The sequence below is a fragment of the Leptodactylus fuscus genome, chromosome 2, assembly GCF_031893055.1.
Source record: "Leptodactylus fuscus isolate aLepFus1 chromosome 2, aLepFus1.hap2, whole genome shotgun sequence".
Taxonomy (NCBI): Eukaryota; Metazoa; Chordata; class Amphibia; order Anura; family Leptodactylidae; genus Leptodactylus; species Leptodactylus fuscus.
The window spans coordinates 220834304-220978482 of record NC_134266.1 but is presented as its reverse complement, the minus strand read 5'-3'; the positions used below and the strand labels follow the sequence as shown (position 1 = coordinate 220978482).

General features: G+C 45.7%; 2 protein-coding genes and 2 non-coding genes across 5 annotated transcripts; all 4 read left to right on the top strand.

Annotated features, from left to right (window-relative positions):
* The first annotated feature begins 22934 nt into the window (after window positions 1-22934).
* On the top strand, window positions 22935-29826 carry ATP5F1B (ATP synthase F1 subunit beta). The gene is made up of 10 exons (XM_075265596.1): window positions 22935-23089; window positions 23919-24101; window positions 25166-25340; window positions 26512-26633; window positions 26955-27139; window positions 27741-27899; window positions 28003-28125; window positions 28446-28658; window positions 28758-28959; window positions 29596-29826. The coding sequence occupies exons 1-10, from the start codon at window positions 22972-22974 to the stop codon at window positions 29691-29693; spliced, it is 1578 nt and encodes a 525-aa protein (XP_075121697.1). The 5' UTR covers window positions 22935-22971; the 3' UTR covers window positions 29694-29826.
* On the top strand, window positions 24382-24454 carry LOC142196384 (small nucleolar RNA SNORD59). The gene has a single exon (XR_012715217.1). It is a non-coding gene; the product is annotated as a small nucleolar RNA SNORD59 (small nucleolar RNA).
* Window positions 28294-28366, top strand: LOC142196383 (small nucleolar RNA SNORD59). The gene has a single exon (XR_012715216.1). It is a non-coding gene; the product is annotated as a small nucleolar RNA SNORD59 (small nucleolar RNA).
* A 15466-nt stretch (window positions 29827-45292) lies between the features above and the next one.
* Window positions 45293-126882, top strand: BAZ2A (bromodomain adjacent to zinc finger domain 2A). 2 transcript variants are annotated; one of them, XM_075265593.1, is made up of 29 exons: window positions 45293-45446; window positions 94972-95109; window positions 96150-96680; window positions 97919-98110; window positions 100594-100800; window positions 102449-102616; window positions 104178-104238; window positions 104357-104465; window positions 104688-104789; window positions 105447-105654; window positions 106271-106332; window positions 107198-107242; window positions 107415-107666; window positions 107815-108069; window positions 108167-108381; window positions 109241-109315; window positions 109964-110120; window positions 111961-112020; window positions 112926-113070; window positions 114170-114663; window positions 115389-115587; window positions 116763-116918; window positions 117065-117225; window positions 117806-118083; window positions 118208-118340; window positions 118459-118605; window positions 119075-119280; window positions 120137-120280; window positions 122149-126882. In XM_075265593.1, exons 2-29 carry the CDS (start codon window positions 94974-94976, stop codon window positions 122315-122317), a joined length of 5067 nt encoding a protein of 1688 aa, XP_075121694.1. In that variant the 5' UTR covers window positions 45293-45446; window positions 94972-94973; the 3' UTR covers window positions 122318-126882. The 2 variants fall into 2 exon arrangements, with proteins under 2 accessions (XP_075121694.1, XP_075121693.1); XM_075265592.1 differs by lacking the exon at window positions 45293-45446 and adding an exon at window positions 89299-89436.
* Window positions 126883-144179: the final 17297 nt, after the last annotated feature.

Sequence of the window (144179 nt, the reverse complement as noted above, 5' to 3'; positions counted from 1 at the left end):
CCTGGTGTCCTCCGCCTGCCGGTCTCCTCGTCTGCAGCGCTGCCTCCTCTTCATAACGCTGCGACCGCCATCTTGGATTTGCGGCCTACCTCCCGGCTGGCTTCTCTGTCGGTGGTTGCCTCCTGTGGATCCTGCCTGCTGCTTCTCAGTGACTCCTGGCTCGGCGAGGTCCTCTGGTGTCCCTCCTCTGGTCTTCCTGATCCTCCTGCAACATCTGTGGAGACATACAGCCTGCTGCTTCTGGAAGGCTTCACTGTATTGGGCCCTTGATCTACCTGCTGCCTGGCATCCCTGCATTGCCTGAAGTGGAGACACCTCACCCCCCCCTGCTGTCTGGCTCCCATCCTGACATTTTCTGCTGGGACATTCTGCTACCTCTGTGAGTACTCCCTGCTGTTTTTTTTGGACTTTCTTATCCTCTTCAGAGACATTCTTAGCAGGGAATTTTTGTTATTGTGAGCTGCAGTGGTGTGAAGGGAGTGCTGAGCCCTACTCCACCATCAGGGGGGGCTCCTCACCTTCCTCCACTTGCTATGTGTTATATGCTCTGCAGTATATCCCCACGGAACTAGCACTTCTCCCACTGCTCTTTTGGCACCTCATGGGTACCGGGTTTGATTATGGAACTGTGTGACCACCTCATGTAAGGCCTGGTGATACTGTGAGTGTACCTTCATTACCTTCTATGGTCGCTTCTCATTGTGATATGTCCAGAAGACGCCCTAACACCTCTACTGCTTCTTCCCGCACCCCGGGCCGCTCTCTTACTCACTCACCATCAATTTCTACCTTCCTGTCCCGATCTGGAACCTCGGCTACAGGGTCTGGCACTGATGACATGGCTCCTCCATCTCCTCCGCTACGCCAATCGCAGCCACCTCCTTCACTGTCTGCCACCCTCCCTGGACATGACATGCAATCCTTGGATTCAACCTCCTTGCCCTGCTCGGCAGCCCATATTGCCTCTGCGGACTTTCAGCTACTTCGGGACCTTATCCAAGCTCTGCCCACTAAACAAGACTTGGATGCTGTAGTTTCCCGAATGGAACAATCCCAGGCACAGGCCCTCGGTGCGATCCAGTCTGATGTGTCTCAACTTACTACTAGGGCTGATGCTACTAATCAAACACTGTCCTCTCTGGAACAACGCCTGTCCGCAGTGGAGAGCAATCAAACCCACTCTGAGGCCCGCCTCCAGCATATTGCTTTGCTCCTGGATGACCAGGAGAACCGGGGTCGCAGAAATAATATTCGATTACGAGGAGTGCCAGAAAAAGGCCCTCAGGATGATCTGATCAGCCGTATTAATACCATTTTCAATATGGCGACTCAACGCCCGCTGGATGCTACCTTCATGATGGACCGTGTGCATAGAGTCCAACGATCTGGCCCGCTTGACCCTGCTAATCCTAGAGATGTTCTGTGTAGACTACATTACTTCACAGACAAGGAACATATCCTGAGGTGTGCCTGGGATATGGGATCGGTGCCTTTTGAGAATGCCTCTGTCAAGCTCTATCCTGACGTCTCATCCCGCACTTTGGCTATGCGCCGTGCCCTTCAGCCGGTGTTAACTCTGATTAAGGACTGTGGAGGTTCCTATAGGTGGGGTCATCCCTTCCATCTGATTGTTCATGCTGGCTCGTCCTCGATTGTTGTCCGTTCCCCAGCGGACTTGCCCGATTTGTTTGCCTCCCTGGATGTGCGCCCTGTCCCAGTCCCGAACTGGCTTGCTCTGGATTCCTCCCGCCCTGCTGTATCCAGGCGCGGCTGCGGTTCCAGGCATTCTTCTTCGGCTGCCTCTAGAGAGAGACCTCGGCGAAACTCATCTCCACGACGTCTTCCAATACCGGATCCGCCTGGGTCTCCGCTCCAACCAGATCTCTCAGCTCAGCTTCCCATTGAAGCATGATTCCTCATGCCGCCGGTTTTTGATCTGCTTACAGGACGGTGCTAATATCCTTTTATGCTGAGTGGTCTCGGACTTGTTTTGTGGTTTGTTGACATTTTCACTGTGTTTATTCGGTCCTGTGGCTACTCTGTTCCTCTTGATCCTGTTCCTGCTGGGCTTTATAGATGGCCCTTGTTGTTGATATTGCTGTTTTTTTTATACAATGTTGGACCTTAGAGTCACTTTGTAGCCCTGTGCTTCCTATCCCGTTACACTTTGTTGGGGATGGGGGCATGGGGTCTTCCTTACCAGGTACACTCGTGGTGCTTGCGGGCCCACTTCTCCCCCCATCTTTTCTTACTCCCTCACTCCTTCCTGTTTGTTGTTGTGCCCCTGGCTCATTTGTCTAGGAGTAGTTAGATTTGTTCTACTCTCGGTTCTTTTTCCCTTTCCTTTCTCCCCCCCATACCTTTACGGCTCTCCTTCCTCTACCTTCTTATTTTTCTCTCCCCCCCTTTTTTTTTCTTTTTCCCTCCCCTTTACCCTCCTCAATTCTCCGTCCTCTCCCCTTCCTTCCTCCCTCCCCCCCTCCTTTTTTTTTTTCTCTCCTAGGGTGTGAGCTGGGAAAGCCCGTCTCCCTCCATGCCTCCGCTTGACCGCCTTTCCTCCATCACCGTGGGTTCCCTCAATGTGAGAGGCCTTCATAGTCCAGAGAAGCGCTCCGTACTCTTCAATCTGCTCAAAGGTAAGCGCCTTCATGTTGTGTTTTTTGCAGCAAACTCACCATTGCTCTACCAAGCCATACAAGTTGACTAATGCTTGGTTTCCTCATGCATATCATAGCTCTTCTCCCGACCTGAAATCCAGAGGGACTAGTATCTTGATTTCTCTCTCCCTGCCTTGGGAACATTTGGAGACTCGCACTGATTCTGAGGGGAGACTTGTTATGGTCAAGGGTCGTATTTCCTCTCAGCTTTTTACTTTTGTTTCTTTGTATTTACCTAACTCGGGACAGGGTCGTGCTCTTAGTTCTTACTTGGGGCTGTTGGACGGCTTTGTGGAGGGCTTCCTGGTGGCGGGGGGTGACCTCAATCTGGTCCTAGACCCTTCATTGGACTCTTCTACTGGCGTCTCTTCTCACCCTTACTCGCTCATCAGGAGGGTTAAGAGGGATCTTCATTCCCACCAACTTATGGACTCCTGGAGGTTACTCCACCCATTAGATAGGGATTACTCCTATTATTCTCCAGTCCATCACCGATATTCTCGTATCAACTACCTCTTTATCTGTCACCAACATCTTCATTCTTTATTGGCTGCGGAAGTCGACAACATTACTTTCTCCGACCATGCTTTGGTTACTTTGTCTGTTTCCTTGTCCTCTCCTATTCCCTTCCAGCGTCAGTGGAAACTTAACGCATCACTTCTTGATGACGTAACCATCTTGGATGACATTAAGACCCGTTTGGGGGAATACTTTGAGAGGGAGGAACTGTCGGGGATTGCTCCTCCAATGGTGTGGGAGGCTCACAAATGTTTTATCCGGGGTATCCTGTTGCAACATGGTTCCCGCTTGAACAAGGAACGCCGGGCTTGCATTGAATCTCTGCTGCAGCGGATCCGCTCATTGGAACTTCTTCATAAACGCCAAATCACTCCTGATGTTTATTCTCAGCTTGCCAGCGCCCGAGAGGAATTGCGTACGCTCGTCACTGATAGGGTGAAGGGTACTCTAGCTAAATGTAGACGTCATTTTTACGAGTTCGGAAATAAGAGCGGGCGTTCCCTAGCTAGGGCCCTTCGGGTTCAGCAGTCCTCCACCTATGTTTCATGCATCGGTTCCGCCCAGGGTACTCGATTACACATGCCCCTCGATATTGCGGCTGCCTTTCGGGACTACTATGCCTCTCTGTATTCTGTAGACTCTGGCCCTTCTCCTCTCCCTGAAACGGAGTTCCGAGATCGCATTCGTTCTTATCTCTCCTCCTCTGGTCTCCCGTCGCTGTCCCTAGAAGACTTGACGGCCTTGGAATCTCCTATTGTTGAAGAGGAAATTTCTTTAGCTATCTCCAGTATGGCAACGGGTAAGGCCCCAGGCCCAGACGGCCTTACCTTGGTATACTATAAGAAACTTGGCCCTGAACTCCGCCCCAGACTGTTAAAAGTTTTCAATTCTCTCACTGATGGCTCGGCCCTTTGTCGTGACTCCCTGCGTGCTCACATAGCGGTTATCCCCAAACCCGGAAAAGACCCTCTTCTGTGCTCTAACTACCGCCCCATTTCGCTAATCAATGTTGACCTAAAAATTTTGGCCAAGATCCTTGCGACCCGTTTATCGCCCTTGTTAGGAGATATTGTTCACCCGGATCATCCTGGATTTTTACCCGGCCGTGAGGCTCGAGATAATACTACCAAAGCTATCAACCTCATGTATGGGGCTAAACAGTCGGGCTCTCCTCTCATGCTTCTTTCAACTGACGCTGAGAAAGCCTTCGACAGGGTCAACTGGAAGAGACCCTGTTACATATTGGTCTTGGACATCGCATGATGAGTTGGATCATGGCTCTATACTCTCTCCCTACAGCGATGGTCAGGGTGAACGGTTTATTGTCCCAGTCCTTCCTAATCCGAAATGGCACTAGGCAAGGATGCCCCCTCTCGCCTTTCATTTTCGTCCTGACTCTTGAACCCTTCCTCCGCCAAGTTCGAGCCGACCCGAACATCTCAGGCGCTGCTCATTATTCCCGTTTATATAAAGTGGCGGCGTATGCAGACGACTTGCTGTTTTTTCTCTCCTCCCCGCATGTCTCTCTTCCGGCTCTGATGCTCGCCTTTCAGGTTTACTTGACCCTTTCGAATTTTAAAATCAACTTTTCGAAGTCGGAAGCCCTTAATGTGACCCTTTCCTCCTTGGCAGCCTCCTCCTTGAGTCTTTCCCTTTTCATTGGGCCCCCACTTCTCTCAAATATTTGGGGGTTTATCTTACTCCGAACCCAAAAGATCTCTTTCGTTGCAACTTCCCCCCACTTCTGGCATCTATCAGGGCTGATTGTACTCGATGGTCCGCTGGAGCCTTTACTTGGTTCGGGAGATGCACGATTTTTAAAATGAACATTCTCCCTCGTCTTCTCTATTTGATGCAGGCGCTTCCCATTCACATCCCTCTGTCTTTTCTTAGATCCCTCACTTCCGTCCAACTGAAGTTCATCTGGTCGGGCAGACCCGCCCGAGTGAGCAAGGCTTTTCTCTTTCGTCCCAAGAGTTGCGGTGGTCTATCGCTTCCGGACCTGAAGTCCTATTACTTGGCTACCCACCTGACTCGTGTCGTGGACTGGTGTAGGCATGCTGTTTCTAAACCTTGGGTCTACATCGAACAAGCATTCTCTCCGATCCCTTTGCAGGTTGCCCCATGGTTGGACTCCTCCTCATTGTCGTCTCTCTTTTCTCACCCTACCCTTGGTCCCACGCTTCGGATTTGCTCCAGGGGCCTTGTTCGCTCCACTCTCCTCCCTAAGGATTCCGCTCTTTTTCCAGTGCTGGGCAATCCTGCCTTTCCACCTGGAATGTTTGACTGAGTTTTTCGTAATTGGCGCCGTCATGGAATTTTCCGTGTCTGTCACTTCCAGGACGCAGGGGGATGGACTACACTCCTGAACTCCCAGGCCCCTCCTGAGCTGCCCCCTTTGGATGCTTGGCGGGGGATGCAATTTCGTCACTTTTTACATTCTCTCCCTGCTCCTGCAGAGTTCCGCGTCGAACCTACCCCCTTGGAGAAGATTTGTGTTGGTGCTGGCCCCCTCCGCCACTCCCTCTCGCTTGCTTACCGGATCCTGGTTGAACCTCCGGAGGATTTTGTTCCGCCGTTCTTGCTGAAATGGGAATCTGATTTGTCCCTTTCCCTCTCTCAGGAGCAGCGTAAGCGCATTTTTCGCCTTTCTCATGCTGCTTCCATCAGCTCTCGCCACCAGGAGGCCAGCTACAAAATCTTGTCCCGATGGTATAGGGTTCCTACGAGACTCCATGCTATGTTTCCTCAGGTCTCCCCATTATGTTGGCGCTGTGGCGACGAGGAAGGCACGCTGCTACACATTTTTTGGTCCTGTCCTGCCCTTTCGTCCTTCTGGGAGGGGGTCAAACGGATAACCCTCCAGCTTACTGAAACTTCACACCATTTGGGCCCTGCCCTGTTCCTTCTTAATCATTGTGAGTCTTCTGTAAAGGTCTTTAAGCGTTCCCTACTTAGATTCCTGATCCTCGCTGCCCGGGCTTGTATCCCCCTTTTTTTGAAACGAGTGGATCCTCCTCCTCTCTCCCTCTGGATTTCGAAGGTCAACGAGATAATGCGCATGGAAAATCTCACGTCTTTCCTGCATGGCACGACTGAGGCGTACATCAAAACCTGGTTCTACTGGTTCAGGTTTCAACAGTCTGCAGAGTACCGGACGCTTCTGGGCTCTGACCCCTCCTCTGATTGATACTCTTGTTGTTCGTCTCAAGTATTTGACCAGTGGTTGCTCCCGAGCCCCTCCCAACTGGCTGTGGTATGGATGACCTGGCGAGCGCTCTCACTGGTTTCCTGACTGCTCACACTCACCCCTACCTACCCTTTCTCCCCCCACATTTAGTCCTCTCCCCCATCCATCTGTCCCACTAACCCCCTCCCTCCTCCTCCCCCCCCTTTTTCTTTTTTTCCCCTTTTTCTTTCTTCTATGTTGTTTTCTTTGTCTTTAATTTTTTTTTTTCTTTTTTTTTTTTATTCTTCTATGATTGTATTTTGTGTTGCACTGTGTGCTTTTTCTGTTCGCAGGGCGGGTGTTCGCCCTGTAACTTGTAATTGTTTTTTCTTTTCTTATTGTAAAAAATTTTCAACAAAAATTTGATGGTTCAGCGACGAAGACTACAAGAGGAGGTACATTCACAAACACATACTTTGTAATGTCTTGATGTTATAAGTATTGTTGCAAATAATTTTTTTTTACAATAGCAGCAGGACGAGGAGGAGGACCAACATGAGTCCCCGAGGCCAAAAAGAAGGCGCTATTGGGTACACCTCATAAACCTTTTACGGCCATCCCGGGGCTTTTTTGCACATCTCTACTATGAGTTGAGGCTGTAAGTTGCAATTTCTTTTTAGAACGTTCACAACTGATGCCCATGTCTGTAGTTTCCAAATTTATTTTAGTGTAAATTGTAAACTGTCACTTTTGTGGACACTCTGCTATTTTATATTGTCTAGAGCAGGGGTTCCCAGTACGTCGATCGCGATCTACCGGTCGATCGCAATGGACGTATGGATCGATCGCGGGATACAGCCAGACATCCCCACTGTCTGCTTCTTCACAGCGCAGGCTGAGAGTTATCTCTGGACACTGGCAGACTGGGGCTGCGGCAGTGAACTGAGATGACTCTCAGCCTGCGCTGTGAACAAGCACTTGAAGGCCGCTCTTAGGGATGGAGGGGGTCGGGGTGCTTCTTCTTCACAGCGCAGGCTGAGAGTCATCTACGGACACTGGCAGGTGGGGCTGCCCCAGCCTGCCAGTGTCCAGGGACAACTCTCAGCCTGCGCTGTGAAGAATCAGACAGCGGGGATGCCTGGACGGCCACCTCTCACTATCCGTCTGGCCACGCCTACATGCCCAGCCCCACCCACAGACACACCCCACTCCGCCTATAGGCCCGCCCCGGTCCTGCCCACAAAAAGTGGGTAGTCGATCTTAGGGCTTGGCCATTTAAAGAAGTAGCTCACATGCTGAGAAAGTGTGAGCACCCCTGGTCTAGAGGGTCCATTTGGGAGATTTCAGTGTGGAGAGGTGCAAGTGCTCAACATTACACTGTGTGCACTTTTTATTGTTTCAATTTGTTGTTTTTAAAAAGGGATCCTGCGAAATTTCAAACTTTTCTGCGGATACCTCCTGCAGCTTTTGATAAGCTACTAGACCTCCTGGCCATGCATCTTCAGCACCAAGACACCATCATGAGGAAGGCTCTCAGTCCCATGGAGAGGCTGGTCATCACGTTGCAGTATTTCTTCTATTTGAAACTTATACTAGTGTTTAAAGGGGCTCTATCACTGGGAAAGTCATTTTTATCTAAACACATGCTTGCATAGCCTTTAGAAATGCTACTTCACACTTACCTTTAGTATGTAGATTGCCTCAGTGGTTTCTGAATAAGTCCGTTTTTATTAATATGCTAATGAGCTCCCAGCCAGCTCAGGAAGTTCCCAGCAGCCTCCTCTCTCCTATTATCTCCTATGTGTGTGAGGCAAACAGGAAGCTGAATCGTCATCATCATCAGCAGTCTTCCATAGAAAACAACAGGGAGAGGTGTGCACGATCTATCGTGCACCAGTCTGATTAGCATATGAATAAAAACGGACTTATTCAGAAACCACTGACGCTAGGTTCACACCTGCGTTCAGCCTTCCATTCCGTGCTTTCCATCTTCTGCATGCCAGAAGACGCAAAGCACAGACCAGGTGCGGCAGTGAGCGTTTTATGCTCTCCGCCGCGAAACCGGATTTTGTAATCCGGACACAGAGTCCTGCATGTCCGACTCTGTGTCCGGATTAAAAAACCCAGTTTCGCGGCGGAGAGCATAAAACGCTCACCGCCGCTCACGGCTGGACAGCTTTCTCACCCATTCAAATGAATGGGTGAGAAAGACTCCTGCAGGTTTCCGTATCCTGCTCTGTTTTATGCAGGAAACGGAAACCTGCAGAACGGACCCCTTGAACGCAGATGTGAACGAGCCCTGAGGCAATTTACATACTAAAGGTAAGTGTGGAGTAGCATTTCTAAAGGCTATGCAAAGGTGCGATTAGTTAAAATGACTTTTCCTAGTGATAGAGCCCCTTTAAATTATAAAAATGCTATGGTCAAAAACAAAATGGAACAAATGGTCAAAGAGGAACACATAATATTTTAAAAAAAATCTGTCCGTGTGATTCCCATAGTGTGGCCAATGTGTCCCTAAAAAAATAGTTAACAATACTAGGTTTCCCATCTTCCATATGTAGTTTCCAATACTGCGCAAACCCTATATAGATAATAATAATACTGTGTCCGGGTACTTTGTATAGTGCGGCAAATGTGTCCCTATATAGCTAGCAATAGTTAGTCAAATGTGTACCTATACTTTACATACTGTTTTAAAAATGTTGTCACTGCAGCTGATATTGTGTCCTGATTTTTTTTTTTCTCTTTCCCTGCACCTCCAATTCCAGGTGGGCCAATCCACAATATCCGGAGTTGTGAGGAGCACATACCAGCTGATATGGCAGCACTTGCAACCCTTAGCGATGTCCAGTCCGACACATGAGATTTGGTTGCAGGCAGCTGCAGGCTTTCAGTCTGTGGCCAATTTCCCCAACTGCATAGGTGCCGTCGACGGTAAGCATGTACGTGTGCAGAAGCCACCGCACTCAGGATCACTGTACTTCAACTACAAGAAGTACTTTTCAGTGGTCCTGATGGTGGTCGCTGATGCCAGGTACCGTTTTCTTGCTATCGAAGTCGGTGCCTATGGTAGTACTGGGGACTCCCGTGCACTACTGTCATCGGTTTTGGGTCGCACAGTACTGCTAGATCAGGTGACTCTACCTCCACCAAGACCGCTTCCAGGTACTACTCATCCAGTCCCGTTCGTCATGAGGTATTTCCCCTCTTGGAAAACCTGCTGCGCCCATACCCATGGACGAGACTAGATGCCCTGAAGAGGGTCTTCAACATGAGGCAGAGCCGGGCACGACTCTTCATAGACTGCGCCTTCGGGCTCATGAGTAGTAAGTGGAAGGTCTTCACCTGTGGGCTGCAGTTGGCGCCCAATACTGTAGATCTGGTGATCAAAACTGCCTGTGTGCTTCACAACTTTGTATTGGACTATGCCAACCCCAACATTGTAGTGGAGTCACAGGCAGCTTTGGGTCACCCATTATTACCATCTAGGCGCTCAGGTCGGCCAGCCAACGCAGCTGTACAGGTGAGAAATGCCTTCACGGACTACTTCGTGAGTCCCGACGGTGCCGTGCCAAGGCAGTTTTCTTGACTCAGTGATGACCAGCCTGATGCATACTGAAGACCTTCCTCATCGTGTTTTTTTTTTCCTGATAAGTTTTTGGGCCAGATTGTGAGCCCCACAATGTACATTTTTCCCTATCAAATATGTCTTTAGAATATGGGATGGAAAGCCATGCAAACGCAGATATTCTTGCTGTTTTTTTGCCCACATATGATGCTGGGTCTACACCAGGGGTAGGGAACGTACGGCTCTCCAGCTGTTGCAAAACTACAACTCCCAGCATGCATACAGGCTCTGCTGTTCTGGGAACTCCCATGGAAGTGAATGGAGCATGCTGGAAGTTGTAGTTTCACAGCAGCTGGAGAGCCAAAGGTTCCCTACCCCTGGTCTACACACTATATATACACTGCAGTAGAGACCAAATGGCTATGGTGGATACCTAGCTCATGAGCAGCAAGCCTGTTATCAAACATACTAAAAGCACAGCTGGTTTGGCAAAATGATTTACAGATGTGGTTAAAGAATGAAACGTGAAAAGTTTCACATCTTCTTGTATCCGTGTGTTTTTATGTGCCAAACAAATTGTTTTTAGTTTTATTAAACTTGCTATATTTTAAGCATGTAGCACCTCCCAGCAAACATACCCTGTGTGTTCTCCCCTGGGGTTCCCATGCAAGCTACACTGTGGACTCGTTTGGATGTTTGTTCCTCAATCACGCAAAACCCGCTCGACCGATTTGGCTGAAAGTTTCCACAAACATAGTTAATACACCCGATTGCGCAATAGTCTACTTTTCGTCACAATAGCACACATACGTTTGTGCCAGGACCCCCACAAAACCCAAACTCACACCACCATCTCTGCAATCTCACACACTTTGGACCATAGCAAGCCACAAAATTCATATTGCCCTCTTCAGCCTAGCCCCTAACCCCACACAATCACATATACTTTACCCCTCACCTTAACGATACTCCAGGAGGCTCTCTTTAACGCTCCGGAGCAGCCATGTTTGCCGACCCCCACCGCTCTAACAATCCACGACCCCGCCCACCCATGTCACTACCCCTAGGAGGTCTAATAAATGCAAAAAAAAATAAAATATATATAAAAACAAAAAGGATTAAAAATTCAAATCACCCCCTAGAACACATAGTTAAAAAATGTGAAGCACATACATGTTAGGTATCCCTGCGTCCGAAATCGCCCGCTCTACAAAGCTATACAAATATTTTTCCTGTTCGGTAAACGTCGTAACGGGGAAAAATGGTCAAAAGTGCCAAACCGCCGTTTTTTTTTCACCGTTTTGATTGATAAAAATTTGAATAAAAAGTGATCAAAGCAATAACATTTCCCGAAAATGGTAGAACTACAAAGTACACCTGGTCCCACAAAAAAAACAAAACAAAAAAAAAAAAACACCCTATACATCCCCGTACAAAAAGTTACGGCTGTCGGAATATGGCGACTTTTCAAAAAAAAAAAAAAAAAAAAAAATTAACACAGTTTTGGATTTTTTTTTTAAGGGGTCAAAATGTAAATAAAACCATATAAATTTGGTATCCCCGGCATCGTAACGAAACACAGAATACAGGGGACATGTCATTTTGGTTGCACAGTGAACGCCGTAAAACCAAAGCCCGTAAGAAAGTCGCAGAAATGCATTTTTTCTTCAAATCCACCCCATTCTGAATTTTTTCCCCTGCTTCCCAGTACATTATATAGAATAAATAATGGTGGCATCATGAAGAAAAATTTGTCCCAGGAAAAATTAAGACCTCATATGACTCTGGGAGCGGAGAAATAAAAAAGTTATGGGGTTTAGAAGGAGGGGAGTCAAAAACGACAATCAAAAATGCCATCGGCGGGAAAGGGTTAACTTCAAATACTTCTGGCCCAAAGTCACTATGTAAAGTTTCTCACAACACTGTATAGCAGCTCAAATACAAATTAACTTCAACACAAAAGTCTCACGTATTCTCTGAATTACAGCAAAAACAAGATACAAAGTTACATGTCATAACCCATACCTTATACACAGTACGAAAACCTTACCCACTTTTACAATCACCGCAGACGAAGTCGCGGGTACCAGCTAGTGGTCTATAATAAGGTAACCTCACAGTTAACCCAGAAATGTTTGTGGGATTATATAAACTATCCATGTAGGTGTTTATAAAATTGTGTGTGGTCAAAACAAATTCCTTGAAGTCTAATTTAATAAATGTATACAGACTCTTCATTCTCTTGCAACACTTCACAAGATGTATCTAATTAATTGTCCCCAATAGCTGTTCACTAGAAGCACATCATGTGAAACACTGTGTAGAATTCAGCACACTGTTTTCCTTTCCCATTATGTGCCCCCAAACAAAAGCTATTGTTGGGGTTCATATAGCAGTTTCCAGAGTCATCAGAAGACTGTTCATTGACAGTGTGTGAGGGCAACCCCCTTTTCACAGTACATTGCAAAGAGAAGAAAAAAAAAAAAAAAAAAAAAAAAAGTCTCACTCACACTATCAAGAAACACCCTTTTTGCCTAATGAACACATATTGCAGGTACCAGGCACCGATACATCTTCAGTATAGGGCATGGATATGAATAAATTAAGTATTTAAAAAGGGTTTTATTAAAGAGGAGCTTTGATGGGTTTGACAACAGCCATTTCAATATAGTGCTGGAAAGGCCACACTGCGCAGAATTCAGTGCACTGTGGCCTTTCCTGCAGTATATAGAACTGGCTGTGGCCAGTCATGAAAGGTCCTCCTTAAAGTCAACTATCATTTTTGGGGAACAAAAACAAAGACACATTGTTAACAAAAATTATAATAAAACAAATGTTTTCCAAGAATAAAAAACAAATATCACTTAAAAAAACAAAAACCACAGATCCCATATATAGCAAACAATTGAAAAACAAGTATTTAAAAAAAAAAAAAAAAAAAAAAAAAAGAAAAGGGGGGGGAAACAGGAGGCTATAAATTTATAAGGGTTCATGAAGGGAGGGGAGGAATGGGCTGGAAACAGAAGGCAAATCAACATGGGGAGGAGATTCTACATGGGAAGCAGGACTTTGAATAGGTGGGGCATGTGCATCTTCCGTGCTTTGCCCTTAAGGAGAGGAGACATAGTCCTGAGCACGGGACAACCTCCCTGAAGATGCCGCAACACACAGCTGCCGGAACTGGCTTATCATGCAAGCCAGATCCGGCAGCTCAGGAGCAAACAAGAAGTCTACCGCCACAGCCTGGATATAGGCTTTAAACAGTTGTTGCCTGTGATGTGGCAGCTGGCGGCAGATAGCTGCCACATCATTTCCAAAAAAGTGAAATTGGTCCTGGCTGTTCACCCTCTGGATAAAGGACAGGACCTGACTTTCCAAGTCCAGCTGCCTGTCCATTACCCAGAGGGTACTCCCTGTCTGCTCCTGGGTGGAAGGTGTGGGTTGACGAGAGGCCCGATGTCGCCTCCAACTCCGGGTGACTTCCACCGGCTCCGATGCTTCCTGGCTAGATGTTGCATGCCAGGAAGCGCCCCGTGAGGATGCCAGGGAAGCCACGCTGGAGGAGAAAGGGACAGGGGAATGAGTTAGGCCCCTCTCCGGTTCCTGAGAGGTGCCAGCAGGTGGACTTGGTGAGACGCTCTCCCTCTGCTGCAGCCCCTCTTGTGATGCTTCTGCAGGCTCCTGGGAAGCACTGGCATTGCTGGAAGGTCTGTGAATATAAAAAAAAAAAAAAATTTTTTTTATAAATATACATTTAACAAAAAAAAAAAAACAAAAAAAAAAAAAAGTCACAAAACTTACTCCCGAGAGACACTGCCCATCAAGAGGAACTGCAGCTCCTTTTCAAAAGCGATTTTTGGCCTCTTAGAGGGAGAGGCCCCACTGCGTTCCACCTGCCTCATATCTCTCATGAACCGGTCCCGCACACTCTTCCACCGTGTGCGCACATCATGTTCTGTAAATAGCAAAAAAAAAAAAAAAAAAAAAAAAAAAAAAAACCCAGGACAGAGCAAAAAGGTTAAGGGAAAAATTCAATACAACCAAGAAGAAAATAAAAATTATATATTTACATATATACCACACACACTCACCAATCTCACTTTTTTTTCTCCCACTGAAGCTGGCCCATTCCTCTTCAAATAGCTGCGAACATAAGTTCAGCCACCCCGCATCATGGGCATGGCGATCAGCATAGAGAGGATGCGTCTTCTCCCAAAGGTTGGGCTTCGTTTGAATCTGCATGGTTTGGAGATTATAAAAAAAAAAAAAAAAAAAAAAAAAAAAATTTAGAATCAATGATTTGAAATAAAACAAAAACAAATACTGTCTGGAGGGGTGGGGGTGGGGGGTTGTTAAGAAAAGAGCCTTGAATGTATTAAAACATGTAGCAATGCTTTCCAATAAAAAGGTAAAAAACCATGCACTACCATACAAAAAAAAAAAACAAACAAAAAGTATTGGCGCAGAAAACATGCAGACTTTGGGCGCGCACAATCTGGCACGTATACACGTGTAAGAGTTTGCGCACTCCAAACAGATCCCATCCATTCGAATGTGGGGTTACGGGCGTATCACACGTGTAATGTTGCGCAAGCAACGTTACGTGCGTGATACGCCCGTAACCCCACATTCAAATTAATGGGATCTGTTTCGAGCACGCAAACTCACACGTGCCAGATTATGCGCCCCTAAAATTCGTGTGTACGACCCCTTTGAAAAGAACAGAATAATAAAAATGTAAGTTTGTCACATGCATGGCTAGCATCCACTTACTAGTTCTAGTAGACGTCTCACATTTATGTCCATCCTATGATATTGGACTGTTTTCTTGCCCCGGCTAGACAAGTTGTTGCAAAAAAAAAAAAAAAAGTTTAAACACCAAACATTTTGTATAGCAAACATGCAAGGCAATATAAAAAATTTAAATGCTATTACATGTTGCTACGAAATGCTATGCTGGCTATAATGAAAGCCTATGAAAAATTCTGAACCCACACCACATGTCTGTGCAGATAAAACACATCCCTTATGAATCCCTATCCAGCCTGCTGATTTTTGCATTAAAACAAAAAAAAAAAAAAAGTTCAAATTGCACTTGAAGCAAAAAAAAACAAAAACCAATAGATAAATGTGGCCACTACTTACATTCAAGATGTCAGGCTGCTGGCCTTTGCAAAAGAGATGGGGCGTTCTTTAAGTTGGTTTTGAAAGCCAATTGAGGATCTGTTTCGCAAACAAAAATACAAAATAAATATAAGTAGAGGTTCTAACATGCAAAACTATGGTGTATCATGCATTTCTTGAAGATTTTTATCAGGATTTAAGGAAATACTTACATGAGGAGACACTCCTGGCTGATTACAGCATACAGTGTATAATGGAGTTTGGATGCTGAAGATGCTGTGTGTCCTGAAATGGCTGCTATGTTTGGTTGACATCCCCAGGCCGGCCCTTTTGGGCTGTGGCCATGAATATGGGTTGGCATACAGCTCGCATATTTTTTGCAAAATACACCGCGCGTAAAAGTACGCACACCATTGCAATACATTGAATTTTACAGGCGTCATTTAACAGCAGTAAAAATACAAACGTAAAACGAAACAAAAAAAACCCCCATTGAACTCAATGGACACTGTATGTTACACGTGTATTTTTACTAGCGTATTTAGAACAAATTGAGTGAGCGTTCACACTCCGTGTGAAGGTTCCCTCACATGTCAGACACCAAAACTAAGTGCATTGATTATGCAAGGGTGGGGCTAAATAAAAATTCCAACTGCGCCAGAATCGGTGCCTATTATCAGATGCTAAGAACTGGAGTTAGTGGAGATGGTGAGGGTACCATGGATCAAATCTCATTTAGAGGACAATAAAACTTTCACACTCCTTATTCCAGGAACTGCTGCTAGATTTACTGCTTCAGGCTGAAGCCCCACATTGCAGAAACGCAGCTTTTTTGTTTGGCTCAAAAAAAAAACCTAAGCCAAGAATGGCTACAAGAGGAATGGAAAATATATATATAGGGAGCTTCTTATATTTTTACTTCTGCTCAATCCACTCCTGACTTTGGCTCAAAAAACTGCAGCAAAATCTGCAACACAAAAAAATGCTGCGTTTCCGCAACGTGGGGTCTCAACCTTAGGGGTTTACATTGATAGTTATGTTTTACATCACTCGTCTCATTTATCATCAATTATGTGACTTTTCAGGTATTGTGTACTATGCTTGATGAAGAGACATAAGTAGTCTTGAAAATTTGGCATTTGTAATCACTTTTGCAATTAGTCATTAAAAGGTATCAACTACTGAAGACGTTCCAAAGCAAACATCAGGGCAGGCAGCAAACAATCATGTACAAGAAACATCCAATTTCAGGTAACAGTTAAACAGTCAGAATATAGACAGACACCTTTGTAAAACATTGGCAAACTAGGAGAATTTTGCTCATGCAGATTGCCATGGGACAATCTGCCTTAAATATCCCACAGGTGCCGGATATTTGCTGGAAGCAGAAAGCAGTTTTTAGTCTTTTAAAGGGCCAGCCCACAAGAACTGCAATAAAGCACTGACTAGATATGGGCAAACTGATTCATCACAATCCAGGCTCAGAAAAATGCTGTTCTCCCATATTAAAAAAAAACAAAAAAAAAACCCTACTTGAGGGGCACATACAAACTTGCACTATTTCCACCCGCCGTGATTCCACTAAAATTGCAGGAAAAACAGCTTGCCCAATCATTTCAAATGGGTTTTTAAAGCAAATCACCAGTTTCCGTATGCAGTCTCTCCACCATGAAACTGCTATTTTTGAACAGACACAGAGATATGCAGAACTTTGTGTCTGTACAAAAAAACTGTTTCACAGAAGAGGGGCTGCATAAGGACACCAATGGTTTACTTTAAAAACCCATTGAAATGAATGGGCAAAACAGATTTCCTGCAATTTCAGCAAAATCACAGCAGGCAGACCAGTGGCACAAGAGTGAAACCCCCCCTAATTAAAGAAATCCCTAACTGTATGTATGGCATGCTTCACCTAGGGCTAAAACAAAGGCAACAGTTCACACTAGTCTCTCACCAGTTTTCAGTGTTCGGACAGAACCCAGCTTCTTCTCTTTCCCCAGGAACTGCCCAGCCCTGAGATCTTGACAAGCTTTTATAGGCCTTTTAATAAGGCCCAACTCCCACCTGCACTTAACGGCTCCTTCCTGTTGTAGGACATGAAATGGTTAACAGAAAGGCCTTCTCACAGCTGAGATTTGTTACAGATCTGTGTTGTCACCTCACTTACCATAAGTGAGGAATCTGGGGGAGATATAGCGTCCTTCTAGAACTTTACCTGTCACTTTCTCACAATAGGTAGAAAGGCATTGCTCAACCAGGGTGTGATTAGAGGAGCATATTGTCATACATATAGAATTTGTATTAATAAGAAACCAAAATTCTCTGGGTGACAGCACCTATCACACGATGCATGTCATTGAGCTTTTCAAACCTGGTGAAAGGTCCTCTTTAACAGGTGAGCCCCAATATTTCTGTCCATATAAAGCATGTCTTCCAATATATAGATGCTCAGAATTGTGCACAATAGTACATTGCATCCGGACTAGTGATTTGCATGCACATGCACAGATGCATCCAGACAATTACTCTACCCCTGGGAAGTGAATCTACACAGGAAGCTAGGAGATTGCAAAAACACTCTTGGAAGGGCAGAAGCTGCAGGTAGGACATTTATGATAACGTTATGTATCTTGGAACCACTATATAAATGTATACTAAGTGGTGAAGAGGAAGATATAGCACAAGAGAGGGTATGTACATGCGACCACCCCGGGAGAACCGTGCAGGAGGCTGGACTGTCACGGTGACCTTATAGGCACCAGAACTCCCAGGAGAGGTGCACAGGGTAATAGGCAGAGTTAGATGTGACGCCAGTTGGAGTATTGAGACACCCGCTGGTCCCTGGGCTGAGATGGTGATGTGGGTGCCAGCGCTCTACTCCAACAAAGAGCATTTGCCCAGGGCTTAGCTGCAAGGAAGGCAATGTCCAGGTCAGGATCAGTAGAAGTGCTCACTGCTTTATTGTAACAGGCATCTGCTGGTCACTTGTCCTGTAGCAGTGAGCTGTGGCACAGTGGCTTGTAGCTGGATGACACCTTCCCATGTGTTAGCAGAGAGTCTAAGATGTCTACAGGTCCAGCTTCTGGTCTACTGCAGGGGCTCAGTTACCTAGTAGAGGTAGGTGCAGGCTGCCAGGGTTATAGCTCTGCTCAGCCTGATGTAATCCTGTCCTCTTACTGATAGTGATGGGGGCGCTGTCACACAGCTTGTCTGTCCTGCTACTGCTGTGACAATCCTCACAGCACAGTGTCTGAAACACAAGATGGCCACTGCCACACTTCTCCTTGCTTCTTCTTCCCTGGCTCTTACAGAATACTACTTCCTGTCCCTGCTATGACTATTTCCTGTTCCAGCTACAGATCCACTCACTATAGTGTGTGTTGCTATGGAGACCACAGCTCACTAGGACAAGTGATACCAGAGAACAACAGCTTAACAACATTACACAAATGAATACAGAATAAACATGGCAACATATACAAACTATCATAACATGTAAGGCACTTCTATGGCCAAATAACCATTAGTAACTCCTGTGAGGGGGTTACATCCCTCCCTTCTTGAATGTAGCACGTCCTCGGGCTACCAATAACACAGAAAACAGTCAATGGCTTAAATATCCCATAGTCCAAAGTAAATGGAATAAACGCTAAATGGGTTAGGAACAAATAATAAACATAGAGGTAGAACTTTGGGCAGTCCAAGCATGGTGTCGCCACTATGGTACCAGGTATATGGCTTATTTGTTGAAGTGAAGATAAACAACAGTCTCCAAGGCAGATGATCAGCTGAAATGCACAGTCTACTATGGCTGATCTGGGCATGTTCCTTTAAGGGCTGTAGCGAACTGAGGGTTTACCCTTGTTTACCCTTTGGGATCTCCTTTGAGAAATTGTTTCAGACTCTGAGGCCTCCTCTCTCTCAACAGGGAGTACCTGAGTATCCGGAGTCTCTGATACAAAGTCCTCTGAGGAAATGGAGTCACTTGTTTCCCTTGACACAGAAGGAGTCTCTCTTTGCAACGGTGTAACCGTAGGTTTCACAAAGAAGTATAAGTTAGGGGAAGCCAGAGCAAGTCCTAATTCTGTACCATGCTTGGACTGCCCAAAGTTCTACCTCTATGTTTATTATTTGTTCCTAACCCATTTAGCGTTTATTCCATTTACTTTGGACTATGGGATATTTAAGCCATTGACTGTTTTCTGTGTTATTGGTAGCCCGAGGACGTGCTACATTCAAGAAGGGAGGGATGTAACCCCCTCACAGGAGTTACTAATGGTTATTTGGCCATAGAAGTGCCTTACATGTTATGATGGATTGTATATGTTGCCATGTTTATTCTGTATTCATTTGTGTAATGTTGTTAAGCTATTGTTCTCTGCTTTCACTTGTCCTAGTGAGCTGTGGTCTCCATAGCAACACACACTATAGTGAGTGGATCTGTAGCTGGAACAGGAAATAGTCATAGCAGGGAGAGGAAGTAGTATTGTGTAAGAGCCAGGGAAGGAAGGAGAAGTGTGGCAGTGGCCATCTTGTGTGTCAGACACTGTGCTGTGAGGATTGCCACAGCAGTAGCAGGACAGACAAGCTGTGTGACAGCGCCCCCATCACTATCAGTAAGAGGACAGGATTATATCAGGCTAAGCAGAGCTATAACCCTGGCAGCCTGCACCGACCTCTACAAGGTAACTGAGCCCCTGCAGTATACCAGAAGCTGGATCTGCAGACATCTTAGACTCTCTGCTAACACATGGGAAGGTGTCATCCAGCTACAAGCCAATGTGCCATAGCTTACTGCTACAGGACAAGTGACCAGCAGATGCCTGTTACAATAAAGCAGTGAGCACTTCTACTGATCCTGGCCTGGACATTGCCTTCCTTACAGCTAAGCCCTGGGCTAAAGCTCTTTGTTGGAGTAGAGCACTGGCACCCAAATCACCATCTCCAGCCCAGGGACCAGCGGGTGTCTCAATACTCCAACTGGCGTCACGACTAACTGACTCTGCCTATTTCCCTGTGCACCTCTCCTGGGAGTTCTGGTGCCAATAAGGTCACCGTGACAGTCCAGCCTCCTGCACGGTTCTCCCGGGGTGGTCGCATACATATGTAGAAATTTGCTGCAGATTCCGCCCTGAATCTGAAAACAACGAGAGGAAGAGATCACAGCAGTATGCTGAAAAAATAAGTGTCCTGCTCAATCTTGCCACAGATTCTGCAGCTGGCGCTCCCTGCTGGGCCTAATCAGCAGCGGAAAGTTGCAACGAAATGCTGATACCCTGCTGTGTGAACGTACCCTTACAACTACAAGTCCCATTATAATAACTTTTATGTAGGGGTTGACGTCATTAAAGGGATCCTATCATTCAATCACAATTTATTCTCATTCACACGCCAGAATAGCCTTAAAGGGGTATTCCCATCTACATAATTATTTTTTAATTTGTAGATAATTAAAAGTTAAACACTTTTGCAAATGTAAGTAATTAAAAATTCTGCAAAGTTTTAAAGATTTTCTCTAACTTTCTTAGTGGTGACAGTCTGTTGTCTTGATTGGTTGCCATGGATACGACCAACAATGCAGAAACTTTCTAAGGTCAGAAAATCTGCCATGATTTCCTTATTGTGGCCGGGATATCTTCTCATACCTGTAGAGTCCCTGCCTGATGACCCAGCTACAATAAGAAAATCATAGCTGGGTTCCTGACAAGTCCCAGACCATAGAAAGTTTCTGCATTAGTGCTAACTTACCCGTCTTCGTTCCTCTAAAATCTTCTGTCTTCCGGCTTTGTTTCGTCATTGGTGGGCGGGGTCACATATGCAAAGCCAAGCGGCGAGATGCCACCGGCCCTGCGTGCGCGCTCATACACCAGTCTACCCTTCATAATGCGAATACAGACCCGACACCCTGCGGCATCTCGCCGCTTGGCTTTGCATATGTGACCCCGGAGCGGAACAGCATCGCTTCTGCCGCTGCTTTCTTCATGCAGGGCAGAAGCATAGCGATGTGCCTGTGCCGGCGTCTAACAGTCCCCAGTATCCGCCTATTACAGCGGATGCTGGGGAGTTAGATGCCGGCACAGGTGAAGCTAGCAACATCGCTATGCATCTGCCCTGCATGAAGCCAGCAGCGGCAGAAGCGATGCTGTTATTCCGCCTCCGTGGAAGCATAGCGATGTTCCTGGCTTCACCTGTGCCGGCGTCTAACCCTGTATTGGCGGCCCCTTCCCCCAAAGGGTAAACTACCCCCCCCCCCCCCCCCCCCGGCTCGCTCCCGTGCACTTAGCCCCTCCTCCCTCCCCCCTGAGAGCAGGCTGATACATCACTTGACTCAGGAGCAGCTAGGTCAGGGCTGTGGCCACAAAAAAATGAATAAAGTAAGATAGTGGCCAAACAAAGCAGTTTTGCTGAAGCAATGTATTTAGGAAAAGTCTTACATTCGCATTTACAAGCATTATAGATAGGATCCTTGTGATGGGACAACCCCTTTAATGAGAAAAAATTGTGTTTGAATGATAGGATCCCTTTAATTATTGCTCGGCACACTGACTACCTCGTCCTGGTCTTGTATTGATTCCACAGGTTGTACAAAAAAAGGTTGCCTACCCCTGCAGTATATGTTAACAGTCCTGAAAACCTGTTTTTTTTTTACTCTCTATGCATATATGCTGTCTGCTATGATTTTAGTCTGTATTCACATTCTGTGTTTGCCTAATTCTTTGTCCCCATAGACCCTGACCTGCCTTTTCCACAACCCACTACCATTATAATTTTCTTAGGCTGTGACAAACCAAAACCTGCTCTGTAAACTCTGGGTTATGTAATAGCCTGGATTATAAGTCTGAACCTTATGTCTGCCCTGTCTGTGTGAAAGTTTTTGGTGTTTCTTCCTTCTTGAAAATATCGCCCAGGCCTTTTTACTTCTATAACTCAGGTGCACTACTGTCCCCAGCAGACCTAGCCGCCTGGTTACCTCTACACAACCGCACACCAGCAATGTGGTGTATCTGCAGCATTTATACCTGCAGCATGCCCATTATAACTTCTGGTTCTGGCATGGAGGATGAAAGCTTAACAAGCTGCGGGAATCTTGGTGAAAATGATCTGAATTCAGCGGTTTCTTGCCATGGCGGGTCTGTTGCAGGATGATCTATATGGAAATATCAGAGCACTAATGTCTTCAGTCCTTAGCCTAAAAGTACAAATCTTAAGAATATCTGTCACATAGCTGTGACCTTGGAAGTGAATATGTCACTGTCATTATACTGACATTGTGTCAGCTCCTGGGACTCCACTATGCAGCACTATGTGGCCTTTGTAACTACAGATAAGGCTTTCTGAGGCCTTCAGTTCAGTCATTCACCACTGGACACATTAGTTATTACAGCACAGACTATAAGTAATGTCTGATATCACATATCCTTTATTATTGTAAGGCCTACATTAGGCTTCAGTGCACACCTGTACGGTTTGTACAGCCGGTTTTTAGCCGTTATTGCACAGCGTGTTTCTAGTGGAAACATTACAACACAGTCAGATGGGCAGTGATAAGGGTGCAGCGGGAAACACAATGACGGCTCCCACAGCACAGGGCCGCTCGCCCCTCACATACACAACTGCCAGCACTTCCTTCCACCATGTCTGAAAGACAGTGAAGGACATGACCGCACAGGTCACGCTGCCGCACAAGCCCCGCCCTCCCGCCTGACTGACGTGCCTCCGGCCCCACATCCCACCTCAATGACTTTGACGTCTGAGCGCTCCTCCAGCTAGCCAATAGCATTACAGGAAACGGAAAAGTGACAGCTGCTCGGTCCAATAACAATCCGAGCCCTCCCCGTGACGTGGAGACTTTGCCCTTCTTGTACCCGCCCCCAGCGGTAGGCTTGCTGAGTGCTCCTTCTGCTCTGCTGCTCTCTCCTTCTACCGCCGCCATGTTAGGAGCTGTCGGACGCTGCTCCGCTGGGGCTCTTAAGGCCTTCAAGCCGGCCGCCAGCTCCCTCCAGCTTGGACAGACCCTGCTGAGGAGCTCTCCTGCAGCGCTGCACTCCCGTAAGTAGCCGGCTTCGTCCTGTCTGCCAGTGACCTAGGGGTGTCATTGAATTGAGGATAGGCCTGTGGTGTGCGGCTAAGGCCTGCAGCACGCCGGGCCGCGATCATAAAGGGGACGGGGGGAGTTATGGTGTCAGCAGTGGGTCGGGTAGCAGCACATCTCCCGGCCGAGGCCTGTGAGCTCTGCCCGCCCTGGCTGTGCTCTGGTCATTCCTATAGGAGACGTCTGACCTTGTGCTCGGCCTCAGCCGCATTGGCGTGTCATCCGTGTGCAGGGGGCTGTAGAGGAATAAGCTGATTACCAGTCACATCCCCAGTTTATAGGTGACCTTCTAGTATACACGGCCTGGATGGAGCAGGTGACCCCCTGCCCTTGTGCACCCCATCACCTAGCAGGGCACAGGGGTGACATCTATGCCAGTGTCTGTATTGTAAGACACTATTATGCTCTTATAATGCACTTACTGTAAATCTTAGATTCTCACTTCCACTGAGGCAGTACTTCCCTTTGTTTCCAAGGACTATCAGTCTAGTGCTGGAGGATCCCACATGGAGGAATGCAAGGTCGCTGTGACAGGGAGCAGCAGCAGCAGCAATGTGCCACATACATAAGAAGGCTTCTTGGCCTCTGTTCACACCTGCTACTATTTCTATTTTGCTGCTTGATATAAAATGTATAACCGTGCCAGATCTGTCACCTGTGACTATAGTGGGCTCTGTCAGGTCCTGTCATGGGGTCTTGACAGTTTTGGTGTTTGTGACAGATGTGAACACAAACTTACAGCTATTTTATGCACAATTTTTAATTATTTATTTTTTTTGTTCCCAGAGAGAGACTATGCCGCTCAGGCGTCTGCAGCTGCCAAGCCCGGCACAGCCACCGGCCGTATTGTCGCAGTCATCGGTGCTGTGGTCGATGTCCAGTTTGATGAAGGCCTGCCACCAATTCTGAATGCCCTGGAGGTCCAGGGCAGGGACACCAGGCTGGTTCTGGAAGTTGCTCAGCACTTGGGTAAAGTGTCTATAACTTCTCCACTCTTTGCTTTGAATCTAATACTGGTGATGAGCTCTTAAAGTAACATATAATATACTAAACTTCATGGCCAGAAGGTTTTCATAATGACCTTGCAGATAAATCTCCATGTCTTGGATGACACTATGATCAGTCACATTAGACAGCTTATACATATAACTGGTATTAGTAGTCTTCTGTTTATAAACGTGACTTCCTTCTGGGTATGAGCTCTTTAGACTTTCTGCAATGAAAGTTCTTAGTTATAACCAGAAAAACTCCTTCCTTGATGATCCTTAATCATGACTTTCGTTCTTCTGAGTCTCCTGAAGCAACTTGGTGATCTGAGAAGGATGTGAACAGTAGCTTAAATAATAAAAAATGACTACTCTCCTTTTGATCAGGGTTTCAGCGGACAGTCTCTCCTCTGGTGCTTGGTGTCCCTGACCTTCAGCCTGCACTTGAGCAATGTAGCCAAACAGTGGTGGATCAGATATGCTCCATTCAGACAAGTATCACTGACTGGCTGTCATGCTCACATGGGGGCAGGTGATCAGCAAAGACGGGGGGACCAAACTGAGACTGCTGGATCCCTGACTAAACAGAAGGGTAGCATCTTAATCTGCTTTTGGGGGGGGGGGGGGGGGTTTGATTAAAAGAAAGGAACGTATTAAACTGGCAAATGCCCTGTCTCTTTTGGTTCCACACTGGCTGTGGCCTACACTCAGGACTTGCTTATACAGGCCACTGCATCCATCCACTGGCCTCTGCAATGGTCCTTGCATGTATAGCCCTAGACCACTGAGGTTGATTGGTTGTCGCAGTGATGGTTATCACTGTAGAACTAGTAATTAAAGACCCGGCTTTAACTTTTTTTTTTTTTTTTTTTAATTACCTTTTCTGAATTTATGCTAAAATTTGATGCCAATGCCTTTAATACATTTCCTAGTGACTTCATGGTTTATGCAGAGCAGTAATAAGAACTTAAGAACTTTAGACAGTATTACAGCATTTTATATCCCTGTTTCTTGAAGACTTTACATGGACTTTTCCTCTTGGAATAGGTGAGAACACTGTCCGTACTATTGCTATGGATGGTACTGAAGGTTTGGTTAGAGGGCAAAAGGTTCTTGATGCTGGCACACCAATCAGAATTCCTGTTGGTCCCGAGACCCTTGGAAGAATCATGAATGTCATCGGTGAACCCATTGATGAGAGAGGCCCTATTACAACCAAACAGTAAGTAGTCTTTTGTGTTGAATGGCTCTTTAAGCAAACTGCTGGCACTTGTAGTACTTGTGCCAATTAGTATGTTGGACCTTCTATCTTGCAGTTATGTCTTCCTCTTAGAAACTGTTAACTTTTTCTATAACCATCATATCCTTAAAGAGGACCTTTCATCAGATCGGGCACAGGCAGTTCTATACACTGCTGGAAAGCTAACAGTGCGCTGAACGCCCCCTCCCGCTCCTGATAATACTTGTCTATGGATGAGCTGTGTGAGCAGAGGGAGGGGGCGTTCCTCCCCGCTTCACAGTACAGCACGATAGGCGCTGCTAGGCAGAAGGGCGTCCCTGGCTAACTGTCAGAAGCGCCCTTCTGACTGTAAAGCGAGCGCTACGGTCCCGGGACTGATAGCGCTTTACACCGGGCACAGATCGGGAAAGCCGATAGTGTGCTGAATTCAGCGCACTGTCAGTTTTTCAGCAGTATATAGAACTGCCTGTGCCCAATCTGATGAAAGGTCCTCTTTAAGTTAATAGGTTCTCTCGTTTAAGTAGCAGGACGCTGTTACTCTTGTGTTATGGATGGTGTGCAATATATCAGCAGCTGTCCTTGATCACAAGTGAAGAGATTGGGATGGATTTTGGTGGCATTGGCTAGATCTGAATGCATAACACATTCCATTCTGCAAGAGTGAAATGGCTGGGTTATGGCATTCATGTTAAACTCCATGTAGCATACGTTTTGATAACCTGGCCAAAGTTCACAGATGTCTTAGGCTTTCTTCATGGACCAGCTCTCTCAAAATTCATTGACCCAGCACCCCTGAAAGGCTGCTAATTCTGGTATTGCATGACAAATTCAGATGAATGGCTGTCCATGGAATAAAGGGATGGTTCAGTTCTGCCAGAATGTGGGCCACTTATCAAGGGTACATGACTGTGGACCCACCTATTTGTACTGCCAGAGCAGTAATTGGGAAGGGGCAGGGGGTTACCACATGGACACAGACTAACAGAGCATTTCTATAAGATTATAAAGTATCTTTTGTTAAGAATATTGATAACTATTTATAGGAAGGCATTCACATGACTACTGCACTCTGCTTGACATTGCCTTTCCAAGTGTACATGAATTGGTTATTCCCTTGCGCAGTCTGATGCATTATGTCCTGATGTATACACAGGTTTGCTGCCATCCATGCTGAAGCACCAGAGTTCGTTGAAATGAGTGTTGAACAGGAAATCCTGGTTACTGGAATCAAGGTGGTAGATCTTCTTGCTCCCTATGCTAAAGGAGGGAAAATCGGTATGTTGACTAAGGTTCATAAATCCTAGATGTAGAATACCTTATACAAAGTCTAGTCACTTGCACTGAAGTGTCTGAATGCAGATGGATTCCAGTAAAAAAACCCAAAACCTTATTTTTGCAGTTGCTATATTTTTAGAACTTTTACGTAGATTTGCCTTTTGACACTGAACATGTCAAATCGACAATATGTATTCATAGTGGAGCTGTTTAGTTTGGTAACTCATTCCTCTGAGTTTCCTTAAGACATAATTGGTCAGAATAATCTCTTAAGAAGTAATTATGACTTCTATTGACTAAAAAAATTATTTTCCTCTGCAGGTTTGTTTGGTGGTGCTGGTGTGGGTAAAACTGTACTCATTATGGAACTGATCAACAATGTGGCCAAAGCCCATGGTGGTTACTCGGTGTTTGCTGGAGTAGGAGAACGTACCCGTGAAGGAAATGACTTGTACCATGAAATGATTGAGTCCGGTGTCATTAACTTGAAGGACACAACATCTAAGGTTTGTGTCTTGAGCTGCATGTTCTCTCTACCTGGTGGTATCTGTTCCTTTCCCCTGCCCCAGTTGTGACATAGAAAATCAAGTACTTAAAGGATTCTGCCATTAAACTACTTTATTTATTTATTTTTTTCTCTTCTAATTACCACGTCGGAATAGCCTTAAGAAAGGCTATTTGTCTCCTACCTTTAGCCATGGTCTCCGCCGCACCGTTCCGTAGAAATACCGGTTTTAACCGGTATGCAAATGAGCTCTCCGCAGCAATGAGGGTGGACCCCAGCGCTGAAAGGCTGATGAGCGCATCCCCATTGCTGCCAGAGAGCTCTTTCCTGTGCCGCCTCCTTGTTCTGCAGCAACTCTGCCTCTTCTGGCTTCTCTTGCTCTTGTAGTTCTATACAGGAGCATAGAGAGGCCACCCCAAAATGGCCGCCGGCCTGCTCCTGTATTGAACTGCAAGAGCTCTGTCACAGAAATGGCTTTTTTTTTGGGTGCAGTAACACATGCTGGCTTTTTACTAGGATAGCTATCTGATATTCCTTAAGAGCATTGCGTAGTACTAAAGAATAACTTCTTGACTAGCTGATGACTGTAATTCTCCTTATAGGTAGCCCTGGTATATGGACAGATGAATGAACCACCAGGTGCCAGAGCTCGTGTTGCTCTGACTGGCTTGACTGTTGCTGAATACTTCAGAGATCAAGAGGGACAAGATGTGCTGCTTTTCATTGACAACATCTTCAGGTTTACTCAGGCTGGTTCAGAGGTAATCGCACAGACTGTACTCTGTTCACATGTTTGTTTGGGTTTTTTTTTTTTTTTTACCCTCCAGGATCTTAAACTCTACACTCCCTCTACTTTTTCTATAGGTGTCTGCCTTGCTGGGTCGTATTCCCTCTGCTGTCGGTTACCAACCAACTCTGGCCACTGACATGGGTACCATGCAGGAAAGAATTACAACCACAAAGAAGGGATCTATTACCTCTGTGCAGGTTTGTATCAGTTATGTCATCTCTAAAGAAACACCTATATATATGGCCAGAAATTCTTAATGGGCTTTGCTATAGCTATGTATATTGTATCTTATGAGTAAAGGTTAGTTATGTTTGAAGCTAGCCGTAAGTTTTACCAATACAAACCTCAGTCAATCCTACATGGTGCCTATAATGATGAGTAACTTTAGACTTTCGTTCTTCTGAGCTTGCTGAAGCAACTTCTGTATATCTGAAAAGGCATGAATCTAGATTTCGTCTGTTTTTTGTTCTGTCTGTATGTAGACTGACTTTTAAGGTTTTCTCCTGCTGTGTTTTAGGCTATCTATGTGCCTGCTGATGACTTGACAGATCCTGCCCCTGCTACCACATTCGCTCACTTGGACGCGACAACTGTGTTGTCTCGTGCTATTGCTGAGCTTGGAATCTATCCAGCTGTGGATCCCTTGGATTCAACATCCCGTATCATGGACCCCAACATCGTGGGTCAGGAGCACTATGATGTAGCTCGTGGTGTGCAGAAGATCTTGCAGGTTTGTTTTCTGTAAATTAGAATGCCCTGTTGTGACTTTTATGATACCTCTCAGGCTGTAAGAAGTCTCAAACTCGTCTTCTCCCCCTTTTATATATAGGACTACAAATCACTGCAAGATATCATTGCCATCTTGGGTATGGATGAATTGTCAGAAGAAGACAAACTTACAGTAGCCAGAGCCCGCAAGATCCAACGTTTTCTGTCTCAGCCATTCCAGGTTGCTGAAGTCTTCACTGGACATCTGGGCAAACTGGTTCCTCTTAAAGAGACCATCAAGGGATTCAAACAGATTCTTCAAGGTAATTCTATCTGGCTCCAGCATTCAGCTGACTCTAACAGCAAGGTTGGGTTTACATGTTGTAGATGCACTAGGGGAAAATTTATTAAGACTAGTGTATTGTACGCTAGTCTTAATGTATGGCCTAACTTAAACAGTGAAGGGAAATTTATGAAGAGGTTACAAACTGGAGTAGATTTCTATTGTAACTCAAGTCAGTAAACTGGTGTTATTATAAATATCTTGTGCCAAGGTGTGGATACCTTGGTCCCCACTGCCTACATTTGCACAATGTGGCAGGCAAGATGCGGATCTGTGCTTGAGGCACAAGAAAGGGCCTTGTGCCAAACGTTGCACCTCATATCATCCCACGACTCCAAAAGACTGGTGTAGAGGGAATGATGTATTTGAGACTCTACCATCAGCAAGGTCTTTGATAGACTGAAGTTGGTTTTATTAAAGAAAATGTGTGCCTTTCTAACTACATTTGCAAAAAAACCTCATTGTTTATAGCAAAAAAATATAAAGTTGCTTTAGTCACTGTTATAGTTGGTGGTCTCCTAGTCATGTAAGAATTTGGTTGAAAAACATAAACTAGAAAAGGTCTTGTTATGAAGTCGCCTTAAACTTTATTTTTTTTCCCCCCTTATAATTACAGGAGAATACGATCACTTGCCAGAACAGTCTTTCTACATGGTAGGACCTATTGAAGAAGCCGTAGCAAAGGCTGAGAAACTTGCAGAAGAGCACTCTTAAAGACTTGATAAAATGTTTCCTTGAAAGCACTCATCCTCAACACCTCCATCCTCAATGCTTTTTTGCCATGTCTGTAATGGATAATGTTGGCAAAGTGTATTTAAAATTTCCAATAAAACATCTGTGTAAAGACCACATGTGTTATGTGAAACATTGGATGTATCAAACTGACAAACTTCAGGTGTATGTTGCAGGTAGCTGGATTGAATTCAATTACCCATCCTATGTTGCTCTTCTGTACGCTTGTTGGTGTACCTTAAAGTTTTTTGATAATAAAAGGCTTTACTACTCCTGAGGACCAATATATATATTCTCCAAATCCGTTCATATTGATCTGCAGATGATGGGTTTCATAACTGTTAGAGTTTAATTCAGAAGTTATTTTTTATTTTCTGGTAGTGCGTTAAAAGCCACTTAACTAGCTGTCCCATGGAGGTATTGCAATTCGAGGACAATTTCCCCCCCCCAACCCCCTCAGGACCTTCCAAGATACACCAGAAAAATAGAGACCTTTGATTAAGGTCTCTTAACACTGCAGTCAATTATAACTAATGCAATAATGACTAATGCAAAGGGAAAGTATGGGTGGGGGAGCCAAGGATTCATTTATAGATACTATCTGTAAACTAAGCATCACATGCATTTTTAATAAAAATCTCACAGAACTGGATTACCATCTGGTGGATGCTGAAATACACACTGTTTACAAAAACAAAATCCTGTATCATTCCATCATGTCGGATCTATATTTCTAGTATGTAATTAGAATATATATTTATAACATATATGTACTAAACTGGGCCTTCTACTAGATAGATACTAACAAATACATTTAAAGGAGTATTGCCATGTTAGACATTTCTGGGATATCCACAGGGTATGTTATAGTCTGGTAGGAGTTAGTTTTCACCTTTGTATTTATCTGAAGAAATGTTGGGCTGACATGAATGCAGACATGACCATGATTATGGAAACTCAGTCTAAGATAGGAATACCATTTTAAGACTGAATATCAAACACTGGTACATTTCCAAATACAGAGATGCAGCTGTTTATCAACTACATTTCCATTTTGCAGGAGTTGCACCCCCACCAATCAGCTGTTTGACATTACTCACTACTTACCAAGCACAGCGTTGTACACTTGCATTACTGTGGGTATCCCAGTGATTGCAACTGGGCCCATAATCTAGTGGCCCACAGGTTGCCCCCAGCACACAGGCGGATTAAAGGAATTCTATAATTAAAATAAGTATTTTAAACTAATAGCATGTAGGAATAGCCTTTATAAAGGCTATTCATCTATGACCTTTATCTTGAAGGTCTGTGCCGACGTATTTGAATTTTTCTTCTTTATGCTAATTGCGCTCAGATCACACAGGAGCATTCTCTCTGTACTATGAGCGCAGCATTCCAGCGCCACCTTTCTTCTTATCCATCCGGCATTCTCCTCTTCTTACACGAGACTACCACAAACTGGCCGATGGACATTCGCAGTCTGCTGTTTCAGTGGCCATTTTGCGGTAGTCTGTAAGAAGAGGAGGAGAATGCTGGATGGAGCAGAAGAAAGGTGGTGCTGGAATGCTGCGCTCATAGTAGAAACTGAAAGGGAATGACCCCCCCCCCCCCCTAATTTTACCGCAAAAAACTTAGAAAACTTATTGACTCAAGTATAAGCCTAGGGGGGGAAATGCAGCTGCTACTGGAAAATTTCAAAAATTAAAATGGCCGGAGTTTTTGGGTGCAGTAGACGCTGACAAAGGGGAGGGGGTGTTTTGGTTGTCTGTCTGCTCCTTCCCTGAGCTTGAGGACTTTTTTTTTTTTTTTTTTTTTTCCTCCCCACTTGGAATTCAGCCTGGCTGAATATAGCGTATCTGCAGTGCTCCTCTTAACCCGTTCCTGACGGAATATGAGCAGTGCAGATACCCTATACTTAGCCTGGATGTAGTCAGGCTAAATTCTAAATTCCAAGTGGGGTGGGGGGGGACTCGGGGAAGGGGCAGTTTGACAACTTTTTTTTCCCCGCTACGGTATTTACCGTACAGGAAAAATATAATTATAGATTTGTAGAGCGAGCGGTTTTGGACACCGGGATAACTAATGTGTATGTGTTTCACAGTATTAACAGTATTAGTTTTATATGTGTTCTAGGGAAAGGGGGAGGATTTGAATTTTTAATACTTATTTCCCCCTACGCCCAACAGCAGCACAACTGGGGTATTCCTGCCCCTATGAGCTGTTAGGACAGGTGGAATTTTTAATTACCTAACAGCTTTGACCCCTATAAGAGGCCGGAAGACCTGCTCCTCCCTGTGTTTTTTTCTGTCCTGTGGGACAGGACAGGTGGACAAGGGGGGGAGCAGGGGTTCTGACCTCCTATAGGGGTCTGCTCCTCTCCCCCCTTTCAGTAGGAAGATGTTTTCTTTCTCTTCCTTCCCTTTCCAGGGTGAAGCCCTTTGTGCCACACTTGCGCTCCACTCCCGACTGCCTCCTCCGGAGTCCAGAGGCTTCCCTGTGAGGGGGAAACGTTTGGGCCTAGGAACCTTTCTGTTGGTTCCTGGGTCCGGCCGCGTGTGGTATCCGCCTCGCGGCGGCGGCGCCTTAGTCCTTTCTGGGCCATTTTTTCTTGCTCCCGCGTTTGAGGAGGTCTCCCTCCCCCTCCAGAAGACTTGGGGTCCTGGAAGTTGGGGGGGGCCCCATGACTTTGGCATTAGGGTCTGATATTGGAGGTGGGCGTTCCCTCCAAAAACTCCTCCCCCCTGGCCTATATATTTCCCCTCCACCCACCATACATTGCTTGTCGCTCCGGTTACAAGCAGCACGGAGTGTGCGTTCAACACCATTCAGCCAGAGCTACTGAGGGAAAAGCTGAACCTTGATGGTGTGGACCATCACCTGTCCAACTGGATCCTAGACTATCTGACAAACCGCCCTCAGTATGTGAGAGCCCAGGACTGTGTGTCTGACACTGATCTGTAGTACGGGGGCACCACAAGGTACAGTTCTTGCTCCATTTCTCTTCACACTGTACACCGCTGACTTTAGGCACAACTCATCCAGCTGTTACCTACAGAAGTACTCCGATGACTCTGCTATAGTAGGCCTTGTCACTGATGGCGACGATAGGGAATACAGAGACTTAAACCGGGATTTTGTTGAATGGTGCCAGCGGAACCAGCTAAGGATTAATGATGGGAAGACCAAGGAGATGGTGGTGGACTTTAGTAAACAGAGAGGTGCTCCAACCCCGGTGGAGATCCAAGGAACATGTATTGAGATAGTCAGGACCTATAAGTATCTGGGTGTGCTCCTCAATAATAAACTGGACTGGGCTGATCACCTGGAGGCGCTGCACAGAAAGGGCCACAGCAGACTCTACCTGCTCAGGAGGCTGAGGGCCTTCAGAGTCCAGGGGACACTTCTTAGGGCCTTCTTCAACTCTGTGGTTGCTTCAGCCATCTTTTTTGGTGTGGCCTGTTGGGGGAGCAGTATATCAACCAGGGACAGAAATAGACTTGACAGGCTGATCAGGAGGGCCAGCTCTGTCCTGGGGAGCCCCCTGGACCCAGTACAGGTGGTGGGTGACAGTAGGATACTGTCTGTGGTGACCTCCATGCGGGAGAACAAATCCCACCCTATGTATGGAACCTTGATGGGACTTGGCAGCACTGTAAGTGACCGTCTGCTTCACCCCAAATGTGAGAAGGAGCTATCACAAGTCCTTCCTTCCAACCGCGACCAGGCTGTATAATCTGCATCAGACCAAGCGAAGATCACTCCGCACAGAAAACTAATGATTATGATTATGAAGTCTTCCTTCTTTCTCTTCTGTTCCTTAGCTGCTATGGACTCCTAGTATATCTTCTCTTCTCAGCATATGTGTGTCTACGTCTGTAATATATTACTGTGTATTATCCTGTACCTGTATTACTATGCTGCTGTAACATGCTGAAATTTCCCTAAAGTGGGACTATTAAAAGGATTATCTTATCTTATCTTGAATACTGATTTTGCAGCAGCAGAAACACAACAACAAAAAATGCTTTCATTATACAATCCCTACAAAGTGGATGGGATTCTGGCTAATCCCATCCACACATTGCAGGAAATAATCTCCAGCGAAAATTATGCGATTTTGAAAAACGCTTGCATTTTTTGCAAATGCTGGCAGTTTACACATAGGTTCAGTGGAAGCAGAAAGTCCGCAGAGGTAAACTCTTTAGTCTTTCTGTGAAAAAACCCCCACAATGCATTTCCACCGCAGTTTTTCCTGCAGCACTTTTTGGCTGTGGCCTGCATTGTGGGGTCTTAGCTGTACTCTACTTACTTCCAGTGGGTAAAAATTTGTTCATGGTCATGTGATGAACACACAGGTGCACAGCTCGTTACAGTCAAAGCACAGTAATCAGACATCTGTCTGGTAACGAGCCGTGCACCTGTGTGCTCATCACATGACCATGGACTGTACCAGTGGCATAACTGCCGGGGTAGCAGTGGTAGTGGTTGCCACAGGGTCCAGGACGTTAAGGCGCCCGGCGACAGCCGCTACCGCTGCTTTTTTTTTTTTTTTTTTTAATAGGCCATTACCAGCTTGTGTAACTCCAGCCAGTAACAGGCCACATTTACTTACCTCTCCGGGGTCCAGGCACGCTTCGGGCCTACTAGTTTGATGTTCCTGACATCACATGACCGGGGCCTGCGTACATATACGTTGGGATGCAGGCACGGGTCATGTGACATACCGTATGTCATTGAAGATGGCCGACATCAGCTGGGAGTGCAGCAGAGCCGGGGATAGGTAAGTAACAGTGTTTTTTATGTTTGTATCCCCTCCCTTGGGTCTCTGATTATTATACTCTGGGGTCTGAAAAGATCCCAGAGTATAATACACTCAGTGGCCAAAAGTCACGGGAAGGCGTGTCCCAGTGCAGCTTGTATTGGATATGACGCTCAAACAGTGTGACGCGATGCGGCCTATGGTGCTAGTATCGCCAGGATAACTGAGCAGTCTGATGCAGACAGGTGTCGCGAGTTAAGTGACTTTGAACGCGGGATGATAATCAGTGCAAGACACATGGGGCATAGCATTTTGGAGATTACCCGGGAATTTCGGTTTCCAAGGTCAACAGTGTCTCGGGTGGACCTGCAATATCGCAGAGACAACGTTGGCAGCCTGTTATGACCCGGTCTCAGCAGTCTCGGCCTGTTCGGTTCAGGCGCAGAGTGTCCGGACGGCATTCAGCGCGTGAATCACCTGATGCACGGCAGGGGAATATTCACACCAGACATGCTGTTTCTGCTCTGGCACTCGGGCGTGGATCACGTGGTGAGTTGCCTGGTGGATCAGTGCCTGGTGTGTCTTGGCCTCTGAAGGGGTTAAGTTCTCTGCAGTGCTGAATACTTGACAGGCCATGGGCGAGGCCTTCTCTTACTATATAAGGCTGTTGCACTTGCTCTCTGATGCCGGTCTTAAACGTCTGTACCTGTGCTCTAGTATGGTCTGTGTCTGAAGCTGTTAACATCTGCATCCCGGCCCAACCAGTTTCTTGCTCCTGTTCACACACGACTGTTTAGCTAAGTATTGAGCTCCTATCCAGACATAGTGTTCCGGGCGCAGCGAGCCATAGGTATTTTTTCTGTTTGGAGGTTTGGAATTTTTTTGGTAGGGGTTTTTATAGTGTGTGATACTCAGTTCTGTTTTTTCCTATCCCTTGCTTAGTTCAGTTATTCTGTGTTTCACGTTTATTTTCTCCCTATGCTTTGTGTTACTCACGTTCACCGTTAGTCCGCGTCTGGACATCCGTGGGGGGCTTGTTCTGTATCTGCCTCTCCTTCGTAAACGTGAAGCTAGACAGGGGCTCTATTTCCCTTTGCAGGTTAGCTACTTCTCCGGCTGTGCTCGTGCTCCTTCAGGCAAGTTAGTCGGGCCTACGGCTACTTCTAGTTGTGCGAGGCAGGGTGTAGGAGTATCCACACTAGAAGTCCAAACTGCTCATACTTATTATTGTTTGTTTTTATATATGTTTTTCCTGTACCGTACTGAGAAGTTATCAGTCCGGGGCCAATCCGTGGTCAGGGATCCCCAGACCATAACACAGCCACGTAAACCGGCGCACCGGTCGACCACGAGTGTTCAATGAACGGACGTGATGTCACCTCCACAGAGTCGTACGGGGCTCTCAACGTTCTACTGTTTGTCAGATTGCTGCCAATTTGAATGTGGGGCGCCAGGACCCCATTTCCACCAGGACTGTACGCCAACAACTGCACCGATTCAACAGTTGCCGCCCGACCCGTGTCCCTTTGCTGACGCCACAACACAGAACTCGAAGACTGGCATGGGCCCGTGACCATCGTGGCATGGTCAGATGAATCACGGTTCCAGTTGTTACAGAGTCGATGGGCATCTGAGAGTGTGGCGTATGCCCCATGAAGCCATGGATCCTACATGCCAAGAGGGAAGTGTCCAGGCGGGAGGTGGCTCCGTCATGGTCTGAGCTGTGTTCACATGGTCGCAATTGGGCCCCATTTTCCGGGTGCAGGGATTAATGACCGGTGCTGGATACGTGCAACTTATGGCAGACCATCTGCACCCCTTTCTGGTATTGGAGTTTCCTGATGGGGATTCTGTGTACCAACAGGACAATGCAACATGTCATTGCTCGTTGGTGGCACAGAACTGGCTTAATGAACACACCAGTGACCTCACAACCCTCCATTGGTCTGCCCGCTCCCCTGACCTCAAACCCATAGAGCATTTATGGGATGCTGTGGATACCAGTGTCCGCTCCATGGACCCAGCGCCAACTACAGTACACAGGACCAATTGTGGGATGCAGTGCAGACTGCATGGATCAGTATCCCTCCAGAACTCTTCCAACACCTTGTGGAGTTCATGCCTCGTTGATTTGCTGCGGTCATCAGGGCTCGCGGAGGGGTGACCTGCTATTAAAGGCACATCCGGTACCTTCCCATGACTTTTGGCCGCTGAGTGTAATCCACAATGGGTCATAATACTGTGTGTGCAGGGGCCACTAAGCGTTGCACAATTCTGCTCCTACTAGGCTCAATCCAGACTGATTCCCCCAAACTCTGCTGGTTAGAGTCTCAATCCACCCTGATTCCCCAAACTCTGCTGGTTAGAGGCTCAACTCACTCTAAGGGCCAAAAACACTGCTGAAGCAAGGCTGAACTAAGTTAAAGGGCCTAAAACTCTGCTGGTAAGAGGCTGAAGTCACCTAAAGGGCCTCAGTCTCTGCTGGTAGCTCAGCTTATGGGCTTCTAACTTAATTTGGAAGGGCTCACGTTTAGGGCCAGAAAAGTGAATTTTGGAAGGTCTTATCACATCACAAACACACACACACATCCACAATGACAGACAAAGGAGAAAAATCACAGCCTGAGTAGATATATCTAGGTATAGTGTGAGTAAATTAGCACTAGTTTGGGTGCTCGAAGATCCATAAGCCTTCCGGTACTGGCAAGTAATTGTAAAGCATTGTAGTTGGAAAATCAGCACTCCATATAGTGTCCTTATTATAAAAGCATGTCTTTAATATGAAGCATTTAAAATATGAAAAAAAAAAAACAAAAAAACAAGAAACTAGTGAAAAAATCTTAAAGCACTTACAGCATGACGTGGTTACATATAGGACATAAGACACATGTAGGTAAACCTCCTACGCGTTTCAGGGCCTTGAAACGCGTAGGCGGTTTACCTACATGTGTCTTATGTCCTATATGTAACCATGTCATGCTGTAAGTGCTTTAAGATTTTTTCACTGGTTTCTTGTTTTTTTTTTTGTTTTTTTTTCATATTTTAAATGCTTCATATTAAAAACATGCTTTTATAATAAGGACACTATATGGAGTGCTGATTTTCCAACTACAATGATCCACAATGACAGTTCAGGGTGGGTACTGTTGGATTTTCCATTGCCTATTCCATGTGTGGTTGTCATGGGCAACATGATTTAAAGGGGTGTTTGGTAATGTTTCTTTAGCATCAAACTTGGGTTTCTGTCCATCCAATTGGGGAGGAAAGAAGGTTTCCAGGTATTTTCCCACTTTGATAGAGTTTTTTTGAGTGTGGAAAGTGTGTAGTTGATATGCTGTGATGTTAGGGTAAAACTGTGACTTGGGCTTGTTAGATGCCCCCAGGCATGCTTCCCCTGCTGTCCCAGTTGCATTGCAGACGTGTTGGCATCATTTGCTGAGGTGTCATAGTGGACTTGGTGACCCTCCTGAGTCGAAATGTGGGTTCCCCTGAAACGAAGAATTTTTCCCCATAGACTATAATGGGGTTCGATATTCGTTCGAATAGTCGAACATTGAGGGGCTATTCGAAACGAATAACGAATATTTTACTGTTCGCTCATCTCTATTAATAAAATTTGGCTGCTGTGGCCTTATCAACTCCATTGCAGTTGTCTTGAGTCTTTATTTAGGTGGAGCAGAGTGGCAAATAGGACTAGACGTTTCCTCGTCATGCTATTTTCTTGTATTGTCATTTTCTCATTAAGGGAAAGATATTGGGAACTTCCATCTCAGCAGGATTGTCTCTTCTAGCAAGCATTTCTTCATTCTCATATTAATAATCTTCATGTTACGATCCAGAATCTGAGCTGCTAAGTGTAACACAATCCAGTTTGTCTCAATACAGTAGGGTATGGAGGATATATTAGAAATTTTTCTCATCCATTTTTCAATTTTTTCAGAAGATTTCATTAAAATCAAATGCAAAAAAATACTTTTTTTATAACAATTTACACTCAGCTGGACTCTATATTCTATTTCAGTTTATTGTCAAGTAACCTTACATGCACTGAGGAGCGCTTTGCTACCTCCTATGTTGCCCCTGCTACCTCTTGTGTCACCCCTAATACCTTATAGATTGCAAGCTCTTGCGAGCAGGGCCTCAGTCCAAATGTGCGAATTTACTTATTACTCTGTAATGTCTCATTTTTTCTGTGCTTTAAGCCTAAAAATTGTGAAGTTTTGTGGAATATGTTGGCGCGATATAAATAAAATGTATTATTATTACTCCACTATCTTCAGGTCACTAAACTATTCAGATACTCAGTATCATCTTTGTACAGGTGTATGGTTTATGGAGTCCTAGATTCATCTCAGCTATACATCCATAGCTTGGGCAAATTTAATTTCTACTGAAAATAAGATAGATCTACCAATGATCTGCAGATAAACACCTCATCTCATGGTTACGCCAGCTTTAGACCATATTCACATGAATGATTCTTGTTCAAGAAACATGGTCCATTTATGGCTGTATTTCTGAACAGTGAGATCTCTAGATGCTTTATATTAGTTCAGTACTGTAGGGACACAGCTGCCACAGGGCCTGGGCCATTAGGGGGCCTGGTGACAGCCGCTACCGCTGCATTTTTTTTTTTTTTTTTAACAGGCCATTTAATAGGCCATTATGGGCCCTATTTACTTGCCGAGCCTGGCTGGGCCTGGATCGGTAAGTGACACCACGGGCCCCACAAATACTATCATTATACTCGGGGGTCTTTGCAGACCCCCGAGTATAATCATTGGCGGACCGGGAGAGGTAAGGGAACGTAACAAACACTGTTACTTACCTCTCCACGATCCTGCCAGGCCTCTTTCCTAGTTGTCTGACGTCTCTGACGTCACATGAACCCGGCCTGCTTCCTATATATAAGTGTAGAATCAATATATTTCTATGGGGCAGTATATTTCAGTGGGGCCAGCAGACTATATATAAGTGCAGATTGACTATATTTCTATGGGGGATCTATATATCTGCAAAGTTTAAACCTATCAGTATTATTACAGTAAACTAATAATTATTGATTAACAATAATTTTGTATTGAATCGAATATAAAAGCAACGCAGCTTGTCAACTTTAAGTTTTTTCTATGCGCGGCCATTTACCTGGTCGAGTTTCAGACCCCTATTCCATACAATGGTGTCCAGTATAAAAATGTATGTGTTGAAAGTATACATTTTTACATTTATTCTCACATATGAGTGATAGATGTTATATCTCTGGACCTATACAACTTCCATTCACCATATGCATCCTGACGTATACATTAACCTGAAGCAATAAACATGATATGAACAGAGCCTTAGGCCTGGTTCACATCTGCATTCGGTATTCTGTTCGGGACCCCCGGGCTTGAGGACCCCCAGAACAGAATAACGAACACATTAAAAAGCAGTGAGCAATGAGAGCACATGGACCCCATAGACTATAATGGGGTCCATGTGTTTTCCGTGCGGTGTTTGCACTAATCAGACGGAGGGTAAAGTAGTTCTTCAAGTATTTTTCTCTCCGCATGACTCGTGCAGATACCATGTGGAAAACACACGAACTCCATTATAGGGACTGAGTGCATTCATTGCTCACTGCTTTTTAATGCGTTCGGTATTCCGTTTGGGGGGGGTCCCCAAGCGGACTCCCCGAACTGAATACCGAACGCACATGTGAATCAGGCCTTAGCGTACAAAAGTGTAGCACTCTGTGCTTTCCTATATACTGGGGCATGGTAAACAAAGCCCAGTATCATACAGAAACTAAGAAAATCCTGCATATTTCGCTGTTTGGGAGTGCAAATATTCCCTAAAATTTTGAATATTAAGTTGGACAGGGACATACTGCAAATCTTTGACATATACCAGGATCTGAACAGAACCAGAAGACAAAAAAAATCCAAACAGCGCCTAACTATATACGGCATCTCTGATAGATTTTAGAGACGTCTATTTATAATAGCTTTATGACAGCCTCAGCTTTATCTGCTCTTTTAGTATAACGTAGAGTTAGGGCTGCTGCTCCCTCACAGAGTTAACACAAGGAGACGCTCACACCCTGCTCCACCACTGGGACCTGCAGTCAGACTTCCTTAACACACCACCTAACACTTCTAAAGACAATAGGACTGGGCACACGTGATATCTTTCCACCAATCTTAGGCACCGATTCATTTTTTTGTTAAATGACTGGGCCGTCTTAGCAATTAATGGAGACTGCCATTAACCCCTTATTGAACAAAACACTGTCTACAACAGAAATAAGAAGACGGTATAGCAGATGCTTATATAACGTACATAGAACATTATATAACTCTTATTACAGCTCTAATTGTTACAATCATGTTGAATGAGTCTTCGTATTATTATTATAATATCAGAAAGTGGGTCATGGGAGGTGCGTGATGTGAGTAATCCAGATGATTCCAAAGTATAAATCTATGTAATAAATGGGCTATGAGAACATTTCTATACTGTCTGCATTTCGATCTTTTCCATAATAATACATAGAAAACATATAATAGGTATCCATATAGTCCTAAATTTGGAAGACTAAAAGATACCAACAATAGCATATCATATCAGGAACTGACATTCTGCATTGTTTATGGTTATGGATTATAAAGAAGGTTTTGGGATTTTTTTTCTAACCAATCTTATATGGTACATCAATCCAAAACTTCTGTAGGTTTTCCCAAACATCTTTATTCGTTCATCTACAGTATCTGGAAACATTTTTCTATAGTTTCTTCAGACAATATATTCATTGATACCTGCCTGATCACACAGTCACACTTGTCTCGTGTCATAAATTATTGCATAGTGCTGATATATTTCTCTTTTATCACTGATCTGTACCATAGTCTATTGAATCACAGTAGCTGATGTTGCTAATAAAATACAGTAAAAATTATAATATATACCAACATGCCAAACTTCAACATCAACAGTTCTTCTCATGCGTAGCACAATACGTGCATAAAAGTCAACTCACCTTTCCATTTTCCTTAACCACAAATATGAACTGTTTGGCAAAAGGCAAAACGAAAGGGAAAAACTCAAATTAGAAAATTTGGTTTAATATACATGAATGTAAAATAATATATGCATACATATTATATACACACACTTACATATTTGTGAAATGTCGCCATAGTTTTATAGGGACCACAACAGATGGTTATGATGGGGTCTCAGTTTTGGACAATCTCTACTTGTTAGAAGGGTTCCTTGACAACAACTTGGTAGTCTGTGAGAAACCTGGCAGTAAATATTCAGTGTAGAGCCACCACAGGATAAATTGAGCATTGCACAATGCTCATTCTTTGAGTTGTCCTAGTAGTGCACCACAAGACAGGTCCAAGGGAACTTCTTTGTAACCTCTCTCCAATGATGCCAACCGTGACAATATTGGTCCCCTCTATTAAGTCAGGTTGAAATATTTCAACCTTTTGTCCTGCAGGGTTGATCTTAAGAAAGGCAAAAAAAATCCTTCCAAACTCCAAATCTTGCAAATAGAATAAACCTCTGGATCACTAACCCATCTCCATACATCTAGTCCCATAATTTGTAATACTATTCACCACGCTAACCTCCTCTGGCAGAATTCCATCATGTCACTGTTCTTACAATAAAGAACCATCGTCTGTCTTGTTGGTGTAGAAGCCTTTCTTGTAGGCCTGGGGTCGGCAACATACACCACTCCAGCTGTTGTGATACTACAACTCCCAGCATACATACTTGCTCTGCCGCTCTTGGAACTCCCATAGAAATGAACAGAGCAGGCTGGGAGTTGCAGTTTTACAGCAGATGGAGTGCTGAAGGTTGCTGACCTCTGCTTTAGACTTAATGGATGCTCTCTGGGTATAGTAAAAGTAATGGGTATAAGTAGACACCTTTGCCTTGATCTTTGTTATTTGCGTCATCTCCGAGTAACAAGAGTGCAAAATACTGTACTACACTGTATCGCTCATAGCTGATTATTTCTTTTAGCCAAATTATTAATTACCAACAAAGAAACGAAAAAACAAACTAATATAATTTTTCAAGACCAAAGAGATTGAATATATTTCTTAAGACCCTTTTACATAGGCAGATGATCAGTTGATCGTTCTTATGAAACCCGTTCCCTGTGAAATCATGGCAGCCCTCAGCTGATAAACAAGCCAATGCTTTCATTTATACAGACGTAACAATCATTGTTGTTGGCAGGACATGTCCATATGTGAAGACAGGATGTACTGCCAACAATATGTAAACTATATGGCGACCAAACAGTTGTATGAAAGATTGTTCATCGCTATACAGTTTGCATCAGGCAGAATAAAAAGCTTTTTCTTTTAATTCCAGGCAGCACTATAAGTGAGCTGCGATCGACTTGTTATATGGTCATTCAGCACTTCTTATGGCAAGGCATTGACCATGTAAAAGGACCCTTAGGGTCCATAATTCACCAGAGCTGGCAGGATATAGCACAGACTCTTAGTTTTAGTGTTATCATACAGTTGTTTTCCTATTTCAAGCAGGTAAATCATATAATCAAACAGGCAGTGATCTGAGAAGAATCAGGAATTACCTGAGAAGTAGTGGCCTGGCTTGGGATTGTTGGCCAACATCTGACAACTTCGAAAATTCAGATGTGGCTAGAAAGACAAGATGGGATGGTCTAAAAGTCATACTCATGGTAGTTCAACAAAGACTATGAAGTTAAAAAAATAATTTAGTGATTAGTATCTATCTATCTATCTATCTATCTATCTATCTATCTATCTATCTCCTATCTATCTATCTATCTATCTATCTATCTATCATCTATTTATCTATTATCTCCTACAGGGCCGCCATCAGGAATTTTGGGGCCCCATACAGCCCAAGTGTCTGCTCCCCCCCCCACCACCATTTTAAAACCACTTTATTTTGTGACATACCAATTATGCATTACCTCCCAACTTTTGAAGAGGAGAAAGAGGCAACAAAATTTAGCCCCGCCTACTTTTCTGTTGACTCTGCCCATTCTCATTCATTTTTCATGTGCTCCCACACAGTATAATCCTCCTACAGTCACCCGTAAATTATATGCCTCCCCTCCATCTCTACCCCAGTTTCATATACACCCTTCCTCTGCCCCCAGTTTCATGTCCCCCCCTCCATCTCTGTCCCCAGTTTCATGCTGTTCTCCCCCTTTCAACTGCACACAGTTTCATGTCCCCCCGTCTCTGCCCCATTGTCATGCCATTCCCCCCCTCATCTGCCCCAGTATCATGCCATTCTCCCCCCTTCATCTTCCTCAGTGTCATGCCATTCTGCCCCAGTGTCATGCCATTTCCCCCCCTTCATCTGCCCCAATGTCATGCCGTTCCCCCTTCATCTGCCCCAGTGTCGTGCCATTCCCCCCCTTCATCTGCCCCAGTGTCATGCCGTTCCCCCTCTTCATCTGCCCCAGTGTCATGCCGTTCTCTCCCCACCCCCTTCATCTGCCCCAGTGTCATGCCGTTCTCTCCCCACCCCCTTCATCTGCCCCAGTGTCATGCCGTTCTCTCCCCACCCCCTTCATCTGCCCCAGTGTCATGCCGTTCTCTCCCCACCCCCTTCATCTGCCCCAGTGTCATGCCGTTCTCTCCCCACCCCCTTCATCTTGCACAGTGTCATGCCGTTCCCCCCCTCCCCTTCATTTGCCCCCCAGTTTCATGGGCCCCTTCATTATGTTCCATCTTAATGTTAAACACAAAACAAACACACTTACCTCTTCCATCGCTCCCCCGACGCTCCTCTCTCTGCTCACTCCACTGACATAATTGTAGGCGCGATGTGATGACGTCATCGCGCCTACACACGCCGAAGCCGGGCAGCAGCGTTTAAAGCAGGAGCTGAGCTGTCACAGCTCCTGCTTTAATCGCGTACGTATTCAGCTCATCGGCGTCCGACGGATGCCGATGAGCTGAAATCGGGACCGGTAAGTGCTGGGGCGGGCAAGTGCCGGGGGGCCCCCAGAGGCTCTGTGGACCCCGGCACTTGCCCGACTATGCCCTGCGCTGACGCCGGCCCTGAATGACTGCTGCGGGCGCAAGGGGGCCAGCACACGGTGGCGGGCCAAAACCGGGCCCCCTCCATTTTTCAATTTTGCCGGGCCCCTGACGCCAGTACCAGTAGTACTGGCCTATCTCCTACCTGATCTCCTACCTATCTCCTATCTATCTATCTATCTATCTATCTATCTATCTATCTATCTATCATCTATCTATCTATCTACCTATCCATCTATCTATCTATCTAAAAGTTTTAAAAAGGTGAATAAACCTATAGTCTTCTGCATTTTTTTCTCTCTCTAAACATGAGTATTTCTTCTTTGAGGCTAGGTTGACTAAGTTCTCTGTGTTTCGGATCCACTGGTCCGTCGGGTCCATTGGATTTCCGCCAGTTTTATACTGAAACCGGTGGAGAGAAAAGTTTTCCGTGCAGGAGACTCCGACGCAGATGTGAACCTAACCTTAGATTTTAAAACATCAGAAAACAATTTAAAATGCTTTTGAAATTGTCAGGAAAAATTCTTGAAATTCAGCATTAAAAAAAAAATGTTGAAAAAGTAGTGTGTGTGTGATTGGGGGGCTTAATGCTTGAAGCTTTCTGCGTCAGGTTTAGCGCCCCTTCATGTAACCACATTTGCCATTTCGCCAGATCACAAGCCAGACTGTTATATATTATTTTTATACCGTTGCATCCTCCAGCTCCTCAATGATGAAAACGGATCCTGCTTCTTTAAATAATTCATGTTAATCTAGCTGCTGGATGGAAATGATGGGCAGTGAATACAGTGACATCAGCAGCAAAGCAATATCAGCCACCTGCTTCCAGCGAGAGAGACTCATACACAGAGAGGGTGGAGGGAGAGACCAAGCTACACCCCCTCTTTAACTCCTCATTACTCCTGAGCGCCAAAGCAGGACATCCAGGTGAGTGACCTGCCCCGCCGACACCTCTGTGATCGCCTCACTCATCGAGTCCATACTCCTCTCATACAAGACTTTGCTGTAAGCTCCTGCCTCATTTCCTGCAGCTGCCGAAGCAGCTGGTGACTGCTGGGTCTCAGAGGCCTCAGTTTACAGCCTAGAGCCATATCTTACATCTACCTATGTGATGCAGCAGTCTTCGCTGCTTATCCGACATAGAAGGATATCCTTGGATCAGTGCAGGTTTGGCAGTAAGGGTCAAGCACGCCAGAGTTACCTTTCAAGAAAACCACCTGGTCTCCTACATGGTAGAAGTTTGGTTATCGTTCGTACAACCTCATTGTCACTGTCCCCATACCCTACCACTTAACCTTTAAGATGCTGGCTACTAGTGAAGTAAACCACAGGCTGATGTGAATTAAAATAGGGTTATTGCTACATAGAAGAATTGACACACGTAACATACAATATCTCTATGTACTGCGCTATTTTTAGATCTGTCGTAATCATTTCATGGTTCACAACATACACCTTAGTTTGGTAGTTGGAGGAAAATGGCACACGGACCGGCAATGAGAGTACCAGTGATTGTAGCACGCCGAGTAGGGTATAAGTGGTGTCTGTGATTTATTATATGGTTGTGAATGTACCACACAACACTACAAGAAAGTGAACATCAGGTGCTTAAAAAAACCTAGAGACCCTAAGATAAGATAAGAAGATCATGACTACACGCTGGGTAAATCTAATGTGCTTCAAATGGTTTTACTCTCCAAGGGAGAAAGCCCTTTAAATGTTCTTATTTCTTTAAAGGGAGCCGCAGTGTAAGAATCTGTATCATTGTGCTGTGGAATAAAGATGTCAGATCTTCAGCTTCCTGCATGAATCAAGGATTGTAAAGGGTGCACGAGCCCCAGGGCTGTAGGATGGGCCAAGCCCACTATCCAGAGAGCTGTCTGTGTGGAGCTTATGATGTCGGGTTAAAAATAAAATAACAAAACACTGGCAGCTTGTGAATGAAAACAGGTTTAGCCAATTCTAGTTTTTGCCTGAGCTTGTGAGCTTGGCAAGGGGGGAGTGAGGGGACGGGGAGGAAGGAGCACAGACTGATTCGTGACCAAAGATAAGGGCTGGATGGGAGGGCTTTATCTAGGCGTATTAGTTGGATATGTGAGTATATATATATATATATCTATTTACATATACACACACATCTGTCTTTGTAAGCGACTATACTCCGCAGCCTTTTAGTGCATGGTATGAATGGATTATCCCTGGCAAAAGGTGTGCAGGATGAGCGTCATGTGGAGACAGGTCATAGACAGGGGCAGAGTTCATTTCAGTGATTCTCCAAGATTATTTCCAAAATGACACAGTTTGCTGCCGATCCCAGTTTGCTTCCATTACAATCCTAAAGTTAAATGAATAGAGGGCCATAGATGATTTCCACTCGAACTATTCTTAGGCATTTGTTGCAAAAACCCATAAAACTTTAGTTACCAGGTACATGTAGTAAAATTCAGTCAGACCATTGAACTGACAGGTTCTGATTTGCCAGACTAAGGCTAGGCTCACATCTGCTTTAGGGTTTCCGTTCAGGTGGTTAGCTTGGGGACCCCTCGCACAGAAACCTAATCTGCTTTTAAAAGCGGTTACCCTAGCAAACCCGCAGACACCATAGACTATAATTGGGTCCGTGTGGTTTCCGTGCATTTTTCATGTGGAGAGGGGAACGGAATTCCCGGACATAGTGCAAGTGTTGGTGCACCCAGCATATCATTGAACTGTATACAAAAAACTGGCTTGTTGTTATGAAAAATGGCCACTGTAAAATAAGCAATTGGATAATGAAATGCCAGAATAAAGAACTTAACTTTATCAGAAAAAATACACCTTTAGGCTAGGGCCCCACGTAGCGGACTGCAGAAAAAAAAGTGTGGCTGGAAAAACCACAGCGGCAACGCATTGCAGTATTTCCCGTTCTTTTCACAGAAAGTCCACAGATGAAACCATTCTGCTTTCATTATACCTATAGGGAAATTGCAAGCATTTCTGTAGGTATAATTGACACGCTGCGATTTCCAAAACCGTGACATGTCTGCTATGCATACTTTTTCGCAGTGAGCGGATGTGAGGTACTAGAATCCCATACACTTTGCAAGGACTGTAAATACCACGTGGGGCCCCAGCCTTCTGAGGCCCCATGTTCTGGTAATGCTGTTTTCTTTGCTGCAGATTTTGCTGCGTTTTTTGAGCCAAAGCCAAGAGTGACTGTAAAATGAATGGGGAATATATAGGAAGTTCTTATACTTCTACTTTCTGCTCAATCCAATCCTGGCTTTTGCTCAAATAACTGTAGCGAGATCTGCAACAAAAAACCTGTGTTTCTACAACGTAGGGCCTCAGCCTTAAAATTGTGCTATAGTTTTCAATGTGAACCTGCCATTGGAAATTAGCGGCTGCCAGACACCACTGAAAACAGCTTATACTCCTTGGGAACAAAGGATAGATCCTTCTTATATCTAACATCTGCCATAAGGAAGATCAGGGACGCCCTAGTACACATTAGATGGTCATCTGATCCCAATGATATCATCAGATTTGGAGGAAGATCATCAAATGTATATGTCCACCTATGGGGTCAATGCAGTTGGGTGGAGATGTCATCAGATGAGATAGTCATGTATGTGAAATAAATGGGATTTGTACCTCCAATAAGTAGGATCAGGGGATAATCATACACATTAGGGAGAGTGTGTGCCTACATAGGCGTACGGAGACTTACAAGTCATTCCTGCTCCGCTAGGGATTCTGGGTAAAAAAATAGCTGGGAATCTGTTCCTTTTGGAATAGAAATACTAATTTGGCAATTAAATCCGCATCATGTTAGTAGGCTTATTAACTGAGTCATGCATGGTGTTAAGGAGGCTGCCCTCTAGAGGGTGGCATACAGAGGCACTGTTCTCCTAATTACATCCTGGAGAATAGATCTCCAATAAGTAGTAATACACAGAATAATTTGGTACTATTAGATTGGTGGCGTGGGTACATCACAACCGTATAATTGATAGTTAATTAAACTTCACTTCATAGTAAAAAAAACCCTGAATCATCTCCGATAAATATCTTGTTGTCCAGATTTTCCCGTATTATGGACAACAAATATAATGTGCCCTATCAGCAGATATTAGTCTACCACTAAGAGATAGATCAATATGAATCTGAGAACCACAGCTAAATAAATAATAAACCGCAAGCTTGTAATAAAGCAAAATGAGTCAAAGATGAAGGGCGGCCTAGTGCAGTGCAGTCCACTTCCAGAAATCACAATGTAGAGGCAAGAAATTATAGTTTCTATGTGACCAAAATATGTTAATATTTCTCACATTAAAGAGACTCTAGCGGGTCCAAAATCTCCCCAATCCAATAATTGTGCCATGTATAGACCTTTAATAAGAGTGGAAACCACAAACCAATGCAATGCAGAGGTGATCATCATTTTATAGAATTCAGTCTGCAAATGCATTGGAGGTGAGCTCAATTTGGCAGATTTGCTTACAGACAATTGCAAATGCTCTGGCTCTTCTCTGAAATTGGTGCCCAGTGTTTCCCTGTTAACCATTAAGTACTATCATGGTGTCTATCATACACCACTACCATAGACATATCGTTATAATAGAAACTATGATAGTACTTAAGGGTTAACCATGTTTCAAGATGAACTGTTTATGCAGATGTACTGACCTCAGCTTCATCGCTGAAGCACCAAAGAGTGAGCTCATCCCTTTATGTACAGGGGCAGGGGCAGATAAACTTAGCACTGGTGGATTTTGGAATATAAACCGCTACTGCATAAGGACATTGTCACGGAGCAAAGGTATACGTCTTCCTCCGGATGGTCTTTTGAATCAACACGGACGCAAGAGGTCAGGAGACAACAGCAATTTATTGTAATCCACAAAGTTAGTAGCCGGTGGCGGTCACATCAACCGTAATAACAATAAGTCCACAGAAGTCACAATCCAATGATAGCTTTGGCTCCTTGGTCCTGTAACTAAGTCCTGGCTCTCTGCAGAGCTGTGCACAGGCCGGCTAACACATACTAACTGCTAGCTACATCTATATACTAAGACTGTTACTTCCTATACCTGGGGGTGGGAAGGGCTGAGTCACAGATCCTTCCCCCCTCACCTATACCAAGGAGAGCAGACTCCCTGTCTCTTTTGAACAATGCACAGTCCAACATCTTCTTGGAGACACTGATCAGATTATCTCCACCCATTGTCCTCACTGGTCCTCACTAGTTAGAGGTATTTGCATACAATGTGCTAACACACTAGACCCCAATCAGCCAACTACACATTGATGTTTACAACAGGTTAGAGAATACATTCCACATGAAATATATATTACACATTGCCTATAGTATAGACTCTAACCATCCCGTGACAACCCCTCCCCCTCTCAAAACATGTGCATGACACAATTGGCCTACACAGGTAAATTGGGGAATGCACATCAGTCTCTATAGCTCATATTTCCTCCTGCCGGGATAACCCATCTGTGTTCTGGTGTTGGTTCCCTCGGCGGTACTGAATGGTAAAGTTGTAGGGTTGAAGGGCTGGCATCTGTCAGAAAATCCGGTGGATCCATGTTGGCTTCTCCCTGAGCTTGGCTTCGGGTCACTGCTCCCACAAAGTGGCACTGTAGATTTCCAACATCGTTGCCTAACAGAACATCGGCCGGCAGCCCGCTCATCACACCAATTGTGCATCGTTTTGGTCCATAACCATAGTCGAGTTCCACGGTAGCTTTAGGAATACGTTTCCGAGTACCTCCTGCCAACTCGATAGAAAGGCCAGGGCCCTCCTCTAGGGCCTCGGGTCGCACAACTCGGGGGTCCGCTACCGTTAGGAAAGCTCCCGAGTCCCGGAATCCAACAACTGTTCGGCCATCCAGTAGGACCTCCTGCAAGTGCTTCCGCTGAAGGTTTGCGGGATGTGTGGCGGAAGGCTGAATCCCATAGACCCCTGGAGGTGGAACAGATGGGTCATTCATGGAGTCATCTGGAAATGGGGCCAAACTTTCTGTCCTAGGAGTGGTTCCAAGGTAGTGAATAGGCCGGGATGCCACGGTGGCCCGTGCCCCCATGTTAGCAGGGCAACTAGCTTGCAAATGTCCAGGCCGCCCGCACCCAAAACATCTGCGCTCTAGCATTCTTCCAGTGGGTCGTTGTCTAGGGACAGGGTTGTTCATAGCTGGAGGCCGATGGGCTGGGGCAGGGGTAGAGGGGGAATTGTAATCCTGAGGCCGGACACGAAAGGTGGGTGGCTGGATGAAGGGTGTCTGGCGGACTGTGGTAGTTTTCCGCTCCTCTGCAAACAACCTCTTCCACTGCGGCTTGATGGTCAGGCCCTCATCTGCAAGAGAAGCAGCTTGCTCAACTGTGGCTGGGTTCCGTTCCAGCACCCACTCACGGATCTCAGCGGGGCACTGGGAAAAGAACTGTTCCTTAAGTATGACTTGGAGGATCTTATCGACTGTGACAGCCTCCTCTCCTTCTAGCCAGCGCTTGCATGCTTGCTTCAACTTGTGGGCGAACATGTGGAAGGAGCTTCCCCCATTGTAAGACAAAGAGCGGAACTGAAGTCGGTAGGTCTCTGGAGTGACTGCATAATACTTCTGCACCGCTCTTTTAATGGCCTCATAGTCCCGCTGATCACTAGGGTCCATGGCTCTGAGAGCTTCCGCAGCCCCATCTCGTAGGTGCCCCACCAGATACCGGACCCAATCCTTCTCTGGGACTTCCATCAGGCGGCACTGGTGTTCGAAGTCCTGAAAATATCCATCAACATCCCCAGCCGCTTCATCAAAGGTCTTGAAGTGTTTATGGGAGACATATGGTGGTTCTCTCACTGTTGGGCTGGGGGTCGACGTTTGATTATAATTCCGCGTAGTTATCTCAGCCATTCGCATTTCATGCGCCATTCTTTCCTTTTCATGCGCCATTCTCTGTTCCTCCTTCTCCGTTTCCTGAGCCCTCTGTAATGCTCTACTCCTTTGCTCTGCAGTTGCTTCTAGCCCCAGCACTGCCAATTCCTCCTCATACAAAACAACCCATCTGCTCTTTTGGGTCTGTACCTGCCACTCCCGTATCTCTCCAGTCTCCTGGGGGCAGCCCTCCTCATGGTCGCTTTGCAGGGTCATCTCCTCCAGTGCCTCGATCAGTTGCTCTTTCGTTCTTCCCTGGTAACTCAGGTTTAGTTCCCGGGCCCTTACTTGTAGACTTGCCATAGTCCAGTTCCTGTATTCTGAGGTTGTGGCTCCATTAATCGCTGAGCTGCTGTAGTCCATCTCGCTGTCCGCTGTTGATCCCACCGCTGCCAACCAGTTGTCACGGAGCAAAGGTATACGTCTTCCTCCGGATGGTCTTTTGAATCAACACGGACGCAAGAGGTCAGGAGACAACAGCAATTTATTGTAATCCACAAAGTTAGTAGCCGGTGGCGGTCACATCAACCGTAATAACAATAAGTCCACAGAAGTCACAATCCAATGATAGCTTTGGCTCCTTGGTCCTGTAACTAAGTCCTGGCTCTCTGCAGAGCTGTGCACAGGCCGGCTAACACATACTAACTGCTAGCTACATCTATATACTAAGACTGTTACTTCCTATACCTGGGGGTGGGAAGGGCTGAGTCACAGATCCTTCCCCCCTCACCTATACCAAGGAGAGCAGACTCCCTGTCTCTTTTGAACAATGCACAGTCCAACATCTTCTTGGAGACACTGATCAGATTATCTCCACCCATTGTCCTCACTGGTCCTCACTAGTTAGAGGTATTTGCATACAATGTGCTAACACACTAGACCCCAATCAGCCAACTACACATTGATGTTTACAACAGGTTAGAGAATACATTCCACATGAAATATATATTACACATTGCCTATAGTATAGACTCTAACCATCCCGTGACAGACATATTGGTGGTTTCATGTTCCAAAACTTACTGACAGTTAGTCTAAACCTTTGAAAGGGTCGTCCAGTCCCAAATCGATTTTTACTGATGACCTATTCACATGGTAGGTCATTAGTACGTGATCTGAGGGGGGTCCAACATCTGAAACCCACACAGATCAGCTGTTCCAGTTGGGCACTGGAAGCTATAGCAAAGAACGGAGAGTTCATGCAAGCTCTCCTATTGAATAGGAGCAGCATTACACTTCCTGGCACTACTTTACAGTGGTTGGGGCCGTTACATCTCTACCATGACATAAATAGGAGCAGATTACACACGCTCCCTGTCCACTTCTGTAGCCTCTGGCTCCCATACAATGCTGAAAACAACTGATCTGTGTGGGTTTCATGTGTTGGACCCCACGGATCACATACTGATGACCTACCTTGTGGATTCGTCATCAATATAAAAAAATTGATTTGAGGCCAGACTTTATTTTTTGCACAGGTGTAATATAGTCTGTTTTATCTGTTATGGAGGATTTCATTACATGGGCCCCAGAATCATAAGAAAAGTTATTGAATTCATATACATGGCAGGTCAAAGAGAAAACCTGATCTCACAGCTGATATTGGAGGCCCCATTGCTCTCACTATTTATATGTGTTCAGTATACTGGTAGGCTCATTTTAGTATCTATATTGTTTTACTAGTTGATATGGTAAATCACAAGCCTACAAACCCAGGTAATATGTAGCATAAATCTGTTATGGAGACACAAATACTACTGCTTTCTACTTTGTGTATTCATGGGTAAATACAAATGTGAAGAGACATAGGTTGCATTCAGGACCAGTTTTTTGGGGGGTAGGGCGTTCGGATGCCTAATGGCCCCTACTCCCTGGGGGAGCCTTTTTGCCCCTGGCACAAACAAAAACATCAGTTTTTATAAAAGAGACATGGTAGATGTGGTCATGTTACAGATTTTTCATTGAGGCCTCGGACATGTGGTGTTGGTCACTAGAATATATTGTCTTGCTGATGGAACTTGTTTGATATAATGTGTCCTACATACTGTATGTGGCATGCTTTTACATAGATGTAACCATAAAAAGATGGACAGATTGGCTATAATGGCCAGCACGTGTTTGGTTAGGCTGAAAGATTTCCGTAATGATCCATTGGTATTAGAGGGGTTTTCAAGGGATTATTTTTGTACTTACTTCTCCTGGGGGTTTATAGATGATGTACCAAGGGGTTCCATTGTTTCCCCGCGGAGAGGCCACATAGGGACACCAGCGGTTTGCTTTTGAAACCCATTGCAATGAATGGCTTTTAAAACTGACCGCCGGGAAACTGTATTTAAAAAAATAAATAAATAAATAAAAAAATAAATATATATATATATATATATATATATATATATATATATATATATATATATCATACCAAACTATATTATATAAATTAACCCTGAGCTGTGCTTTATTTCTATCTTCTTTTTGTATATTACCTCTCTATATATGTACATGCATATTGTCATATTAGGATATTTAAAACATGTTTCAATGGGCTGTTTTTCTTTGAAAATGTCATAATCATAGAATTGTTGGCTTTATTCCCTTGGTGTAATTGTTGAAAAATAATTAGTGGTTGCTGATTAGGCTTAATGCGTTTGGCACATGAATGCATGATAAGAATGTCTTTGATGGAACAAGCAATAAGCACAAGTGAAAATATACCTAATGCATTACCACAAAGGCATTGGTAAATAGCCACTTGGCCAGTAAATAATACATGTGATGAACATGTTCAGATCAGTGATCAGTGTCAGGTGTTATCTTCCGATACGTTTTCTAGTTTGCCAAATCACATTCCTATTGACATCTGTCATACTTTGTCATAGGTTTTGCATGTGGATTTATTTGTTTAGTTAATGTTTATTGAGACGTAATGAATTGGATAAATTGGAGCAGATTTACTCAGACTGTCATTTCATACACCAGCGCAGGCTCTGGCCTCTTCATATACTGTATAAGGTGCACTCCCGTGCATCTTAATGGAGATCTACACCAGTTAGGAACTGGCATTGTTTTCCATTATAACTTGGTATGAGTTATAATGAAAATGGTAGGTCAAGGTCAGTGGCGTAACTAGGAATGGCAGGGCCCCGTGGCGAACTTTTGACACGGGGCCCCCCCCTCCCCAAACCGACGCCGAAGACCTCGACCGACCCCCTCCTCCGCACTCTATTATGTCCCTTAGTAAGCCCTGCACACAGTATTATGTCCATTAGTGGCCCCTGCACACAGTATTATCCCCAATAGTGGCCCCTGCACACAGTATTATCCCCAATAGAGTCCCCTGCACACACAGTATTAACCCCTATAGTGTCCAATGCACACACAGTATTAACCCCTATAGTCTCCAATGCACACACAGTATTAACCCCTATAGTGTCCAATGCACACACAGTATTAACCCCTATAGTGTCTAATGCACACAGTATTATCCCCCATACTGTCCCCATATGTCCCACTGTGGACACCTATAAACATTTATTGTACTCTGGGGTCTGAAAAGACCCCAGAGTATAATAATCGGAGACCCGGGGGATTAAAACCATTAAAAGAACAGAAACAGTTGCTTACCTGTTCCTGTCGGCCACAGCTCTTGTCCTGCTTTAATGACGTCGGACGTCACATGACCCGGGAAGCAGGCCTGGATCATGTGACGTCAGACACGAATGACGGAGGCCTGGCAGGATCGTGGAGAGGTAAGTAACAGTATTTTTTATGTTTCTTACCTCTCCCGAGCCTCCAATCATTATACTCGGGGGTCTGCAAAGACCCCTGAGTATAATGATAGTGTTTGTGGGGCCCGCGGTGTCACTTGCCGATCCCCGTCCAGCCAGGATCGACAAGTGAATAGGGCCCGTAACGGCCTATTGAAAGAAAAAAAAAAAACCGCAGCGGTAGCGGCTGTCACCGGGCCCCCTAATGGCCCGGGCTCTGTGGCAGCCGCCTCCGCTGCCTCTACGATAGTTACGCCATTGGTCAAGGTGTCTCTGCCCCTCCACGGTTAGTCCACATTCACTTAATAGGGCAAGTGAGGTGGAGTCTAAGATCGGTCCACAGCAGTTTCCATTGTGGTCCGATCTCAGATGTAGCAGTGCTGACACAGCTCTGCTACACAGAGAAGCAGCAGAACTCAGCACACACAGCGATGCATCAGAGCTGAGTGTGCAGCAGGGTTCAACGCACACTCAGCTCTGCTGCATCTGAGTATTCTCCCCATATTTTTGTGGGTTTCATCCCACACTCCAAAGACATACTGATAGGGAATTTAGATTGCGAGCCCTACATGGGACAGTATTGACAATATCTGTAAGGCGCTGTAGAATATGATGGCGCTATATAAGTAAGCAAAATAAATAATTAGTCACTGTGCAAAACAATATAATTACCCAACAGTCACCATGCTATACACCTTTAAAGGGGTGTGTGCAGCCTGAAAGCACAGAATCCAGATTGCAAGATTTGAATGTATAGCTATTGGGTTGTGCCATAATGGACACTTATCTGCAAGTTATCAGGTGGACTGGCGACTGAAAGCCAGGTGGATAGAGGATAAGTGTTCATAAGGACACAACCCCTTTAAATTTCCAATTTTAATTCTTATCACTGTGGTAAAAAATAGGTTTATGTGTAACTAGCACAGGAAAAAATTTGGTTCATACCAACCACAAATTGCTGTCTTTGGTACTGACCGAAAATTTATTATGAATGGAATTGGTGTGCTGTGTCATGTGGTGTCTAGTGCTATGCTACTACATTTCATTCCCATTTGTCTACATCCACCATAGTGGTTTATAATATTCATATAATATTGCCGTGGTCTGGGACTCCAGACAATCTTATATATTTGTTGTAAGACTCAGTAAATGTTAATTCACTATATATTAATATAATTTTATACCAGTTTATGTTTGCCGGCTGTAATTGGAGGCCTACCAGGAAGAGACAAGGATCTTTAGTATAATAAGGACAAATGGACAGTTTTGAGTCCAGAGTCAAATCTGTATTGGAGGTTTTAGAAAGCTAGACAAAATAAAGTGGCATGTTGTGCTATTGCGTTCAGTAAAGTGATGGACATCATGAGAAAAAGTAGACAGACCCAGTGGAGTAACTAGGAATGGCGGGGCCCCTTGGCGAACTTTTGACATTGCCCCCCCCCCGACCGACACCGAAGACCTCGACTGACCCCCTTCTACGCATTCCTGCGCGCTCTATTATGCCCCATAGTTGCCCCTTCACACAGTATTATCCCCCATAGTGGCCCCTGCACACAGTATTATGCCCCATAGTGGCCCCTGCACACAGTATTATGCCCCATAGTGGCCCCTGCACACAGTATTATGCCCCATAGTGGCCCCTACACACAGTATTATCCCCCATAGTGGCCCCTACACACAGTATTATGCCCCATAGTGGCCCCTGCACACAGTATTATGTCCCTTAGTGGCCCCTGCAAACAGTATTATCCCCTGCACACAGTATTATGTCCCTTAGTGGCCCCTGCACACAGTATTATCCCCCATAGTGGCCCCTGCACACAGTATTATGTCCCATAGTGGCCCCTGCACACAGTATTATCCCCCATAGTGGCCCCTACACACAGTATTATGTCCCATAGTGGCCCCTGCACACAGTATTATGTCCCATAGTGGCCCCTACACACAGTATTATGTCCCACTGTGGACACCCATAAACAATTAGTATACTCTGGGGGTCTTTTCAGACCCCAGAGTATAATAATCGGAGACCCAGGGGGAGAAAAACATTAAAAAAAACTCTATTACTTACCTACCTCCCGTCTCCTACGCTGTCGGACTCCGAATTAGTCGATCTTCAATGACGTCAGACGTCACATGACCCGGGACGCAGGCCGGGGTCATGAAACGTCAGACGACTAGGCCGAAGTCTGCACGGATGTGGAGAGGTAAGTAACAGTGTTTTTTATGTTTCTTACCTCTCCCGGTCCGCCAATCATTATACTCGGGGGGGTCCGAAAAGACCCCCGAGTATAATGATAACAGTGGTAGCGGCTGTCACCGGGCCCTGTGGCAGCTGCCTCTGCTGCTATGGCGGTAGTTATCTATAACGGAACAGATAAACAGTAATGCAAGTGCAAATGTGAACACAGTCCATGATGAAGGAGTAGGATGTACAGCTTGTGTGGATCCAAAACTCTATCCATGAGCAAATCCCAAGGAGCCATGTTGTCAGCAGAACCTTAAGCTTTTTGGGTTGTAATGTCAAGAAATCATATTTTAGCATAATCTATATTATACATTTCAATTTTATTTTAATATACAGAACAAAGGTCTCCAATTAATACGCTGTAATATTGTATGTAAGTCTCATATGGGTGCGAGTACAGTATATTAAAAGCTTCTTGAGTGGGTGAGAGATTTCCTTACTGGACAAATGCTTAATTTACACAAGGAGTTATATGCCTGTAAGAATGTCAGGTCAGCCATTTAAAGCTATATACACATTAAATATGAATGTCTGGATGCCTGATGCACACAGGCTTAGTAAGTTACAGTACACTATATGAATTTCATAGATGATTGTTTTATATTCTCATATTTTCCTATTATATGTTAGTATAGATATTCTAGAAATAAATGAGTTAGAAAATTGAGACCCATTGCTAGGAGAGGTTTCTTTACACAAGACTCTTACACCTTTGTCCCGGTGTAAGCCAAGCACAATGCCACAGCCATTGGGGGTTCACACCACAAGACATTCCCAAAGAACTATTCCTGTTGTGCCATCACGTGGCAAACTCCAAAAAAATTCGATTCCCCTCCCACCTTCCCTGGCGCTTTTTTTGCACCAATAACAGCGCAGGGGAGGTGGGACAGGAACTACGACACCGGAGGCATCGAAAAAAATCGGAAAAAGTCATTGGCTGCCGAAATCAGGTGACCTCCATTTTAGACGAATAGTGGATTTCAAATCCGGGTCATATGAGAATGTGAACTTTGTGACTAAGAGACAGGGATAGCTGTACAGGCAGGGATAGCTAGGGATAACCTTTATTTAGGTAGGAATGTTATTAAAAATAACTTTTTGGGGCTCTATCGAGTGTGTAATTGTGATTTTTGTGACATAAACTTTTTCCCATAGGAATGCATTGGACAGCGCTGATTGGCCGGAGTACAGAATTCGACCAATCAGCGCTGGCTCTGCTGGAGGAGGCGGAGTCTAAGATCGCTCCACACCAGTCTCCATTCAGGTCTGACCTTAGACTCCGCCTCCTCCGGCAGAGCCAGCGCTGATTGGCCGAAGGCTGGCCAATGCATTCCTATGGGTATGCACAGACTTAGCAATGCTGAGCCAGTTCTGCTCAACTACACCGTGTGCCGGTCAGCCCATCTGATGTAGCAGAGCCGAGTGTGCATAAGGGTTCTAGTGCACCCTCGGCTCTGCTACATCTGATGTAGTAGAGCCGAGTGTGCACACTCGGCTCTGCTATATCAGATGGGCTGACCGGCACACGGTGTAGTTGAGCAGAACTGGATCAGCACTGCTAAGTCTGTGCATACCCATAGGAATGCATTGGCCAGCCTTCGGCCAATCAGCGCTGGCTCTGCCGGAGGAGGCGGAGTCTAAGGTCGGACCTGAATGGAGACTGGTGTGGAGCGATCTTAGACTCCGCCTCCTCCAGCAGAGCCAGCGCTGATTGGTCGAATTCCGTACTCTGGCCAATCAGCACTGGCCAATGCATTCCTATGGGGAAAAGTTAGCTTGCGAAAATCGCAAGCTGACAGGGATTTCCATGAAATAAAGTGACTTTTATGCCCCCCAGACATGCTTCCCCTGCTGTCCCAGTGTCATTCCAGGGTGTTGGTATCATCTGGGGTGTCATAGTGGACTTGGTGACCCTCCAGACACGGACTTGGGTTTCCCCCTTAACGAGTATATGTTCCCCATAGACTATAATGGGGTTCGAAACCCGTTCGAACACTCGAACAGTGAGCGGCTGTTCGAATCGAATTTCGAACCTCGAACATTTTAGTGTTCGCTCATCTCTACCACCAATGTTTTTTTTTTTTTTCTTTAATGTAGATTGTGAGGCCCATATAGAGCTCACAATGTACATCTTTTCCTATCAGTATGTCTTTGTGGTATAGGAGGAAATCCATGCAAACACGCAGAGAACATACAAACTCCTTGCAGATGTTGTCCTTGGCAGGATTCGAACCCAGTACTGCAAGGCAGCAGCGCTAACCACCGAGCCACTGTGTGCCACCAATGTTACACCCTCATGATAGCAAAACATATACTAATCTGAACAGACTCCATTTCCAGAGAGATCACATCCAGGCTTGGATAGGGGCTCTATGTATGTTCCCACTAAGTACATATACCTAGGGCTGCTGCTTAAGGAGGTTACCCTTTCACCCGCTAATGGGGTCAGAGGATGATGTCAAGCAACTTGCAGCTTTGTTTGGACTGAAATTGCTATTATCATACTTTAGGGTCTCTTCAGACTGATGTGAACGATACAGTGCCAAACTGATGTACGTAGGGCCAGTAAAATTGATTCTGGGGTCCACTATAAAGTTTTGTACAGATATTACCTGACTCCCATTCACAATTTCTAAAATGTTGATGCACATTTTTTTTATTAAGTTACAGCTTGCTACATGGCCCTTGTCTTGAACTAGTAACCCTCTGAGTTGGGGATATGGGCCCTGAAAGCAACATTCAGAAGTCAGGGAATGGGAATAAGAAAATGCCATCTCAGTGATCCAATGCATCTACAGTAATAATAGAGCAGGTAGTTTGTTAAATCAGCTGCCCAGTTAGTTACAAGTACGCACAGGCTAGGTTGAGTTGCTATGCACTAAATATCTATATATAATACAGTAGGTGTACTGTGCCCTACACCATCCATGCAGGGACTGGGGGCTAGGAGCCCATCAAGGAATTCATCTGTTCCCCTGTGGGCCAGACTAAGCCTACATGTAAAGCTACACTTAAAGGTATTGTCCAAAATATATAGAACTAATGCAGGAGGCCGGGGACCGTGAACATTGAAAAAAGTTCAGGGCCCTTTCCTGTGACCGCATGGCGAGGACATCCAGTGGAACAAGCCCCAGGGTGGACACCTGAGCACCGGGACAGGAGAGTTTCTTTTTATGTTTTGCCTTCCCTGGCCTCCTGCCCCAGTTCTGTTTTTCCTGGACAATCCTTTTAAGCCGCTTTTCCATAGCATGCTACCAGTCAACTTCTCTTGGTTATGGCCACATGTAGATTGTTCTGCTGCAGAAAGGATCCTTTTCATGTATCTGGTTGTCATTTACAGTGACAACCAATCAGCTGAGCAGTATTTGGACACGTGACCTTCTAGTACCGCTTTGATTCTCTCAGTACCTAGATTAAAGAAGGTTATATAAAAAAAGTACTTGATAACAATGACTTATCACCGTGTAAAAATGAGAAAAGCTGGTGGAGGCGAGCTGAGGTAACAAAACCATAGCACATGACCTGACCTAGGGATCAATCCTTCACACAATACTGACTGATATTATTATATGTTACAATATATTATATACAGTCCTATGAAAAAGTTTGGGCACCCCTATTAATCTTAATCATTTTTAGTTCTAAATATTTTGGTGTTTGCAGCAGCCATTTCAGTTTGATATATCTAATAACTGATGGACACAGTAATATTTCAGGATTGAAATGAGGTTTATTGTACTAACAGAAAATGCGCAATATGCATTAAACCAAAATTTGACCGGTGCAAAAATATGGGCACCTCAACAGAAAAGTGACATTAATATTTAGTAGATCCTCCTTTTGCAAAGATAACAGCCTCTAGTCGCTTCCTGTAGCTTTTAATCAGTTCCTGGATCCTGGATAAAGGTATTTTGGACCATTTCTTTCTACAAAACAATTCAAGTTCAGTTAAGTTTGATGGTCGCCGAACATGGACAGCCCGCTCTCAAATGATCTGAAAACAAAGATTGTTCAACATAGTTGTTCAGGGGAAGGATACAAAACGTTGTCTCAGAGATTTAACCTGTCAGTTTCCACTGTGAGGAACATAGTAAGGAAATGGAAGACCACAGGGACAGTTCTTGTTAAGCCCAGAAGTGGCAGGCCAAGAAAAATATCAGAAAGGCAGAGAAGAAGAATGGTGAGAACAGTCAAGGACAATCCACAGACCACCTCCAAAGAGCTGCAGCATCATCTTGCTGCAGATGGTGTCACTGTGCATCAGTCAGCAATACAGCGCACTTTGCACAAGGAGAAGCTGTCAGGGAGAGTGATGAGAAAGAAGCCGTTTCTGCACGTACGCCACAAATAGAGTTGCCTGAGGTATGCAAAAGCACATTTGGAGAAGCCAACTTCATTTTGGAAACAAAGATTGAGTTGTTTGGTTATAAAAAAAGGCGTTATGCATGGCGTCCAAAAAGAAACAGCATTCCAAGAAAAACACTTGCTACCCACTGTAAAATTTGGTGGAGGTTCCATCATGCTTTGGGGCTGTGTAGCCAATGCCGGCACAGGGAATCTTGGTAAAGTTGAGGGTCGCATGGATTCCACTCAGTATCAGCGGATTCTTGAGAATAATGTTCAAGAATCAGTGACGAAGTTGAAGTTACGCCGGGGATGGATATTTCAGCAAGACAATGATCCAAAAAACTGCTCCAAATCCTCAGGCATTCATGCAGAGGAACAATTACAATGTTCTGGAATGGCCATCCCAGTCCCCAGACCTGAATATCATTGAACATCTGTGAGATGATTTGAAGCGGGCTGTCCATGCTCGGCGACCATCAAACTGAACTGAACGCGAATTGTTTGTCCAAAATACCTTTATCCAGGATCCAGGAACTGATTAAAAGCTACAGGAAGCGACTAGAGGCTGTTATCTTTGCAAAAGGAGGATCTACTAAATATTAATGTCACTTTTCTGTTGAGGTGCCCATACTTTTGCACCGGTCAAATTTTGGTTTAATGCATATTGCACATTTTCTGTTAGTACAATAAACCTCATTTCAATCCTGAAATATTACTGTGTCCATCAGTTATTAGATATATCAAACTGAAATGGCTGTAGCAAATACCAAAATATTTAGAACTAAAAATGATTAAGATTAATAGGGGTGCCCAAACTTTTTCATAGGACTGTATTTTCTTATTATTCCTGAGGAGAAGGCTGTTTGAAGGTTGTTGTACTATAATCACAATTGTGGTGACTTGTGCTATCCATAAAAAATATATGAGGCCATGTGCACATCCATGGTGCAGCTCCCACTCCAGACAGGTACCAGGGCAGCAATAACTGCCACTCTACATCTGCTCATCCATGGTGCAGCTCCCAATGCAGGCAGGTGCCAGGGCAGCAGTGACTGCCCCTCCACATCTGCTCATCCATGGTGCAGCTCCCACTCTAGGCAAGTGCAAGTGCAGCAGTAACTTCCACTCCAGATCTTCTGATCCATGGTGCAGTTCCCAATGCAGGCAGGTACCAGGGCAGCAGTGACTGCCACTCCATATCTGCTCATCCATGGTGGAGCTCCCATTGCAGGCAGGTGCCAGGGCAGCAGTAACTGCCACTCCACATCTGCTCATCCATGGTGGAGCTCACATTGCAGGCAGGTGCAAGGGCAGCAGTGACTGCCACTCCATATCTTCTTATCTATGGTGCACCTCGCACTCCATGCAGGTGCCAGGGCAGCAGTAACTTCCACTCCACATCTGCCCATCCATGGTGCAGCAGCCATTGCAGGCAGGTGCCAGGGCAGCAGTAACTGCCACTCCACAGCTGCTCATTTATGGTGCAGCTTCCACTCCATGCAGGTGCCAGGATAGCAGTGACTGCCACTCCACAGCTGCTCATCCATGGTCGAGCTCACATTGCAGGCAGGTGCCAGGACAGCAGTGACTGCCACTCCATATCTGCTTATCCATGGTGCCCCTCCCACTGCAGGCAGGTGCCAGGGCAGCAGTGACTGCCAATCCACATCTGCTCATCCATGGTGCAGCTCTCACTGCAGGCAGGTGCCAGGGCAGCAGTAATTGCCACTCCACATCTTCTCATCCATGGTGGTGCTCAGATTGTAGGCAGGTGCCAGGGCAGCACTGACAGCCACTCTACATCTGCTCATCCATGGTGGAGCTCACATTGCAGGCAGGTGCAAGGGCAGCAGTAACTGCCACTCCACAGCTGCTCATCCATGGTGCAGCTCCCACTCCATGCAGGTGCCAGGGTAGCAGTGACTGCCACTCCATATCTACTTATCCATGGTGCCCCTCCCACTGCAGGCAGGTGTCGGGGCAGCAGTGACTGCCACTCCACATCTGCTCATGCATGGTGCAGCTCCCACTGCAGGCAGGTGCCAGGGCAGCAGTAATTGCCACTCCACATCTTCTCATCCATAGTGGTGCTCAGATTGCAGGTAGGTGCCAGTGCAGCAGTAACTGCCACTCCAAAGCTGCTCATCCATGGTGCAGCTCCCACTCCATGCAGGTGCCAAGGTAGCTGTGACTGCCACTCCATATCTGCTCATCCATGGTGCAGCTCCCACTCCATGCAAGTGCCAGGGTAGCAGTAACTGGCATTTCACAGCTGCTCATCCATGGTGCAGCTCCCACTCCATGCAGGTGCCAGGGTAGCAGTAACTGCCACTCCACATCTGTTCATCCATGGTGGAGCTCACATTGCAGGCAGATGCCAGGGCTGCACTGACAGCCACCCTGCATTTGCTCATCCATGGTGCAGCTCCCATTGCAGGCAGGTGCCAGGGCAGCAGTGACTGCCACTCCACAGCTGCTCATCTTTGGTGCAGCGCCCATTGCAGGCAGGTGCCAGGGCAGCAGTAACTGCCACTCCACAGCTGCTCATTCATGGTGCAGATCCTACTCCATGCAGGTGCAAGGGCAGCAGTAATTGCCACTCCACATCCGCTCATCCATGGTGGAACTGACATTGCAGGCAGGTACCAGGGCAGCAGTAACTGCCACTCCACATCTGCTCATCCATGGTGGAGCTCCCATTGCAGGCAGGTGCCAGGGCAGCAGTAACTGCCACTCCACAGCTGCTCATACATGGTGCAGCTGCCACTCCATGCAGGTGCCAGGATAGCAGTGACTGCCACTCCATATCTGCTCATCTATGGTGCAGCTCCCACTGCAGGCAGGTGCCAGGATAGCAGTGACTGCCACTCCACAGCTGCTCATCCATGGTGCAGCTCCTACTCCAGGCAGGTGTAAAGGCAGCAGTAACTGCCACTCCACATCTGTTCATCCATGGTGGAGCTCACATTGTAGGCAGGTGCCAGGGCCGCACTGACAGCCACTCCACATCTGCTCATCCATGGTGCAGCTCCCACTCCATGCAGGTGCCAGGGTAGCAGTGACTGCCACTCCATATCTGCTCATCCATGGTGGTGCTCAGATTGTAGGCAGGTGCCAGGGCAGCACTGACAGCCACTCTACATCTGCTCATCCATGGTGGAGCTCACATTGCAGGCAGGTGCCAGGGCAGCAGTAACTGCCACTCCACAGCTGCTCATCCATGGTGCAGCTCCCACTCCATGCAGGTGCCAAGGTAGCTGTGACTGCCACTTCATATCTGCTCATCCATGGTGTAGCTCCTACTCCAGGCAGGTGCCAGGGTAGCAATAAATGCCACTCCACATCTGTTCATCCATGGTGCAGCTCCCACTCCATGCAGGTGCCAGGGTAGCAGTAACTGCCACTCCACATCTGTTCATCCATGGTGGAGCTCACATTGTAGGCAGGTGCCAGGGCAGCACTGACAGCCACCCTGCATTTGCTCATCCATGGTGCAGCTCCCATTGCAGGCAGGTGTCAGGGCAGCAGTAACTGCCACTCCACTGCTGCTCATCCATGGTGGAGCTCACATTGTAGGCAGGTGCCAGGGCAGCACTGACAGCCACTCTACATCTGCTCATCCATGGTGCAGCTCCCATTGCAGGCAAGTGCCAGGGCAGCAGTAACTGCCACTCCACAGCTGCTCATCCATGGTGCAGCTCCCACTCCATGCAGGTGCCAGGGTAGCAGTGACTGCCACTCCACAGCTGCTCATCCTTGGTACAACTCCCATTGCAGGGAGGTGCCAGGGCCGCAGTAACTGCCACTCCACAGCTGCTCATTCATGGTGCAGATCCTACTCCATGCAGGTGCAAGGGCAGCAGTAATTGCCACTCCACATCCGCTCATCCATGGTGGAACTCACATTGCAGGCAGGTGCCAGGGCAGCAGTAACTGCCACTCCACAGCTGCTCATACATGGTGCAGCTGCCACTCCATGCAGGTGCCAGGATAGAAGTGACTGCCACTCCATATCTGCTCATCTATGGTGCAGCTCCCACTGCAGGCAGGTGCCAGGATAGCAGTGACTGCCACTCCACAGCTGCTCACCCATGGTGCAGCTCCCACTGCAGGCAGGTGCTAGGATAGCAGTGACTGCCACTCCACAGCTGCTCATCCTTGGTGCAGCTCCTACTCCAGGCAGGTGTAAAGGCAGCAGTAACTGCCACTCCACTGCTGCTTATCTTTGGTGGAGCTCACATTGTAGGCAGGTGCCAGGGCAGCACTGACAGCCACTCCACATCTGCTCATCCATGGTGCAGCTCACACTCCATGCAGGTGCCAGGGTAGCAGTGACTGCCACTCCATATCTGCTCATCCATGGTGGAGCTAACATTGCAAGCAGGTGCCAGGGCAGCAGTGACTGCCACTCCACATCTGCTCATCCATGGTGCAGCTCCTACTCCAGGCAGGTGCCAGGGCAGCAGTAATTGCCACTACACATCTGCTAATCCATGGTGGAGCTCACATTGCAGGCAGATGCCAGGGCTGCAGTAACTTCCACTCCACATCTGCTTATCCATGGTGGAGCGCACATTGTAGGCAGGTGCCAGGGCAGCACTGACAGCCACTCTACATCTGCTCATCCATGGTGCAGCTCCCATTACAGGCAGGTGCCAGGGTAGCAATGACTGCCACTCCATATCTGCTTATCCATGGTGGAGCTCCCATTGCAGGCAGGTGCCAGGGTAGCAGTGACTGCCACTCCATATGCGCTCATCCATGGTGGAGCTCACATTGTAAGCAGGTGCCAGGGCAGAAACTGCCACTCCACATCTGCTCATCCATGGTGCAGCTCCTATTGCAGGTAGGTGCCAGGGGAGCAGTAACTGCCACTCCACAGCTTCTCATCCATGGTGGAGCTCACATTGTAGACAGGTGCCAGGGCAGCACTGACAGCCACTCTACATCTGTTCATCCATGGTGCAGCTCCTACTCCAGGCAGGTGCAGGGGAAGCAGTAACTGCCACTCCACATCTGCTCGTCCATGGTGCAGCTCCCACTCCAGGCAGATGCCAGGGTAGCAGTGACTGCCACTCCGCAGCTGCTCATCCATGGTGCAGCTCCCATTGCATGCAGGTGCCAGGGTAGTAGTAACTGCCACTCCACATCTGCTCATCCATGGTGGAGCTCCCACTCCATGTAGGTGCCAGGGTAGCAGTGACTGCCACTACACAGCTGCTCATCCATGGTGCAGCTCTTATTGCAGGCAGGTGCCAGGGCAGCAGTAACTGCCACTACAGATTTGCTCATCCATGGTGGAGCTTAGATTGTAGGCAAGTGCCAGGGCAACACTGATATCCACTCCACAGCTGCTCATCCATGGTGCAGCTCGCACTCCATGCAGGTGCCATGGTAGCAGTAACTGCCACTCTACTTCTGCTCATCCACGGTGCAGCTCCCATTGCAGGCAGGTGCCAGGGTAGCAGTAACTGCAACTCCACATCTTTTCATTCATCGTGCAGCCCCTACTCCAGGCAGGTGCAAGGGCAGCAGTAACTGCCACTCCACAGCTGCTCATCTATGGTGGAGCTCACATTGCAGGCAGGTGCCAGGGTAGCAGTAATTGCCATTACACATCTGCTCATCCATGGTGGAGTTCACATTGTAGGCAGGTGCAAGGGCAGCAGTAACCTCGACTCCTCAGCTGCTCATTCATTGTGCAGCTCCCACTCCATGCAGGTGCCAGGGTAGCAGTGACTTCCACTCCACATCTGCTCATCCATGGTGCAGCTCCTATTGCAGGCAGGTGCCAGGGCAGCAGTAACTGCCACTCCATATCTGCTCATCCATTGGTGGAGCTCACATTGCAGGCAGGTGCCAGGGCAGCAATAACTGCCACTCCACATCTACTCATCCATGGTGGAGCTCCCACTCCTTGCAGGTGCCAGGGTAGCAGTGACTGCCACTCCATATCCGCTTATCCATGGTGCCGCTCCCACTGCAGGCAGGTGCCAGGGCAGCAGTAACTTCCACTCCACAGCTGCTCATCCACGGTGCAGCTCCCACTCCAGGCATGTGCCAGGGTAGCAGTGACTGCCATTCCATATCCGCTTATCCATGGTGCAGCTCCTATTGCAGGCAGGTGCCAGGGCAGCAGTAACTGCCACTCCACATCTGCTCATCCACGGTGGAGCTAACATTGTAGGCAGGTGTCAAGGCAGCAGTGACTGCCACTCTACATCTGCTCATCCATGGTACAGCTCCAATTGCAGGCAGGTGCCAGCGCAGCAGTAACTTCCACTCCACATCTGGTCATCCATTGTGCAGCTCCCACTCCAGACAGGTGCCAGGGCAGCAGTAACTGCCACTGCACAGCTGCTCATCCATGGTGGAGCTCACATTACAGGCAGGTGCCAGGGCAGCACTGACAGCCACTCTACATCTACTCATCCATGGTGCAGCTGCCATTGCAGGCAGGTGCCAGGGCAGCAGTAACTACCACTCCACATCTGCTCATCCACGGTGGAGCTAACATTGCAGGCAGGTGCCAGGGTAGCAGTAACTGCCACTCCACAGCTGCTCATCCATGGTGCAGCTCCCTCTCCATGCAGGTGCCAGGGTAGCAGTGACTGACACTCCACATCTGCTCATCCATGGTGCAGCTGCCACTATAGGCAGATTCCAGGGCAGCACTGACAGCCACTCTACATCTGATTATCCGCGGTGCAGCTCCCATTGCAGGCAGGTGCCAGGGCAGCAGTAACTGCCACTCCACAGCTGCTCATTCATGGTGCAGATCCTACTCCATGCAGGTGCAAGGGCAGCAGTAATTGCCACTCCACATCCGCTCATCCATGGTGGAACTCACATTGCAGGCAGGTGCCAGGGCAGCAGTAACTGCCACTCCACAGCTGCTCATCCATGGTGCAGCTCCCACTCCATGCAGATGCCAAGATAGCAGTGACTGCCACTCCATATCTGCTCATCCATGGTGCAGCTCCCACTGCAGGCAGGTGCCAGGGTAGCAATGACTGCCACTCCATATCTGCTCATCCATGGTGCAGCTCCCACTCCTGGCAGGTGCCAGGGCAGCAGTCACTACCACTCCACATCTGCTTATCCATGGTGGAGCTCCCATTGCAGGCAGGTGCCAGGGTAGCAGTGACTGCCACTCCATATGCGCTCATCCATGGTGGAGCTCACATTGTAAGCAGGTGCCAGGGCAGAAACTGCCACTCCACATCTGCTCATCCATGGTGCAGCTCCTATTGCAGGTAGGTGCCAGGGGAGCAGTAACTGCCACTCCACAGCTTCTCATCCATGGTGGAGCTCACATTGTAGACAGGTGCCAGGGCAGCACTGACAGCCACTCTACATCTGTTCATCCATGGTGCAGCTCCTACTCCAGGCAGGTGCAGGGGAAGCAGTAACTGCCACTCCACATCTGCTCGTTCATGGTGCAGCTCCCACTCCAGGCAGATGCCAGGGTAGCAGTGACTGCCACTCCGCAGCTGCTCATCCATGGTGGAGCTCACATTGTAGGCAGGTGCCAGGGCAGCAGTAACCGCAACTCCACAGCTGCTCATCCATGGTGCAGCTCCTACTCCAGGCAGGTGCAAGGGAAGCAGTAACTGCCACTCCACATCTGCTCGTCCATGGTGCAGCTCCCACTCCAGGCAGATGCCAGGGTAGCAGTGACTGCCACTACACAGCTGCTCATCCATGGTGCAGCTCTTATTGCAGGCAGGTGCCAGGGCAGCAGTATCTGCCACTCCAGATCTGCTCATCCATGGTGGAGCTTAGATTGTAGGCAGGTGCCAGGGCAACACTGACAGCCACTCCACATCTGCTCATCCATGGTGCAGCTCCCATTGCAGGCAGGTGCAAGGGCAGCAGTAACTGCCACTCCACAGCTGCTCATCCATGGTGCAGCTCCCTCTCCATGCAGGTGCCAGGGTAGCAGTGACTGACACTCCATATCTGCTCATCCATGGTGCAGCTCCCATTGCAGACAGGTGCCAGGGTAGCAGTAACTGACACTCCACATCTGCTCATCCATGGTGCAGCTGCCACTATAGGCAGATTCCAGGGCAGCACTGACAGCCACTCTACATCTGATTATCCGCGGTGCAGCTCCCATTGCAGGCAGGTGCCAGGGCAGCAGTAACTGCCACTCCACAGCTGCTCATTCATGGTGCAGATCCTACTCCATGCAGGTGCAAGGGCAGCAGTAATTGCCACTCCACATCCGCTCATCCATGGTGGAACTCACATTGCAGGCAGGTGCCAGGGCAGCAGTAACTGCCACTCCACAGCTGCTCATACATGGTGCAGCTGCCACTCCATGCAGGTGCCAGGATAGCAGTGACTGCCACTCCATATCTGCTCATCTATGGTGCAGCTCCTACTCCAGGCAGGTGTAAAGGCAGCAGTAACTGCCACTCCACATCTGTTCATCCATGGTGGAGCTCACATTGTAGGCAGGTGCCAGGGCCGCACTGACAGCCACTCCACATCTGCTCATCCATGGTGCAGCTCCCACTCCATGCAGGTGCCAGGGTAGCAGTGACTGCCACTCCATATCTGCTCACCCATGGTGCAGCTCCCACTGCAGGCACGTGCCAGGGTAGCACTGACAGCCACTCTACATCTGCTCATCCATGGTGCAGCTCCCACTGCAGGCAGGTGCCAGGGCAGCAGTAATTGCCACTCCACATCTTCTCATCCATGGTGGTGCTCAGATTGTAGGCAGGTGCCAGGGCAGCACTGACAGCCACTCTACATCTGCTCATCCATGGTGGAGCTCACATTGCAGGCAGGTGCCAGGGCAGCAGTAACTGCCACTCCACAGCTGCTCATCCATGGTGCAGCTCCCACTCCATGCAGGTGCCAAGGTAGCTGTGACTGTCACTTCATAAATGCTCATCCATGGTGTAGCTCCTACTCCAGGCAGGTGCCAGGGTAGCAATAAATGCCACTCCACATCTGTTCATCCATGGTGCAGCTCCCACTCCATGCAGGTGCCAGGGTAGCAGTAACTGCCACTCCACATCTGTTCATCCATGGTGGAGCTCACATTGTAGGCACGTGCCAGGGCAGCACTGACAGCCACTCTACATCTGCTCATCCATGGTGCAGCTCCCATTGCAGGCAAGTGCCAGGGCAGCAGTAACTGCCACTCCACAGCTGCTCATCCATGGTGGAGCTCCCACTCCATGCAGGTGCCAGGGTAGCAGTGACTGCCACTCCACAGCTGCTCATCCTTGGTGCAACTCCCATTGCAGGCAGGTGCCAGGGCCGCAGTAACTGCCACTCCACAGCTGCTCATTCATGGTGCAGATCCTACTCCATGCAGGTGCAAGGGCAGCAGTAATTGCCACTCCACATCCGCTCATCCATGGTGGAACTCACATTGCAGGCAGGTGCCAGGGCAGCAGTAACTGCCACTCCACAGCTGCTCATACATGGTGCAGCTGCCACTCCATGCAGGTGCCAGGATAGCAGTGACTGCCACTCCATATCTGCTCATCTATGGTGCAGCTCCCACTGCAGGCAGGTGCCAGGATAGCAGTGACTGCCACTCCACAGCTGCTCACCCATGGTGCAGCTCCCACTGCAGGCAGGTGCCAGGATAGCAGTGACTGCCACTCCACAGCTGCTCATCCTTGGTGCAGCTCCTACTCCAGGCAGGTGTAAAGGCAGCAGTAACTGCCACTCCACTGCTGCTTATCTTTGGTGGAGCTCACATTGTAGGCAGGTGCCAGGGCAGCACTGACAGCCACTCTACATCTGCTCATCCATGGTGCAGCTCCCATTGCAGGCAGGTGCCAGGGCAGCAGTAACTGCCACTCCACATCTGCTCATCCATGGTGCAGCTCACACTCCATGCAGGTGCCAGGGTAGCAGTGACTGCCACTCCATATCTGCTCATCCATGGTGCAGCTCCCACTCCAGGCAGGTGCCAGGGCAGCAGTAACTGCCAATCCACATCTGCTCATCCATGGTGGAGCTAACATTGCAAGCAGGTTCCAGGGCAGCAGTAACTGCCACTCCACATCTGCTTATCCATGGTGCCCCTCCCACTGCAGGCAGGTGCCAGGGCAGCAGTGACTGCCACTCCACATCTGCTCATCCATGGTGCAGCTCCTACTCCAGGCAGGTGCCAGGGCAGCAGTAATTGCCACTACACATCTGCTAATCCATGGTGGAGCTCACATTGCAGGCAGGTGCCAGGGCTGCAGTAACTTCCACTCCACATCTGCTTATCCATGGTGGAGCGCACATTGTAGGCAGGTGCCAGGGCAGCACTGACAGCCACTCTACATCTGCTCATCCATGGTGCAGCTCCCATTACAGGCAGGTGCCAGGGCAGCAGTAACTGCCACTCCACAGCTGCTCATCCATGGTGCAGCTCCCACTCCATGCAGATGCCAAGATAGCAGTGACTGCCACTCCATATCTGCTCATCCATGGTGCAGCTCCCACTGCAGGCAGGTGCCAGGGTAGCAATGACTGCCACTCCATATCTGCTCATCCATGGTGCAGCTCCCACTCCTGGCAGGTGCCAGGGCAGCAGTCACTACCACTCCACATCTGCTTATCCATGGTGGAGCTCCCATTGCAGGCAGGTGCCAGGGTAGCAGTGACTGCCACTCCATATGCGCTCATCCATGGTGGAGCTCACATTGTAAGCAGGTGCCAGGGCAGAAACTGCCACTCCACATCTGCTCATCCATGGTGCAGCTCCTATTGCAGGTAGGTGCCAGGGGAGCAGTAACTGCCACTCCACAGCTTCTCATCCATGGTGGAGCTCACATTGTAGACAGGTGCCAGGGCAGCACTGACAGCCACTCTACATCTGTTCATCCATGGTGCAGCTCCTACTCCAGGCAGGTGCAGGGGAAGCAGTAACTGCCACTCCACATCTGCTCGTTCATGGTGCAGCTCCCACTCCAGGCAGATGCCAGGGTAGCAGTGACTGCCACTCCGCAGCTGCTCATCCATGGTGCAGCTCCCATTGCATGCAGGTGCCAGGGTAGTAGTAACTGCCACTCCACATCTGCTCATCCATGGTGGAGCTCCCACTCCATGTAGGTGCCAGGGTAGCAGTGACTGCCACTACACAGCTGCTCATCCATGGTGCAGCTCTTATTGCAGGCAGGTGCCAGGGTAGCAGTAACTGCAACTCCACATCTTTTCATTCATCGTGCAGCCCCTACTCCAGGCAGGTGCAAGGGCAGCAGTAACTGCCACTCCACAGCTGCTCATCTATGGTGGAGCTCACATTGCAGGCAGGTGCCAGGGTAGCAGTAATTGCCATTACACATCTGCTCATCCATGGTGGAGTTCACATTGTAGGCAGGTGCAAGGGCAGCAGTAACCTCGACTCCTCAGCTGCTCATCCATTGTGCAGCTTCCACTCCATGCAGGTGCCAGGGTAGCAGTGACTTCCACTCCATATCTGCTCATCCATGGTGCAGCTCCCACTCCAGACAGGAACCAGGGCAGCAATAACTGCCACTCCACATCTGCTCGTCCATGGTGCAGCTCCCATTGCAGGCAGGTGGCAAGGCAGCAGTAACTACCACTCCACATCTGCTCATCCACGGTGGAGCTAACATTGTAGGCAGGTGCCAGGGCAGCAGTGACTGCCACTCTACATCTGCTCGTCCATGGTGCAGCTCCCATTGCAGGCAGGTGCCAGGGCAGCAGTGAAAGCCACTCCACATCTGCTCGTCCATGGTGCAGCTCCCACTACAGGCAGGTACCAGGGCAGCAGAAACTGCCACTTCACATCTGCTCATCCATGGTGCAGCTCACATTGCAGGCAGGTGCCAGGGCAGCAGTGACTGCCACTCCACAGCTGCTCATCCATGGTGCAGCTCCCACTCCAGGCATATGCCAGGGCAGCACTGACAGCCACTCTACATCTGTTCATCCATGGTGCATCTCCCACTCCAGGCAGATGCCAGGGTAGCAGTGACTGCCACTCCACAGCTGCTCATCCATGGTGCAGCTCCCACTCCAGGCAGGTGCCAGGGCAGTAGTAACTGCCACTCCACATCTGCTCGTCCATGGTGCAGCTCCCACTCCATGCAGGTGCCAGGGTAGCAGTGACTGCCACTACACAGCTGCTCATCCATGGTGCAGCTCTTATTGCAGGCAAGTGCCAGGGCAGCAGTATCTGCCACTCCAGATCTGCTCATCCATGGTGGAGCTTAGATTGTAGGCAGGTGCCAGGGCAGCACTGACAGGCACTCTACATCTACTCATCCATTGTGCAGCTCCCATTGCAGGCAGGTGCCAGGACAGCAGTAACTGCCACTCCACATCTACTCATCCATGGTGGAGCTAACATTGCAGGCAGGTGCCAGGGCAGCACTGACAGCCACTCTACATCTACTCATCCATGGTGTAGCTCCCATTGCAGGCAGGTGCCAGGACAGCAGTAACTGCCACTCCACATCTGCTCATCCATGGTGCAGCTCACATTGCAGGCAGGTGCAAGGGCAGCAGTAACTGCCACTTCACATCTGCTCATCCATGGTGCAGCTCCCACTCCAGACAGGTACCAGGGCAGCAGTGACTGCCACTTCACATATGCTTATCCATGGTGCAGCTCCCATTGCAGGCAGGTGCCAGGGCAGCAGTAACTGCCACTCCACATCTGCTCATCCATGGTGGAGCTCACATTGTAGGCAGGTGCCAGGGCAGCAGTAACCGCAACTCCACAGCTGCTCATCCATGGTGCAGCTCCTACTCCAGGCAGGTGCAAGGGAAGCAGTAACTGCCACTCCACATTTGCTCGTCCATGGTGCAGCTCCCACTCCAGGCAGATGCCAGGGTAGCAGTGACTGCCACTCCACAGCTGCTCATCCATGGTGCAGCTCCCACTCCATGCAGGTGCCAGGGTAGCAGTGACTGCCACTACACAGCTGCTCATCCATGGTGCAGCTCTTATTGCAGGCAGGTGCCAGGGCAGCAGTATCTGCCACTCCAGATCTGCTCATCCATGGTGGAGCTTAGATTGTAGGCAGGTGCCAGGGCAACACTGACAGCCACTCCACATCTGCTCATCCATGGTGCAGCTCCCATTGCAGGCAGGTGCAAGGGCAGCAGTAACTGCCACTCCAGATCTGCTCATCCATGGTGCAGCTCCCTCTCCATGCAGGTGCCAGGGTAGCAGTGACTGACACTCCATATCTGCTCATCCATGGTGCAGCTCCCATTGCAGGCAGGTGCCAGGGCAGCAGTGACTGCCACTCCACATCTGCTCATCCATGGTGCAGCTGCCACTATAGGCAGATTCCAGGGCAGCACTGACAGCCACTCTACATCTGATTATCCACGGTGCAGCTCCCATTGCAGGCAGGTGCCAGGGCAGCAGTGACTGCCACTTCACATATGCTTATCCATGGTGCAGCTCCCATTGCAGGCAGGTGCCAGGGCAGCAGTAACCGCGACTCCACAGCTGCTCATCCATGGTGCAGCTCCCACTCCATGCAGGTGCCAGGGTAGCAGTGACTGCCACTCCACATCTGCTCAGGCAGGTGCCAGGATAGCAGTGACTGCCACTCCACAGCTGCTCATCCATGGTGCAGCTCCTACTCCAGGCACGTGCAAGGGCAGCAGTAACTGCCACTCCACAGCTGCTCATCCATGGTGCAGCTCCCACTCCATGCAGGTGCCAAGATAGCAGTGACTGCCACTCCATATCTGCTCATCTATAGTGCAGCTCCCATTGCAGGCAGGTGCCAGGGCAGCAGTGACTGCCACTCCACAGCTGCTCATCCTTGGTGCAGCTCCCATTGCAGGCAGGTGCCAGGGCAGCAGTGACTGCCACTCCACAGCTGCTCATCCATGGTGCAGATCCTACTCCAGGCAGGTGCAAGGGCAGCAGTAACTGCCACTCCACAGCTGCTCATCCATGTTGCAGCTCCTATTGCAGGCAGGTGCCAGGGCAGCAGTGACAGCCACTCCACATCTGCTCATCCACGGTGCCTCTCCCACTGCAGCAGGTGCCAGGGCAGCAGTAACTGCCACTCCACATCTGCTCATCCAAGGTGGAGATCACATTGCAGGCAGGTGCCAGGGCAGCAGTAACTGCCACTCCACATCTGCTCATCCATGGTGGAGATCACATTGTAGGCAGGTGCCAGGGCAGCACTGACAGCCACTCTACATCTGCTCATCCATGGTGCAGCTCCCATTGCAGGCAGGTGCAATGGCAGCAGTAACTGCCACTCCACATCTGCTCATCCATGATGCAGCTGCCACTGTAAGCAGATATCAGGGCAGCAGTGACTGCCACTCCACATCTGCTCATCCATGGTGCAGCTGCCACTGTAAGCAGATACCAGGGCAGCAGTGACTGCCACTTCACATATGCTTATCCATGGTGCAGTTCCTATTGCAAGCAGCTGCCAGGGCAGCAGTAACTGCCACTCCACATCTGCTCATCCATGGTGGAGCTCACATTGCAGGCAGGTACCAGGGCAGCAGTAACTGCCACTCCACAGCTGCTCATCCATGGTGCAGCTCCCACTCCATGCAGGTGCCAAGATAGCAGTGACTGCCACTCCATATCTGCTCATCTATAGTGCAGCTCCCACTGCAGGCAGTTGCCAGGGTAGCAATGACTGCCACTCCACTGCTGCTTATCTTTGGTGCAGCTCCCATTGCAGGCAGGTGCCAGGGCAGCACTGACAGCCACTCTACATCTGCTCAGGCAGGTGCCAGGATAGCAGTGACTGCCACTCCACAGCTGCTCATCCATGGTGCAGCTCCTATTGCAGGCAGGTGCCAGGGCAGCAGTAACTGCCACTCCACATCTGCTCATCCATGGTGGAGCTCACATTGCAGGCAGGTGCCAGGGCAGCAGTAACTGCCACTCCACAGCTGCTCATCCATGGTGCAGCTCCCACTCCATGCAGGTGCCAAGATAGCAGTGACTGCCACTCCATATCTGCTCATCTATAGTGCAGCTCCCACTGCAGGCAGGTGCCAGGGTAGCAATGACTGCCACTCCACTGCTGCTTATCTTTGGTGCAGCTCCCATTGCAGGCAGGTGCCAGGGCAGCACTGACAGCCACTCTACATCTGCTCAGGCAGGTGCCAGGATAGCAGTGACTGCCACTCCACAGCTGCTCATCCATGGTGCAGATCCTACTCCAGGCAGGTGCAAGGGCAACAGTAACTGCCACTCCACAGCTGCTCATCCAAGGTGGAGCTCACATTGCAGGCAGGTGCCAGGGCAGCAGTAACTGCCACTCCACATCTGCTCATCCATGGTGGAGCTCACATTGTAGGCAGGTGCCAGGGCAGCACTGACAGCCACTCTACATCTGCTCATCCATGGTGCAGCTCCCATTGCAGGCAGGTGCAAGGGCAACAGTAACTGACACTCCACATCTGCTCATCCATGGTGCAGCTGCTACTATAGGTAGATTCCAGGGCAGCAATGACTGCCACTCCACATCTGCTCATCCATGGTGCAGCTGCCACTATAGGCAGATTCCAGGGCAGCAATGACTGCCACTTCACATCTGCTCATCCATGGTGCAGCTCCCTCTCCAGGCAGATTCCAGGGTAGCAGTGACTGCCACTCCACAGCTGCTCATCCATGGTGTAGCTCCCATTGCATGCAGGTGCCAGGGCAGCAGTAACTGCCACTCCACATCTGCTCATCCATGGTGGAGCTCACATTGTAGGCAGGTGCCAGGGCAGCACTGACAGCTACTCTACATGTGCTCATCCATGGTGCACCTCCCATTGCAGGCAGGTGCCAGGGCAGCAGTAACCGCCACTCCACAGCTGCTCATCCATGGTGCAGCTCCCACTCCATGCAGGTGCCAGGGCAGCAGTAACCGCCACTCCACAGCTGCTCATCCATGGTGGAGCTCCAACTCCATGCAGGTGCCAGGGTAGCAGTGACTGCCACTCCATATCCGCTTATCCATGGTGCCGCTCCCACTGCAGGCAGGTGCCAGGGCAGCAGTGACTGCCACTCCACATCTTCTCATCCTTGGTGCAGCTCCCATTGCAGGCAGGTGCCAGGGCAGCACTGACAGCCACTGTACATCTGCTCAGGCAGGTGCCAGGGTAGCACTGACAGCCACTCTACATCTGCTCATCCATGGTGCAGCTCCTATTGCAGGCAGGTGCCAGGGCAGCACTGACAGCCACTCTACATCTGCTCATCCATGGTGCAGCTCCCATTGCAGGCAGGTGCCAGGGTAGCAGTGACTGCCACTCCACAGCTGCTCATCCATGGTGCAGTTCCCATTGCAAGCAGCTGCCAGGGCAGCAGCAACTGCCACTCCACATCTGCTCATCCATGGTGCAGCTGCCACTGTAAGCAGATACCAGGGCAGCAGTGACTTCCACTCCATATCTGCTCATCTGTAGTGCAGCTCCCACTGCAGGCAGGTGCCAGGGTAGCAATGACTGCCACTCCACTGCTGCTTATCTTTTGTGCAGGTCCCATTGCAGGCAGGTGCCAGGGCATCAGTAACTGCCACTCCACAGCTGCTCATCCTTGGTGCAGCTCCCATTGCAGGCAGGTGCCAGGGTAGCACTGACAGCCACTCTACATCTGCTCAGGCAAGTGCCAGGATAGCAGTGACTGCCACTCCACAGCTGCTCATCCATGTTGCAGCTCCTATTGCAGGCAGGTGCAAGGGCAGCACTGACAGCCACTCCACATCTGCTCATCCACGATGCCCCTCCCACTGCAGGCAGGTGCCAGGGCAGCAGTAACTGCCACTCCACATCTGCTCATCCATGGTGCAGCTCCCATTGCAGGCAGGTGCAAGGGCAGCAGTAACTGACACTCCACATCTGCTCATCCATGGTGCAGCTGCCACTATAGGCAGATTCCAGGGCAGCAATGACTGCCACTTCACATCTGCTCATCCATGGTGCAGCTCCCTCTCCAGGCAGGTGCAAGGGCAGCAGTGACTGCCACTCCACAGCTGCTCATCCATGGTGCAGCTCCCATTGCATGCAGGTGCCAGGGCAGCAGTAACTGCCACTCCACATCTGCTCATCCATGGTGGAGCTCACATTGTAGGCAGGTGCCAGGGCAGCACTGACAGCTACTCTACATCTGCTCATCCATGGTGCACCTCCCACTCCATGCAGGTGCCAGGGCAGCAGTGACTGCCACTCCACAGCTGCTCATCCATGGTGCAGCTCCTACTCCAGGCAGGTGCAAGGGCAGCAGTAACTGCCACTCCACAGCTGCTCATCCATGGTGGAGATAACATTGCAGGCAGGTGCCAGGACAGCAGTAACTGCCACTCCACATCTGCTCATCCATGGTGCAGCTCCCACTCCATGCAGGTGCCAGGGTAGCAGTGACTGCCACTCCACAGCTGCTCATCTTTGGTGGAGCTCACATTGCAGGCAGGTGCCAGGGTAGCAGTAACTGCCACTCCACAGCTGCTCATCCATGGTGCAGCTCCCACTCCATGCAGGTGCCAAGATAGCAGTGACTGCCACTCCATATCTGCTCATCTATAGTGCAGCTCCCATTGCAGGCAGGTGCCAGGGCAGCACTGACAGCCACTCTACATCTGCTCAGGCAGGTGCCAGGGAAGCACTGACAGCCACTCTACATCTGCTCATCCATGGTGCAGCTCCTATTGCAGGCAGGTGCCAGGGCAGCAGTAACTGCCACTCCACAGCTGCTCATCCATGGTGCAGCTCCCATTGCAGGCCGGTGCCAGGGCAGCAATAACTGCCACTCCACATCTGCTCATCTACGGTGCCCCTCCCACTGCAGGCAGGTGCCAGGGCAGAAGTAACTTCCACTCCACATCTGCTTATCCATGGTGGAGATCACATTGCAGGCAGGTGCCACGGCAGCACTGACAGCCACTCTACATCTGCTCGTCCATGATGCAGCTCCCATTGCAGGCAGGTGCCAGGGCAGCAGTAACTGCCACTCCACATCTGCTCATCCACGGTGGCGCTAACATTGTAGGCAAGTGCCAGGGCAGCAGTGACTGCCACTCTACATCTGCTCGTCCATGGTGCAGCTCCCATTGCAGGCAGGTGCCAGGGCAGCAGTGACAGCCACTCCACATTTGCTCGTCCATGGTGCAGCTCCCACTACAGGCAGGTGCCAGGGCAGCAGTGACTGCCACTCCACATCTGCTCATCCATGGTGCAGCTCCCACTACAGGCAGGTGCCAGGGCAGCAGTGACTGCCACTTCACATCTGCTCATCCATGGTGCAGCTCCCATTGCAGGCAGGTGCCAGGGCAGCAATAACTGCCACTCCACATCTGCTCATCTACGGTGCCCCTCCCACTGCAGGCAGGTGCCAGGGCAGCAGTAACTTCCACTCCACATCTGCTTATCCATGGTGGAGATCACATTGCAGGCAGGTGCCAGGGCAGCACTGACAGCCACTCTACATCTGTTCATCCATGGTGCAGCTCCTACTCCAGGCAGGTGCAGGGGAAGCAGTAACTGCCACTCCACATCTGCTCGTTCATGGTGCAGCTCCCACTCCAGGCAGATGCCAGGGTAGCAGTGACTGCCAATCCGCAGCTGCTCATCCATGGTGCAGCTCCCATTGCATGCAGGTGCCAGGGTAGTAGTAACTGCCACTCCACATCTGCTCATCCATGGTGGAGCTCCCACTCCATGTAGGTGCCAGGGTAGCAGTGACTGCCACTACACAGCTGCTCATCCATGGTGCAGCTCTTATTGCAGGCAGGTGCCAGGGTAGCAGTAACTGCAACTCCACATCTTTTCATTCATCGTGCAGCCCCTACTCCAGGCAGGTGCAAGGGCAGCAGTAACTGCCACTCCACAGCTGCTCATCTATGGTGGAGCTCACATTGCAGGCAGGTGCCAGGGTAGCAGTAATTGCCATTACACATCTGCTCATCCATGGTGGAGTTCACATTGTAGGCAGGTGCAAGGGCAGCAGTAACCTCGACTCCTCAGCTGCTCATCCATTGTGCAGCTTCCACTCCATGCAGGTGCCAGGGTAGCAGTGACTTCCACTCCATATCTGCTCATCCATGGTGCAGCTCCTATTGCAGGCAGGTGCCAGGGCAGCAGTAACTGCCACTCCATATCTGCTCATCCATTGGTGGAGCTCACATTGCAGGCAGGTGCCAGGGCAGCAATAACTGCCACTCCACATCTACTCATCCATGGTGGAGCTCCCACTCCTTGCAGGTGCCAGGGTAGCAGTGACTGCCACTCCATATCCGCTTATCCATGGTGCCGCTCCCACTGCAGGCAGGTGCCAGGGCAGCAGTAACTTCCACTCCACAGCTGCTCATCCACGGTGCAGCTCCCACTCCAGGCATGTGCCAGGGTAGCAGTGACTGCCATTCCATATCCGCTTATCCATGGTGCAGCTCCTATTGCAGGCAGGTGCCAGGGCAGCAGTAACTGCCACTCCACATCTGCTCATCCACGGTGGAGCTAACATTGTAGGCAGGTGTCAAGGCAGCAGTGACTGCCACTCTACATCTGCTCATCCATGGTACAGCTCCGATTGCAGGCAGGTGCCAGCGCAGCAGTAACTTCCACTCCACATCTGGTCATCCATTGTGCAGCTCCCACTCCAGACAGGTGCCAGGGCAGCAGTAACTGCCACTCCACAGCTGCTCATCCATGGTGGAGCTCACATTACAGGCAGGTGCCAGGGCAGCACTGACAGCCACTCTACATCTACTCATCCATGGTGCAGCTGCCATTGCAGGCAGGTGCCAGGGCAGCAATAACTGCCACTCCACATCTGCTCGTCCATGGTGCAGCTCCCATTGCAGGCAGGTGGCAAGGCAGCAGTAACTACCACTCCACATCTGCTCATCCACGGTGGAGCTAACATTGTAGGCAGGTGCCAGGGCAGCAGTGACTGCCACTCTACATCTGCTCGTCCATGGTGCAGCTCCCATTGCAGGCAGGTGCCAGGGCAGCAGTGAAAGCCACTCCACATCTGCTCGTCCATGGTGCAGCTCCCACTACAGGCAGGTACCAGGGCAGCAGAAACTGCCACTTCACATCTGCTCATCCATGGTGCAGCTCACATTGCAGGCAGGTGCCAGGGCAGCAGTGACTGCCACTCCACAGCTGCTCATCCATGGTGCAGCTCCCACTCCAGGCATATGCCAGGGCAGCACTGACAGCCACTCTACATCTGTTCATCCATGGTGCATCTCCCACTCCAGGCAGATGCCAGGGTAGCAGTGACTGCCACTCCACAGCTGCTCATCCATGGTGCAGCTCCCACTCCAGGCAGGTGCCAGGGCAGTAGTAACTGCCACTCCACATCTGCTCGTCCATGGTGCAGCTCCCACTCCATGCAGGTGCCAGGGTAGCAGTGACTGCCACTACACAGCTGCTCATCCATGGTGCAGCTCTTATTGCAGGCAAGTGCCAGGGCAGCAGTATCTGCCACTCCAGATCTGCTCATCCATGGTGGAGCTTAGATTGTAGGCAGGTGCCAGGGCAGCACTGACAGCCACTCTACATCTACTCATCCATTGTGCAGCTCCCATTGCAGGCAGGTGCCAGGACAGCAGTAACTGCCACTCCACATCTACTCATCCATGGTGGAGCTAACATTGCAGGCAGGTGCCAGGGCAGCACTGACAGCCACTCTACATCTACTCATCCATGGTGTAGCTCCCATTGCAGGCAGGTGCCAGGACAGCAGTAACTGCCACTCCACATCTGCTCATCCATGGTGCAGCTCACATTGCAGGCAGGTGCAAGGGCAGCAGTAACTGCCACTTCACATCTGCTCATCCATGGTGCAGCTCCCACTCCAGACAGGTACCAGGGCAGCAGTGACTGCCACTTCACATATGCTTATCCATGGTGCAGCTCCCATTGCAGGCAGGTGCCAGGGCAGCAGTAACTGCCACTCCACATCTGCTCATCCATGGTGGAGCTCACATTGTAGGCAGGTGCCAGGGCAGCAGTAACCGCAACTCCACAGCTGCTCATCCATGGTGCAGCTCCTACTCCAGGCAGGTGCAAGGGAAGCAGTAACTGCCACTCCACATTTGCTCGTCCATGGTGCAGCTCCCACTCCAGGCAGATGCCAGGGTAGCAGTGACTGCCACTCCACAGCTGCTCATCCATGGTGCAGCTCCCACTCCATGCAGGTGCCAGGGTAGCAGTGACTGCCACTACACAGCTGCTCATCCATGGTGCAGCTCTTATTGCAGGCAGGTGCCAGGGCAGCAGTATCTGCCACTCCAGATCTGCTCATCCATGGTGGAGCTTAGATTGTAGGCAGGTGCCAGGGCAACACTGACAGCCACTCCACATCTGCTCATCCATGGTGCAGCTCCCATTGCAGGCAGGTGCAAGGGCAGCAGTAACTGCCACTCCAGATCTGCTCATCCATGGTGCAGCTCCCTCTCCATGCAGGTGCCAGGGTAGCAGTGACTGACACTCCATATCTGCTCATCCATGGTGCAGCTCCCATTGCAGGCAGGTGCCAGGGCAGCAGTGACTGCCACTCCACATCTGCTCATCCATGGTGCAGCTGCCACTATAGGCAGATTCCAGGGCAGCACTGACAGCCACTCTACATCTGATTATCCACGGTGCAGCTCCCATTGCAGGCAGGTGCCAGGGCAGCAGTGACTGCCACTTCACATATGCTTATCCATGGTGCAGCTCCCATTGCAGGCAGGTGCCAGGGCAGCAGTAACCGCGACTCCACAGCTGCTCATCCATGGTGCAGCTCCCACTCCATGCAGGTGCCAGGGTAGCAGTGACTGCCACTCCACATCTGCTCAGGCAGGTGCCAGGATAGCAGTGACTGCCACTCCACAGCTGCTCATCCATGGTGCAGCTCCTACTCCAGGCACGTGCAAGGGCAGCAGTAACTGCCACTCCACAGCTGCTCATCCATGGTGCAGCTCCCACTCCATGCAGGTGCCAAGATAGCAGTGACTGCCACTCCATATCTGCTCATCTATAGTGCAGCTCCCATTGCAGGCAGGTGCCAGGGCAGCAGTGACTGCCACTCCACAGCTGCTCATCCTTGGTGCAGCTCCCATTGCAGGCAGGTGCCAGGGCAGCAGTGACTGCCACTCCACAGCTGCTCATCCATGGTGCAGATCCTACTCCAGGCAGGTGCAAGGGCAGCAGTAACTGCCACTCCACAGCTGCTCATCCATGTTGCAGCTCCTATTGCAGGCAGGTGCCAGGGCAGCAGTGACAGCCACTCCACATCTGCTCATCCACGGTGCCTCTCCCACTGCAGCAGGTGCCAGGGCAGCAGTAACTGCCACTCCACATCTGCTCATCCAAGGTGGAGATCACATTGCAGGCAGGTGCCAGGGCAGCAGTAACTGCCACTCCACATCTGCTCATCCATGGTGGAGCTCACATTGTAGGCAGGTGCCAGGGCAGCACTGACAGCCACTCTACATCTGCTCATCCATGGTGCAGCTCCCATTGCAGGCAGGTGCAAGGGCAGCAGTAACTGCCACTCCACATCTGCTCATCCATGATGCAGCTGCCACTGTAAGCAGATATCAGGGCAGCAGTGACTGCCACTCCACATCTGCTCATCCATGGTGCAGCTGCCACTGTAAGCAGATACCAGGGCAGCAGTGACTGCCACTTCACATATGCTTATCCATGGTGCAGTTCCTATTGCAAGCAGCTGCCAGGGCAGCAGTAACTGCCACTCCACATCTGCTCATCCATGGTGGAGCTCACATTGCAGGCAGGTACCAGGGCAGCAGTAACTGCCACTCCACAGCTGCTCATCCATGGTGCAGCTCCCACTCCATGCAGGTGCCAAGATAGCAGTGACTGCCACTCCATATCTGCTCATCTATAGTGCAGCTCCCACTGCAGGCAGTTGCCAGGGTAGCAATGACTGCCACTCCACTGCTGCTTATCTTTGGTGCAGCTCCCATTGCAGGCAGGTGCCAGGGCAGCACTGACAGCCACTCTACATCTGCTCAGGCAGGTGCCAGGATAGCAGTGACTGCCACTCCACAGCTGCTCATCCATGGTGCAGCTCCTATTGCAGGCAGGTGCCAGGGCAGCAGTAACTGCCACTCCACATCTGCTCATCCATGGTGGAGCTCACATTGCAGGCAGGTGCCAGGGCAACAGTAACTGCCACTCCACAGCTGCTCATCCATGGTGCAGCTCCCACTCCATGCAGGTGCCAAGATAGCAGTGACTGCCACTCCATATCTGCTCATCTATAGTGCAGCTCCCACTGCAGGCAGGTGCCAGGGTAGCAATGACTGCCACTCCACTGCTGCTTATCTTTGGTGCAGCTCCCATTGCAGGCAGGTGCCAGGGCAGCACTGACAGCCACTCTACATCTGCTCAGGCAGGTGCCAGGATAGCAGTGACTGCCACTCCACAGCTGCTCATCCATGGTGCAGATCCTACTCCAGGCAGGTGCAAGGGCAACAGTAACTGCCACTCCACAGCTGCTCATCCATGTTGCAGCTCCTATTGCAGGCAGGTGCCAGGGCAGCACTGACAGCCACTCCACATCTGTTCATCCACGGTGCCCCTCCCACTGCAGGCAGGTGCCAGGGCAGCAGTAACTGCCACTCCACATCTGCTCATCCAAGGTGGAGCTCACATTGCAGGCAGGTGCCAGGGCAGCAGTAACTGCCACTCCACATCTGCTCATCCATGGTGGAGCTCACATTGTAGGCAGGTGCCAGGGCAGCACTGACAGCCACTCTACATCTGCTCATCCATGGTGCAGCTCCCATTGCAGGCAGGTGCAAGGGCAACAGTAACTGACACTCCACATCTGCTCATCCATGGTGCAGCTGCTACTATAGGCAGATTCCAGGGCAGCAATGACTGCCACTCCACATCTGCTCATCCATGGTGCAGCTGCCACTATAGGCAGATTCCAGGGCAGCAATGACTGCCACTTCACATCTGCTCATCCATGGTGCAGCTCCCTCTCCAGGCAGATTCCAGGGTAGCAGTGACTGCCACTCCACAGCTGCTCATCCATGGTGCAGCTCCCATTGCATGCAGGTGCCAGGGCAGCAGTAACTGCCACTCCACATCTGCTCATCCATGGTGGAGCTCACATTGTAGGCAGGTGCCAGGGCAGCACTGACAGCTACTCTACATGTGCTCATCCATGGTGCACCTCCCATTGCAGGCAGGTGCCAGGGCAGCAGTAACCGCCACTCCACAGCTGCTCATCCATGGTGCAGCTCCCACTCCATGCAGGTGCCAGGGCAGCAGTAACCGCCACTCCACAGCTGCTCATCCATGGTGGAGCTCCAACTCCATGCAGGTGCCAGGGTAGCAGTGACTGCCACTCCATATCCGCTTATCCATGGTGCCGCTCCCACTGCAGGCAGGTGCCAGGGCAGCAGTGACTGCCACTCCACATCTTCTCATCCTTGGTGCAGCTCCCATTGCAGGCAGGTGCCAGGGCAGCACTGACAGCCACTCTACATCTGCTCAGGCAGGTGCCAGGGTAGCACTGACAGCCACTCTACATCTGCTCATCCATGGTGCAGCTCCTATTGCAGGCAGGTGCCAGGGCAGCACTGACAGCCACTCTACATCTGCTCATCCATGGTGCAGCTGCCACTGTAAGCAGATACCAGGGCAGCAGTGACTTCCACTCCATATCTGCTCATCTGTAGTGCAGCTCCCACTGCAGGCAGGTGCCAGGGTAGCAATGACTGCCACTCCACTGCTGCTTATCTTTTGTGCAGGTCCCATTGCAGGCAGGTGCCAGGGCATCAGTAACTGCCACTCCACAGCTGCTCATCCTTGGTGCAGCTCCCATTGCAGGCAGGTGCCAGGGTAGCACTGACAGCCACTCTACATCTGCTCAGGCAAGTGCCAGGATAGCAGTGACTGCCACTCCACAGCTGCTCATCCATGTTGCAGCTCCTATTGCAGGCAGGTGCAAGGGCAGCACTGACCGCCACTCCACATCTGCTCATCCACGGTGCCCCTCCCACTGCAGGCAGGTGCCAGGGCAGCAGTAACTGCCACTCCACATCTGCTCATCCATGGTGGAGCTCACATTGTAGGCAGGTGCCAGGGCAGCACTGACAGCCACTCTACATCTGCTCATCCATGGTGCAGCTCCCATTGCAGGCAGGTGCAAGGGCAGCAGTAACTGACACTCCACATCTGCTCATCCATGGTGCAGCTGCCACTATAGGCAGATTCCAGGGCAGCAATGACTGCCACTTCACATCTGCTCATCCATGGTGCAGCTCCCTCTCCAGGCAGGTGCAAGGGCAGCAGTGACTGCCACTCCACAGCTGCTCATCCATGGTGCAGCTCCCATTGCATGCAGGTGCCAGGGCAGCAGTAACTGCCACTCCACATCTGCTCATCCATGGTGGAGCTCACATTGTAGGCAGGTGCCAGGGCAGCACTGACAGCTACTCTACATCTGCTCATCCATGGTGCACCTCCCACTCCATGCAGGTGCCAGGGCAGCAGTGACTGCCACTCCACAGCTGCTCATCCATGGTGCAGCTCCTACTCCAGGCAGGTGCAAGGGCAGCAGTAACTGCCACTCCACAGCTGCTCATCCATGGTGGAGATAACATTGCAGGCAGGTGCCAGGACAGCAGTAACTGCCACTCCACATCTGCTCATCCATGGTGCAGCTCCCACTCCATGCAGGTGCCAGGGTAGCAGTGACTGCCACTCCACAGCTGCTCATCTTTGGTGGAGCTCACATTGCAGGCAGGTGCCAGGGTAGCAGTAACTGCCACTCCACAGCTGCTCATCCATGGTGCAGCTCCCACTCCATGCAGGTGCCAAGATAGCAGTGACTGCCACTCCATATCTGCTCATCTATAGTGCAGCTCCCATTGCAGGCAGGTGCCAGGGCAGCACTGACAGCCACTCTACATCTGCTCAGGCAGGTGCCAGGGAAGCACTGACAGCCACTCTACATCTGCTCATCCATGGTGCAGCTCCTATTGCAGGCAGGTGCCAGGGCAGCACTGACAGCCACTCTACATCTGTTCATCCATGGTGCAGCTCCTATTGCAGGCAGGTGCCAGGGCAGCAGTAACTGCCACTCCACAGCTGCTCATCCATGGTGCAGCTCCCATTGCAGGCCGGTGCCAGGGCAGCAATAACTGCCACTCCACATCTGCTCATCTACGGTGCCCCTCCCACTGCAGGCAGGTGCCAGGGCAGAAGTAACTTCCACTCCACATCTGCTTATCCATGGTGGAGATCACATTGCAGGCAGGTGCCACGGCAGCACTGACAGCCACTCTACATCTGCTCGTCCATGATGCAGCTCCCATTGCAGGCAGGTGCCAGGGCAGCAGTAACTGCCACTCCACATCTGCTCATCCACGGTGGCGCTAACATTGTAGGCAAGTGCCAGGGCAGCAGTGACTGCCACTCTACATCTGCTCGTCCATGGTGCAGCTCCCATTGCAGGCAGGTGCCAGGGCAGCAGTGACAGCCACTCCACATTTGCTCGTCCATGGTGCAGCTCCCACTACAGGCAGGTGCCAGGGCAGCAGTGACTGCCACTCCACATCTGCTCATCCATGGTGCAGCTCCCACTACAGGCAGGTGCCAGGGCAGCAGTGACTGCCACTTCACATCTGCTCATCCATGGTGCAGCTCCCATTGCAGGCAGGTGCCAGGGCAGCAATAACTGCCACTCCACATCTGCTCATCTACGGTGCCCCTCCCACTGCAGGCAGGTGCCAGGGCAGCAGTAACTTCCACTCCACATCTGCTTATCCATGGTGGAGATCACATTGCAGGCAGGTGCCAGGGCAGCACTGACAGCCACTCTACATCTGCTCGTCCATGATGCAGCTCCCATTGCAGGCAGGTGCCAGGGCAGCAGTAACTGCCACTCCACATCTGCTCATCCACGGTGGAGCTAACATTGTAGGCAGGTGCCAGGGCAGCAGTGACTGCCACTCTACATCTGCTCGTCCATGGTGCAGTTCCCATTGCAGGCAGGTGCCAGGGCAGCAGTGACAGCCACTCCACATCTGCTCGTCCATGGTGCAGCTCCCATTGCAGGCAGGTAGCAGTAACTGCCACTCCACATCTGCTCATCCACGGTGGCGCTAACATTGTAGGCAAGTGCCAGGGCAGCAGTGACTGCCACTCTACATCTGCTCATCCAATGTGCAGCTCCTATTGCAGGCAGGTGCCAGGGCAGCAGTAACTGCCACTCCACAGCTGCTCATCCATGGTGGCGCCCCCATTGCAGGCAGGTGCCAGGGCAGCAGTGACTGCCACTCCACAGCTGCTCATCCATGGTGCAGCCCCCCCTGCAGGCAGGTGCCAGGGCAGCAGTGACTACCACTTCGTGCAGGCAGATACCAGGACAGCAGTGACTGCCACTCCACATCTGCTCATCCATGGTGCAGCCCCCCCTGCAGGCAGGTGGCAGGGCAGCAGTGACTGCCACTACATCCGCTCTGTGTGGGACAGCGAGTTCTCAGACAAGTTATTCAGAGTGTGCAGTGTAGCCGGCGCCTCTAGGACCGCGCGGCCTCCACCGGCACTTCCTGCCTCGCTCTCACACACTCAGCTTCCAACCCCCGGAGCCGCGGCTTCGTCCTGCTACCTCCCCCAGGCCAGGCCGGGGACACCATGTGAGAACAGGCCGCGACCAGCACCACTTACACCCCTTCTCCGGCGGCTTCAGGTGAGTACAAGTAGCCGGGGAGTGACGCAGGAGAACCCGGGGCTTGAGGAGGGAGTGTAGGCCCTGGTGACTTCACTGCGGCTGAGTCAGGGACAGGTCTCATGTAGTGGACACTTCGACAAGTTCTTTATGTTGTGATGGAGTGTCCATGATAGGAGTCCGGGACTGCGGTGATGGTGGGAGGGAGTGCTGAGTCCTGTTCAGTACGTGCGGTACCGGTCCGGTGCCTTGGACACTAGTACATGATGGTATCATTATTATCTTTAGGCCCTGACTGTATAATGTAAGGTAATGGCCTCCTTGTAATAATTACTATGACACTATTAATATGGCTGGCAGCCCTCCTCCTATATACTGTATAGTGTATACTCCCTTCTCAGGCAGTTCCTTCTCCTCCTCTCTCCATTTTCTGATTGAATAGTTTCTCCTTCTCTAATATGTGATTCATACAAGAAGCAAATGGAGCTGAGCGCCAGCATTTAAATCCCCTGGAAGGAAGGTCTCTATTGTTACTCAGGGCAGCGGCCGCTCACTACCAGGGGCCGCCTGCACTCACACAAGAGTTTGCTGCTTGTAGCTGTGGACTACCACTCATCTAGATGTATAGTAACAGGGTAAGCGGGGACGCTGCAGGACATCAGTCTATGGGGCTGCTGGTTTTATCTAATCTGTAGCCCCATCACACTGTGGTTAGGGATAGATCTATATGAATGTTCAGTATCTGTAAAGTGCTGAGGAATAGATTAGCGCTATGTAAGTGTATTACTACTAGGAAAGCAGGGGATGTGCAGCAGCCATATATAGGTACATAGGTAAACTATCTATGGGGGCTGCACAACCTAAATTTATGAGGTTAGTGGTTTTATCTAATCTGTAGTCTGATCACACTATGGTTACGGATAGATCTATATGAATGTTCAGTATCTGTAAAGTGCTGAGGAATAGATTAGCGCTATGTAAGTGTATTACTACTAGGAAAGCAGGGGATGTGCAGCAGCCATATATAGGTACATAGGTAAACTATCTATGGGGGCTGCACAACCTAAATTTATGAGGTTAGTGGTTTTATCTAATCTGTAGTCTGATCACACTATGGTTACGGATAGATCTATATGAATGTTCAGTATCTGTAAAGTGCTGAGGAATACATTAGCGCTATGTAAGTGTATTACTACTAGGAAAGCAGGGGATGTGCAGCAGCCATACATAGGTAAACTATCTATGGGGGCTGCACAACCTAAATGTATGGGGTTAGTGGTTTTGACTAATCTTTAGTCAGATCCGACTGTGGTCTGTATATCGCTAACCCCCCTCCCCTTTCCAAACCATTTTCTACAGTCCTATGAAAAAGTTTGGGCACCCCTATTAATCTTAATCATTTTTAGTTCTAAATATTTTGGTGTTTGCAACAGCCATTTCAGTTTGATATATCTAATAACTGATGGACACAGTAATATTTCAGGATTGAAATGAGGTTTATTGTACTAACAGAAAATGCGCAATATGCATTAAACCAAAATTTGACCGGTGCAAAAATATGGGCACCTCAACAGAAAAGTGACATTAATATTTAGTACATCCTCCTTTTGCAAAGATAACAGCCTCTAGTCGCTTCCTGTAGCTTTTAATCAGTTCCTGGATCCTGGATGAAGGGATTTTGGACCATTTCTTTCTACAAAACAATTCAAGTTCAGTTAAGTTTGATGGTCGCCGAGCATGGACAGCCCGCTCTCAAATGATCTGAAAACAAAGATTGTTCAACATAGTTGTTCAGGGGAAGGATACAAAACGTTGTCTCAGAGATTTAACCTGTCAGTTTCCACTGTGAGGAACATAGTAAGGAAATGGAAGACCACAGGGACAGTTCTTGTTAAGCCCAGAAGTGTCAGGCCAAGAAAAATATCAGAAAGGCAGAGAAGAAGAATGGTGAGAACAGTCAAGGAGAATCCACAGACACCTCCAAAGAGCTGCAGCATCATCTTGCTGCAGATGGTGTCACTGTGCATCAGTCAGCAATACAGCGCACTTTGCACAAGGAGAAGCTGTATGGGAGAGTGATGAGAAAGAAGCCGTTTCTGCACGTACGCCACAAATAGAGTTGCCTGAGGTATGAAAAAGCACATTTGGACAAGGCAGCTTCATTTTGGAAACAAAAATTGAGTTGTTTGGTTATAAAAAAAGGCGTTATGCATGGCGTCCAAAAAGAAACAGCATTCCAAGAAAAACACTTGCTACCCACTGTAAAATTTGGTGGAGGTTCCATCATGCTTTGGGGCTGTGTGGCCAATGCCGGCACCGGGAATCTTGTTAAAGTTGAGGGTCGCATGGATTCCACTCAGTATCAGCAGATTCTTGAGAATAATGTTCAAGAATCAGTGACGAAGTTGAAGTTACGCCAGGGATGGATATTTCAGCAAGACAATGATCCAAAACACCGCTCCAAATCCTCAGGCATTCATGCAGAGGAACAATTACAATGTTCTGGAATGGCCATCCCAGTCCCCAGACCTGAATATCATTGAACATCTGTGGGATGATTGGAAGTGGGCTGTCCATGCTCGGCGACCATCTAACTTAACTGAACTTGTATTGTAAAGAGGAATGGTCCAAAATACCTTTATCCAGGATCCAGGAACTGATTAAAAGCTACAGGAAGCGACTAGAGGCTGTTATCTTTGCAAAAGGAGGATCTACTAAATATTAATGTCACTTTTCTGTTGAGGTGCCCATACTTTTGCACCGGTCAAATTTTGGTTTAATGCATATTGCACATTTTCTGTTAGTACAATAAACCTCATTTCAATCCTGAAATATTACTGTGTCCATCAGTTATTAGATATATCAAACTGAAATGGCTGTTGCAAATACCAAAATATTTAGAACTAAAAATGATTAAGATTAATGGGGTTCCCAAACTTTTTCATAGGACTGTATATTTATCCACTAACCAAATATACACACAAGGTATTTTGTTATTTGTAGTTAAACCCACATTGAAACTATTAAGCCTAAAAATTCTGTCGTCATGGTCTATAATGATATCCAGTTCAATCAGAGATGGCGGCTTTATCTATCCTTATGGACATGCCTGTATACAAGTGAAAACTAACAATAAAATTAATCCCACAATCAAGTAATATTGATAGTTGTATGTACAGGTCCTGACTCCATACACTTTAATGTGTATTACTTTGCATCCTCTCTATTTCTATTCCTCATGTGCAAAGAACAATAAATGAAGATATTATACAAATGGTCTAAGAATAAAATACAGCTTATATATACACACACAGGCTTATGTATCTTCATGGTTACAGAGCACTAGTGTGTGCGGCCTTGATCCTGTGATCATGTTAAAGATGGCGCCACACTTTAGACTTGTGCTGCCCGCTTTTAACTGGACCTTACAACCATCTAATGCGTATGAAATGTTTGGAACAAGCATGTTGAATGGAGTATGGAAGTCTATAGGGAGTTTATTAGGAATAGCTCTAGGCTGGCCTTTATTTTAAGTGTCAGCCATCTCTTACCTTTTGTCTGTAGGTTGCAAAAGTTTACACATCCGTTTAAATTGTCTTACTCTAACCATTAGCAAGTTTATATACCTGGAATGTGAATTATTATGATGCTTTTGTATGTTGGGCATCACTTTTTTTCATGGGTAAAAAACTGTGTGTACAGAGGCATGTGTCTAAGACTAGGTTCACACCTGCTCGACTATCTGGGTTTACGTCGCCGAATACGCTTAAAAAATGCGGAGAGAAAAGTCCTGCAAGTAGGACTTATCTCTCTGAATTTTGTTAGGTGGAAACCGCTTTTTATGCGGAGTGGGTGTCCATTCTTCGGGTCCCATGCGAACCTGAAGAGTGAAACCCCGAATGCAGCATAAGGGGGCATTCACACTACGTAACGCCAGCGTGTATCACAGCCGTACACGCCGGCGTTACAGCAGGGCTGCCGAACACTTCCCATTCATTTCTATGGGAGCCGGCATGCGAGCACTCCCCATAGAAATGAATGGGCTGCTTCTTTCACTACGAGCACTCCCATTGAAGTGAATGGGAAGTGCTGGCGTATACGGCAAGCTCTGCTCATGCCGAGCCGTACATGCCGGCACTTCCCATTCACTTCAATGGGACTGCTCGCAGTGAAAGAAGCAGCCCATTCATTTCTATGGGGAGCGCTCGCATGCCGGCTCCCATAGAAATGAATGGGAAGTGTTCGGCAGCCCTGCTGTAACACCGGCGTGTACGGCTGTTTGTACACGCTGGCGTTACGTAGTGTGAATGCCCCCTAATGTGATTCTTATTATTGACTGACTTCTATTAGAGGTCTTGAAAACAACGAAAAACTAATACAGAAACTATAAAAAAAAAATAGATTAAAATGTAAGCTGTAGTACCCCCTTAAATGTGTAGCATACTTCTTATGGCTCAGGATGATTTCTGAGCTGGTATTCTGTATATTGTACAACCCTATGTAGAAGGTTAATAAATACTGTGAGTGATCACTCTGAGACCAGGCCATAATCTAGTGACTGGCACCGGTGTCATATACAATTCTTTATAACGTTCAGCACAAGCACTGGCTTTGTCCTCATTAGATAGCAGAGCGACTATCTGCGGGATCAGGTAGTGTCTTCCATGTCTGTGGGCATTGTTCCTGTAAGCATTGAACATGTTGGAATCAACAATTTTATGGTGCGTGCGACAAATCTGTTGGTACTGGGCACCTTTACATACTGTTTAATATGATAGGTTTGGGAGCTATTGGAAGTGTCCAGCTTAGTTCTTATACCCAGATAGGTAATTGAGAGTTAACGGGGTGGGGGTGTTGAGCCTTTGTTCAGGATCATCTCTTGGCTAAGCTGGAGGGAAGTTACAAGTTACTCCTGTTCTGTACAGCCCATACATCCCATTGATTTGAATGGACAATCAGTGCCCCTTTGTTTTCCTATGTAGTGACACTGTAGGGCTACAGAACACTTCCCATTCATTTCTATGGGAGCCGGACTGACTCCCTGTCAATGACCCTGTGCTTGTGTCTGGTCTACGGTGATAGTGAATGGGCAACACAGGGGTGACATCCGTTTACCTCAGTGGATCCATTGACTTCATCTGGTGAGTCTGGGCTACAAAAAATGGATAGGTATAGGGCTTGGTCTATGGTTTGTACTGGGCTCACTGCCGCATATACAAGCCCATGATAATATACTGGTGTGTGTTTAGGGCCATAGCGATAAATAGGTCATTGTGCAAAAAACTCTAGCACCATGGTAAAGCATTGTGTGCAAATAGCAGTTTCCTCATAGATAATGGACAGCAGGGTTCCTCCAGGGGAACACCTTGTAATCAGCTTAATGTTAGGGACTGTTCAAAGTGGAGAACCCCTCTAACGTTACACAGTAGATAATTGTTACATTTCTGGAAATGATCATTTATTGGTGAATGATATGAAGAATGTCACTCATGTACAAATTCTTAGTTGACGCCACTTTTTATGTCATGATGTCATTTCTTTCTTTTTGCTGTGTAGACATGGAGACAAACAATCACTTTGGAAGCACTGGCCAGCCTCCCTTATCTAGCGCCTCAGGACTGAAACAGCTGCCTCAATTGGTGGAACCGGTTTACACAAATAATTCTCTTGTAATATTTCCTCAACAAGCAAAAGGTGAACAAAGTCTTACGTTTTCAGGCATTGTTATGTTTTCTAAACATAGCCACACCCCTGCATTTATAGATTCATGTGCACACACATATATAATGTAGTATTGGTTCAGTAAGCATAGCAGCACATCACTGTGTTTCAGCCAGATTTACAGGATGTCGCGGGGAAGCAGGGACTCTTAGCATCATAGATAACTATACTGTTAGGACACCCCCTCCCAGCACGAAGTTCAAGCCGGTGGTTTCCCTATAGGTATAATGGAAGATGAAAGTCTGCAGAGAAAACCGCTCTGAAAAGTACTAGCAGCTTTGAAGCATCTGTTTTTTTTTTTTTTGTTTTTTTTTTAGTGTTTTGTAATTACTGAAGCAATATTTTTCTTCCTGCTAAAACGTGAACATAGCCCAACAGTTGTCACTACAGGACTGTGAGAAGACTAACAAATTTTGCTACACTTCTATTGATAAACAAAGTTTTGCTACATCTAAGTAAAATAAGTCTGTGCTGCTAAGGGTAAGTTCACACGTAGTTTTTTGGTCAGGGTTTTGAGGCTGTATCCGCCTCAAAATCCTGACCAAAACGATGGCTCCCATTGAAATCAATGTGAGCAGCTCAGGAGTTTTTTCCAGGAGCCGTTTCTTCCGGCTCCCGGAAAAAAGAAGCAAGGTGCTCATTCTTCAGGCCGAGTCCCTTCGCAAGCAGCACTTTTCTCTCCACATTTTTTGCCCTTTTACGGCAGAAATTCGGCGGCCTCCACTATAGTCTATGGGGTCCGCAGGTAACTGCATTTTTTAAGCGGATTAGGTTTCGTTTGAGGGGGTTCCCAAGTGGACACCCTGTACGGAAACCCCAACGCTGGTGTGAACCTAGCGTAACATGTATTATTCATTGTGTCTATTCTTGCTTTAGATCTAACACTAGTTTTTGTGCAGCTTCATTATACTCTCTGCATTTTACAGCATTATAACATATGTTTTATACTGTTAGTTTGTACTTAGTTTAACAATTTGTCATAATAAGCTTATCTTAACATATGTTTTATTTAGGTCTGAATTGCGACATGCCGGTGAATGGCCTGATCTCCCCCTCCATACCAACCAATCCTCATGGGACATATGCATCAGATGCCAGTACTACCAGTCGCCCTGCATCCAATAACTTTGACTACCTCTGGAAATATCCCAAGTCTACTATTGTGATTGATAGCAATGGGCCAAGCTCGCATCAAGTCAATGGTTCAGTATCTCCATTGGCCAATGGTCCATTTTGTAAAGGAAACTCGCAGGACGCCTGGGAAAACACAGCTTCCAGTCATCCAACATCTCTCACAATCAGTGGTCAGGACTTGTGTAACTTTAGTAATTCTAATGTTAAAGTGGCAGCTGCAGTAAATGAGACACTTTACTTCTCTGAGACTTCTCATCCAGCTCCGGCATCACCAATACCTAGCATACAAGGTGTCTCTGTTACCTCTCAATCCCAGGAAAAACAGCAGGGAATAGAATCAAATGCTGCAAAAGTATTGGAGTATGACGAAACATTGCCAGAAGCTGCTGAGTCCTCTGATGTTCAAACAGGTATGTACTGGCAGTCCTTAAAGTTCTTTCCCATCATATAAAATGATGGCATATCAGTAGGGTATGCCATAGCTTTACAGTCTGAGATTAGATCTTTGCGAGGATAAATGGTACACAAGGTTGCTGTAGTATTAGGTCTCCCTTTTTTCTGCTTTCAATGCTGCACTCTGGTCACCGGCTGTGCTGGGAACTTCTGCACAAGTGAATTAGGCTGGGTGGAGGAAGCCATGGACTGCACATTGCTATACACCAGACTCTAGTTCTACTTGAAGGTGTCGTAGAAGCTGGGTTATAATGATTTGCATGTTTAAGGCCCATCTAACTGTCCATGTGAGCAATAATCAGCAAATGGCTGCAACACTCCTGACCAGGACTTTTAGGCTGGGAACACACCGAGTGTACATTTGACAGTATAGCCTGCATACTCTCCTATGCAGCATAGTGTTTGAGGTTCCTTTAAATCCTAAACCACATGTTGTGCAAGGTGACCTGTGCTGTGGGTCCTGCAGCTTTTCAACAACTGTTTTTTTTATTGTTTTTTTTTACCATCAACTTTCATCCAATGCTAAATCTGGATGGTGCTGTAGGTCCTCAGGGATTCCTGCAAATGTTTTATAGCAAAACTCACCTGGTGCTGTGACAGCCCCCCCACTATATTATGAGCATTTAAGTATGTATTTCCAGTGAACAGGTGGTCATTTCTAAGGATTCACGAGACGGCCCCTCCGTGGGACGTTCCTGGTACCGCAGCTCAAGTGAATTGGTTGATCTGGAATACCAGACACAATTCATGGCTTATAGTGGCACTTTTTCTGGAGAGGGAATACAATCTGTTTGTATCCAAGACTGGTTTTGTTGTTCATCTCAGTTATGCAGCTTACATCTTCTAAACTGAACTAGAAAAATGAAACCTGAACTCTGGTCTATGTGTACTTAGTTTTCATTAGTTTAAGTGGAGCTACTTCAGGAGCATTGGGCAGTATTTGTGATCTGCAGTACTGAATTAGCGTCGCTAAAAAGGAGTTACAATAACAGTATATAACTATATACTCCATAAAGATATGTCTAGCAGTCACCTTGGTTTTTATGTACTGGTTAGTTATGACGGTACTTGACTGTTTAGTTGTCGCTATTGACCAGTTACTTGCTGCGATCCTTATTAATGGGACTCGCATCAATAGATTTGTTATAGATAAAACTGCATTGACACTTGTGTTTTTCTTATTCTCACAATATAGGTGATAGAATACATGAGCACAATGGGCCAGACATGTCAGTTGAACAACTCAGCCCTGCTGCTTCTAGCCTACTTCGCGCTCCTGATATCAATAGTCTTAATGTCCCATCTCCAATTCCAGCAAGACTTGAAGACTCCCATGTTCTCCACTCTGAAACCACCATGGATACCTCTGAAAATGAAGCCAGTGGCGGTAAGTTACCAGATGTGCAAAAATTCCGCTCTTGAAAGTGATATATTGATATATGCTGTATCACCTATGCATCTACTTTTCCCCTTCTGGCCATGGTCTGTCAGCAGGTTGGAAGGATAGTTTGACTGGCAGACATATCAATAATGTAAAGAGTATGTCCAATATTATCATGTATCCCCTATCCTGTGGATAGAGATAGTTGTATATACTGGCGACACCCATGCCTAGTGGAGGTGTGTAAGACAGTAGAATACGGTATACAATATTATGGTATAGCAGAAACACCTTGTATTTTATTGTTGGGTCAAAGGTGTTTTCCCAGTAGGACAGCAACACTTGGCTGTTACCATTAGTGATATAGGCATTTTCTAGCCACGCTCTTGTGGCTGATAGGAAATTGGGGACCACTGTATGGATATTACATGGGTTAGGTTGGATAACACTATGAATTTCTACCCATAATATGCTGACCTTGCTGCTAGCAGGCCATGGAATCAGTCAGTATTGCCGCATGGTTCACTTAAAGAAATTTAGATGTCTGACTCTCCTATTGAGCACAGTGGAATAGACACCATTAATATGCTGTAAAATGACATCTATAAAGCAGTGAATGGAATTACCGGCACTCTGAGAGTATGCTTCCAAAATATAACTTCTCATTTTCTGTTTTCAATCATTACTTTGTCTTTTTCTTATCTTATCCTTTCTTATCTTATCTTCTCATTTTATTATGGTTTTCCTTTTATTTGCATTCTTGTCGGCCTCTATTTTTTTATTTTTCACTCCTTCCTTTATCTTCCTTTCTTGTTACCATTTTCATCCATTCTTATCCTTAATTTTCCATTCAGCTCCATCTCTGTCTACTTCCATGGTGGAACGCACCTCCAACCAGTAAAACGCAACCCTTTTTCCCTTTTTTCTTTTTGTCTTTTCCCCTTTTTATGTTCCTCTTTTATTCTCCTTCCACTCTTCGCCTTTTTATTCCATTCGCTTCCCCCCCGTCTTCCTTTTGTGCCTTACAAGTGCCGGCTGTCAGCTCACAACAGCGGCACATTGCGAGTGCTATGCGTTCCACTGTGGAACGCACCCACTTCTGGTTTTACGTACGCGGACTGGGAGTGAGCTTTTCCTGGAGCGCTACTGACAAGTGGTACACACTACCTAACCACTGTACACCACCAGTGTATCTTATTTACTTCTTATATCCCTACTATTGTTGTCAGGGGTCGCTGGGGGCACTTGGACTTGGGGCCACGCCCTCTCTAGGGGCGTGGCTCCCGGTCTGATGGTTCCTGGTGCTAGTTCCCCTATATATAGACACTCTGTCATGGCATCTGGTTCACACTCCTCTATTTGGACTCCACATCCCATTTACTTTGGCTTCCTATTCCAATTCCCACTACCGGTAAGACTGTATGGGTTATTACATTATTTTACATTAGGCTACCCATTATTGTCTAGCAAGCTGGGCACCCATCCTCTAAGTTATGTATTTATTTGTTTTGTTTACCCTTATACTTGTTTTTGTTTGTCCTTGTACCAGTATTCATTATATACATGGTTTAATTGTGCTTTATACCTTCCCTGCTGTATTGGTTGACACCAGAAGCTCGTTCTGGCTATGCATTCTCTGACATCCCCCATATTTTGTACTACTCCATTGTAATTCTATACAGTATAACCATTAACTGGTTACCTCGTATTACATGTTTGCATGATATTATTAGTTTGGATTTTTTATTTTATTTTGTTTTTATTTTACATTTAGTTTTGGACAGAGCACTTTACACGTTTACTATATTTTGTATATTCTCTCAGACACACTGAAGAAGGTCTTTAATTTGGACCGAAACGTTTATATATTTGTCAGAATAACGTTATTTTTGGAAGCATGCTCTCAGAGTGCCGGAAATTTCATTCACTGTATATAATGGCCGTCAGAAGCCTTTTCCGGGCACCAGCTTAAACTACCGAGTGACGGCTCCTTATCTATAAGACATCTATAAAGCAGATAGCCCTTTAAGCAATTTCTAAACTTAAGAAAATATTTCCTGTTTACAAAATGATTAAAGATTCATATCCTCCGTATTTTTATGCAGTTTGCAATTAATTTTCTTTGGGGTTTTTTTTTGTGGAACCCCTCCCCCCACCCACACTTAATTTAGAATTTGTGTTGATATCCCTGATGCATTAGCCTTTCTATTGCTATGGAACAACCGACTAGCTGTGAAGGCAAACTGGTTTCCATTAGTATGGAAAATGGGTTGAAGTCAGGGAAAGACCCCCAGCAGTGCAGTTAACAAATCAAAACCTTTATCCATTGGATAGTTGGGGGGGGGGGGGGGGGGAAGAGGAGACAGTCATTGAGGTTTTGTTTTGTCTATCCCATGCAACATTTTATTTTGCTTCCGTAGAAGGGTTAACATGTGAAGTTGTTGTACATCTCTGTCTGATACTGATACACACATGTATGTATTTAATAGAATCAGTCAGCAGCATGATGAATGATGTGGAGGAAACTGAAGGTGAAATGCAACAAAATGAAGAGACTGCTTTAGATGAATCCCAAGATTTTGGCTGTCAGTCACAATCGGACACTGCCTTCTATCCCGTGGTTGAAGAAGCCAAGGACTCTTGTATATCCCGTTCGGTGTCTGCATCTCCTGAGCTACGAGACTCTGGAGTACAAGGTACTTACTAGACATTGCCTTTAACAGGTTCAGGTATTTTACTGCATTGTACTTTTTGCCATAAGGTTCTATCAGTATATTGCGAACTCTGTATCAGGAATATTTCAGCAAGTTCTATCTGAAGAACAATTGTATATAGAATATGATATGAAGGATAAAGTAGAAGCTAAAGGTAGTCATACACCTTAGATGAATATCGGCCAAACCTGCAGATTTAATCAAAACCAGAGGAATGTGTAATGTGTATGGAGGGGGTCTGGTTTTTGCATTCCTGAGCCATTGTTCTCAGTGGAGATTAGCAACTGCCAGAGGTGTCTGGAAACAGCTTAAATTTACATATCTGGAGTTCTATCTAAGGAACAATAGTACAAAGAAAATGCAGGATAAAGTAGTCATGCAAATTGAAGTGAAGTGTGTGTGTGTGTGTGTGTGTGTGTGTGTGTGGGGGCTGCAGAGTCTTAGCTGGACATGTTAACACTATAGAAGGGCAGCAGCTCTTAGAATGTTATTGTGCAAAAGTCACGGATGTAGAACTGTTCATTCTTTCTTGTGTGTGTGAATAGTTGTCAAGATATGTAGTTAAGAGAGAAAAAAATAAATGCCTCTATATATATATATATATATATATATATATATCTGTAATACTTACTACAATATACAAGTTTCCAGATCTCAGCAGTAAAAATGCGGTTAAAATACGCCATCTTCTAGCTTACCTTGTTGCAGTTTAAGAATTTGTCAAGATTTGTTAAAACTTGAATGGACTTTTCTTTTTTTTTTCTTTTTTTTTATTTTGTCAAAGATGTTTCTTTTACCTGCTCTCATGACTGCCTCATAGTGGCAGAAAGTGTAATGGGTATTGCCACATCTTGCTTTTAGGCCCATAGGCATCTCTTTTGTTCATCATGTAGGGACTTTCTCCAAGTTTAGGAAGTATCTGATTTGTTGTCCTTAGTACAATATATACAGGTACACTATAGATCGCTGATGGCAGTTCTCTAGCTAAATATGATCCAGGGGTTGCAGATGTTTTACCTGCAAATGTCTTGCGCATTAGTTTCAGATCTTATTCACACACAAATGATTCATGGACACAGACCTATTGTGTTCCAGTGGGTGATACATTATGATCACCAAAATGAAAAACTTTTTAACTATTTTTTAAATAATTTGGTATATTTTGTATTTTATGTCTATAAAAAAATATTTCAAAGTGAATTATTATTATTATTATTATTATTATTATTATTATTATTATTACAATATATAAGTGATAGAACAAACCTGTACAGTCTCCCGTCATCCATGTCCTGCTGCATTATGGCATACAGGGGTGGTCGGAATATGGAAACTGCTTTGCTAAGCAGGTTTGGTTGTTTCCGTGGCCCCCACCATCTCAGTAAGCCTGGATGATGAGGGTCAGAGGCCCCCTTTGTCGTTTTCCCTCCTGTCAGGTGCAGGCGGCCAAAATTGAAACTGTGTGAAAAGAAGCAGGAGATTTTGGGCATTCACCCCATAAAGACTTAGATCAAAATTCTGTATAGACTGATATCAAATAAAACAAAAATAGTGATGACAGGTGCTCGTTCACATGAAGCTTTTTCCTTGCCGTTGTATATTTGCTTGCTGAACATAAATATATTTACAGATGAAGAGTGTGAAATGGAAAAAAGCCCAGAAAGAAGTAAAGCAGCAGAACCCAGTGCTGTCGTAGAGAGCAGCTCACTGACTGAAATTTACACCAATAACACAACCCCCGAAGCAAGTACTGTCCCTGACCATGAAGAGGAAGAACTGGAGCCTGGAGAAGTAAAGGGTGAGTTCTGAGTTACATGCTCATGTGTGAATAATGCCTTAGTGACAGATCGTAATATTGTGGCCAGCCATGTAGTAAAGAATATTTTGATCCCGCTGAGTGGGTGTAGTAGATCATTTGGTCGTCTTGCGTTTACCACTTGGCTCACCAATGTGTGTTTAACCTTTTCACTGCCAAGAAAATTTTCACATTTTTGAGAGAACCTGAAAATAAATTCATTTACTCGTATATTTTCTAAAAGTAAACACCCGGCACATTGCAAAAATGACATTTGGCACTTTGCGTTTTGTTAAAACATTTGCCACCAAATCGTCCAAGACGGAAAATAGGCAGAAGAGTGCAGTGTTGGTCTTGTGTGGTTCTCTTGGTTTGGAGAGCACTGACCCTCCATGATTGGTAGACTAGGCGATCACATAAAGCAATGCTCAACTACCCTCTAGTGGAGGCCGTATAGGGGAGACATGATAGTAGCAGCTTGTGATCTGTCTTCCTTATGTCACTTGCAGCTTCCACCTTGCACCTGACACTCACCCTCACTCACTACAAGTTTCTGCCTTTTCCCCTGACTTGAAGTGAGTGCTAAAATCCAGATTTTGCACGTAGAATATTAATCCTGGCATCATTTGTAGGCATGCATCCCTGCCCCTTATATACTAGCAGAAACTGGTGGTTTAAGTTATGATGTGTTACATTTGTCCTTGGCAATGAAATTGGTTCTTAGGTCTTGTCATTTGGAATAGACTTCATGGCATCATCGATGTAAGGTTTCTGTGTATTTGTACATGTAGGGCAGATTCACCAATCCTAACACTTACACAGAACAGACTAGACTAGACGGGCATAACATGCATCAAGTTTATTAATGTGGCTGATGTGAATGATAAATCTGGTGTATCTTTACACCATCCATACCATCTGTTAGTTTTACTTTGTGCCAGGATGTCATTATGTATTTACCCACAGCTGAAAATGTTACTTTCTGTAGTAGTGAAATATTTTACAGTAATGATAAGTTAAAGGGGTCCTCTGGGGAGTGTCGCTATCTTTACTTCCCGCATAATTTTACTTGTGATGAACCTGAGTCAAGTGGGCAGACACAGAACTTGGTTTCGCTCTGCCTCCAGCCTCCCCTCAACACTAGTTACCTGTATTATGGGGGCTGACTGAAGCCATTGTTGTAATAGTAGAGCTAGCCCCCATAGTACAGGTAAGTAGTGAACACAGGAGAGGAAGCAGAGAGAAGCTGGAGATGGCGACTGTTACCGATCACATGACCCCGGGGGAAATAAAACCACAGAGGAAGTAAGTGTTGACACACTCCCTGGAGAACTCCTTTTATATCATTTATGATGTTAAACGTGCAGCTTCTCTGTACAGTAAAATTCAGTCCTTTTGTTACAGTTATCAGCCATGTCAGGGTAAAGGGAGCCTAGTGATTGAAAAGCCATAGAATTTGTCTGCCGCCATGATCACAACTTTATTTCCTGTACCTCCATAAACTTTCCATGTCTGTGACTGAGGGCATTAAAGTGTTCTGATCCAAAATGCTTTTATCTGGCAGGTGCTACAGTACGGAGAAGGATAGCTACTCCAGAAGAAGTGCGTTACCCTCTTCTCCACGGGTAAGTCCCATTAGCTTCATGGTGTGAAGTGTGGAAAAAAAATAACTACATGAAGTCTGTATGCAGCAAAGGTTGGGTAGCTGCCCCTAGTGGTCACAGCATGTCCTTGGTTTTGCAGGTGGAAGCGTGAAGTTAGAATAAAGAAAGGCAGTCACCGGTGGCAAGGAGAGACCTGGTACTATGCTCCCTGTGGGAAAAGAATGAAGCAGTTCCCTGAGGTTATTAAGGTAACGCTGATTTTATCAGAAGAGGGTTCTCCTGCCACCATCCATATTCAGTATATAGCCTAAATATCAAAGGGATTCTTTTTAAACTTGTAAATATATATATAATTTTTTTTTTGTATAGAAAAACACAATTCCTCTAGAGGCATTATATGTTATGGGTATTGGTTACATTGTATTTCTCCTCTGGTGAACATTGAACATCATCTTTGTTCTTTTGTCTAGTATCTCTCTAAATACGCCGGACCTCACGTCAGAAGAGAGCACTTCAGCTTTAGTCCAAGAATGCCAGTTGGGGACTTCTATGAGGAGCGACACACTCCAGAGGTGCGCCTGTATACACTCTTACACTGCAAGATTGCATTGGACAGTAGAGTAACTACATCAAATAAAGCAACCGTGTATACTAACAGTTGTTTCAGCTGCTTCAGCAGTATCTTGTATACATCGGGCATGTCACAAGAAGTAATGGTCTAGCTATTGACACTGTGGTAAAAGTTGTCATTAAGCAAGATACTTTTAAAGAACCGTTCCAAAACGTCTGTGGACTGTTGCCAGTTCAGAATGGATCCTTGGCTTCTGTTAATTTTTTCATTCAGTGACTGTCCTTGTTTTGCCACCTGTTAAAGGCTTGTGCATCTTTAATGTCCCACCTGTTCAGATATTGAGTGTTGAGAGAGGCTGTTGCATTCTGGGGAAGCCACTGTCTATTGCCTAGTGAGTATTTTGTGCATGTCCCAGTAATAAGAGTTGGACCTTTGCAAGATACCCATTGGGCGTCAGACAGTGGCCGCGGTAACTGTCCTGTTAAGTCTTTCCATAGTATGCCTGCACAAAATTTTTAGAGAGGCAGCTTTTGGAAATGACTAGAATCACAGGTAACCCAGTCATACTTCAGTGATATGTTATATCTGGTTGGCACAAACACAATAGAAAAACATTGTTATTGGCGTGATTTAGAATTGCTTTTATTTTGAACTGCAGGGCACAAAGTGGGTACTGCTGAACTCTGAAGAAATTCCCTCCCGCATATTGGCCATCACAGGGAAGAGGGGCCGTCCTCGTAACATGGAAAAGGCTAAAGCAAAGGAAAGTAAGGTGAAGCGAGGAAGAGGTCGTCCTCCGAAAGTCAAGATGATTGACCTACTGAGCAAACCTGATGCTAAACTCTTGAGGAAGCTGGAAAATCAAGGTATAAATCTCTTATGTTATAAAAATTATCCATATATATACAATTATATGCATCATAAATAGGCAACCTTCGGCACACCAGCTTTTGCAAAACTACAACTCCCAGCATGTGTATATTGGTCTGTTCTTAGAACTAATTTAGAAGTGAATGGAGCAGGTGGGGAGTTGGTTTCACACCATCTGGAGTGCCGAAGGTTCCTGAACCCTGATATGTATTTTATCCAAGGATACAGAACATACAGAAAATTATAAATCACTTTTGGGCAGATTTACTAGTACAAATCTGCTGGAATTTTTGAAAAAATTGGTGTAAATGCCTTTATTGTATATGCCTTACATCACATTTATTGCGTTGCATTTATTGACATGTTTTGCGCTTTGTCAGGCAAGGGTTTGTGTATTAAAATGTGGCATTTTGTGCCAAAAAGATGTGATTAATAGGTAGTATATACTTAGACTAGACAGTCTAAAGATGCATCATCTGCTGTGATAAATCTGAAGCATTTTAAAGTTGTCAAGTCTAAGTTTCTATGTTGCTTACTAGACCGTATTAGTAAATATACCCCTTTGTGTGTATCACATTGGTTTAATTTTATTTCATTCTGTCTTTCATGTAGATATCCTTAGTGATGTTGAGAAGGTGCAGTTGAGTAAGCTAAGAAAGAAAATGAGAAGGAAGGTAAGTGTTTAGATGAATAAACTATTTCAATACAATTAAACTTTTGAAGGTATTATTCAGGTTTTGGGGAACTGGTTGAGATAGAATAAACAGTGTGTGTGTATATATAATATATAGAGATGAGTGAACACTGTTCGGATCAGCCGATCCGAACAGCACGCTCCCATAGAAATAAATGGAAACACCTGTGACGCCGGCCGGACGCTGGCAAAGTCAGCGTCACAGGTGCTTCTGTTCATTTCTATGGGAGCGTGCTGTTCGAATCGGCTGATCCGAACAGTGTTCGCTCATCTCTAATAATATATCGTTTGCTAGCTGTTTCTGAACCTCAAAGGGTCCCTCATTTCTCTTATATGACTGAGACAACAACCCTTTAATAAAAAAAAATGCTTCATAAATTGATGTGTATATTAAAATTTGTGATATTGGCCCAACCAAGTAGTCTGTGTAATGTGCAATTTTATCTAATTTATTGGGCAATGCATGTAATAAATAACCTAATTTTGGTGACCTGCGGTTTTTCTGCTTTTAATAAAATTTACTTCTAGTAGGGGTACAGATCTGTCCTTCCTTGCCTTTTCTCTTAGCTCGAGATATCCTGAGATAAGGGGAACAAGATGAGCAGCCTTGAAAAAATAATTCAGTTTTTGTGTTACTTACCATGCATCCAAGTTTTTTGGTCACCACTTATCTCTAGGTAACTTGAGCCAAGAGGAAAGGTAAGGGAGGATACTCCTTGTATGTGGACAGACCAAATTCTAGCAAACACAGATGCCCCACACTTAGAGAACACTATCTAATATCTGTAGTCAGAACTCCTTGTCTTATCATCTTATTTCATAAAATGTCTACTTTTATATTTAAGGCCAGAAGTCAAGAAGCAAAACAAGAAGCAGCAAAGAAACTAAAAGTAAGTGTTTTTTATACTTCAAGTATCCTCTTTAAATAAACATGCTCTTTGGGTTGAAGTATAGATTTGGTGGTGAGCACAATAAATTGTATGTTTTTTTTACTAATATATTCATTGTGGTTAACTTCATTTTTTCTGCGAGTAATCCATGCTTCATTGTTGTCATTGACAGCTAAGAGAAAAGAAAGAGAAGGAAAAAGAAGAAAAGGAGAGAGAGCAAAAGATAAAGGAAGCTGAGCAGATGGAAGTTAAGAAAAAAGTAAGGAGAAAACTGAAGGAAAAAGTAGCACCTCCCCCTCCTGTTCCAAAACCAGACAGGAAGCAGCTTGCACAACAGCGGCGGCTGGAAGAACGCAAGCGCCAGCAGTTTATGTTGGAGGAGATGAAGAAACCCACTGAAGATATGTGTTTGCCAGATCATCAGGTGCGTAACTGTCCTAGAACAACTATAAGAAAGGGCCTGACATAAGACATTAATGGCACTTCCACAGGATAAGATTATAAACCCCTGTAACATTCCTCAGAAGTTGTGAAACATTCGTAATGTTTATTGACCTCTGTTTTCATTTCAGCCATTACCAGACTTTTCACGTGTCCCAGGAGTAGTGTTACCTGGTAGTGCCTTCCATCAGTGCTTAATGACTGTAGAGTTCCTCCAGTCTTATGGAAAAGTTTTCGGATTGGATGAAACGAAGGAAGTACCCAGCCTCTTCACTCTGCAGGAAGGACTCTTCAATGTGGGGGACAGTTTATGGGAAGTACAAGACTTGCTGGTGAAACTGTTGAAGGTTGCATTATTTGACCCTGGGCTTCCATCTTACTGCCAGGTAATCAAATGGATTTAGAAATCTGTGCTCCATTTTTAACAATGTATATGATTTACATAGCTGAAGTGCTTCACAAAATCTTTCTTTTTATCTACAGTCTTTGAAAATCCTAGGCGAAAAAGTTTCTGAAATCACTTTAACCAGGGAAAATGTGTCTGAAATACTCCGTATCTTCCTGGAGGCATATGGTGGTGACATTGAGCTCTGTGATAGCCTCCGCGCTCATCCATTTCAGGCGCAACCACCCCACATCAAAGCAGCTGTGCTCGCCTTTCTCATAGATGAGCTCAATGCCAGTACTCTGATCATCAGGTGAGGTTTTGATTCTAGTATAGTTCTCATTTTTAAAGAAACTCAAAGATAAAAAAAAAAAAATAGGTCCCACCTCTCTTCCTTTTTTGATTTTCATTTCTTAAAGAGGCTCTATCAGCAAAATTATGCTGATAGAGCCCCACATATGCGTGAATAGCCTTTAAAAAGGCTATTCAGGCACCACAAATGTTATTTTAAAATAAGACCATAAAAACATATTTGTAAATCATACCTGTCGTGCACGGTGGGCGATCCTGCACTGTCCGACGTCATCTTGCTGTCACGCCTTCCTTTTCTTTCTTCTTCCATCGACACCCTCCTGTCCTCGCTCTTCCCCGCCTTCATCTTCTTTTCTTCCAGAATGAAGAAGTTCACGAGCTATCGGCTTTCCCGCTCTGTGCCCCCGGTGAAGAGCTATTGGTTCCAGTACTGTAGCTCTTCACCGTCAGAAGGGTGATTGACAGTCAGTCAGGAACGCCCTTTCTCACAGTAGGATCTATAGCGCTGTACTGTGAGAGCGGTCGTTGCTTACCGCCCAGTGATGATGCTGAGCGGTGAGGAAGGCCCCCCCCAGTACAGCGCTATAGACGCTACTGTGAGGAAGGGCGTTCCTGACTGACTGTCAGAATCACCGTTCTGCCGGTGAAGAGCTACGGTATTGGCATCGGGGACAAAGAACATGAAAGCCAACAGTGTGCTAAATTCAGCGCACTGTCTGCTTTCTAGCAGTATATTAAACTGCATGTGGCCCAGATGGTGAAAGGTCCTCTTTAAAATATTGATATGTCTAGAATATTTTTTATTCAATTTTAATTTACAATGTCCGCTTATAACGTGAAGTGTTTGCTTATTTCTGCAGTGAAATTGATAAAACTTTGGAGAACATGTCTAATTATAGAAAGAACAAGTGGATAATTGAGGGCAAAATTCGCAGGTAACTCTACCAATGCTCTCGTGTTCTCTCTTCTTATTCATTTGTTTTCTTTCATAGTTGATAGCATGCTTACTTTACATCCATTTTGAATTGTTTACTTGGTCATAGACAAGTAAAAAAACGTGAGTCTTCAGTAGTTGATACCTTTTTTTAATGGCTAACTAATAATGATGACAGATTACGAGCTTTCGGGATAACTCTGATCCCTTCCTCAGGTATAGTATAAAAACAATTTCTGAAGGATGTATCCCTATGTGTCCCCTTGTACATAAATATGCATCCTTCATCCTTTTTTATATTTCATACCCACTGGCTCACACGGTACAAAAACAAACGTTTTCCTTGGTCACAGACAAATATTAAAATAAAGCATGTTAATAGAAATCAAACTTACTAGTAAGAAAGTTATGACATTTAAGTCACTGTTAAAACTGACTGACAATTTGCTGTTCCCCTATTGAACTGGTGGCCACACATGCTCAGTCACTGGTTTCTGCCATTTTATAGTTAAAAATGGTCTTTCTCTTTACTTCTGCCCTACAGTTATATCCTTTTCCTTTAATAATGGTTTACAATGTAAAAGCATGAAGAAAATGGTAAAGTACATTTTGATTTTACCCACTGAACTTGTATCAAAATATCTTACAGGTTGAAGTTTGCATTAGGAAAGAAGACAGGACGACAAGACTTTCAAGTCAACAGTACTGAGGAGTGTCGGACAAGACGCAGTACACGCAATAATGAAGAAAATGAGGATGCTGTGGGTGATGAATCTGCTTTATTGAAACCTGCTGACGATGAAGAGGTAGAACCAAGAATTAAACATACATCTTAATAAATGTATCCAGTGTGCATATGTTCTGTAAAACATAAGTGGGCTTTGTCTTTGTCAAGTTATATGGGCTACTAGATTTCTATTGAACAAGTTTCCACATCCTGGACCCATCCTGTGCTGCTAACTATCGACCCGTCTCTAACCTCCCCTTCATCTCTAAACTTTTGGAACGCCTGGTTTATTCTCGGTTAATCCGTTATCTCTCTGCTAACTCTCTGCTTGACCCCTTACAATCTGGTTTCCGCGCTCTGCACTCTACTGAAACAGCTCTCACAAAAGTCTCTAATGATCTACTAAAGGCTAAATCCAATGGTGACTTCTCTCTTCTTATTCTTCTGGACCTCTCTGCAGCTTTTGACACTGTTGACCATCAACTTCTCCTCACTATGCTCCGCTCAGTTGGCCTCAATGACACTGCGCTCTCCTGGTTCTCCTCTTATCTCTCAGGCCGCACTTTCAGTGTATCATTTGCGGGCTCTGTTTCCTCCCCTCTTTCCCTTGCTGTTGGGGTTCCTCAGGGCTCGGTCCTCGGCCCCCTGCTCTTTTCTCTCTACACAGCCCCCATTGGACAAACCATCGCCAGATTTGGCTTCAGGTACCATCTTTATGCTGATGACACCCAATTATACACATCTTCCCGTGACATCACCCCTGCACTCATTCAGAACACCAGTGACTGTCTCTCTGCTGTCTCTAATATCATGTCCTCGCTCTATCTGAAACTAAATCTCTCTAAGACTGAACTACTACTGTTTCCACCATCTAACAGATCTGTCCCTGATATATCCATTGCAGTCTCAGGCCTTACTATAACTCCTAGGCAGCATGCCCGCTGCCTTGGGGTCATATTTGACGCAGACCTTTCCTTCACCCCTCATATTGAATCACTCGCACGTTCATGTCACCTCCACCTCAAAAACATCTCCAGAATACGCCCTTTCCTTACCAGAGATACACTAAAGACACTTATTGTCTCTCTGATTCATTCTCGCCTTGACTACTGTAATTCCTTACTAATCGGTCTTCCCCTCACTAAACTCTCTCCTCTACAATCTATTCTGAATGCAGCGGCCAGGCTCATCTATCAGGCTAGACGCTACAGCGATGCCTCCGGTCTGTGCCAGTCGCTACATTGGCTGCCTATTCATTATAGAATAAAATATAAAGTTATTACTCTCATCCACAAGGCTCTCCATAATGCCGCACCTCCCTACATTTCTTCCCTCATCTCTGTCTACCGCCCAACCCGTGCTCTCCGCTCACTCAATGACCTAACACTTACATCCTCTATTATCAGAACCTCCCATGCTCGTATACAAGACTTCTCCCGAGCTGCACCACTTCTCTGGAATGCTCTACCCCGGACAATCAGATTAACTCCCAACTTCTACAGTTTCAAACGCAAACTAAAGACGCATCTTTTCAGACAAGCCTATCACAATTCCTAATGCACAAAATTGTCTGAACACTGTATAAGCAATGCCGCCCCTGCTACCTTGTGTCACCCTCTCTACCTCATAGATTGTAAGCTCTTTTGAGCAGGGCCCTCAGTCCCATTGTGTGAAATGACGTTCTTTGTTATGTATGTCTGTATCTGAACCCTATAAATTGTACAGCGCTGCGGAATATGTTGGCGCTATATAAATAAAATGTATTATTATTAGTTAAATTCTGAGATTATCTTAAGATTATAGCCTAGGAATAACATATATAGAGGAAGGTACGTTTTCTCGAGGACTGAAATGTAATGCCATTGACTATAAACAATGTATTTTATGTAAAGTGAGAGTTCCTGTTCTTTATATTGCAGGAACAAATGTCAAATGTGAATTCTTTGGATCTAGAAAGACAGATAGAAAAGCTCACTAAGGTAAGTTAGAAAACAGAATCTCTGCTATAAGCAAACAGATAACAATTTTGTGTCTTACCAATATTATTAGGTGAGAGTTTTACATATGGTATATTTGTTAATAGACATGTCTCCCTCTATTTTATAAGTGGAACATGGTGATATAATTGATGAATAATAATTTAGCCCAAACTATAATAGTACTGTATTGATCCTGTTTAAACTGCAGGGTCGATGCTTCTTGGCATTGTGTGCTACCAGTAGGCTTTCTAGTCTGTCTTTGGATTGTGTGCAGCTAATACGCTCTCAGTCAAGTAGTTCTTAGCTAACCTCAGTCCTGGGCACCAGCTTCTGTTGTCTCTTCTGAAGTGGCTGCTTGTCCGGGATACAACGTACTAAGGACACGCTGCCCCTTCTACTATGTAAGAGGGTACTTTTTAGAACCTTTTTTTTTTCCCTCTCTGTATACAATGACAATGTAGCAGTGTTTAATATACTGAGTGTAATGTGTACTATACAGCAAGGCTTCTGACTGAACCATAGATTACCCTAAAGGTTTTATTATTTTATTGAGCTTGAGGGAGTGGCATATGTTTTAAAAAAAAATTTAGTGTCCTTTTGCTTACCCAGGAGATATCCATTGATGATGCTTTGGCACTTCTGCACATGCACAAGCTAGATGGTACACTTGCACTCCGCTAACATTCAGGTAGTGAGTGCACTTGCACAACTGACAAACTATTGGCGGAGAGGGTGAAAATACTATGTAGAATAAAAGTCTGTCTTATGACAGAGGACAGGTGGATGCTCTCCCTTGTTGTGGACTGAAACTGAAGGAAGATTATCTTAACTATTACCATTCATTTCTAGGTTGTTTTTTTTGTATGTAATTCCCACTGTTTCCATTTTGTTGTCTTGTTTTACAGCGTCAGATGTTTCTGAGAAAGAAAATCATTAGCTGTTCTCAAAGGCTTCGCTGTATGTCTCTGGGTCAGGATAGGTACCGCAGATTCTACTGGATGCTTCCACACATAGGTGGCATCTTCGTTGAAGGATCGACTGACCATTTTGGTGAGTTCACAAACCAAACCAAATGATAAAACCATATCAATGGATTAACAAGTTATCCCATATCCACTAGATCAGGACAGAAACAAATATTTGTGTTCACTTAATTGCTCACTAGGTTGACCACAAAAGTCAGAGCATTATAAATAGTGAGTGTCCTGCGTCTCAACCAGCTCTGCTCACCAGGGGTTTTGAATGACGTCCACCATTTTGGATAGATGTTTGTTCTGGCCGGCACTCTCAATGCTTCATTCATTTTATTGGAAGCCCTGTAAATAGCCGAAGTACAGCTTTTGACTAACTCCAGCGCTTATATTGAATGTGAAGTGGAGTTTAGACTGACCCAACCACTGCTCTATTCAGAATGGGGCAAAATTCTCTGGTTCTTTTAATAGGTGGGAGTCCGAGCATTTGGACCCCCATCAATCTGCAGTTATCCTCGAACTTAAAATCAGTGTTACTACTTATTTTGTCATTTAGTAGTACTCCTGAGGGGTGGTCATCAATCTAGAAAACCTTGGAAGACTGGAGTAAAATCTTTCATGTTTATAGGTCCCTCAGCCTTTAACCTGGAACATAATTTGTAGTAACTCTGCGTTGTTTCTTTCCTCTGTTATTCCTTCTGTATAATTTTCAGTTATGCTCCAGAATTGTATTTTAGGAAATATTTTTATTATTCATGAAATAACAAGTGCAAGAGAGGCGAGGCTAGGTTCACATCTGTGTACGGGTTTCTGTTCGAGGGGTCCGCTTGGGGACCTCCTTCCTTCTGTCCCCGAACAGAAGCCTAATCTGCATAAAAACGTGGTTAGTTTGGGAAACCAGCAGACCCCTAGACTATAATGGGGTCCACGTGGTTTCCGCCCAAAAAGAGCAAAAAATGCAGAGAGAAAAGCTTTGCTTGCAGCGTTTTATCTCTACATTTTTCACGCAGATAGTAGAACGGAATCCCTGTATGGAGTCCGGGTGCAGATGTGAACTGAGCCGAACAGATGCTCTCTACAGGTCTTTTTCAGCTTGTCATACTGCATCTGTCCTTATACTTACTATACTATGGTACTGGAGAGATCCCAGATACTGATATAACCATGTTATTTTCCAGGTTACACTTCAGATACTCCTCAAACTGAAGTGTTGGAATTTTCTGGGGTGAAGATGGAAGAGGAGGAAGGGACAGAAGAAAAATATTTGTGTTCACTTAATCGCTCTCGAGGTCGACCACGAAAGTCAGAGCATTGTAAATACTGTCAGTGTCCTGGGTCTCAACCAGCCCCAGTGAATGGCCTTTTGCAAGCAAATCCTTCTGAAAACCAACAGGGCATAAGCCAGACAACAGTGCTGTCATGGCTGACACATTGTCAAACTTCCATCATGAACAGCACTGTGTTGACGCCAGAGAATAGTCCTCATCGCACTGAGGGGACATCTACATTTGACATTGGGCCCTGTCCTGGGGCTACTGACACAGATGAGAAGGATAACAGGTTGTTCAACTCACTCCTTAGGACTCCTTGCACTGAAAATTCCCCAAACCCCAATTGTCAGTCAAACAGCTTGCTTTCTCCATCTCTCACTGCAACCACACAGCCAATACAGGTAATTTTAGAGTGATGAAGGTTGTTATTGCGGAGGTAGAATATTTCTGTAGCTGCAGCATCACCTTCACTGGTGTACTCAGGGAACAGAAGAAATATGTAGCTGAACATTCTTTAATGGTGCAAAAAATACATGAGGATTGATGTCCTTAGACTTGTATGATCTTACAATGTATTGGAGTAAAATCGGTAGGTAAGGCAAGAAGAAAGCAGCTCTAACCTTGCTTTTTGGCAGTAGTATTAAAACTTGGAAGCGCTTGCAATTAATTGTATATTCTAAGAATAGGGGATAAGCGTCTCATTGGTAAAACTATTGAGATCCTCACCACTCATGGGAACATCTCTTCAGTAGTCTTGTAGAGGTAAATAGTGGCAGCTCTCAGTTCATACAGAAGAAATTGCTGTGGGTATTTTCGTGGCAGAATTTATTTTACAACTTGCGGGAAAGGGAGGGAATCTTCATTGTTGGCACCAGAAGCCGCTTTGTATCACATATAATACCACCTAAAGGGCTATTATGTTTTCAGCAAGTAAAGGTTACTCATAGTGTAATAAAATGTTATATAATTTTCCAATATACTTTCTATATCAGATCCTCATGTTTTCAAGAGCTTTGCTTGCTGTCATTTGTGAGGAACTTTCATTGCATAGCCCTAGTGTTATTGATGCGGTTGAGACATCGGTCTTGCATGAAACCTTTTGATACCAGCTTCTCACATTACACAGGTCAGTGGATTGGCAGATGAAAAGCATCAGTCTGTTGGTTCTCAGCTGCCATCTGTGAATACAATTTGCCAAGTGTGTAACAAGCCCATGAGCAATGCCACCGCGGCGGAGAAACGAAGAGGGCGACCATCCAGCAAACTGTTAACACAAATAGAGCAAAAGTACTACAATCAGCTAATAGAAAGGCCTATACCAGAAGGTACGTCATTGGTTTTAGTGAGCCCGTGCTGCCCTAGTGGAAATTTATGGGGTTACAACAATGTTTTATGTGATGGTGTATTGAACTAGATCAGACATGAAGTGGTCACAGGTAAGTATTTTGTCCATATGTGTTAGATCTACAATAGTAGAGCTGACAGTAATGCACACTTCAAGCGACTCCTTAATATAATTTCTTCATATTAAAAAACAAATTATTTGTGGGCAGAGCAATCCCATTCTCCATGGCTTCCTTGCAGTATGCCTGCTGGATACAGATCGTTTTGTATTACGAGAGTGACGGTTTGTAATCTACTCTGAGATACTTCTGGAAATTTGGCGTTTTCTGAGACTGCCGCTCACTCACTGAAAACTGCTCTCTGCAAAGAAGGGCTAGCTTTGTTTATAAGCCTAGGTTACAAAACTGCATAGAAACAGTTCTATACAAGACACTTTTTCTCAGAATTGATAGGTCTTAGAGGGGGTTTTCCCCAAAATCTAACCATATTTAAATTTTTTGACTATATAAGAAATTAATAAATTTGCAGAGCGTTAAAGATTTTCTTTAACCCTCTTACTTGTGACAGTGTTTTGTCTTCATCAGTTGCCATTGGATATGACCGTAAATGGAGGAGATTTCTATGGTTTGGGCAGAAACCCAGCTATGATTTCCTTATCAGTTTTATTGGACAGGGGCACTACATGCTCAAGAAGGCAATCTGTCCACACGCAAGGAGGTCATGGCTAGGTTCGGGACAAGGCCCAGGCCATAGAAGCTTCCTGTATTCATGATCATATCCATTAGTGACTGACAACCCCTCTTAGCTGTCCATCCACATGATTTAGCTACTACCTTAGTCTTACTCTGCTGGATGAGCATGTATGTGCTTTATGACGACAGGTTGAAAAGCCAGTTACTCTGTCTTGCTTCTGATTCTGCCATCATGGTCCTTCATACACAAGATTGTCCACCGTTTCTGAATTCGGCTCACTTTACTGTATGTGTATGGCCAGTTTTTAGTCTATTTAGAAAAGCTGATCTCCTGTACTATGGGGTTTATATGTATATAGTATTTGATAACATTATATTTGACAGACCGCAATAATTTAATAACAGACTGTCAAAATTTAGGTGCCACTACCTGATCATTTTTATGTGCTGCTCTTGATTTCCAGATATGAAAAACACATGGTGGTGGATAAAGGACCCAGCTGTGCTGGAGTCGTTGCTAAAAGCTCTGCACCCTCGAGGTATCCGTGAAAAATCTTTGCACAAACATCTTACAAAGCATCTTGTGCATCTCAAGGAAATGTGCGCCCGGCCAGCTACTGGTAAGAGCCTTTTTGTTTTGTTTTCTTTAAATCTTTGCTGCCATATACTAAAAGCGGAAACTGTAGCAAATAATAAATTCTATGCTTTATGCATGTAATTGGCTGAACACGTGATGATCACTTTGAATTTATTTCATTTTACCTAGATGCACTGTTTCAATTCAGACCCCCTGAAGGTCATCCTATATGTCAGGAGATGCTGGACAAATGGTCTGTTGAGCAATGGACGTTTCAGGTGGATCTCGCTGTTCTACAGTGGGTGGAAGACTTAGAACAAAGGGTCATGGCATCAGACTTGCAGCTACGGGTCAGTCACTTTTACCATTTATTTTATTCTCTCGTTTACTGAACATTTTATATTTTATATATTGGTATTATGTGATGGCGTTGTCTGAAAAGTCCAGCAGCTTTGTAGAGCCCACGGTGTGTCTGTACTACTTAAAGCGACCCGTCAGTTCATAATAATAATTTTACAATAAATACAAAATGTAGACAAAAAAAGAGAAATTAGTGCTCCTCTCCTTAATATTTCTGACGCAGTTCCTCAGATCCCCAGTCCCCTGTTTATTTCAGTAAAATGCACATTGTGCTTTAAAAAGTCTTGAGACATTGACCCCTGCACTTGGTTTGACCAGCTGAAAGCAGGTGACAGTGTTTCAGGCTACTACAGTGTGAGTGGAATAGTCTGAGAAGCTAGTAGCCATTTTACACAAACTAAGGGACTATTTCAGAGGAGCTGCACCAGAAAGATTAAAATGCATGTACACACGTATTATATCCATGGATTATGCATTTTTTTTTTTTGGGGGGGGGATATTTGCATGTGAACTTAGGGGTCGTTATTAAGTGCATGTACCCATTTGTCACTTCTTTCACTAAATTTTCAGGGCTGGAACCCTCCTAGCTTAGACTCTGTTCGGAGTGACCTAAAATACTTTGAGCACAAGATGGAAGCATCCGATGATATTTTTGCAAAAGTGAAAAGAGAAGAGGGACAAGCACACAGAGAACCAGATAATCCACTAGACATAGCTGTGCTGCGACTTTTAGAACTGGAGCACAATGTGGAAAGAAGGTACCTGAAGGAACCCCTGTGGATATTGAGCGAGGTGCAGCATGAGAAGATTGTCATCACTGACCCAGAGACATCGTCTACCACTGAAACGTAAGCACAATAATCCTATCTCCTCATTAAATTATCCAATTTACTTTCAGATTTTTCCCTTGTCCATTATATATAACTATAAACATTGTCGTGAAGCTTATATGTTGTTTTCTGTTTATGGCAGTCAGTACAGCATTACGTCACGTCTGCGTCTGTGGCGCCAAACAGTGGAGCGATGCCGGAGTTCAGCCCAGCTGTCTCTATGTTTGCAGCAGTTTGAGAAGTCTTTAGCTTGGGAGCGTTCTGTTAATAAAGTGGTAAGAGACTTTATTATTTATTTATTTATTACTTTATTTCACTTTGGTGGGTTTTATCTCATGCACATCAGTTACTGTGTACTATATGGTTTAACGCCCCCTGCCATTATCTTTACAGACTTGCATTTATTGTCGAAAAGGCGACAATGATGAAAGCTTGCTGCTCTGTGACAGTTGTGATCGTGGTTGCCACACTTATTGCCATCGGCCTCGGCTCGCCGAGATTCCAGAAGGAGACTGGTTTTGCCCCAACTGTATATCTTTGGTAAGTGACTTATTTATATGGAAAACCTCCACTTTGTACAATATTGGTTGTTGATTTAATGGCAGTTCGCACAGTGGACAGTGAAAAGATGAGCAGCCATCACAGTCTCCCATTGATAACAGTGGCATGCAGATACCAGCTGGAAGGTGGAGCTGATTTTGAGGCAGAATTCACATAAAAAATCTGCTCCAAATTTAGTTGTGCAAAATTTTGCTTTAACTTTATCCCAATGTTTTCTTTAACTGCATAGAAACCTAAATCCAATTGTCTGCTGCAATAATAGTTGGAGTTTAAACTATTGGTCATGTGACTGACCGCATAGTGAAACAAAGCTGCTGTCTGTTATCAATGGGAACTAGAAGTATTTGCTAAGTTCCTTGTAAATTGAAACAGATTTCTTTTAGTTTCCATTTTTGTGTAGATTTTAGATTTCACATTAATTTATTTTATTTCTATATTTTTTTTTAAGCAAGGAGAAAGTGAGTATCTACGACCCGGCGGTTCTTCTAAAAGAGCTAAGAAAAGTGTGCAACGATATCAAGATAATAGTCCCTTGAAGCAGTCACGTCGAAAAGAGCCAGCAACAGTCTCTCAACAATCTCCAGCTGAAGCATCACTAGCAAAACGGAGACGCATCGGAACTCGAAGCCAGTGCCCCGATCTAACGTTCTGCGAGTAAGAGACACAGCAACTCTGCCTGTATCTTTATGGTGTATGGAATAGTGTTCTGTCCCTATTTCTTCCTTTTGTGTGTGGGACACTTTAGAAGGGTCACATTCATAAGGCGTCCATAAGTTTTGAAATTGGATATTGTTATAGGAACAAAAAAAATAATCTCTATTTTAATAAGGATTAAACTCATTTAGGGCCTGTAAGTACTGTTGAATGTGGCATATAAAAAAAATCTCCTGTTATATTGCTTTCTGCAAAGTTTTAGGGTATCTCTAGAAGTGACATCAGAACAAGATCAATGTTCACAATGCCTACACTTGGTTGGAATTTTGTGAAGGAGTTCGCCATTGGAGTGATGAGTCCTGTTTCATGATCTGATAGTTTAATCTGGATCCAATACGTACAAAAAGAGTAGAAGATACAGGTTATAGAGTACCTAGTGTAAATTTGAGAGCGGAGGAATAATATTATGGAGCTGTATTAAACGGTATGGACTGGGTGTATTTCCAGTGAAGGGCTCTGTTAATGTTACACGTATACAAATTCATGTTAGATAGATGTAGGTTTTTCACTTGTAGTAAGAATTGGCGGAAAGCCCTTTTCCTGCCCCAGAATGTCTATACATTTGTGCACAAAGTAGTGGCTGCAGAAAGCCTTGATCTTAATCCATTTTGTGCCTTTTGATGTGTCTGTGTGTGACGCTCGTACAGTTACTCTGAATGTCAGGTGACTTCCTTTCTCCATTATAATAATAATCCACCAATAATTCATTAACTTTTGTTTGTAAAGAGTGCAGTGTGTGCTTCTAGGGGTAGATAGAATAGTGTAGTTGTCTAATCATTGTTTTTCTGTCATTTAGAATAATCTTAATGGAGATGGAGTCACATGATGATGCATGGCCCTTCCTAGAACCTGTGAATCCACGCCTCGTTCCTGGATACAGGAAAATCATCAAAAACCCTATGGATTTTTCTACGATGCGGAACAAGTTGTTAAATGGACGGTAAGTCCTTAATACAGGAGTGAGTAGACAAGTGTCCTTGTTGCAAAATACCACTGGTTTTCCTAAATTTTGGGTTTTAATAAAGCCAAATGTTTGCTAACTAATAGTGATTTAGGGCAGTAGCTTTCCTATTTATTATCCCCCTCCTAAAATTTTACATACATCATAATGTTGGATGGAAGTATAAAAAGGGGTGAAGAATCTACTCCATAGATGGTGGGTTCTCACCGAATTATACATCAGACACTTGCTGCTAACAGCCACAAATGGTGACGTTAATCTCTTGGACACTTTGGCCAATTGTGACCGCAACGTGTAAGCTATTGCAGGGCATAGGCCTTGCCAATTTGCAAGGGATCGCCACACCTCCGACATTGCCATAGGGGATGGCGATGTGATGGCATAACAGCTGTCATCCTATCAAAGGCTTTGTGAAGTTTGTATTAGGCAGGCTGTAATTCAGTAGATGTACAATGTACTGTAGTACAGATAATGAACCGTCACTCGGTGGTTATGCTGGTGCCTGGAAATGGCCTCTCACCGCCATATCAGTATAATCAAAGAAATTTCCGGCACTCAATGAGTATGCTTCCAAAAGTAAATATTTATTTTGACAAAAACGTTTCGGTCTAGAAGACCTTCGTCAGTTTGTCGGTAGGAGATATGAGTAGCAGAAAGCCAAATGTAGACATGTGGGAAATCCACATGTCTACATTTGGCTTCCTGCTACTCATATCTCCTACCGACAAACTGACGAAGGTCTTCTAGACCGAAACATTTTTGTCAAAATAAATATTCACTTTTGGAAGCATACTCATTGTGTACTGTAGTACAGCCATAATGTAATGCAGTGTAAACACCCAAGGGTAAATAAAAATAGATAAAAAAGATTTCAAAAATAAAAATTGAAATCACCCATTGAATATTTTCTCTAGAGCACATATAGAAATAAATAACTATTATATTGCATAGTTCAAAAATGTCCAAACTATCAAAATTTCTTCAACCTTCACTCCCCTCCCAAATAAATAAATAAAATTGAATAAAAAATATCAAAAAGTCATATGCACCCCATTATGGTACCAATAAAAATCAGCTCATCTTATAATAAAAGAGCCTTAGCTACATAGATGAAAATATAACAAAAAATAACAGAATTTGGTCAGACTATTGCGAGGTAAAATTTGTTGTAAAAACAAACACAAACAAACACAAAAAATTAAAGACCTAGAACGCACTAAACCGGTAAGAAAAGGGCAAATAGGGGCATAGAATATTAAGGGGGGCCCTTCCATCACTTCCACCAACATTAATTAGCATTCTTTAACAAGTTTTGCTTCACTGATTCCAGTGCATTTGGATTTTTCTCTGACCCCCCCCCCTTCTTGTGGCAGGATGTGCTAGTTGATTCAGCCATGCCCAGAAAACTAGAAATCCCATGATATTCCGAGTGCATGTGCTGGGATGTAGTGAAGCCACTAGTCAGCTCATTGAGTATGTATCATATCTACAGTGGTACAAGCTCAGATTTAGTAACGAAGCCCAATGTATGGCACATCATAGATGACTTGCTGTACATTGGAGGAATTGTTTTGCAGAAAAATCCACATGTTGGATGTATATAACAACATTATCCATCACTCGGACAAAGAGGAGAAGGTGAGGTCATGTGACTGTAACTTCAACAGGTCATAAGAAACCTTATCATTAAAGCTGGCCCCTAAAAAAAAAAAAAAGTTTTGGAAAAGATGAAGTTGTCACGTGAAATTATTCATAGCCTGGTAAAGCTTCTTACAGGATCGGCAATCTTGTTGTGTGAAATGCATAGAATGTGCCATCACCATCTTCTTCTCTTTTCCTGTTTCTAGATATTCCAGCTGTGAAGAGTTTGCAGAAGATGCCGAGCTGGTATTCAGTAATTGCCAACTATTTAATGAGGACGAGTCTGAAGTAGGGAAGGCCGGACTGGTGCTGAAAAAGTTCTATGAAAGCCGATGGGAGGAATTTAACCAAGAGCGAGAAAACAATTCACTTTGAGACTGGAGTGCAGAATTTTTTTTTTTCTTTTTAAGTTTTAACATTTGTATGTGCATCTCTGCAACACTGAAAAACGGGTTCATCTCTCTGGTTGTCTCGTTCAGCCTTCAAGGTGTGCACCCCACTTTGAAGGGAAGTTTATGGCAACATAGGGTTTCATTTCTCATTATCTGGGGTCCTTGTACCCTTACTTCTAACCCATTTACCCAGTGTGTCTGAACTCCTTTCATTGCCTCAGGTTATCTGAGGGAGATTTTTTATTTTTTTTTGTTACCAGAGCAGCCCAGCCTCTACCACAAGTAGCTGTGCTACAAGACTCTTATGTGCCCAGCAGCTCATCTTGGCTGTATCTGCGTCCACATCTCAGTGTTAAGTATGCTTTTGTAGACTTGACTTCTGAGCATCCATGTGTACACAAGTCAATGTTTCCTATCTACTGAACTTGGATAACCCAACTGAAATATGCACGTTTACATATATTCCATTCCTACATTTCCATTAGCATAATGTACAAAATGCATATATTTATACTGTACATGTATACATAAAGTCAATACATTCACACAGAATGGGCACAAAGTTACCTAATGATGATGTACATCTTAGTTGTGTACTAGAAGTTGTTCATACGTTGTCACATGTCCATGTTTTACACTCTCAGCATCTGCTCACTTCTGTTCCTATGGCCGGGTTTTCAACCCTTACATTGGACACCAGGACCTACTCAATAGCAATAGAGACTTTGTGCGTTTTGGTTTGGACCATAGTTGAGGTATCTGCTTTCTAGCGTGTGGTGTTTTCTGGCCAGTATACAGTGCATTAGCTCTGACAAACAATAACTTTGTGTGCCCTGGGCTGAACTTGGATCTTATCACCTCCAACCATGTTTTGTTCAATGTGCTGCTTCCTTTGGTTAATCACTGTTTTATATAAGCCATTTATTTTTGTCCCCATCATTTTTTGGCACTACCTCCTCCCGTACCAGTGGCTTCCTTTTCCGTCATTTGCCCCCTAATGTTTAGACTGAGAGGTACCAGCTATTGCTTAGTAGAAGTACCTTTGGTCTTCATAGGCCTTAAGCACTACAGGGTTCCCGGAGGACACTCGCTACAACTTTTTTGTTTAGTTTTTGTATTTTCTTCATTTGACTTTATAATACGTTGTGTAGAATTGATGTGACCTCTTCCTTTTTTATTTACATTGTGTATTTATTTTTCATGGTGTCTGCTGTATAGCCATTTGCTTTTGGTATTTAATATCTTGTTTGTCTGTTTGGATATTTTCTGAGAACCATCCTCCTAAAGACTATTTTACAAGTGCTGAACCAGTCTTATACCTCCACCCAGACGGTGACCTTAGGTTACAATTCATTCGCTTGGTTCCCCAGAAGGACCAAGTGGTTTCGGAAAATGGTCTGCATCCATTCGTATTCCATAGTGTTACTGTGGCCGCTTGCCTTTCGGGTAGCACTGGTTCATTGTGTAAAGTGAAGGAGTATTTCACCTTCCTTCCATTCGTTTCGCGATCTGTCCAGGGATGTAGACATTCTGAGTTAGTAAGGATCCTTGATAAATACACTAACCCAGTCCTTTATAGAAGTGCTGCAGTTCAGCGTAGGTATATATGTAGTAATATTGGGAAGAAACCTTGGGTATAAACCAAAGGAGATCCGCCTGCTTTGGTTCAGCAGCCCCTTATCACTTCTATTTCATTCCCATAAAATGTTTTCTAAAGGCAAATATTCTCCTTCCAGAAACCGCAGTGCCAGCACATTCCACCCCATTCCTTTCCTCTAAGTTCTGCCTGCAAACATAATCTTTAGGATACTTTATGCATTTCAGTTTTGTCGTCTTCAGGTTAGTCTGTTATAGCTGATCTTGCACTTTATATGGGTGATCTTTCCTAGTAGAACATCCCCAATATCTCATTACCTAGAGGAAACAAGTTTTAATCCCTTCAGATCTGAAAGTCTTGAGATTCACGTGTTTGTCGTCATCCATCCTTTTGGGACTGAATAATGTGGATCCCTTTGCCTAAGTTTAGGAAACTTAAAGGGGTAGTGCAGTTGGTATGTAGAGCAATATTCAACTGCAACCAATGTGTTGCATTGTCAAGCAATAAACTATAATGTCCTTTGCACTAAACCAAATGAAATGTCATCTTTTTAAAATCAATGATAAAGTGATCCTCTGGATTTTTACACTGGCTTACGTTTATTTTGCCGCACAAGGTAGTAGGGATTGAATTTTAGTTTGTTCCCTCGTATATGAAATGCGTCTCTGAGGCAGAACTGGGTGAGGATAGATCTTATTAGACGTACGCTGGCACTGCACTCAAATATTTTTATATTTAGGATGTAAGAGTTGTTTTTTTATTTTGGTATTAAGTAGTAGACAGACTTTAAAATGAATTTATAAAATGCAGACATATTTATTTTTCTCAATGACCGCCGTATCTTAAGTAATATTAGAGCTTTTGTTGGTATATTTTCAGTACTTGATTTCACTGTCTGTTTTCTCTGGGATTTATTGCTAGACGGAAATGCCCAGATTTACCTTATTTCAGACATTCTCATATGAAAGTTGTGTTACATAGCGTGTTGCGAGCAGTGTCAACTAACAAGGCTTGGTATATCTTTGGACACCATATTCTTTTCAGGTCCAGCATTCTTCTGATTAAGATTTCTGATATGACGCCAAGATCTCTTCATCGATGATAAAGGAACCCTGTCCTATTTAGCATGGTTGTCCGATCTGATGTGGGTGGTTCTACTCTTAGTGTATGAGGTTGGAAGAAGGAACAAGTCTCTCAAGTCCAACTTATAACCCTACAGTGGGGATACAAAAACCCCATAAGGCCGATGCCAACCTTGGACTTGTTTCCTCCAGAAATCTAATACTCATCGCTTGTAATAATGTTTCCTTTTATGAAAGGTGTCCAGGACCCTCTTCAACCTTGTACGTTGTACTGCGTGATTGACCGCCTTGAGTATATGACTTGATAGAGAACGGTCAGTCACTAAGTAGGACCACCCACGTGACTCCTAACCCTAGAAACAAGAAAACACAAGTTACAGTGAATCTTTTCACACAAAATTGAACAACATCTCAGACTGTAGTTATAACTTGACAGGCTCCCTTGAAACGATAAAATTCAATATCCGCCACTTGAGGAAGTTCACAAGCCCTCTAAATACTGACTATTAACAGTATGCATTAAATACTAGGCTTTGCCTAGTGGTGGCTAAAAGGAGGCACAAATTTTTATTTTTTAAGAGGACCTTTCATCACCACCACCAGGTCAAGCTTTTAATCCCTTTTAATAGACATTGCTTCATTGATTCCGGCAGCACAGTTAGAATTTTCTTTCTAGTCCCCGCCATTCCTGAGCAATTAGTACATTTAGTTTCGGTTCCTGATCTGATATTTATGCTCTGTACAGTCAAGTGGGTGGTGTCAGACAGGTGCAAGCAAGGGAGCGATTCAGAACTGTGATATTGTCCAGTCAGAGCTCAGACCTTTTGTCTGCTCCTGCCCAACCCCTCCCTCTTGAAAGTACAGAGCCTAAGTATCAGATCAGGTATCGAAAACAACTGCACTAAGTGCTCAGGAATGGTGGGTGCCAGAGAAAGTGCTGTCTGAGAATCAGGGGAGACTATTAAAAGATGCAAAGTGCTTGATGTGGTGGTGAGGGTGCAAGGTCCTCTTCTATTTACAGATATATTAATAAATAAATCAGATCTTAATTAGTACTGAATGCTTGAGCCATTTAGATTTACCAAAATTCCTAAGGATTTTGGATTGTCCTCCCTGTGTTTTGCCTCGCTATCATGACCCTTTATAACTCCTCTTTCCCAATGAATACATTGTTTAAACAAAAGCCCAATAATCATTGGCAAATGTGGGTATTTTTATTCTTGCTGTGCATGGATTCTTCTTATCTACTGTCTGATACCATAACTGAGCTCTACCTGCACTCACATTACTATATGAGCTAATATTTGTGAGACTGGGGCCTCTACATTTCAGTGCAGTGTGTTACAGTTTTTACAATTATGAGGATTTATTTAATTTGCTGTGTTTATTTAATTCACAAGTCACTTCCATGGAAGGTATATGTATCAAAACTGGTAGCAGATATATTGCCGAAATATGCGCAACAACATACAGAATAGGAAAAACACAGGTTTAGTCTTTGCTACACTGAATGAGAGTATGAGTGTGGATTTTCTACCGGTGCACTAAGTATCTCTGTATGGCTGCGTCCACTTCTAGGTCAGTCTAGCAGCTCAGAAGGTGCTTTGGACCCACACCAGGATTACCCCCACCAGCTCTCGCATCCTCCTATATTATTTTTTATATATATGTAACCAAACTGTGTTATAGTGACTTTTGATAAATGTACAGTTTTTTCTGTGAATTTAAATTTATTTCTTTCTATATTTTTAGGACCAATCTCGTTTTTAAGAAATAAAACAAACAAACAAAAAAAAAATTTAGAACTTCACGTTGTTGCACATGTGCTGTAGTGTGCCCTTTAGCCGCTGAAATAAAAAAATAAATAAAAATGAGTCATAGAAATATATGGATTCTTGTGTTTTTCTTTTATACCATGAAGCATAAGTGTGAACCTTGAATCCATTAAAGGGATTCTACCATTAAAAATCTTTTTTCTGTGGCTAACACGTCAGAATAGCCTTTAGAAAGGCTATTCGTCTCTTACCTTTTAGATGTAATCTCCGCCGCGCCGTTCCTTAGTAATACCGGTTTTTACCGGTATGTAAATTAGTTCTCTGGCAGCGATGGGGGCGGGCCCCAGCGCTGAAAATGCGATGAGGGCGTCCCCACCGCTGCCAGAGAACAGGATCCTGCGCCGCCTCTATCTTCTGCTGGATCCTCCCCTTCTTTCTTTGTCTTTCTTCTGACGCCTGCGCAGTTGGCTCTGTCACTGAGACACTAGTAGAGCCGACTGCGCATGCGCGGCCATAGTTCCGAGGCTGTCAGCCGACAGAGGCGAAGCTGCCGAAGAAAGAAGGGGAGGATCCAGCAGAAGATAGAGGCGGCGCAGTATCTTGTACTCGGGCAGCGGTGGGGACGCCCTCATCGCATTTTCAACAATGGGACCCACCCCATCGCTGCCAGAGAACTAATTTACATACCGGTAAAAACCGGTATTACTAAGGAACGGCGCGGCGGAGATCACATCTAAAGGTAAGAGACGAATAGCCTTTCTAAAGGCTATTCCGACGTGTTAGCCTCAGAAAAAAGATTTTTAATGGTAGAATCCCTTTAAAGGGGTATTCCAATCTCCAGGATCAATACACTGCATTGTCTAATCAGTTCACATAGCCAGATACTGCTGGTGGTGATCTCAGGGTTCACAGGTCGTGGTTTAGGTTTCAGAGCACATCTTTCTAGCATCAGTGGTCAATCTGATTTTCTATCCCTGTCACGGGCCACCTTTTATACACGTCTCTTCACTGTGATTGCAAAGCTGACAGACTGCTCCATTAACTGTCAATGTAAACTTGAATGGTTTACGACATTTCGGACAACTTTCTCTTATTTAATAGGCCTTGTGATTCTGGATCAAAATACAATGCACTTCAATTAAAAATGCTGCTTACAAATTGAGAGTAAACAGTCTGTAAGATGAAAAAATTTAATCTAACCTTTAACCCCTTCCTTCAAGTGGTAGTGGCCATCTTCCAAACCCCATAACTTTGGTTTGGACTTCACTTTCTATTGTTAATTGATATTTATTAAAGGTTGTTTGTTTTATTTATTTTTTTTCATCTTTGAGACCTATCTTATGCTCACTCTCAAATTAGTGAAAAAAGATGGTGTCCGTTTTCTGTAAGATCTAATGTCAAATCAAGATCTTGTTCAAATTTTCTGCCTACAAAGCCTCTAAGTTCCTGCCACTAGGCGTCTCCTTTATAGCTGATATGCAGTTCAAATCCTGTTGCTGGGGAAGTCCCGTCCATAGATACATTAGATAAGCAATACAACTTCATGATGAGTGGAAGCAGGGAGGGTCTTGGTCTCGTCACACATTGAATGCAGATGGGAAGGGCTGATTCTCCTCACAGCCTTCACATGTCTGCAAACTGCTAAAACATTCTGCAGCATCTTACAATTTACAATGTCAGAGTCCATTCACACGGAGTAACGTGCCGCGTGATGTGGCACGTATACGGCGTGTGAGACTTTGCGCGCTGTATACGCTCCCACTGTTTTCAATGGGAGCCAGGGTCGTATACGCTGCGTTATTTTGCGGCTGCAAAATCACGGCCGCAAAATAACGCAGCATATATGATCCAGGCCCCCATTGAAATCAATGGGAGCGTATACAGCGCGCAAAGTCTCACACGCCATATACATGCCACATCACGCGGCACGTTACTTCGTGTGAATGGACCCTAAGAAAAAATCTTAAGTAGTTATTACTTTTGGATACTTGTATGTTTACAGATGGGTTATTATTCAGACAGAAAGCAGCTTTACTGACTGTACTCAGAGATTGCTCTTTTTCCCATCACCCACGACCGCACACATAAAGGACGGTGCTGTCGTGGTTTGTGGAAAATCCATTTACAAGTAATTACCATTTTCCCTGTGTTGGGGATCTTATAGGGTGCATCATGCTTGCATGTATTTGCAGTTCAGTGTTCTTGGATCTCTTATATTATGCTCACTTGGGCTTTCCTCAGCTATTTCTTTGCAAAATTTTAAAGAAAACCTGTCTTTGGCCTTTTCTGAATATTTGGGTGACTGTCAGAACCTAGTATCACAGGGTATAAGGGAGCCCCCTCTTTTCAAGACACTATATTGCCCTTGGGTCCAATTAAAACAGAACCCCAAAAAGTATTTCACTGCCTATTAAACAGTTCCACTATTTAATAGTCCAGGAAACATGTGTTTTATCTATTGGTGTCATAAGGATAATATACACTCACCGGCCACTTTATTAGGTACACCATGCTAGTAACGGGTTGGACCCCCTTTTGCCTTCAGAACTGCCTCAATTCTTCGTGGCATAGATTCAACAAGGTGCTGGAAGCATTCCTCAGAGATTTTGGTCCATATTGACATGATGGCATCACACAGTTGCCGCAGATTTGTCGGCTGCACATCCATGATGCGAATCTCCCGTTCCACCACATCCCAAAGATGCTCTATTGGATTGAGATCTGGTGACTGTGGAGGCCATTGGAGTACAGTGAACTCATTGTCATGTTCAAGAAACCAGTCTGAGATGATTCCAGCTTTATGACATGGCGCATTATCCTGCTGAAAGTAGCCATCAGATGTTGGGTACATTGTGGTCATAAAGGGATGGACATGGTCAGCAACAATACTCAGGTAGGCTTTGGCGTTGCAACGATGCTCAATTGGTACCAAGGGGCCCAAAGAGTGCCAAGAAAATATTCCCCACACCATGACACCACCACCACCAGCCTGAACCGTTGATACAAGGCAGGATGGATCCATGCTTATATGTTGTTGACGCCAAATTCTGACCCTACCATCCGAATGTCGCAGCAGAAATCGAGACTCGGCAGACCAGGCAACGTTTTTCCAATCTTCAATTGTCCAATTTGGATGAGCTTGTGCAAATTGTAGCCTCAGTTTCCTGTTCTTAGCTGAAAGGAGTGGCACCCGGTGTGGTCTTCTGCTGCTGTAGCCCATCTGCCTCAAAGTTCGACGTACTGTGCGTTCAGAGATGCTCTTCTGGCTACCTTGGTTGTAACGGGTGGCTATTTGAGTCACTGTTGCCTTTCTATCAGCTCGAACCAGTCTGGCCATTCTCCTCTGACCTCTGGCATCAACAACGCATTTCCGCCCACAGAACTGCCGCTCACTGGATGTTTTTTCTTTTTTGGACCATTCTCTGTAAACCCTAGAGATGGTTGTGCGTGAAAATCCCAGTAGATCAGCAGTTTCTGAAATACTCAGACCAGCCCTTCTGGCACCAACAACCATGCCACGTTCAAAGGCACTCAAATCACCTTTCTTCCCCATACTGATGCTCGGTTTGAACTGCAGGAGATTGTCTTGACCATGTCTACATGCCTAAATGCACTGAGTTGCCGCCATGTGATTGGCTGATTAGAAATTAAGTGTTAACGAGCAGTTGGACAGGTGTACCTAATAAAGTGGCCGGTGAGTGTAGTCAGGGAGATTTTCTAACCAAAACGTGTCAGCACTTTAAAGGGGTTGTCCCATCACAAGGATCCTATCTATACTGCTTGTTAATGTGAATGTAAGACTTTTCCTAAATACATTGCTTCAGCAAAACTGCTTTGTTTGTCCACTATCTTACTTTATTCAATTCATTGTTGACACAGCCCTGACTTATCTGCTCAAAAGTCAAGTGATGTATCTGCTGCTCTCGGAGGAGGGGCTAAGTGCATGGGAGCGAGCCTGTGTTTCTAGCTATTCCTGTGTCTACACCATGTGACCTAGCTCCCTGTTAGCAGATAGAGGAGAGGAGCTGCTTTCATTTCTTCTGTTCTCCCAGTTATCAGGCTAGCTAATTCAATTGTGTTCATTATGGCAGAGACAGGCTGTCTCTGTATGTAACACAGAATGGAGTTGCTGCTGCCTGTACTTCATAGTCCAATATGGGTGGGCGGAGCTACACGCAAATTTGGGGGCAGAGCTAAACGGCAGGTTGCATGTGAAACCCCGCCCACCAAATGATGCAAGAAACCAGGAAGAAAGAAGATTTTACAGCAGTGAAGACTACTGAGTATGCGACGTGGGAATACCCCTTTAACTCAAACTATTCCTCACTAGACCACATTCAAAAGTGGGGGGAAAAAAATTGGCCAAGCACAGTTGTATTCTTTTGTAGAAAAAAATGGTAGAAAATGTATTGCTGTGCTTCTTCCACAGCAAAAAATTAGATTGTAGCTCTAATTGTTTGGGAAATAAAAGTAGCAACCTAATTTGTTGTTATAGGCAACTTCTCTGCTTTCCCTTTGCATTAGTTTTGATACATTTCCTCTATTATCTTCTAAGATCCATTGTGAAATCTCAAATCTCCAAGAACACTTGTATCAGCACCTTTCCTATATCTGCCTGCAGGAAGGCATCACAATATGGTAAATTCTCTTCTTAGGCCCCGGTTCACATCTTCGTTCGGTATTCCGTTCAGGGAGTCCACTTGGGGATCCCCCAAATGAAATCACGAATGCATTAAAAAAAGCGGTAAGCAAAGAAACCACACGGAAACCATAGACTATAATGGGGTCCATGTGTGGTCCACGAATCATGTGGAGAGAAAAGTGCTGCTTTAAGGGTACAACCAAAATACACTGTACCCAATTCTCATCTGAGTTCTGTCCATTTTTACATATAAAAAAAAAACAAAAAACTTGATAGTCTTCAGTAGATGATACCTTTTTTAATGGCTAACTCATAATGATGAAAGATTATAACGTTTCGAAGCTCCCGGCTTCTTCTTTAGTTATATCTGTTTGCTGGTTAAGGCCGGTTGCAGACAACCATGCTGTCACCAGCCAGACGTGAAATAAAAGCACGGGTGGTACATAGGAGACATGGAAGCAAGGGCCACAAAATAGGAATAGGACCTGTTCTATATTTTGTGGCCTGGACTGTTAAGCCGCACACGAGTCCGTTAAATTCACGGTTGTGCATACGGGCCCATAGAAAAGAATGGGTATGTGTGCTATCTGTGAAATACATGGACAGCACACTGACCACGGCCATGGTTGTCTGCAACCGGCCTAAGTGTTTTTAGTCTTCTGAAATTTGCCCTGAAATGCTGAATATCATCCTCAGGGCCAAATCCTGACTGATGGCAACCCATTGGAGTTTATCACAATTTCTATATTTTTGTTTGTCTACTTGCTTTTTGAGGCTTGACCACAGTTTCGCAAAAGAATTGAGAGTTTCTGGAGTTTTCCTGGGAATGGACCCAAAATTTCAATATTTTGTTTAACGAGCCACCAAGTTATCACACTTACCTTGTGAGATGGTTGTCTATCATGCTGGAAAAAGCATTGTTCATCATCGAGTTGCTCTTAGATGGTTGGGAGAAGTTATTTTTGGAGGATATTCAGAGACCTTTCTTTATTCATAGCCATTTTCTTAGGCAAAATTGTTAAAGAGCCTACTGACTTGGTTGAGCGATATCCTTAGAAGTTCAACCAGGGGTGTGGAAAACATCATGACAGTCTATACGTTTCCATAACCATCAATGCGATTTCCTCTAAACAAAGACAACTGCCATTCTGCAGGAGGTACAGGGATTGGCAAAGGACTGGGTAATGTTATTTTTCCTGATTCAGACTGAATGGGACAAGAATAGGTGAGCGTTCCCATGAGTCCTGTGTCTTGCTAGCAGTAATCATCCAGAGACCATTCATGTGTAGGGTCGTAGAAGTAGACTCAATCACAGTTTTGCCTAAGAATACAGAATGGTATCTAAACACCCTCCAATAGCAACTTCTCCCAGCGATTCCAAAGCCATTTGGTGATGCAGCGCCTTTTGCAGCATGACGGCGCACCATGTCACAAGGCAAAAAGGGTAACTAAGTGGCTCGGTGAACAAAACATTGACATGATCCATGGCCAGGAATTAATCCAGATTGACAACCTTTGGTCGGTCCTCAAAAAGTGGATGGATTCGCTTAGAATAATTATGTCAGAACGGGTTGCCATCAGTTGGGATTTGTCCCAGAAGTTGACATCCAACATGCCAGGGAGAATTGCATAAGTCTTGAATGATAAGAGTTTAATATCTTATGAAATACTTAGAATTGTACTTCAGTATAACATCTGACCAAAAGATCGAAGAAGCAGCAAAATTGGTGTCGGTCTCAAACATTTAGCCACGACTGCGTATCCGAGTTTAGAATATTTCTTGATCCATATCCAATCTGTGTCCCTGTATCATCTGTTTTAGCACTGGCCAAAGAGAATAGATGTTGTCTACTTTATTTCCCAGCATCAACTAGCAATGAATATGTGAAAGCGGCAAACGTTGTGACAACCAAAATTTCGGTCAGTCTCAAGTCTTTTGGCTATGACTGTACCAGTCATTATTTTTTCTGAAGAAAGCAGCCATGTTTTTCTTACCTCTATCTACTTAATGTACACAATAAGGAAATAAAAACTGGATTATTTTTATCATGTATTTATTGAAAAACAACATTTTTTTCAAATTCGAGCTTCACAAAATCATTGCAAAAAAAGAACAAAAAAAAGTTGAACAAATAATTTTAGCACAGAAGCCGTATGTGAGAATTGTGATGCACTGAAAAAAAATGGAAAACAAAAAAAAAAACCTGTACAAATGAATTAATTTGCATTTTGTTAATGTTGGAGTTGCTAAACAAACACGTAACATATGGCAAGTTGCTTAAAGTTGGTGCAAAAATGGCTCATTTGCCACAGCTTTAAAGTCACCAAAACTCCTGGTGGCTCTCTGGATTTTCATGAATGGGGCAATTAATGGGCCAGTTTTGCGTTTTTTTGTTTTTTTAACCTGACATTTTGTTTGCTATGTGTAGATTTGAGGCTTTTTGACATGTCAGGTCCAAGGCACCTAACCCTTTTCGGCACATTAAAAGAGCCTTTTAAAATCCAAAGTTTAGGCCCATGCTCCATAGCCCCCTCTAGAGACTGACAATTTGTGTTACACTCTGCATTGCTTGGCTGTTGAAGCTGTACAATTTATCTGATCTCCGCAGAAAAATGCACACGATTTAGTGGAAGACTTTGTCACAGCAGAAAAAGTATTGTTTAGATGTATTCCTGGTAAAGATGAACACCAACGTGCAATCAGATACTATTCTCATCGCAGACAGCGAGGCGGTCCTTAGTGGAAACGTCACCAATTGGGGTGGTGCGAATCCACCACCTCTACAGATTACCATGATGATAAGTGATCCTCTTACTGAGCAGATAACATGTTCCTAGCTGAGCAGGGTTCTTCTTCTCCAGCAAAACAAAAAGAATAAAAAACAACATAAAAGCCTATTGGTTTCTTACCTATACTAAAAAAACACTATTAACACAATTCTCATCTACTGAGAAACATCCCCAGTTCTCCTACCATAGTCCGTTTAGTGTTAGAAACCACCCCCACCCTCCCTGCCTCGTATTGCCCCCCCCACCCCAGTTTCGGCAAAGAGGAGATTTATTTATTACACACTATAAATCCTGCATTTCCTTTTGCACACAAGATGCTTTTTTATAAAACAACATTTGATAACAAACCATCTCCACTATCTACTTACAGACTGTATGGTCCAGTCCTTCTAGAACATTTAGCAGCAACAGAAGGTTTGAAAGCCATAAGAAAAAAACAAAAACAACTTATCTTAAAAAACAAAGAAATAAAGCTAAAACTTCTTGGCTGCTGCTGGCCTTCTTGTAGCGAATTCCTTTCATGGCAGAAGACGACACCAATAAGAGAGAGAGGAAGACAGTCACTTGTATCAGATTTGGCAGCAACAATAAAAATCTAGAAAAGCACCAGTTGAAACTATAATGTAAAAAACTACAAATTCAAAAAAATGTAGCATTTAACCCATGAAAGTTACTGTGGCTGTTTTTGTTTAACGTGTGGCAACGAAGATGCACCATGAAGTCTCTTTCTTAGGAGAATGTTTGCTGACCTGACCATGAACATCGGATAAACTCACCTTCAACAGAAAGATATAAGATTTGATAAAGTAGAGAATATGGAAGTAGCGGTTTTCTGATGAATCTGTAGGACGGCTGGATGGACAACGAAAAACATTGCTCTTAAAGGGGTTGTCTTGGGAGTTTTATTGTACTTACATGCACCAGGGTTTGTTTGTGTTTTTATGCTGAACCTGTAGATTCCAAGCTGGTTCAAATCCTGAGTCATGTGGCTGGAACCGATGCCCAACTCCCGGGTCACTCTGCCTCCTATCCCATTGTCATAGGCAACGACTGACAGATTATGGTAAAGCCTGCCCCTTACGCTAGGTTCACATCTACGTTCAGGATTCCGTTTACTGACTCCGCTTGGGGCCCCTCAAACAGAAACCTACTCGCTTAAAAAAGAGGTTACCCTCAGAAACCCGCGAACCCCATAGATTATAATAGGGTCTGCCGGGTTTCCGCACGAAAAGGGTGGAAAAATGTGGAGAGAAAGTCTTCTTTACTGGAATTTTCTCTACAAATTTTTTAAGTGGAATAGTGAACGGAATCCCCAAGTGGAGACTGAGCCCTAGTGTGAACCTGGTCTTAGGAATACGGGAGAGGAGGAAAGAGGCAAAACAAGTCAGAGGCAGAGTGCTGGTTCAGATCACATGACTCGGGGTCAGACCCAGCCTAGAACCCCATGCATGCAAGTAAAATAAAATTCCCTAGTCAACCCCTTTAAGGCCTCATGCATACAACTATATTCTGGGATCCATATAACTTGTATCTTGAATATGGTGGTTTTACATTTCATTTGTACTATACATATAAAAATGCAGTGATACCACATCAGACCAAGTTCTTACCTAGAACACCGGGTCCATGATACTGAATCTCACAGTGAACTGTGCACAGTATGGTTCTATAATGCACATTGTATTATGAGCCAGAATGTACACGTTCATGCTGAAGACTGAAAAGCCAAAAATGCCAATGGCTGCTAACACAATGATCTATACTAATAATAGGCATACACTTACAGACAGGGCATGATAGTATTTAACATGGACTAGATAGACAAGCAGTAAACCTTTAAATTGGGACCTGGTATCGTTGAAAATTATTGTCATAAAACCCCTTACGGCATAACTAAACTTTGGATTTTCCTGCAGTACTTGCGTCATTAATACATTTTGTAATGTACTTTAACAAATTTTTGTCTTTTTCCAGTGAAATTCTGTATTATTTACTGTTTACCTTGTGTCTCTAAGGAGAGCTAATTTTTTTACACTGTTTTCACTAGGTGCATGGGTTGCAGGCTCTTGTATAATGCAGGGAGCTGAGGCTGGGAGAGGTCACATCAAAGTTATATCTTGGACATTATAAAATGTAAAACAATGTTGGTGACATATTAATGATGGGAATCTTGGCTTTCACATGGCACAAAGATCATAGTTCTGTCTGGAAATTTTGGAATCACTAGTTGAAACCACAGTCAGGATTGGCATATTTATATGCAGCGGCCCCTAATCCTGTGCTTTCAGCTGGTGATATCTCTGGAAATAATACATATTTTTTTTAATATGACACCTGAAGCACTTTTCTAGGTTTTTTAAATACCTGAGATATAATGATTTGGATTGACCCTCCCCTCCAGCCTCAGCTTCTCTTCATTATATAAGAGCCCACCCCTCCCACCTAGTGAAGGCCGTATACAGATTTTAGCTCTCGATAAAAAAAAAAAAAAACAAGGGAGAGAATAAAGAAGTGCAGGTTTTCATAGAAAGTAGCCAAAATTAGTTAAACTATTTTCCAAAATATATTAGCATCATAAATGCTGTAAAAAAATCTAAATTTGGTTACAGTTTAACTAGTTATAAAGTTTTGGACTGCTCAATAAAAGCAGCTTTTATTATCTACCAAAAACTTTTTTTTTTCCAGAATTATCTTTGAGAATTATATCCAGTCCTAATGTTTCAGACGTGGCTTTATTCACTGTTATCACAATTATCCTAGGAGATTACCAAGGGAATGATTAGAAAAGTTGTGACCCAATGACCCATATTGCCAAGTTTCAAGAAAACTCCCCCTCCACAACCTCATAATGTATTTGTCTTATATAACTCATGATGTCATCAATGGGAACCCTGAATAAATTAGTATAATCTCACTAACCATCTGTGAAGCGTCATCCACTTCTCAGACCACAATGACTCCGATGGGTCCAGGTCCTATATGAAATCTACAGAAGAACTGCCTATACACTTAAGGAAGTGTATACACTGGAGATCTCACAGGAATCCAAAAAAACAGCAGTCTGATCCCGTTATCATTGATAGGAATCATAAAGGAGCTGGTGGGCTGTCTCCATAATCATGACATTGATGGATCCAGTTGACATGGGCAAGATCCACCAACTAAAGCCAGCGGAACATAGGCATTCATGTCTATTTACAGGAGCTGAACTGGTCTAAACCTCATTTATCTTTGCATGGTAATTTATTAGCATTATGCATGTTTACATGGCCATTATGAACAACATACGGCATGGACCTGAATATGCTTCGTTTCCATTGGAAAATAAGCATAGACAGTTTTTACTCTACTAGAGTTCTAATAAACAAAAAAAGTCTGTATATTCCAGAGCCGTTTAGGGTTTCGGCAATACTTGGTGTGTCATGGGGCAAATTGATATAAAAAAGTCATTTTGGAGATGGTTTTTTAAGAACAAATACATAAAATGGGAACATAGATGTAAAACAATAAGGACTGCGAAACGCGAGGAAAGTATTTGTGCAATTTCTAGTTCCAATAGACATATATATATATATATATATATATATATATATCTCAAAGGTGCCCCAAGGGTGCCAGCATAATGCCCCTCTTCTTGGCTGTAACTATATTACTACAAGACCAAAGATGTATAAAAAAGGACAAGTGGTTAACATAAATAATATCTAATATATAATGGACATGATCAACCTAGTTCTTAAAGATGAATGCACATAATACTATCTCCTCCCAATCTCACAAGGTAGTTTAATAGCAGAGAACAAGTCCTTTCTCTGCAAAGAATCATTCTCCTTTAACAACATCTGCAAGGATCTAGCAGCAAATCTCTCATGTGTCCATCGTCTGCTACAGTACATCTGCACCACATACTAAAGTAATAAGGCACTCAGGAAAAGAGGGTTAATCTAGTGCCAGATGCACCCTTGTAACATAAAGTCTTCAGCTTATTGTCGCACACACAGAAACAAGCAGCAACTCGAGACTGTTCTCCGACAGAACAGCCCAACACCATGTCCTCATCTCTCTGCCAATTCTCCACTGATGCACGCACTGTGAACCATCTATAGTGACACATAGGTAAAATAACCTGGCGGGTGGTAAAGTTGCACCACCTCAGTGCTTCAATAGTCTTTATTAAGACAAGCTGTTGTGTTAGGGGAAGGGTTGAAGAAATTAAAGTGATCATGGCGTGAAATATACATATGGTGGTCCATGAAATGAATTTACATGCACAATAGATCTTTAGGAAAATAGTTCTCAGCCTTAGGCTAATGCTGAAGTACCAACTTTCTCCAATTTAGTAAGTAGAAGGTCATACCTGACTATTGTGGACTTCTAAGAGATGCACAAATCTGTTGTGCAGGAAGCGTCTTCTTTCCTACATAATGTCCCTGTAGAACCGTATTAGGTTAGGATCACATAGTCTTTTTGATGCCATTTTCAGAGCCAAAGTTGAGAGTGGACATTCTTGAATCCACCTCTGGCTTACGCCCAAAAAATTGCTCCTAGAAGACTATGTACAATTTGAGTATGATATTAAAAGGCATAGAGGTACAGTGGTGCCAAAGTATAACCAGAGCTGTGGTCACTTACAAGAGCGCCTTGGCCTGACTATACATGGAACAATTTTCAAGGTTCAATAAATGGACTTTGACTGTAAACCTAAAATAGTACAATTTTTTCAATCAAACTTGAGTTTTGATAACCGACCAACAGAAGATCAAAAATATGTATGGTTGGCTAAAACATTGATAGATGTGACAATTCCATGTCTCCAATAGCAGAAATGTGGCAGTAAAATGAAGTATACCAAGATATACCATCACATCCACACAGAGGAGGGGGGAGGTTTGCATGGGAACCTATTACTAGGAGCATCCACCATGTTTACCGCTGCTATGTGTAAGGGGTAAGGGAAAGCTCAGTTTGTGAATAATGGCAACGCACTTTTACAAAAAAAAATTGTTAACCCTCCTAAAAGTTAGTCAGTCTTCCACTGTGGTCAAACAGGCCGGCACCAAGTATTGCCAAATAGTCCACGTTCATGTCTTACATGCATAGTAATGGAAGTTGGGTTGTGCATCTGCTGACTGCAATGGATGAGGTGTATTGCCCAAGTATGCACGTCCATTATAATGTCTAAGAACAGCTGCAAACCCTGCCAGAAAAGAAATCTCACATAACCATCTCTTTAGTAATATACCAACATCCTAACATTATATCTACAACATCCTACCAATATATGTACACACATAAATAAAAGCTGTGTTCTACCTCTCTTGTCCATGTGTAACTGTCATAAATGTCAACCTGATCCATTCCATATGGCACTCAACTTCACTGACGTAGTCAAGCTCAAGTAACGGTCATGAAATACATGGGGATAAACCATATATAGGAAATTGTCATTGGTGGTGCATGGTCTGTTCATTGTGGTGAACCCTTGGTGCTAAGTGTATACATTTTAGTGGGTTCCTGTATCCAGGCTGAACCACCTATAGTACCCCCTAACTTTATATATTGGGTGAATTTATTAAGGCCTTTATACCACAAACTGATGTAAGAACAATACTGCACCAAGAATCGAGACCTTTAAGCTTTTTGGTGAACAGAAGGTAAGAGATGCGTCTAATTTAATAAGAGCCATGTGCCCATAATAAATTGGACGTGTCGCAAGGTGATCAATACCTGTGTAGGAATCACCAGTCTTACTAGATCTCCCCATTGTGTATTCTGAGCGCTACAAACCTTCACATTTTACAAGACTGTAGAATGAGGCTTAAATAAATGTTAAATCAAACCATAAGAAAATAACCAAAAACCCACGAAATGCGAAGTTTAGAGCCAAAAGAAAATACCTCAGTGGAATGGACTACAGTGACTTCTAAGAATTACACAATCACCAAGAAAGACAGAAGACGCACCATATTGCACTGCGGGATGTATGGAGGGATGAAGTGTTACATTTCCCTTTTTATGGCTTTTCAAACTCTTTGGTAACATATTGATATATACAGTCACAAATTATAAAAACACGTCCTTCTATCTCTATGACTAAACACATCCAATCCTATCTCTCTCGGCTTAACCATGAACACCAACTGTACAAAGCACAGCATGCCCCCCTAGGGAAGACATAGCAAATGTAGTCCTACACCCTCCTACTGACTGTATGCTATGCACATATATACACCGGGTTTATCTACGCCACTACAATGCCGGCCAAGGTAAAGCCCAACATGATTTGAGGCAGGAATTTCTTAAAGTCAAGTCTACAATCAACTGGACAAACAATGCAAAATAAGTGAACCTGTGACGCATCAGGAGGCGGCAAGGATGGGAATGAATACTGTAGAGCGATGGCATCAGTCCTGCCTGGATTGGTTTCGAACAGTCACAGGTTAAAGGGAATTTTGCGCATGGTTTATTCTCAGCAACAGGATGATGTACAGGAGTACTATAAGTTATGTGTGACATAGATTTCTATTAGGACTTGTGAATGGAGACAGTATGAAGAACATAGTCAGGTACACAAGTCTCTTATACGGGCAAGAAGCAGCAGCAATTGGGTTAATTTTATAGGACACAGCGAGTCATCCAGTATGATCTGTTAGATGTCTTGGGAGGCTGGATACATGAAAGCTGCCATCTATCAGGCAGTCATTAGAATACATCTGCAATGCTTTATTACATTAGCTACTTACAGGCACAGGGTACCAGACCTAAAATACCAGATGGGAACCAGCCTTCTGTCTGATGTCAAATGACAGCAACTGCGCTTTCAGAAAATGGCCTAAAACCGAACTAAAGCCAAGTATGAGGAGTGTCCCTTAAAAAAATGTCAGCATTTACAGTATTATCTCAATGGATCCAGTTATTTTCGGTATTCATTGGTATATGGACAAATTGGAGTCATTTATATGCGCTCCCCGTGTCTAAGCTGAACAGTAGGAGTTCACTCACTATAAGGCCAGAGCTAGAAGATGACTTTGACCTTGGCGGTATTTAGTCATGTTACTTACATGGTATTTTGTGATTGTCACACCTCACACTGCATTTAGTAGACACAAAGGATAAAAAGCCACGTCTCAGTGGTCCTATTACTCTTTCTGTGGCCATTGTGTGACACATCATAATCTCCAACTTTAGAACAGGTCACTGTCCCATTAAGTAACACAAAAACTGGACTACTAAAAGAATTGTCCTCTGATCCAGATGTCATACAAAAAAGCTCTATGAACAATACTGTCTACTGTAGATGGACTACAATGTGGTTGTGACTTAAGCCTGGACACATATGGGTTAACCTAAGGGGTAGTGGTAGTTCCAAATATGGCCCTAAAAGTGATTTTGGGAAGGCTCGCTCAGGCACATTTAAGTTGGCCAAAGAAACTTATTCCCTATGCGTTCCATAATAACCAAAAACATTATGGCATGCAAAAAATTCCCATAACCAAAATGGATCACAGTGTGACCTAGTGACTGTCTCAATGTCTTAATCCTCCCACTCTTACCCCATTTTATGGGGTCACTCACAAAAAAACAAAAAAAAAACAAAAAGCTGACCTAAACTGCAATGCCCTGGACATTTCTATATACATTACACTATGTCAATAAATGAAGATGTATTGGAAGCCCTCACAAGCAAACCCAAGACACGTTATGTACAACCAATGCCAACAATAGGTAGAACTTTGACTTTACTGTAATTTAGATTTATGAGTAAATTGAAACCAACTAGAACCCAAAAACCAAACCCGGATCGGATTGATTGTACCAAGATGTGTTTTCAGCCTTACATTTCCTTACTCATGTTATTTAGCGCAAGATCGCTTTCATGGAGCAAGGATTCTTTAGGGTCTTTGGAAATTAGAAAACTTTTGGGAAGACTGGGTAGCTCCAAGCTTGGACTAGCCTTACATATAAAACCTCATCCACAAAAATTGCAACTACTAAAAATTGAAATCTTTAAGAAATCTACGGTAACCTAAGATGCCAATAGGGGTGCCAACAGAAACTCATAGGATAAAACCCATTCTTAAGTAAATGTATAAAGCATGGTGAAGAGAACAGAAATCCTCATAAGGAGTAATGTGCAGGAAGTTGGAAATTTGCAGTAAAGGAATAGTGTTCCATATACTTCTTGTAGGTGACATCCTGACCTGCTATTCTTACGAGTATTCCTCTTTAATGTCATTAGTCTCCCAAACATAGCGAAGAATGTATGTGAAATGGGTTCATATCTTACATGGGTTTCATTACAAACCATTTTCTGTTCATTTATCAGCAGTTATCAAAATAACAAAAAAAAAATTACTTGTGTCAGATCCCTAAAGAGCCCCATAAACAGGCATAGGCTATACCCCCCCCCCCCCCCCTAGTCAGTGTAGTGAGGAGGGGGAGTTATATTTGCGCTTGGGTCTTTACTCATGTACAAAAAAAAAAAAAAAAAAAAAGTTTCCTGAACCCACCAGGACTAGCAGATGCTGATGTGGGAGGAGGAAGGAAGGATCAGGCATGCTGAATTTTATAAAGCCCGATCCTGTCTCCCACAGGGAGATAAGCTGCCCCCAGCGGATTCAGGCTTACTCACCTACTCTTCTGTCATGCATTCATATGTATGGGTGCTGAAAGATCTATGGGCACCTCGAGTATTGTGACACAAGTTGATGTTGTCATTTTAGTAACTGCTGATAACACCCTTTAAAAAAAACCACCCTAAGGATGAGGCCCCACATTGCCATAACTTTTTTTGTTGCAGATTTTGTTGCATTTTTTTTGAACCAAAGACAGGAGCAAATTTAGCAAAAGGTAAAAATATAAGAACTTCATATATATTTCCTACTAGCTGGTACCCGCGACTTCGTCTGCGGTGATTGTAGAAGTGGGTGAATACAGGCGCGGGTAAGGTTTTAGTACTGTGTATAAGGTATGGGATATGAAATGTAAGTTTGTATCTTGTTTTTGCAGTAATCCAGAGAATACGTGAGATTTTTGTGTTGAATGTAATTTGTATTTCAGCTGCTATACGGTGTTCTGAGAAACTGTACATAGTGTCTTTGGGACAGAGGTATTACAAGTGAATATACTTGGATATACGACATTGTATAATTTGTTATTTCCCGCCAGTACATGTAAGTTTAGGGCACAGGATACTCTCGAGCAAGCCACATAAAGTTGTCCATGTGAGAAGCCTGGTGTGGCCAAATGTATTCCTGCTACTTTCAGCGTTTGTCCTTGGGATTTATTAATGGTCATTGTAAAAGCCAACTTAAGGGGAAATTGTAGTCGTTTGAATTGAAATGGGAAATTATTTGGTATAATTGGAATGTGTGGGGTTAACACACTGTCACCTGTAGCTGCTCCTGTAAGAATAGTGGCTTCAATGATATTTGTTCCTAGTTGTGTGACACGTAGCCTTGTGCCATTACACAATTGGGGTGCATCCAGATTCCGCATGAGCAGAACAGGGACGCCAATCTTGAGTTCTAGTTTATGTGAAGGGACGCCGGGTAATTCTAAGGTGGGCAGTAAGGCAAATCGGTGACATTATTATCGACCGTTACGTGTTTGTGGTGGGTTGAAACGGTACATCGGTGACTTTGGCTCATAAAACCGCAGCAAAATTTGCAACCAAAACGCTGTGTTAATGCAACGTGGTGCTTCAGCCTTAGGCCTCCTGCACAGAAATGGCACGGATATGGTTTTCACTGACCTATAGATTAAAAATAAATTGACAGGGCTGCAAATACGGACAGGTGTAGGAAAGGTATAGGACATATATAGGACCTGCTCTATATTTTACAGCTCAATTTGTCCCGGACACACAGCCGCAAAAACAGGATCTATGTATATGGGCCCATTGAAATGTACAGGACCATAGTTTTATCCACAATTGTAGATAAAAGTCTGGCCCTGTG

Coding starts and splice junctions, on each gene's coding strand:
- BAZ2A (XM_075265593.1), top strand. CDS start 94,974: ATGGAGACAAACAATCACTTTGGAAGCACTGGCCAGCCTCCCTTATCT. Junction 95,110..96,149: donor ATTTCCTCAACAAGCAAAAG/GTGAACAAAGTC, acceptor TGTTTTATTTAG/GTCTGAATTGCGACATGCCG. Junction 115,588..116,762: donor AGAAAGGCCTATACCAGAAG/GTACGTCATTGG, acceptor CTTGATTTCCAG/ATATGAAAAACACATGGTGG.
- ATP5F1B (XM_075265596.1), top strand. CDS start 22,972: ATGTTAGGAGCTGTCGGACGCTGCTCCGCTGGGGCTCTTAAGGCCTTC. Junction 25,341..26,511: donor GGCCCTATTACAACCAAACA/GTAAGTAGTCTT, acceptor ATGTATACACAG/GTTTGCTGCCATCCATGCTG. Junction 26,634..26,954: donor TGCTAAAGGAGGGAAAATCG/GTATGTTGACTA, acceptor TTTCCTCTGCAG/GTTTGTTTGGTGGTGCTGGT.